Below are 118933 nucleotides of genomic sequence, written 5' to 3' on the forward strand. Positions count from 1 at the left end.
AATGTGATTGGAGAGAAAATTAATGATGAAGCTAAAACTGATTTTTGAAAGAAAAAAATTTGATCATATTCAGTATCTCAAAAGTTAAGAGAGAGAGGATAATGATAGGATAGTGATATTATTGGCTATCATAACTCAAAAACTAATATTGAAAGAAACCTGAGTTTGAAATGGCTAAGAAAGTAGATGTACTTAATTTTTCTTGCATACTTTAATGGGAAGTACGGGAAGAGTACATAAACTTTATGAGTTATGGATTTCTTACTCCCACTTTTACATGGTAGTATCATTAACCCACCTAAAAATATTTATATTTTGAACCCCATTTTTTTATTTTTGAAAATATCCATAATTAGACATTTGCCCATTTATCTTTTTGGTTTTCTATATTATTTTCCTTCCCTTCTAAACCTTCTTTCCAATATCGAAGAGCAAAGAACCTCTGCTAAAGTTTTCTCCTGCACTCAGTCAGCATTATCACGATTGCTTTTACACTCGCTGCTACCGTCTAAACTCTGGGTCGTTGCCGCAGCTATGTTCATTTCATCTCTGTCTTATCTTTCTCAAAATTTTGCCACTCCGAGATTGATAATATTTGATGTTTATTTAGCAAGTATTTCATATGATTTAGCAGAAGTTTCTCTTGTGTTTATTCTTGGCGTTATAGGAAAAATTTTCGGAAGCATATATAATTTTATGCTGAACAAAGTTCTTTATGTATACAATTTTATCAATGAGTAAGCATGAGTATACTTAATTGTTTGCTACAAAATTATACATTTTATAATATTGTATAGTGTATTATTCTAAACTACATTAGAAGATAATTCTGACATTAGAGACGAAGAAGACAATGGGGACTGATTATTTGGGTTTGAAGAAGAAGCATGGTAATTTTTCATCAAAAAACTAATGGCATATCCTCTTCAAGGAAGATATCATGGCTCTGATACCGTGTTAAATTTCTGGGAGAAGAGCAGAATAAGAAGATAACATTATATGTGAAGTTGTTGTATTGAAGTTGTTGTTACATGATACAGAGTCACCTTATTTATAGGTATATTACCAACTAACCTCATAAATATCCATCTACTAACTACTAGTCATTACTAACTTAACTCCCAACTACTAACAACTCTAATAATCTAAATATACAGTTGTGGGATTTCTTTCTCTGCTGCTCGGTTCTCCTTTCTTGCTAGCTTCAGACCGGAATGAGATTCAAAAATTTGAAATGTTTTGGTAGGTTGGTGTGCCTAGATTTTTTGGATGCTATTTGTTTGGTTAGAAATTATATATTTTAATGAGCATGATGTTATTTGAGTGATTTTTGGATTATGGTTGGAGTGAAAATTAATCATGAAGCTGAAACTGATTTTTGGAAACAAATTGATCATGTTCTGTATCTCAAAAGTTATGAGAGAGAAGGTAGTTAGGATAGTGATATTATTGGCTAGCATAACTCAAAAACTAATATTGAAAGAAACCTAAACTTGAAATGGCTAAGAAAGAAGATGTACTTAATTTCTATGGCGTACTTAAATGGGGTATGTCATTAATGGAGTTTGGGAAGAGTTCATAAATTTTATGGGTTATGGATGGATTCCTTACTCCCACTTTTGTGTGGGAGTATCATTAACCCACCTAAAAATATTTATATTTTAAACCCTATTTTTTTATTTTAAAAAATATCCATAATTAAACATTTGTCCTTTTATCTTTTTGATTTTCTAAAGTGTTTCTCTTCCTTTCTAAACCTTCTTTCTAATATCGAAGAGCAGAAAACTTCTGCTAGAGTTTTCTCCTGCACTCAGCCAGCATCATCACGATTGCTTTTACACTCGCTGCCACCGTCTAAACTCCGGGTCGTTATCGCAACTGTGTTCATTTCATCACTGTCTTGTCTTTTTCAAAATTTTACTTCTCCGAAACTGATAATGTTTGATGTTTATTAAGCAAATATTTCATATCATTTAGCGAAAGTTCCTTTTGTGTTTATTCTTGACATTATAGGAAAAAAAATTGGAAGAATATATAATTTTATGCTAAACAAAATTCTTCGTATATACAATTTTATCAATAAATAAGCATGACTATACTTAATTGTTTACAATAAAATTAGACATTTTATAATATTACATAATATATTATTCTAAGTTAATTTTTGTCCTCATTTAATATTACAGGAAATGCACAATATACAAAATTATTCTTGCTTGTGTAATCTCCATTTTTATTCTTTTAAAATAAAAAATTATTTTTATGATTTCTTAACTAATATACTTCGAATAATCTTCAGCAAATTCTATTATTTAGTGTTTGCATAATCTTTGGCAAGATGAAATGAGATCTTTAAGATTCATTTACTGAAACGGAGGTTCAAGTTTGTTCTCACTTTACTCAACTAAATGTCTAAAATTGTGTAGCTAATTTTTTTTATGCTCGTAGCTTTCAGTTTTATTTACTGAGGAAGACTTTATAGGAATAAAGCTAGCTAATACTGTAGTAGAATCGGAAAAAGAATTATTAAGACTCTTAATTAATTCTTTCAATTAAATAACAATTTTTTATGTTTTTTAATTTTTCTCTGACCGAGACAAAAATTTCCCTGAACATTCACTTCTCTATTTTTCCGATACACCGTCTTTTTTTTTTTTTTAATTTTGCTCTTCTTTTAAATGTTATTTTTTATTCAATTTTTAAATTTAATATTTTATTATTTTAATTTTTTATTAATCATATTTTATATTTTTAAAAAACTACTATTATTTTTATTAATTTATTATTATATTTGTCACTGCTAAAATTTATAATCATTTGTAATACACTAATTTTTTATAAACCACACCGTAAAACTCATGACTACTTTTCCTGCATTGATTTTTCAAAAATTATATAAGTTTTTAAAATAAATTATAAGAAGGTACGCTAAATATTTTAGTAATACATCTAAAATTTATATAAAAAAATTTATATATAAATTTAAGAATATAATGAACAATATAAATACATCAAAAATTAAATAAATAAAATAAACACATCTAAAATTATAAGAATGCATGCTAAGTGTTTTATGGACACATCTAAAATTTATGTCAAAAAATTTATATATAGGCCTGAAACATAATGAACAAATACATCCAAAATTAAATGAATAACATAATTAAAGACTTTTAAAATTAGATATTAATATATTCAAATAACATTAATTAATATTACAAATCTCAAATCAAATAGATGAATAAAAAAAAATTATCATCACAAACACATTAAAAAAGAAAAAAACCACAGACATATTAACAAATTTCATTAACCAAAAGTTATTGAGTTGGTTGATCCTTTTGTTAGTCCTCATTTTTTGAATATTTAAAATTAAATTTTTAAAATATAATTTAATTTAAATTATTTTTTAAATTTGTATTTTAAATAAAAAAGACACTAAATTTATTTAAATATATTTGTTTTAATTTTTTCTAAATTAATAAAATAAAAAGTTGACTAAAAAAAATAATTTAAAGAATCCTTAGTTAATTTTTTTTTTGGGTCTATCCTATTTATATTTTATACCGTATAAGAATGCTAGATATATGTGGTGAATATTATAGTGGTCCGAACAAATTTGGTGAATCAATGGTCTGTATATACTTTTAGTTAATGATAGGCTTTAAAAAGCAATTCAGATTTAATTGATATGAGAATTATATATAAATTATAAAACAAAATATGTTTTAACGATAAAATTATCATTTTTAAATGATCATATATTGCCCATTTAATCATTCTCTTGGATTTTTTTATTCTAAATTAAAAAAATTATTATTTTCTCAAAAAAATAAATCAGACTTTAACTTTTGGAATACATTTTTTTTCTTTTACATTTAGATTGAGTTCGTGGAACTTTACTAATTTTGTAAGTTCATCGTACTCCAACGAACTTTTATAGAATTTGCCGCATAATATTAAAAGAGTTATATTTATTGTTTGTTCAGTATTTAACTCTAACTTTTTTTCTTGAGGAGTATATATATTTTTTTTTAAACTAAAAATACAGAAACGGTTGAAAAGTATAAAAATTTAAAGTTTGTCTGAACACAATAAACTTTATAATTTTTATAAAGTTCGTTTGGAGGTACGAAATTTACCCCACTAAAAACAAAAAAAAACAAATTAGTTTCAAAAAATTAAAGTTTAAATAATTTTTTTCTAAAAATGAGGTTTTTTTTTCATATCACAATAGAAAAAATTCCTTCTCTTCCTACTTAAAAGTTGAAATTCTATTTTCTATTAGTCCTTCACGTCTTCATGCCATAATAAGATATTCAGTCTAAAAATGGTATAAATTATAGTTATTAATTTGGGCTGAACTTAGGGGTGACAGGCTATCTGCAATTTGTTTTGTATTTGGCTTAATCTATTATTTTAAAAGTCTAATTTTATTAATAGATTAAGCCTAAATTCACAAAATAATCTAATAGGTATGTTAAGCTGAATTTGTTAAAATATAAAAATAATTTTTTATAGTTAAAATAGTTATTAAAAATTTTAAATTCATTATACTTTATTATAAAGATTTTTTATATTTTAAATATTTTAAAAATTTAAATATTATTATAAAAATTGAACTTAATATATTATATATAAATTTTTTTGTTTTTATTTTAATAAAAAATTATATAAATCATTTTTTTAATCAGGTTTTAGACTAGATCAAGTTCAATAACAGGTCAAATTACTTAACATTTAAAATAAACCATATAACAAATTATAAACTAATTTCAGACTAACTAGCTCATCGATTGTATTGGACTAGTTCGAGACTCCGAATTATTATTTAACTGCCAACTGGTTAAGTGATTAACCCACTTAAATACATTATTATCCGGTCAAATTTTTACAAATCTATTAAAATATAATCAAGTTAAAAATTAGACTAGACCACATTGATGATGTCAGTATATGTGGTGTTTCCCTCTATTATCGAAATGGCTCAGTTAAGGTTCAAAGGGATTTTTTAGATTAACCTAGTCAAATTGTAAAAATTATAATTATCAAATTTGGATTGGACTGATTAGTCAATCAACTTTTTCTAAACCAGTTTGCGTTATTATTGAACTAGATAAGTAATTTATTTGGTCAAATCTATTTAAAATTGGTTAATCCGCTCAACTAGTTAAAATTGAATCATGTTGAAAATTAATGATGTCAACATATGTAGTATTTGCCTTTTATTGTAAAAATGGTTCACTTGGGGTTAAAAGGAAGTCTTTGAGATTAGTTGAGTAAATAACTACCACTAAACTAATTTGCTCTTTGCTATTGTTTCTTTTATTAAATATATTACATAAGAATAAGTAAATTCTACTAATTTTATTTGAATGGTTTGACCAATAATCCACTAATTCAATTAACACAATGCCTTTACCATATCAATTGCCAGATCGAATTTCATAACCATATAGCTAAGGGTTCACAGTTCACTCATGGTGTTGAGTCTACCGCGGAATTTGGGTTTCTAATAGATACAAAGTAATATAAAATTAAATACTATCCACAATAATGCACTAATTATAGCAAAGCTAATACGAAAAAATAGGATGTGAATTAATTTTCTTTCTTATTTTTGATGATATTTCAACTACATTATTACAGAAATATATATAGTATCATCTATGCTATAATTTTAATGAATAAGAATAAAATCTTCTTATTTTAATGAATGAGACTAAATTCCCATAGTGGTCCCCCAGATTCAGCCCATGCACCAATTTAGTCCCTGAGATTTCAATTGCACTGTTTATGTCCCCTAGATTGTAATCCGAGCAACATAATTGTCCTTCGGTGAACTTCCGGCGTGACTCAGCGACGGCGTTGCTTATGTGGCACAGCCACTGCCACGTTGGACGCCATAGTGTACAGATGACGTGAATTGTGTGGTAAAATTCCCCAATGTAGTCACTGTCTTCATGTTTAAACCCTAAAATTTCGTTGGCCTCCCCTCAATATGGTTCTCTCCATCAACGTCTTCTTCTGCATCTCTTGTGTACACCAATAGCTGTCCCCATGAGAGGAAGTGGGAGCCATGTTGCAGGAAGTTCCAACCGGTCATCGTCGACGGAGAACTAGAGAAGAAGCACGACGCGAAGCAGGCAGGGACGGGTTTTGGACTGGTGCGGCTGTGGTTGTCGCCCGGTGCTAAGGTGGTTTGGGACGGAGTCACATCCTAACAAGCCCTTCTTTGGTTGCCCCAACTATAATGTGAGTAAAGGTAAATAATTTGTAGCTGATTGAAATTTTTTTTTTTGGTTGATTATTTTGGTTGGTTGCAAACAAGTGAGAAAACATGGTGTGGGTTATTCGTCTGGGCTGATTCTGTGCAAGAGGAGTTGTCTGAAAGAGCTGTTGCAGGAGATGATGATGGTGACAGGAAGATGAACTTTGCATGGCGGATGGGCAAGATGGAGGCAGACATTAAGAATCTGAAATTCATAACTCATGTTCTTGGATTTGGGTTCTTAGTAGTTGTTGTTTTTGCAGGATTGGTGCTATTAATGAATGAAAGTGTTATGTGGTAACATAACAAGGTTTGTGTAAATGATCTTAGTTTGATATAATATAATATCCTGTTGGATGAAGTAAAAGTACTTGTAAATAAGTAACAGAAAGATTGATCCAAACCATGGACAATATTAATTGATCGATACCAAAATATGGCAAACCATTCATAGTTTTAACACATTACAACCATAAGTAATTGAACAAGTAGCATGACATACTTGATTAGTAATCAACAAAATGAACCATTGTTTAGAGTGAGTACAGTCACTGTATCTTTTAACAAAAAACAAACACTTGACAAGCAAAATGTCCTAATGTCCTAATATTAAAGTTCACTTCTTCCGGGGGTGCTTAAATCCAGGAGTCGGCACAAACTTCAGAAAATTTGTGAATCGTGAAGCAGTGGCAGAACTCGCACCCTTCATTGGGTCCAGTGCTGTAGAAGGGGTTGTTGGTGGTGACCTTCTTCTAGCAGGCAGTTTGGCAGGTCTTGTGGCTGGTTCCCCGGTTACTTCAGTGAACTATACAAATTTCAAACCAGAAATAAATACCAAACTTTGTCACCCACTAAACCTTTTTCAGAGTTATTACTCCATGAATTACAAAGGCTTATTATAGAATTAATATTGTACCTTTTGAGAGTCTTCTAGTTCAGAACAAATTGGCTGTGACAGATCAATTTTTGAAGCTTGACCAATAGGAGCAGAATTGATTGTAATATTAGCAGTAGCCGTAGCTGTACTAGTAGTAGTTGCAGTTGCAGTGGCACTGGCAGATGCAGTGGCAGTTGCAGTGTCAGTTGTGGTGGCCTGGGCAGTTGCAGTTGCTTGTGCACTAGTATTTTTAGGGTCTTTAGCAGCCTTTGCTGCCTTTGCAGCAGCCGCAGCATCAGCTGCTCTTTTCTTTTCACATCCTCTCTTGGTGTGACCTTTTTGCAAGCAGTACTTGCAGGTGAAACAGAGCATGCATTACTGGTTTGAAGAAGGAAAACACTAAAACTCTAACAAGCAGTGGATTCTAACACAAACTACATGCATCATGTTCAAGTAACTTTAATAATCAGCCATATCAGGAATGAAACATGATCCAAAAATTAAAAAAAATAAAATAAAATTTGTACCTTGAAGCTAGTTTAAACGGTTCTTCAGTCGTTGCTTCAATGGTGAACCACGAACCTTCTCCCAAGTTCAGTACAACAATGTTAAGAAACCAGGCAGCAGTGCCCTTGCCTGTCGCTACTGATTATGGAGGAGGAGACCAAGCGTTGAGAGAGGTGAGAAAATATGGAGGAGAAGACGTAACGAATGCCAAACCCTTTACCCAAGTTACTACTACACTCACTGTGATCAAAACGGCGACGTGTGGGCTTTCAATCATTTTGCCTCATGAAACGACGTCGTTCCGAATGTCCAACGTGGCAGTGGCTGTGCCACATAAGCAACGCCGTCGCTGAGTCATGCCGGAAATTCTCCGAAGGATCATTATGGTGCCCGAATCGCAATCTGAGGGACATAAACAATGCAATTGGAATCTCATGGGCTAAATTGGTGCACGGGCTGAATCTGGGGGACCACTATGGGATTTAGTCTAATGAATGAGAATAAAATCCTCCTATGAAAACTCTCTACAAGTTTTTTTTCCATTAAAACTCCTTGCAAACCTTATTTTACTCTCTAAGTTTACTCTTAGCCTTTCTTTTATTCTCATAATTCTCCACCTCATTCACAATTTGAAATCTACTCAAATTTTGGACGATCAAAGTGTGGTATTCATATCTGGTTACATCATTTTTACAATGACTGCCTACGTACCCTTGTTCAGGATCAAACCAATCATAGTTCCTCTGTTTCTCCATGTAATGCCTAACATGAAGCAATATTGAGCAATTTCAAACAGTGTTGAAATTTGTTTCCTGACACTACTTTAGTCAACATATCAGTAGGGTTTTCATCTGTGTGTACTTTTATAAGAGAAATGTTACCTTTCTCTATAACATTGCGCACGAAGTGATATCTTACATCAATATACTTGGTACGAGCATGATGAACCTGATTTTTAGCCAAATGAATTGCAATTTGACTATCACAACTCAGATTCACGTAATCTTGCTTCAACCCCAAATCATCTAGAAGACCCCTTAGCCACAATGCTTCTTTCACCCCTTCCGCTACTGCCATGTACTCAGCTTCTGTAGTAGATAGTGCCACTGTAGCTTGTAACATCGATCACCAACTAACTGGAGCACCTTGTATTTTATATACATAACCAGTCGTAGAACGTCTTCTATCTAGATCACCAGCATAATCAGAATCAATAAAGCCACTGATTTGACATGATTTTCCACTAAAGCATAAACCTGTGTCAATGGTACCCTTCAAGTATCTTAATATCCACTTGACTGCATTCCAGTGTGTCTTACCCGGGTTTGCCATGAACCTGCTAACAACACTGACTGCCTGTGAAATATCTGGGCGTGTACACACCATAACATACATTAGGCTACCGATTGTACTAGCATAAGGTACATTTTCTATGTAAGCCTTATCCTCTGCTGTTGTGGGAGATTGTTTACCAGAGAGCCTAAAATATGGAGCCAACGGCGTTACCACCGATTTAGCATTTTTCATTTTAAACCTTTCAATGACGCGCTCAATGTATCCTCATTGGCTCAAGAACAATTTTTGGCTTGATCTCTCTCTTTTAATTTCCATGCCTAATATTCTTCGTGCAGCACCCAAGTCTTTTGTTTCAAATTCTTTACCAAGTTGAACCTTTAACATATCTATCTCTACCTTGCTCTTAGAGGCAATAAGCATGTCATCCACATACAATAGAAGATAGATATAATCACCTCTAGGAAGCTTACGAATGTATACACAACAATCATAATTACTTCTGGAAAAACCTTGTTTTAACATAAAGGAGTCAAATCGCTTATACCATTGCCGAGGAGATTGTTTCAATCCATATAGCGATTTCCTCAAGCGACATACCTAACTTTCTTTACCCTCAACCTTAAAACCCTCAGGTTGATACATGTAGATTTCTTCCTCTAAGTCACCGTGCAAGAATGCAGTCTTCACGTCTAGTTATTCCAACTCAAGATCACCATGAGCGACAAGACTTAAAAGCACCCGTATGGAAGTGTGTTTCACCACAGAAGAAAATATCTCATTATAATCAACACCTTCTTTCTGTGCAAATCCCTTTGCTACTAACCTAGCTTTGAATCTTGTACCATCTGCCTTAGTAGGATCTTTTTTTCTTTTATACACCCACTTACAACCAATTGCAGTCATTCACACGGGCAATGGGACCACATCCCATGTCTTGTTCTTATGAAGAGATTGCATCTCTTCCTCCATAGCGACAAACCAACTCTCTCTATCTTTGTCTTTGATAGCATGTTTGAAAGTGACCGGCTCATCATCCTCCACTGAGAGTGCATAATCTACCAAGTTTACCTGCCCATAATGTCTCAAAGGCTTGTCTGACCCAAACTTCTGAACAAATTTATAATTCCTCTTTAGCCTAGTAGATGCCAAAGAATCCTGCTGCTACTGTTGTAATGCATGTGCATTTTCTCGCTGAATTTTCTCATGATCAAGTTCATCCTCTGCGTCATCTCGAGTAGTATTAGGATGCTCCACCTGAATATTACTAGAGTCTATTTATTGGTATTTAGACTCTATCTCCACCACTTGAGTATTTAAAGTTTTTCCAACATCACCATCATCTGGCACCATATCTTTAGACAAAGCTACCATAGATTGTTCATCAAAGATAACATCTCTGCTAATTACAAATTTAGAATCATTTACACTCCAAATGCGATAGCCTTGAACCCCTCTTAGATACCCCAAAAAATTGCCTTCTTAACTCTATCATCAAGCTTATTATCTTTGACATGATAATAGGTTGTGCATCCAAAGACTCTGAGTTTCTCGTAATCTGCATGTTCCCCTGACCACACCTTATAAGGTGTGTCTCCATCTAGAGAAGAATGTGGAGATCGATTCACTATGTAGCAAGTTGTAGCAACCGATTCTGCCCACCATTCTCTGCCTAACTCGGAATTAGAGCGCATACACCTTGCCTTCTCAAGTAGTGTACGATTCAGTCGTTCGGCGACTCCATTCTGTTGTGGTGTTTCTCTAATTGTCCAGTGTCTTGTAATGCCTTCTCGGTCACAAAACTCCTTGAAAACCCCATCCGTGTACTCTGTGCCATTATCATATTGTAGAGTTTTCAGATTCCTACCTGTTTGGTTTTCAACCATTGCTCTCCACCGCTTAAAAGTATCGAATACCTCATTCTTATGTTTGAGGAAGTAAATCCAAACATACCTGTAATAATCATTAACAAAAGTAACAAAATACCTGGAACCACCCTTGAAAGTAACTTTAGTCGGGCCCCAAACATTAGTATGCATGTAATCTAACAACCCTCTGTTTTTATGCTTGCTTGTAGAAAACTTCACCCTATGTGCCTTTCCATACACACAATGCTCACAAAATTCCATTTGTGGTTTCTTCATATTCTTCAGCAAACCTTGTCCACAAAGTAATGATAGACCTTTTTCTGGCATATGTCCAAGCCGCATGTGCCATATTCTTGTGCAATTTGTTTGATCTCTACTTCCACCGATTCCAACTACTAACTCACCTGTGACTGTTGTCCCCAAAAGAGAATAAAGATTACCGTGACGAACTCCCTTCATCACTACCAAAGAACCACGAACAACTTTTAGTACCCCATTTTTCGCAACTATTTTGCAGCCATTTTTCTCCAACAAACCTATGGAGATAAGATTTTTTCGCAAGTCTGGAATATGCCTCACATCCTTTAAGGTTCTTACTCCTCCATCATGCATCTTGATTTTTATAGTACCCAACCCCACAGTTTTACAAGCATGATCATTACCCATTAAAACTGTACCACTATTTATGCTTTCATAAGTAGTAAACCACTTTCTATTTGGACACATATGGTGAGAGGCTCCTGAATCAAGAATCCACTTACCGGAGATTTCATAAGATTGTTCTGTTACAGAGTAACAATCCTTCTCATCATTTGAGACGTAGCTTGCTTCTTGCTTTTCTTTTGGGTTGTCGTTGTTCTGTTTCTTAAAATTTATCTTTTATTTAGACAATTTGCTTTGAAATGTCCAACCTCACCACATTTAAAGCATGTTTTCTCCGCGTGAAGTCTAGATTTTGGTCTAGACTTTCCACGCTTATTACCTTTTCCTCTCAAAGACAGAACACTAAAAGTGCAGAAAAATAGAGAGAGCAAAAGACAATGACCAATGAGTGAAAAGAATGTTATATTCTTCTTGCATTACAAATGAAAATGGTAGCTATATATATACAATAGGGCTGAAACTACAGCTCATTATTGAGTGGTGAAACTTGGATAATTCTATGATTGGCAACATCTTTTATAGTAAGGCAAAAAAGATGTTTCTAGAATTATGGTGGTACAATTTTTGATAAGGTTGGAATTGTGCTGCTGAGTTGTAGGTTGGTTTTGGGTGATTCTTTCTTTTTGTCTTGTACTGGCTTTATGGTGTGGTTTGTTAGCCCCCCGCAAGCTGGAGATTGAAAGATGTCTTTCAATCCCAGCTTGGATATGTTGACAATGAAAAGGCGGGGTGGCAGTGCTTTGGTGAAGACATCCGCAAGTTGGTTGGAGGAGGAAACGGGAAGGAGGTGCAAAAGTCCAGCTTGAACTTTTTCGCGAACTAAGTGGCAATCCACTTCGAGATGTTTAGTTCTCTCATGGAAGACAGGATTGGCAGCGATGTGGAGGGCGCTTTGATTATCACAGTATAGCGCGGGTGGGCGGATGCAGTTGATGTTGAGAGCCTGAAACAAGTTGAGTAGCCATAGTAATTCCTTGGTAGTTGTAGAGAGAGCTCGATACTCCGCTTCGACTGAGGAACAAGATACTGTGTCTTGTTTCTTGGTTTTCCAGGATATGAGAGATTTTCCAAGGAAGAAACAATATCCAGTGGTAGATTGGCGAGTGTCAAGGCAGCGTCCCCAATCGGCATCACTAAAACCAGAGATTTGGAGGGGGAGTCCCTTGGAAAAAAGATGCCTTTGCCTGGCGATCCTTTTAAGTATTTGAGAATGCGGACGGCTGCATTAAAGTAAATTTTGCTTGGGTTATGGACAAATTGGCTCAATCGTTGAGTAGCAAAAGTAATGTCAGGCCTGGTTGTGGTGAGGTAAATGAGGCGGCCAATGAGCCGTCGGTAGGCAGTGATATCATCAAGGGGTTCTCCGGTGTTTTGGCTGAGGCGAATGGAGTCATCCATTGGGGTAGACAAGGGTTTGGCAGCGGTAAGGCCAACAGCAATGATAATGTCCAAACAGTATTTTCGTTGGCAAAGGTAGAGGCCAGCAGCTGAATGCGCTACCTCAATGCCAAGAAAATATTTAAGTGTGCCAAGATCCTTAATTTTGAACTTAGAATCTAAGGCAGCCTTAATGGATTCAATCTCAGAAACAGAGTTACCAGTGACAACTATATCATCGACATAGACAAGGAGGGCAGTAAATGCTTTACCAGATTCTTTGAAGAACAGGCTATAATCCGTCAGGGTCTGCTGGTATCCACACGAGAGTAAAAAGGAGCTGAGCTTCTCATACCATTGTCTTCCTGATTGTTTAAGGCCATACAAAGACTTCCTTAAACGACAACACTGACCAGGCTTGGAAGGTGTTAAACCAGGTGGCAAGCTCATGTACACAGTTTCAAGGAGGTCACCATGGAGGTAGGCGTTGTGGACGTCTAACTGGTGCAGTGTCCAATTATTGATAGAGGCGAGAGCAAGGAGGACTCGAATGGTGGTGATCTTTACCACCGGAGAAAAGGTTTCGAGGTAATCCACCCCTTCAATTTGTGCATATCCTTTTGCCACCAGTCGCGCTTTGTGGCGTTCAATGTTGCCGTCGGGCTGGCATTTGATGCGATAGACCCAGCGACAACCTATATGCTTCACATCAGCGGGAGTGTCGACAATGTCCCAAGTCTGATTTTGTTCTAGGGCCAAAATTTCAGCTCGCATGGCGTCACGCCAACATGGCTGAGTTTTGGCATCTGCAAATGTTCGTGGCTCGGCTTCTGTGGAGACGGAGAAGAGGGAGCGTCGATGATGGGGTGAGACTCGTGTATACGAGAGTGAGTGTGAGATTGGATGCTGGCATCTTGAAGATGGTTGGTGCGGCGTTGTGAAAGAGAGATTGCAATAGTAGTCTGCCAAGTTGCGCAGTGGGGCATGGGTTCTGTTGGAGCGGCGGGGTGCAGCGGGAATGGGTAGTGTGGACGAGGTGGTTTGGGCTGGGGAAGTGATTGAAGAAGGAACTGGACTTGTGTTTGTGTGGGGGAGGGGAGTTCCATCGTTGTTGGTTTGAGCCGTTGTGGGTGTTTGAATTGTGCTTGATGAAGGTTGGGATGTTGCTAAGTGTGGTGGTTGTGGATTGGGTTCTTCAAAGATGGTGGGTGATTGGGGAATGATGTTGGAAGGGTTGGAGGGGTTTTGGTCAGGTTGAGTTTGTTTGTGAAAAGGGAGGCATGACTCAATGAATTGGACATTTCTAGAGATGAAAATCTCACGGGTGTCTAAGTCTAGTATGATGAAGCCTTTTGTGCCGGTTTTGAAACCTATGAAAACACCTCTTCTAGCACGGGGATCAAACTTTGAACGGTGGTTGGTGAGGGTGGAGGCATAGCATAAGCATCCAAAAACTTTGAGTGAGTGAAAATCAGGTGGTTTGTGGAAGAGAAGTTGAAATGGAGTTTTGTTTTGAATGATTGGTGAGGGAACTCTATTTATTAAGAAGACAGCATGATTTACAGCATAAGACCAAAAGGATGGGGGGAGGTTTGATTGGAATATTAAAGCTCTAGCGACATTGAGTATGTGTTGGTGTTTGCGTTCTACCCTTCTATTTTGTTGTGGTGTTTCGACACAAGACTTTTGGTGGTGAATGCCTTTTTTGGCATAAAAATCATTAAGTAATTCAGGGCCATTGTCGGATCTAATGGTTTTGACATTGGTGTCAAATTGATTTTTGACTAAGGCGATGAAGTTCTGAATTTTTGTGCCAACTTCTCCTTTTGATTTTAGTAAGATTGTCCAAGTAAATCTACTAAAATCATCAATAATATTTAAAAAATATTTGTGCCCATGTATTGATATTTTGGAAAAAGGCCCCCAAATGTCTAAATGTATTAATTCAAAAGGTTTGGATGCATTATTTGTACTCAAAGGAAAAGACAATCGCTTTTGTTTTGCCATATGACAGACATCACAAGATTCATTGACATGTGGATTAATAAAAGAAAATTGATGGTGGAGTTCTCTTAATCTTTGATCCGAGAGGTGGCCTAGCCTACAATGCCATACATTGCTATCTGTGATTGGGGTTGTGATGAAGTTGTTAACATTGGCTAAGTTGGTGGAACTGTTGGTCCTAATGGGTTTTTGTGGTTGCAACTTGTCGGGTAGGTAGTACAATCCATCTCTCAATTCAGCCGAACCAATCATCTTCAAGGATTTTGCATCCTGTATTTGGCAGAAAAATTCAGAAAAGAGCAATTGACATGAGAGAGTTGTGATTAGTTTAGAGATAGATAAAATATTGAAGGTGAAACCAGGAATATATAAAACGTTGTGCAAAGTTAGGCGTGGTGAGAAATTTATTGACCCACAATGGTGTGCAGTAATAATGGAATTATTTGGAAGGTAAACATGTATCGGTTTGATCTTGTGGTGCATTTGAAAATATGATAATGAAGAACAGATGTGGTCAGTGGCTTCTGAATCTAGTATCCATTTGCCACTGTTGTGTGAGCTTATAGAAGGTGTGTTAGGTGATAAATGGGATGAGAAATGAAAAGAACAATATGCAGTGTTTGTATGTGTAACAGTGATACCAGACTTTGCCTCAGATGGCCCATGTTGACTTTGTGGTGTGGGTTTGTCTGCAAACTGCTGCCCATGAACATTGTGCAGAAGAGCTACGAGAGATTGATATTGGGCTTGTGACAAACTAGGCCCAGAAGTTGGGTAGGTCTCTTCTTTGCTTGATCCGGTTCTGCTGAGTTGTTGTTGATATGAGGAATTAGGGTTGGCGGCAGCGGCATTGGTGTAGGAGGCGGTGGAGTTGCTGCGATCATTGAACCGAGGACGACCGGGGTAGCGTAGGTGGCCAGGTGGATAGCCGTGCTTGCCGTAGCACTCGTCGACGGTGTGGCCGGTTCGCCCACAGTAGACGCATACTTTTTCGGCTCCACTGCGTCCACCATTGGTGATGCGTCCGCGGCCACGCCCGGGATTTAGGCGCCGTTGTGGCGTGATGACGGCATTGGTGAGGGAGATGGGCTCGTCGAGAACACTACTGCCTCCTTGGAGTTGGCGCTCGTGTTGAATCACCATGTTGAAGACTTTGCTTTCCGGTGGAAGGGGATCAATGAGCAAGATTTGGGATCGGACGACAGTGAAGCGGTTGTCTAGGCCTTTGAGGAACCGAATGATGAAGTTTTGGTCGTGGTAAGACCGTGCCGGGCATATGCAGGGTTTGACGGGGCGGTACGTGTCGTGCTTTTCCCATAGTGCTCGGAGGGCGGTGTGGTATTGAGTGACGGAGAGAGATCCTTGCTTGAGGCCATAAATCTGTTCTTGTAGCTCAGCAACACGGAGCAAGTCTCCTTGTGAGAATCTGTTGCGAAGATCTTCCCAAATTGCTTCTGCATAGTCGAAATAAATGACGCTTTGAGCAATGGGCGCTGAGAGGGAATTGAAAATCCAAGAGGAGACCAATGTGTTGCATCTACGCCAGGAAGGGAAGAGTGGGTCATCGGTGGCTGGAGTTGGGATGGTTCCATCCAGGAAACCTATCTTGTTCTTTGAGATAAGTGCAATGGAGAAAGCACGAGACCAATGATGGTAGTTGTCGCTGGTGAGTGGCAGAGAGACGAGGACAGTAGAGGGTGTTTCACTTGGGTGAATATAGTATGGACTGGATGATGATTGGGTAACATTAATTTTTTCTTGGTTGTTCTGAGACATGGTGTGGATGTGCAGCAGGCCCCTATTGGAGCTTTGATACCATCAAAGACAGAACACTAAAAGTGCAGAAAAATAGAGAGAGCAAAAGACAATGACCAATGAGTGAAAAGAATGTTATATTCTTTTTGCATTACAAATGAAAATGGTAGCTATATATATACAATAGGGCTGAAACTACAGCTCATTATTGAGTGGTGAAACTTGGATAATTCTATGATTGGCAACATCTTTTACAGCAAGGCAAAAAAGATGTTTCTAGAATTATGGTGGTACAGTTTCTGATAAGGTTGGAATTGTGCTGCTGAGTTGTAGGTTGGTTTTGGGTGATTCTTTCTTTTTGTCTTGTACTGGCTTTGTGGTGTGGTTTGTTATCCTCTTTCATTAGTCCTTCCTTTAGCCGCAAACAATCATTGTACTTTATCATTATACTCTCTTCCATTTGAAGATGACATTACACTTGTAGTAACCTTACGTAGATCATCCGCTAAAAGTGATGTCCTCATCTCATCCATGGTCAGAGTGTCACCCACCAGCATCAATGTCTGCACCAGATTTTCATAGGACTTCGGTAATGAAAGTAACAATATGAGTGCCTGGTCTTCATCATCAACCTTCACATCTATATCCTTTAAGTTTGATATGATCCTATCAAACTTATTGATATATTCTCGGATTGAGGTGCCTTCCTCCATCTTGCATGTATACAATTTAGATTTTAAGTAGATCCTGTTAGTTAGAGTCTTTGTCATGAAGTTACTCTCTAACTTTAACCAAACGCCTGCTGCAGTTGCTTCTTCGTTCACCAAGAAAGTAACATCCCTCTCAAGGCATAAGATTATTGCAACCCGTGCCTCAAGATCTAATTCTTCCCAATCCTCATCTTTCATTCCTTCCGGCTTTTTCTCTTTTCCCGCTAGTACCTTGTGTAATTTTTGTGATATAAGCAGATTTTTCATCTGCATCCTCCAATAGGAAAAAACATTTTTTTCATTGAACTTCTCGATTTCATATTTGCCTACTTTGACATTACTACTAGTAGAAGTCATTATATTCAAAATTGAATTTTACCACTCAAATAATAAATAATATAACGTTGGCTCTTGATACCAATTGTTGAGTCTACAGCGGAATTTGGACTTCTAATAGATACAAAGTAATATAAAATTAAACACTACCCACAATAATGCACTAACTATAACAAAGCCAATACAAAAAAATAGGATGTGAATTAATTTTCTTTCTTATTTTTGATGATATTTCAACTACATTATTATAGAAATATATATAGTATCATCTATGTTATAATTTTAATGAATGAGAATAAAATCTTCCTATAAAAACTTCCTACAAATTCTTTTCTATTAAAACTCCTTACAAACCTTATTTTACTCTCTAAATTTACCCTTAGCCTTTCTTTTGTATGGGAATGACAATAAAACTTCCCTAAACTTCTCAATCATTTGTTGTTTCTATATAAATGATTCCAAGGTTATGGGTGTCTCAAATATACATAAATCGTATTATGGTGTTATGCGTCCAAAAAAGCACATAAATCGTGTGCAGAATGGGATATTTTTTTTTTCACATATAAATTGCTATATCCTATTTCCATTTATGTGTTTTTTTTAGACTATACACCCTAGCACGATTTATCTACATACGAGTTTGAAAATTTGCAACATAAATCATAATAAATACCACGATTTTACATATTAATGTTACTCTATGACCTTGTCGCGATTTATAAATAAAAAAGACACGTAGTGTATTTAATTTCTTTTGTGAGAAACTAATAATTTTAAAATTTTTAACAATTTATTTAAGTAAAAATGCCGAAAATTTGATAACATGTAATACCATTTGATGTAAAATTTAATAGCACTGGAAAGCAAGAGAGTAATTTTGGAATTGGTGGCAATAATTATGCTCCCATATAACTGAACTGTCCCTAAGATATATGTGCCCCGTTTATATGTTAGATGACTATATATTTCATATTAAGTATTAATAATATGTATTATTTAAGTAATTTAATTAATTATATTAAATTATTTAAAGATATTTAATTATTATATTCACATGAAGATACATACATTATGTGAGTAGTTGTCTATATCTGAATTCTTATCTATACTATCGCCTCCAACCATGGTCATAAATTGGATCTTAGGTGCATGCATATGTTGATGGGAATAAAAACCAAATAGCCATATACAAAAAAAAAAAAAAAAAAAAAAAAAAAAAAAAAAAAAAAAAAAAAACCCAGATAGCCGCGTCTCTTGGACTAACCGAAAAGACGTTTATCTGATTGATTCCTTCCAAGATGATGCATGCTGCACCACCACATACAATAATTATTAATTACTACTACAATTCAAAAATGAAGAAACAATAATGTGTTCTCAACTACTTAACCTATGCATGTTTCTTTTTCTCCTTATTTTGGGGCTATATGTACAATCTTTTCATTATTGTCCCTTTTTTTTTTTAGGTAAATTGATTATTATCCAATGACAAAAGAAATAAAACACTCAATAAGGATGAAATAATCCAACCCTTTTTTATTATTTTTTAAAAAAGGTTACGCCCATGACATTACTATAACCCAAAATCTAAGATAGAATTAAGATGATGTTAACCATATATATAACAAGTTTTTTATATATTAATATTCTCTTTAGTCACTGATTTCATACAATATAATCTACATTAATTAATATACTTCTGATTAGGGTACAAGTTAATTAGTAAAGTAATTAAGAGAATGGTAGATTAAGCTCCTAACTACAAGAGTGTGTTTGGCTAAATCTAATATCTTATCAACGGATTATTGGCAATTTGTCTTTACGTTAAATCAATCATCGCCCTTTGCTGCTAAATAATTTAGTCAAAGAGGTTAGGAAGCCTGAAAGGAGTTTTTGATTCCAAGAAAGATGGTATGAAATAACAAGGTGGTGCAAATAGTGAAGCAATCTTAGAACTGTACGGTTAAGGTCTCTCCAATGTTTAAATTGGCAAGCAAGTTGAAGACTTGTAGGCATAATATTGTTGAATAGCAAAAAAAACTCATGCTCAAACTCAAAAATTAAAATCCAAATGTAAAGAATTGAAGCAGAAAAAGAAAAAGGTGCTCAAGCTAATAGTGTTGGACTATGGATCTTAGAGATTGAAATCGAAGAAGCACTTGAGCAAGAGGAATGATTTTGGAAAGAAAAATCTAGAATTCAGTAGCTAAACTGAGGAAATAGGATTATAAAGTTCTTTCATTCTAAATTTTAAGTTAGAAATGGAATAAAATTTAGTTTTTAGAAGATAAAAGCGACAAGAGATAAAAGGTAGAGGAAGATCTAAGAAAATTATTTATGAGGTGATCAAATGAGATCTACGTGTAAACGGTCTTTCAATAGACATAATACATGATAAAATTTAATGACGTTGCTTAATTCATGCAGCCAACCTCACCTAATGAGATAAGACTTTATTGTTATTGTAGAGGATGACAGCGACGATTCGACTACAAACTGGTTGATATTTTATTCACATCAAGCAATCTTAGAGATCCCTTGGAAGAATTTAAAGGCATACCCAGAAAAGTGAATGAAGCAACAAATAAAGTGAATGTCAGGGAGATAAAGACTACAATTTTTTCAATAAATCTCTTCTCTGTCTCAAGTGATGACGATTTTACAATAAAGTCTTTTCAATTTTTTTAGGGTGGTCAAAAATTTGTTTGGTGGAGGTAAAATACTAAACTTTTAATCACACTAATATATGTTTTATTCCAAAAATTCAGCATGCTATTATTATGAAACACATAAGGCCGATTAATGAGCAGTATGATATACAAAATTATTTCTAAAATCCTAGTGTACATACTACAAGAGGTAATGAACATAGCTATAAGTGATATTCAGAGTGCATTTATCAGGAATTATTTAATTAGTGATAAAAATCCAACCGTTAATATCTTTAAAAAATAAAGGATAAAGTATTAAATTGGTTCCTTACGTTTGGATATAATTCTGTTTTAGTCCTTAAGGTTTAAAACGTCATATTTGAATCTAAAAAAATTTCATTTAGTTTTAATATAGTTCCACCGTGAGGTCAAAGTTAAATAATTAACCGAATGTCGTACATGACAGCCATACAAGAACAAAGTCGATAATCCGGAGAACAAATACAAGCTCCAGGCACAAAATCAACCGTTGATGCATCAATACATTTATTTATCATTTTCCTTAGTTCTATAGAAAATATTTCATTTAAATTATAAGAAAAATGTTAAATAAATATATTGATACATCTACGGTTGATTTTGTATCTCTGGAGGAGCTTGTACTTGTTCTCTAGATTATCGACCTTGTTCTTAAACTGCTGTCATGTAGGACATTCCATTAATTATTTAACTTTAACCTCACGGTGGGACTATATTGAAACTAAATAAAACTTTTTTAAATTCAAATAAGACACTCTAAACCTTAAGGACCAAAACAGGATTACGCCCACTAATTTAATACTTTACCCAAAAATAAAATATAGATTAAGCTCTGAATTAATAATTTTTATTTATTAGAGAGACCTAAAAAATAGTTTAAAGATAATTGATTTTGTGTGTGTTTGGATTGTGGTCGGTGAAACTGGAGTTTGAATAAAAGTGATTTTATAGAATTGATTTTGGATAGAAGTAAGTTTGTGTCAACATGATTTATGTTTGACAACTCTTTACCAAAATTGATTTTGATAAAATAAATATTGTTTGGATAATATTAGTTAAAATCACTTTTAGATAGATAATTACTTAAAAGGACATGACATTAAATTATAATATTATTTTTTTATATATGTTTAACTTTTTTTTATACTTTTCTCTTATATGTTTTTTATATAGTATATTTTTAATACTCTTAGTACTCTTTTTTAGTACATTATAATTTTTAACTATTATTATTATTTATGATTAATTTTTTTATTTAATTTATTTTACCTAATGGGATCAATAAATTCTATTATAAAAAGATAATAATAAATACAATACACAAAAATTATAACTATAAAAATATATAATGTCAAATAAATAATAAATAATAAAAAAAGAGTTCATATAGAAAAGAATAATAAGAATTCTATAAATAATGCAATAATATGTATAAAGGATAAAGTTGGTAAAAGAAAAATAAATATTGAAGGTATTGGCTAAAAGCCCGTTAGTGCAACGGAGAAGCTAGAAATTATTGCTTCTTGTAAACGTGATTTTATGAACAAAATCACTTCTGCGTTTGTAAAGAAGAAATTTAGCCAAACAAAAAAGTAAAGCTTTCAAGAAGCTCTAACGTGTTTTTTTCCTTCAAACGTGGTTACCAAACACAGCCTTTGTAATTGGTTTCTTATTTTATTAACAAGTAATTATATATTTTAAAATTAAAGAATCAAATCTATTATGACCTCAACACTCTAAATTAAAGTTAAAAGGCTTCGTTCGACCCAAAATAATTGAGCCATGAGAAATTCATCTAAGGTCATATCCCATCATATTTGAAAAAAAAAAAAAAATCTAGTACAAATCCTTCCATATCCAATATAATACACCGTGTCTAGATAAGGCACCATACTCCTTAGAAAGTATTTCACCTACCCTAATTCTAATATCTTACTTGTCATCTATCCTAACCCTAATACCCTATTCCTTGTCATTTCTTCTCTATCTTGTTTTGAGTGATAGATGTCTAAGTGGTAGCAATGGTAAGATCAGTAATAATTAGACTGTGATGTAAAATCATTCATAATAATGATTAGTGTAATACGAATTTGGCAGTAAGCTAAGCATAATCACAATATAGAATGTTAAACACAAAGGAGCAATTCACAAGTGCTTTGAGCTGCGGATGAGAATTTTAACAAAAATGAAGTCAATAAAGGATATCATTCGAATATTCCTGTAAAAAAAATGTGCCTACAAACACTATTATAGGCTAATTTTTTTGGTTATCGAGGAGGGACAGGTGTTGTGCCGGGTAATGAAATGAGGGAGTGCTACACCGAAATGTGGGACAGCTTTTAGCTCAGCTTTGGTATGAAGAAATCGGATCCTCCGAATTCTTTGTTTTGAAAATTTTGTAAGCAAATCGGACCATGCGATATGTCCTCACCAAAATGGATGGTCCGATTTCTTTGTTGTTGTTTTTTTTTTTATTTGATTATACTAGTCCCTGGATCCGATTTGTGCTTATGAGAATTTTTTTTTAATTTACAAGAAATCGAAGGGTCCGAGTTCCCATCAACAACTCGCAGGGTCCGATTACTGTGTCCCTGACACCACAGCCTGGTAAAGCTCTCCTCCTCTCCATATCTGCGTCCTACACTAACGTTGCCTCCATAATAAAATTAATTTGTACACTATTATACTACAGACACAAGCAATCAAGAAAAATAATTAAACAAGAAAAAGAAAAAGGAGAAAGTAACAAAGTAACAAGGAGAAGAAAGAGATAGGAAGAAGTGTATCAGATGATTTTTTTTTTTTTGGTATGTTCGTAAAGATTTTCTCCAAGTAAATAGGTGATAAGTCAGTAAAAAAATAACAAAATAAAAAGACTTATTAATTTTAATAAAATAATATATCCATATTTAATTATTCATCTTACTTTAGGATTATGAACTAATGAAACAAAATTGAGAACAAAATTTAATTTAAAGATGGAAGATTTTTATATGTCACAATTGGTGCTATTTATAAAATTTAGTTAGAGTAAAGTATTGTTTTTGTCCTTAACGTTTGGGGTAAGTCCTATAATTGTCCCTAACGTTTCATTCGTCCTATTTATATCTCCAACGTTCGAAAACTGATTCAGTGTTACCCTCCCGTTAAATCCACTGACAGAACACTAACGGAGTATCCTACGTGGCTAACTTTGTCCACTGTGGCAAATATTTTTCCTAGTGACCGTTACTGAGAAACAAAAAAAAAAAGAAATATTAATTTAAATGGGTGAACCCTAATTTGAGAATGCACCTCTTGTCCCTTCTTCTTCTCACCATCGCCGTCTCTGTTGCAGTCGTGGGTGAGTCCATAGCTTCACAGGCCTCCCAGGCGGCGCGTAGTTGCAGTGCTTCGTATCGAAATAGCAGCCAAGGGAGGCGACGGAGAACAACTTGTTACTGTGGGGAGAGGCAAGTGCTTGTGACTTCATCAACGGCAGAGAATCTCAGAAGGAGGTTTTGGGGCTGTGTTAACTATGGGGTAAGTAGAAAATATAATTGTTAGGTTTAGCTATTAGTTGGTTATCTGATTTGAATTTTATTTTGGTTTTGGCCTAGATTGGAGAAGAGTGTGGGTACTTTGTATGGGCAGAGTCAGAAAAAGAGCAAGAAGTTGCTCGATTGAAAAGGAAAATCACAGGCTTGAAGAGTAAAGTGACAACACTTGAGAGGATGTTGACAATGGCAGTAGCAGTAGCTCTGGTTGGATGGACATGTACTATGATTTTATTGTGTGAAAAATTGTCACTGACACGAAATGGGAGGTTCTTTCTGCATTAAGGTTGCAGAACATAGGTGCTAGTGTAGACTTGTTGGCAATATGTTGTCTGTATTTTGGAGTGTGGGTGTAGGGATTGGCTTGGATCAAATGTAAGATGTTGATTGAATGATTTTGAATGAAACTTCATTGTTACCCAATTTTATCTGTTCAGTTTACATTGTCATGGAACATCATTGAAGTAACTATTTGCAACCTTGATTAAATGAATCAGTGACACAGGAATAACATAAAGGATTAACCTCAACATTAGGCCTATATAGGCGATAGTTCAGAAGTTAACCAACATAGATGTCATGTAGATATCCAAAAATTGGAAATATAAGTCAACCTAGATGATAAACATTGTTTTTGAAGTAGCAGCACCTCCAGATACAAAAAGTGAAACCAACAACCATAATTTCTAACAGAATACAAAATGCAAAATACAAAAAGTATCACAAGTGATATAAGTTCAAAAGTGACAGTAAATCACTCCACATTCTTCCATGCTCTTGGTGGAGTCCTGGCCATGAACCTAAGGTTGGACTGGCTGACCCTCTTCATTGGAGTGGGCAGAACCCTTGCAGTTGTTGGAGCTGGTGCAGAAGCAGTTTGTGAATGATCCACTTTAACCCTTTTCACTGCAGCTTGTGATTGCTACGAGCTAACACCTGACTTTCTCTTTGGGTGTGAGGGTGATTTGTTATTGTTTTCCTTCTGCTTCCTATTTCCACTTTCAGTAACCTTACTAGAAGGTGTCTTGGCAGAGAGTCTTACACTTTTTCTGACCCCTCTCTGTGACCTCCCCTTTGAAGCAGAATTACCAGCATTGTCAACCTATACACAAGACAGAGCAACAAATAATTGAGTTACCAAAATGATGAAGACACCAGTAAGCACACCAACAAATAATAAATGACATATACTTACAACAGGACTTGGAGTGACTTTGCGCTTCTTTGGACAACTCCTTTTGTTATGACCAGAGCATAAACAATAAGAACACTTTTGTTGCTGTCCTTCACGAGACAGGCCAGTCCTATTTGATTGCTCATCAGCAGCTCGTGTCCTCTTCTTCTTTGGCCTCTCAATGGGTTTTCTATAAGTGGGAGGCAACACATCCTCTAATTGAGTTCTGTCCCAAAGGTTTGGTCCATTAACAGGGAGCACAACATGTTGGTAGCAGGAGATGTATGCAGCCTTCTTATAGTAGTCAGATACATAGGTATCAACGTTGAAGCACATTTTCCTTATACAAGTCATTGCATGTGCACAGGGAATCCCAGACAGTTGGAACTTCCTACACGAGCACTCTTGATTCCTAAGATCCACCACAAATTTTTTCTTCCCCCCTGGATGCTAACCACCTCATATCTATCACGTCCAGCATACACACTCACCTAATTCCCACTTAGTTCTGCATGTTTTTCTACTTTAATTCTAATTCGTGGTAACACATCTCTATTGTAAGGCATTATCCTATCCCTATTGTCAGCACAACGTTTCATTATATAAACCCGAATATCCTCTATCTTCCGTGATGTTCACATCAACTAATCCTTCAGCTCCCTCCCTATCATCATCACTGTCACCAAAGTCAAGACTTTGATCTGATGCATTCCTAGCAATTGACTCAGAGCTCCGTGAACTTTCACTCCCCCTAGGTTCATAGTCATTATCATCAGAGGTCTCACTCCCCTTATCCTCTTCTTCAACAGCATCAGTGGGCTCAACCTCATCCTTTTCAGTGGGCCCATCAGTAGCTGGCATTGACCCAAGCCCAACACCAGGGCCTTCATATACAACAATTGGGCCAGGCCCAGCCTCATCACTTCTTTCAGCAGGAGCAGTAATTTGTCCAGGTTGCACATCTTCTCTTACTTCACTTGTCTTGTGAACAACATAAACCTCAACCATATCATCTTTCACCCCAATTCTTGCCATATCCATGGCATCTTTATCATTTTTAAGCATGGTCAATCCTTCCTCTAACCCAGCATTCACAGCTTTATACCACATCGCAGCGATATCCTTCTTCAAATATTCCTGTCTACTCACTATCTCATACACCTCAATCAAACTCCATTCATCGTCATTACAGTAGTCTACAATGGATGTCTCCCCATCCAAATACCTAACAGCACATCCTTCAAGCCGAAACCTCCCTTGGTGATAAATTTTTACACTAAAGTCACTCATCTCTTCCGCTACGTTTCCTATTACAAGTTTCAAACATCATAAAACCACGGTGATCAATGTGAAGGCCAGAAAGTCTAAATCAAAATATTGCTCTTACATCAACAACCCCAAACCCTAACAGCAATAACATAACAATCACAGAAACCCTATGCATACTCATCTTTACTTGCATGAACTATTCCCATCAAACGAAAATCAAACATAGATTCAATATACCTTTTCACTCTGTGCCAAGTTCCTGGTACCACCAACACAGGGTAATGCTGTTCTCTGTAGGGAATATAGACCACACCAAGCCGCTTCAATCCGTCTTCTTCCTTAGTAATCGAGGGCGAAGAACATGCGATCAAAACTCGATAGGGTTTACGGAGTGTGGGTGGAATGTGAAGTGTTACGTTTTTTGTTGCTCTCCTCTATTTGCAAGCGTTTCGTATGGTTAAAGCAAATATTACGCGCGAAGGAAAACTCGTGTCAATACACACGAGTGGGGTTACCAACGTGTCTGGTCCACGTAGGATACTCCGTTAGTGTTCCGTTAGTGAATTTAACGGGAGAGTAACATTGAATCAGTTTTCGAACATTGGGGACGTAAATAGGACGAATGAAATATTAGGGATAATTATAAGACTTACTCCAAACGTTGAAGACAAAAACAATACTTTACTCAATTTAGTTATTAGTTTTTTTTATTATTTTAACACTTCATTGATTAAATATTAACTATAAATACGAAAATCAATCATATTTTCTAGAAATGAAAAGAAAATCCCATCCTTACCAATAACGTGATGCAAGATTAGACAACTCACCTTAAAACCAGATCTTGTTGGTTTTGATTTGCAAATATTACACACAAATGTCTAGAAATGGTTGCTCCCATAACTAGAGCCAACGTGGTAGTATTTCTCCTTGATAACAATAACCAAAACATTATCTTAACTTCAAGGGATATGCTTCTTTTATGCCCATAAATTTTACACCATCATTTAACTGTATATTCATTATATTCTTATAGTAAATTTTTTTTTTTTGGGGGGGGGGTGGTCTATATTGTTATAGTAATTATTAAAATTAAATTTATTTATCATTTTCCGATAAATAAATAAAAGACTTAAATTCAATGAGGCAAACAAAATATACATGCAGCCAAAGCCACCAAGATTACAACAAATACTCACTCAAATAGAAACTGTCCCACTAAAATGTCTTAAAAAAATATTGTAAAAAAACAAAATTAAAGTATATGGCCTAAAAGGATTAATTCTATTTCTTATTTTAATGATCATTGAAATAATTATATTTTATTAACTCAATATAAAATATTATAAACTAATTTTATCTAAGTAAACTCAAATATAATAACTAAAAATATGTTCAATTATCTCTCTAAAGATATTGAATAAAAAAAAAAAACTCATAGTTTAATGCTTATTAATCTTTTTTTTTGGTGACTGATGCTTATTAATCTGAAAAAAGTAAAAACTGTCTCTCCATTTTGTAGAAGCTTAGAGAATGTTTATAATGAACTAAGACGATAATGAGGGGCATAATGAAGATCATTTTTCTTTTTTTTTTATTTATAATATTTTTTAATTTAATAACTTAAAAATTAATTTATTACAAATTTATATTTTATTTAAAAATTTACTGTTAGTCAATAGATTATTGAAATGTTACACTTGTTTAAATGAGATTTTTTTTAGAATATTATCTAAATAGATTTCTGAAAAAAATTTGTATTGAATATTTTTGTCAAACAAAAATTTATTACATTGAGATCTCAAAATTTTATAAAATAAAATATATAAATTTTTATCTTAGTTAAATCTATTTATTTTTATTTGAATAAATAAATTCTCAAAATTATAACACAAAAACCGATAAATCTTACTTTTATAAAATTAAAAAACCTCAACTTAATAAAAAAAATTTAAAAACAAAAAAATCCCATACAAAATTGTTCAGAAACTTATTTAAAAATATACTCTTTTCTTTATTATCACATTATTAAACCTATCTCCATTCCCAATTTCCATCAACCACCATGCTATACACATAAAATAAAGTAGCGAATTCCTCTCTTGTCCCTCATTGTTCCATGTACTTGTGTGAAAAGTAAGGACAAATTTGTCAATTCAAATCACTATAATCTATCGCAGCGAATTAGGCAACACCACATGGGAACACGAAAATAACGAAAAAGAAAAAAATTGTGAAAGAGAGAGATTGAGAGAGAGAGAAAAAAAAAAGAGAGATGGAGGAGAAGCAAGATTAAGAAATTGCCCATTGAAGAAGGTGGTGGCTGGTGTTTTTGGGTCTCTCCTATTCCCAAAAAAGACTCAAACTTTAACCCTAATTTTTCTTCTCCTTCTTCTCTTCTTCTTCTTTTCGTTCATCACCACCACCAACTTCATCATCGTCATCATTATCTTCATCTTCCCCATCATCATCGATGCGTCGAGGTAGAGATGCCGTCGCCGTCGCCGCCGCAGCCGTAGCAGCAGATCCGACGCATCCAAACGCCGATTCAAGAAACAACGTCGGAGAAACGCGGTTTCGCGGAGTGAGGAAGCGACCATGGGGAAGATTCGCGGCGGAGATAAGGGATCCATGGAAGAAGGCGCGCGTGTGGCTTGGAACATTCGATTCCGCCGAGGACGCCGCCAGAGCATACGACGCTGCCGCCCGATCCTTCCGTGGACCAAAAGCAAAGACAAATTTTCCGTTCCCCAACGCCGAAATCGGAATCTCACACTCTCAGATTCCGATTCACGGTTACGATGATCCGGTTCACGGGTTCGGAAAGTACGAACCGGTTCAGGTGAATCGGCCAACGAGCAGCGGCATGAGCAGCACGGTCGAATCGTTCAGCGGACCTAGGGTTTCATCAACGGCGGCGCTTCCAGCGGTTGATCGTCGCCGAAGGAAACCGGAGAAGCCGGTTGTAGTTCCGGTCGACGATTGCCACAGCGATTGCGATTCGTCATCAACCATCGACGACGAGGATTCGTTCCGGAAAGCCCTAACTTTCGATCTAAACCTTCCGCCGCCGGAGGAAGACGACGTCGGTTTCACCGACGAGGAGATTCGCGCCACCGCCTTGTGCCTCTGATATGGGATGAGAGATTTGACAACGAGGTTCGGTTTCCGGTGCATAATCTCGTGTTGATTTTCTCTTAATTTTCTCGGGAAAATGATTTCTGGGGAAATTGGGGCAAAATCATGTATTTTTAGTTTTTCCCTTTTTAAAAAAAAAAATTACAATTTTACTTTGTTGAGGCACTAAAAAATTGGGTAAAAACAAAAGGAAAAAAAAAGATTTCCACTTTGTTTAGATTAATTAATATTATTGATATATATTATGGTGTTGTTAGAAATTGGCATAACCATGTGTGTTATGTATGAGGATAGATACAATGAAGAGATTGTTGTTAATGTTGCTGTATCTGTGTTAATGTTGTAACTTTGGATCCTTATGTGATAGAAGCATTGGACATGATCACTCTCTGGATCTACTTCTTAGAGATTAGAACTTACATTTTTTGTTAAGTTTTTTTCTTTTTTGTACAAAAGATTATGGCAATCAGATTAGAGAATAAAATTACATTCTGCTTATTTACAATTTTGCTTCGTTGAGATGAATTTTTTGTTTTATTTTTTTACATCTTTGAAATTTGAGTATTGTTGAGTTTCTATTGAATAGAAATAGAACGAAATGTAATCTTCATTTAACTTGCTTGGGTTAATCTTAAGTTACAAGTTTTAGTACGCTGATTGGTACTATTAGTTTGATTTTGGGGATTACCTCTTGTGTGTTTTAACTTTTAATCATAATGTGTCAATGAACAAATTTGTTTACTTAACAAAATTGGTTTGATAATATTAGTTCTTTTTTTTCCCTTTTTATCATATCAACAAAAAATAAATGTGCTATCAAATGATTATTAATGTGGATGTTATATTATGGAATATGAAGTATTAACATCCATAATGGAATATGGAGTATTATTATATGATATACAATGAAGAATGTGATATTATCAATTAATGGGACATAAATTTTTATAACGCATTTTCACTCGTTAGGAATTGAATTTGGTAAATAATATTGTTCATACTCTGACCCAACACTAAGACCCAGGTCCAAACGAAAGGCCCAACCCAAAGGATTGAGCCTCACTCTACGCCGACTTTCCCCTGTAGAAGTCGGTTCTTGACACGACCTGCTCCAAAAAAGTCGGAGACAAAGATTGGCTGGCAGATAAATACTCATCCTAAAATCTCTCAACCCACTTCCAGTGACCATGTCTCAATTTTTCTAAGATAAATGGACGTTTATCCACCTTAAAAGATGGAACTACTTCAACGGTGGTTATTGGCTCACCATTATAAATACACTGACACCCCTCAGGTATCTCAGGTACCTTACACCCTTGCTGACTTAGGCATTGGAGTGTCTTTGCAGGTACCACCCCTCATTTACTCATACTCACAAGTCGGACGGATACCACCCCTCATTCACTCATACTCACAAGTCGGACGGAGGCTCAGAAGCGCAAGTCCCTTCAAAGGCTTCCCTCCTCGAACGATTGGGCCAGCCTAACAAGTCCAGCACACTAATCTCCGGTTACCCATCGTAACAAATATGTTATTTTATTTAACAATAAAACTTTACGTTCAAACAAAATACTTAAGTCTAATTAAGTTGTTATAATAAATTTTTAAATTATGCGCCTTTTTTTTCTTTTTCCGTTTTCTTCTCCTTCTCTGCTTCTTTTTCCTTCTCCTTCTTCTCTTTTTTTTTCTTTTTCTTCTTTTTTCTCATCTAAATTCGCGCACGCAGGTTCTTCTTCTTTCAAAGTCTTCCTCCCCAATGTTGCATCTTCTTCTTTTCTTTTCCTTTTTTGTTATTGTCATCACCAATAATATTAACATTTTGCTAACATCTTTATTAGTTATGATTTTTTCTGATACCATTATTAAATAATTTCGATTTATTTCTTAGTTTATTTTGGTTTATTTGTGTGTTAATTGAGATTCACTTGATACTGTTGATAATTATTGACCAATTTTTTTTATTATTTAAGTAATTTTGGTTCATTTCTTAGTTTAATTAAAGTTCATTTGGATCTAAAAATGAATTTGATGTGTTTTTGTTAATGATTGATTCTTTTTAACTGTTTGTTCAAATTTGAACTAATTTCGATTCATTTGGGTGTTAATTGAGGTTCACTTGCTGCTTTTGATAAGTATTGACCAAATTTTTTAACAAAGAAGAATGAAATTATTCATTATCCCTTTATTCAATAGCATTATATTCCACTACATTCCATTCAATTAGTTCAGTTTTGAACGGACAGTAAAAAAGATTCAATCATTAACAAAAATATATAGAATTCATTTTTGGATCCAAATGAACCTCAAATAAACTAATAAATGAATCGAAATTACTTAAGGAATAAAAAATTTGGTCAAAACTTAACAGCAGTATCAACTGAACCTCAATTAACACACAAATGAACCGAAATTAGTTCAGTTTTGAACAAGCAGTCAAAAAGACTCCAACATCAACAAGAACACAGACAATTTATTTCTAGATCTAAATGAACCTCAATGAAACTAAAAAATGAACCGAAATTACTTAAGAGATAAAAAATTTGGCCAATACTTATCATCAGCATCAAGTGAACCTCAATTAATTCACAAATAAATTGAAATTAGTTCAATTTTGAACAAGTAGTCAAAAAGACTCAATTATCAACAAAAACACATCGAATTCATTTTTGGATCCAAATGAACCTCAATTAAAAGGAGGAAAAGAAAAAACGCAGCAACAACAATAACAATAAAAGAATTATGATCGAGAGAAAACACGCGAAGAAGAAAAAGAAGGAATGTAAAGACGAAGGAGGAAAGGGAAGAAGAAGAAGGAAGAACGCGAAGAAAAAAGCACGCGAAAATGAAGTCGAAGAAACGTTATTGAAACACGTGTGCGATACACTGGTATAATGAAAGTGGTTTTTGTTGAATTTAGATCTGTTTAATTGAACTTTGATACAAAAATATTTGAACGTGTAGTTAAATTGTTTCATAAATTATCAAATATTATATTATAAGAATATTATCAATATACAACTTTTCTATATTTTTATATATAAATTTTTATTCTTATTTATTTACTTTAATTATATTTTCACAATAATTTAAAACATAATCACTTATTTTGAGAGATCCTTATGGCTAAAGTTATTAAACTCTCCGCTTAACTTATAGTAGTTTTGTAGTTCGTCTCTAAATAGAATTTAAGTAAATTCTTGACTTTAATAATCTGAAAATTTTTTCATAAAATAATATTTCATGAGAAACATGAATTCAATATTCTTCACCTTGAATAAGGGAATATTTCACAATTCACACCTATATGGCAGAAAATTTGGATGATTACATGTGTGAGCAAAATATCTCACCCTTAATCCTCACTCTAGCCATTTCGGACTAAGAAATTTAATTAAAAATATAAGTGATGGATTATGAAAAATTTTAGGGTTATGTTATGTGTATACTAAAATTAGTTACTAAAGTCAGTCACCAGTATAAAATATATGTTAGAATACAAATACACATTGAAAATAAATTAAAGGTTTAATTACTCTATTAGTCCCTATAGTTTGGCCGAATTTTTAATTAGGTCCCTATAGCTTTTTTCCTTTCAATTGAGTCCCTATACCAATTTTTTTTTAATTGAGTCCCTATTCGCAGTGGATGTTAAATAAAACGTTTACTTGCGTTTAATTTACCAAAATACCCATATCTATAATCTTACATATTCGTTGTCCTCATCCGAAACCTGCAGAACCCTACTCTGTTCATTGTTCTCCTCTTCTCCCTTTCTGCTTATTTGTTGTTGAAATTATCTCATCTTGCATGGATTCCACCCAACTCTTTTCGAGAATTTCGAGTTCAAGAAGTCTCAACAAGAGAAGACATTTATGTTATTGTGGGGAGACAGTTGTTATTCTGTCTTATTCTAAAGTGCCAAGCCATGGAAGAAGGTATGTAGCTTGTGGACGAGTGCTAAGGTGCAGTTTTTTTGAGTGGATTGATAATAAAGATCATATGAAAGGTGAGCGGTTGAAGCAGAAGGAGAGGAGGATTCGTTGCTTCTGTGGAGACTCTCTTAATTCTGAAAAGTTCTAATACACCCAGGAATCCAAATAGAAGGTTCATGTTTTGCCCAAGTAGGAGATGCAAATTTTTTGAGTGGGTTGATGAAGAAAAGAAGGTTGGTGATATTTGCTTATTGGCTTCACAGTATTACTCTGGTCGGGTAAAGGGTGAAATTAGGGATGAAAATGCACAAGAAAGGAGGATTGATAGACTGAGTGTTGACACAGAGAGGTTGAAGGTGGAGATTGGAGAAGTTGATGACTGTGTAGGAAGAATCTGTGTAGAGTTAAATTCGGTCTAGGAGCAACTTCGAAAATTAGAAGAAAACATGAAGAAGCAGACCAAGATGCAAATGATGTTTTTTCTTTGTTGTGTAATCCTAATAGTTGCAGTGCTATGTGGTAAAGTTTAGGGATGAAGTGGTCACTGTTGGCTTTAAACAGAGCAATTATAAAAAGTGTATGTTATGTTATTTAGATTGAATGGATGAAGTTTGTTTTTTGTTTTCTACTATAAATACAATGTTGTGATATTAAATAAAAATGTATACAATTAAAAATAACTACTACCACAGATTCATCATTAGAATAATATAATGCATAAAAGTGGTCTTGAACATGTTCCACACATTAGATAAGATAAGTGGATCCAACTTGCACTAGTCATAAAATAAATGCTCCACCCAAAATGTACCATCAAAAGTGGTCTACCACAAAGCAAAATAAACCAAAAAAGTCATCTTTCCAATACCAAAATACTTCCACATAGACTATAATACACCAAAAAACCCTACATAAATCCACAATAGGAGGAGCTACATAACCCTAAAAGCTTCAATCATCTGTGAGGTTTATGTGTTCAGTAGGTTTGGTTGCTCCCTTTCTTATTCCCGTCTTCAATCTTTCACTTCTTTTCATCCCAAAAGTCTTAGTCTTAGGCAAAGGCTGTGTAACTGGTGCTATTTGTAGAGTTGGTTGACTGAGTGGTTCAATGAAAGGAATTGGTTGAGTTGCTAGTGTATGAGGAGGATTTGCAGCAGCTCCAGCAGCAGGTGCACCAAATCCAGCAAGGGGTGAATCATTTGCAGCACCAGATCAAGTAAGGGGTGACACATTTGTAGAACCAAATTTAGCAGCAAGAATAGTTGGTGCATGGGCTGATACAACAACATCCAAATGTTTAAATCATCCATTAACGAACAGTGTCAATTATGTAGTGTGAAATAACAAAGTATAGTTGTACTTGTGATAATAGTTGCTCCTCCTCTACTAAGACCCACACTCCTTTCTCTGCCTCTCCCCCTTGCAGCAGATCCAGTAGCATTTGCACCAGATTCAGCAGCAGCAGTAGGTAAGCCATTTGCATCACCGGATTCAGCAGTAGGTAAGCCATTCGTAGCACCAGATTCAGCAGCAGTAGCTGGTGCAGAGGCTGATGGAGCAAAAGTTAAGTGGTTAAATCATTTCGTAAAAGAACAGTTTCAATCATCTAGTATACAACAACAAAATATAGAAGTACCTGTGACAATAGTTCTTCTTCCTCTGCCCCCTTCCTCTACCTAGTCCCGTATCCCTTCCTCTGCCTCTCCCCCTTGCAGCAGCTCCAGCAGCATGTGCACCAGATCCAGGTTCAATTGAGTCAGTTGCAACATTAGATTCAGCAGTAGCGGGTTCAGGAGCTGATGCAAGTTCAATCGAAACCCAACAACATATCAGAAAAAAACAGGTGCAATCAACAATTATGAAACAACAAAAAATTAGATGTACCTGAGACAATAGGATTTGGGCAGTGCCTCATGTTGTGTCCATACTGGCCACAGTTGCTGCAAGTCACAAAGGTACCTGTCCTTCTATACTTTGATTGAGATTTATTTTCATCAGGTTCTCTAATCCTCACCATTCTTGGTTGACCAGGTTAACCCTGAATACTGGGGGTATGATGGTATCACAGTTCACTTTCGGCCACATGTTCTCTCCATTAATTGGAGCAATTGATTTTTCATATGTTGCAAGGTATGCTGCTGGACTATAGTAGTTGCTACAATACTCTTTAGGATTATCTCCCTTTTTAAAGATGGCACTGCACGCATGTGGGCATGGCATACACTCAAACCCCAAAATCGACAGCCGCAAGTACCAGCTAACAGATCCACCACAAACCTTTCTATGATCGTCCTATTTTTGTGATGCACCTCAAACTTCATCTCACCGGCCCATCTAGCTTGCCATTCCATACTTCTTGTTGCAATAACATCCAACCTTTTCTTTGGTTTGGGCAGAATGGATCTTTCATACTTCTCAGCCTTCTTCTTCTTTTTTGCAAATCTTGACATCCAGTAGTATTTGATCCACTCAAACATCGTCAGAATGGGCTCGTCTCTTGCCTCAAGAATCCTACCATTGAAAGCTTCTGATATGTTATTCATTAACATATCACTCTTTGCCATGAACGTGAAATGACTCTTTGTCCACAACTTTGGGTCCACTCCCATCAGTTTATCATAACAGTCTCTATTTTTCTCCTTGAGTAGATTCATTCTTCTCTCCCACTCTTCCACATAGGTAGCTTTAGCAATGGATAGGATTAGATCCCTCAAAACTGTCCCTCCACCATATGCCTTCTTACAATTGGCATATAGATGCCTTAAACATAACCTATGCTTAACAGAAGGTACCATCTCAGCAAAAACTTGCATCAAACTCTATAACAACAAAAACAACAGTATCCAGTATCATTATTCAATCAACAAAAACAATGCAAGTAGAATGAAATAGTTACAATCATAAGTCATATTATCCTTACTTTTTGTTGATCCGACATGAAAACCCATCTTCTTGATTCACTGATATCATCCAGCAACAAATCAAGGAACCATCCCCAGCTGTCCTTTGTTTCTGCCTCCACTGCTGCAACCGCAATTGGTAAATAATTGTCATTAGGATTTCTCTCTACTGCAACTAGCAGCTGTTGACCATGGTCCCCTTTCAAGTGACACCCGTCCACTCCTATAATCGGCCTACAACCAGCCAAGAAGCCGTGCTTCACCGAATTGAGGCACATGTACATCCTCATAAATCTCAGTTGGTGTGTCAAAGATGGCCTATCCACAATAATACTAAGCTTGGACCCCGGATTTGCCCTTAAAATCTCAGTACAATAATCTCTCAATTTGGCATATTGTAGTATGGCCCTTCCATGCACTTCTTCCCTTGCTTTTCTCCTTACCCAGTAAGCCTTTCCTACACTAACATTTGCCATGTATTTATCCTGAATTGTTTGAATAACAGTGGCCAGCCGCATCTCTTCTCCACGACTAATGTTGTTGACAATCTTTTTTTATATCCACTCACTAGAAGCAAGCCTACCACTATAATTCCTCCCACATGTATGCTTGCCTTTCAAGGTTTTTATCCTAAAACAATCAGATCTTCCTACCTTACTTGCAAAGCATATCCACTTGCACTTTCCTTTTTGTCCCTTACATACTACTTTTCACCTCAACTTGTCGTTCTTCTTGTACCTAATGTCTCTCCCATTCAATAAGGCATGCTCTTTAATTGCATCTTTAAACTGGGAAAGTGATTTGAACTCCAAGCCCACCTTAAACTCATACTCTCTACACATTTCTGTCTCATCATACTTAGTAAACCTCTTTTCCTTAATCATGTCATCAGAATCTCCCTCATAACTATCTATGTCTTCAGTTTTATAACTATCCGAAATGTCTCCAACTTGTTCATCCATCTCTCTATAAGCTTGATTATCCTCAGCACCCTTATCTGCTGTCCCTTCTTGATTAAACGGGCCATTGAACCCACCAAACGCATTTGATTGTCCACCATCAACACCATCCTCTACATCAAACCCAAAGTAATCCTCATGTTCACCATCATCAGCACTGTCATCAAACCTATCCTCCTCAGTAGAGGGTTCTGACTCAGCATCGACTTCTACTTCTATCAGTCCACTGTCTTCGCCTTCATCTGGGATATAATCTGAATCCATTGATGTGATTTCAACTCCATTACCTTCTCTGTAACCATCAACAGCATACACTATACCATGCTTCACAGAATCAGTAACTAAAGCCCTAGCCATTCTAACGGCATCCCCGTCTGACTTCAACTCTTTCAGACCTAACTTCAAGTCCACTCCAGGTTCGTTCCACCATAGCTTCGCATATCCCTTGTAGCCTAGACTCTTCAGCAAACTCACTATCTCTTGCAGAGACCATTCATCTAGTTCATAATGCAAGTCTTCCACAACCAACCCACCTAAATATTCTAGTCCATGTCCCGTGTCAATAAATTTTCCTCCGTGATGGAGCTCTATTGTGAACTCTGATTCTCCTATTGCTACACAACAAAAAATAAAAAATGCAAATTAGTCATTCCCTAATCAAACATCACCAACAACGCCAATCATGTTAACACCATAACGTTCGACAACAGACATGAAAGAGTGAAGAGTGGAAAAAAGTGTAACTCATACCTTGCAACGACGACAACAGTAGCTCCTTCAATAAAGGAGGCCACGATAGACAATAACAAATGTCGATCACACAATGTCGGATGTAAACATGTTATCAAACAATCAGAAACGGAGATGGGGTGAAGAGCAAGGGTTTCTTTTGCCTCAGTGAAAAGGGAGGAAGAGCAAGGGTTATTTTTTCCTGAGTGAAAAGGGAAGAAGAGGGGTAAGGGCAATTTTGCCAATATGAAATAAGTAAATACACTGAATATTACAAAAAACATTTGTAACTGGGTATATCCAATTTGGAAACGGAATATTCCGTTAGTCCAAACGTTTTTTGTCACTATAAGGACCTAATTAAAAAAAATTTGGTATAGGGACTCAATTGAAAGGAAAAAAAACTATAGGGACCTAATTAAAAATTCGGCCAAACTATATGGACTAACAGAATAATTAAACCTAAGTTAAACTACATATATATTTATACACAAATATATTGGTGGCTGATTATGGTGTACAAATAGTATTTTCTAAAATTTTAATAACACTATTATTTAATAATGCTATTTATATATAAAATATTTTTAAAGGTAAAATGCATAAATAAACCAAATCCAACCCAAAATCGCACAATCCACCCAAACCTGAAAACGTTACATGAATTTTCTATTAGCACGTCTCTATATAAATCGAATGAGCTTAATTCGATTTAGCAACTCGCATAGTAAATCGAAGAAGCCTAAGTCGAAATACTAAGAAACATGCAATCGAAGCTGGTTAAGTCGATTTATGCATGCATGTGTTGTATTCTAGTAAATCGAAGCACCATATATCGATTTATCCATGCATGTGAAGCTCACAATAATTCGAAACAACCTATTTCGATTTACCCATAATTTGCTACACATTGTAATTCGAATTGGACTGTTTCGAATTACATCCAATGTGTGCCCATGGTAATTCGAATGAGACTCATTCAATTTGCTAACAGTTTTTCTATAAATAGAATTCGAATTGAGCTCATTCAAACTACAATTCAAAAATCCTACTTACCAAGGCCCAGTTTGGGTAAATAACTTAATTAAGTTCCTTTTGAAAAAATAGTTTAAATAATAAATGACTATATTAAAAGTAGCTTATAAATAAGTTATTTTGGATTTGGATTTTTAGTTCTAAAAATGCATATTTTATAAAAATATGGTAAAAAGTAGTAGTATTAGGAGAGAATTCATTTTTTTTAACTTCTCTATAAGCTCCTAAATAACTTCTTAGAAAGCCGCAATTTGGTTTTGAAAATTGCACCAGACATTAATACTACTATTTTTCATAAGTCAAAAGCTAAAAAAAGTTACTTTTGAAGCTTCCCAAACGGGCCCCAAATCTCAAAGAAACCTCAGCCCAAAGACTCCAACATTCGAATACTCTACTGATGGAGATAACCCAGACCGTCTTTATCGTTTGGACGGAGTTGTCCATATTGCTGGTGTCATCAATGAAGAGGTTAGTGCATACTTTTTTTTTTCAAAAATAGGATTAAATATTATATTTTTTTTCTCTTTTGACAATAGTCATTATTTACAATTGTTAAACTAGATAGAGTTGTTAGATTAGTGACTTATTAGTTACTAGAAATTTGACGGAGTAAGTTCTAATTCGAATAGTGCTTACAATTATGTAAAAGAGTATGGATAGTGAAGATAATTAGTAGTAAAACTTAGTTAGAGTAAGAGCAGTGATTGGAATCTATGTTGTGATTTGGGTTGTTATTAAAGAAAGTATGGGTAGTGACTTGCTATTTTACTTAGAATTCATGTGACATCTACATTAAGTCAAATTTTTTATTAATATTAAACTTATTTTTATTAGGCCTAGTTTGATGAATATATGATTTTATTTTGTGTTTGAATCGGTAACATTATTTGGTTGCGTTTATGGTATTCTTTGAATTAACAGATGCATTAGTTGATATTGTTATAGAAATATATTTTGATGTGGTCCTAAGAGACAATTTATTATATTGTTTATGCAGCTCTACCGATGTATCACGAGCATGAGACGGTGGCAGGGTATGCGCTTGGACGAGAGGATCATTTCGTACTTGCAGATGGCCGGTTTAAACCATCTTGCGAGGCTGAGTAAGATTTGGTTTAGGTTGAATGATCCGTTCGTGAGTGCATTCGTGGAGCGATGGTGTCCAAAGACGCACACATTTCATATGTCGTTCGAGAGTGCACGATTACACTACAAGACATGGCGTACTAGTTAGGGCTGCCAGTTGATGGACATTACGTCAGTGGATGCCTGACAGAGTTGGAGCGATACATCGAGGGTGGTCGCCCAGCTTGGATGTGGTTTGAGGAGCTATTGGGTGTTTTGCCTCCTGCGAACTGCATCGACAAGTTCACGGTGAGATGCAGTTGGATAAAGGACACATTCGGAGAGCTTCCTGATGGCGCGGACGACGCCACTGTTAGGAGGTATTCCCGGGCCTATATCATGATGCTTTTGGCAACAAGTCTGGTACTTGGCTTCAAATTCAGTGGCTGCCATACGTAGACAGCGGGTGGTAGCCAACCTCCGTCGGGAGACTCTAGTGCGGCCTTGATCCCGTTGTGCTGATCCGATATCACTAGAATACCCGACTGCGGAGTAACGTGCTGACGGAGGTAGGATAGAAAGAATGACCAAGACTCTACATTCTCACCCTTCACAAGTGCAAATGCAACAGGAAGGATGTTGGAGTTTCCATCCTGAACAATCGCAACGAGCAATGTACCCCCGTATTTTCCATATAAGTGGATCCCGTCAATACTCACCAATGGCTTGCAATGTCGGAAGGCCTCAATACACGATGGGAATGTCCAAAAAAAGCGGTGGAAATAAGCATGGGACTGATCGACTTGCCCACCAACTCACACGAGACTCATCCTCAACACTGCAATACTACCCGGCATCGTCATCTGCACACCTAGTATCTATCGCAGCAACTCATTGTATGTCTCATCCCAACCTCCATAAATCTGTGCCATGACCTTCTGCTTAGCCAGCAAAACCTTCCTGTAAGTCGGTCTAAAACCGAAATGTGCCTCTGTCACATTCAACAGTACCTTGATACACACGACAACATCAACTCTAACCATAAGCAGTATGAATGCCGAGATCACATGATAATCAAGACTCCTGTGATCACTCGATATCAACGTGGCCAGACAAGTATGAGGTCCGTTGTACCGTTTTACCTCTGAAATACATCTGCGCTGGCGGAGACTGATCCGAATCAATTATGTGCACCGTTGCCAAATTTCTTACACTTCCCAAAGTACTTGCGATAATCAGACTCCACCACTTTATACTGAGCCCCGCGTCGGATGCTATATGTCTTCACGCTTAACACGACATCCTCTTTATCCTGAAACTGCTGACCAACCTGAAGCTCTGCTAGTCCTCCAATATCCTGTGTATCTCTGGCCCCAAATCCAATAGGTACGCCACGTACCCCTGTTGTCTCATGGCATCCAAGTCCAAAGTTGAAAAGTGCGGGGGATATTGCTGAGTTCCTGAAATAGATGCTCCACCACCCCCAGCTAGATTACTCCCTGCTTTGTCATGACCACTATCATTGGCAATTGTGTCGGACTCTACATCATCATCGTCATCATCATCTCGCAGTACATCGTCCACACCATCCGGTTCTCCACCCTGTAATGAAATAGGTGCCGTATCAGTAATATCGGCATTCGTTGTGTCACATACTTCTCCGTCATGACTGCGGTTTAGATCAGTTGCGAAGGACGAGGAGGCAACCAACATTGCCTTAGGTGCAATGACAGGCACGGATGAAGAGGCACCAATAGGCCTCGAACTAGAACAGGCTGCCGTAGCCGAAGGTTGGGAATTCCGGTTCGAACCTCCTGAGTTGGAGACCACATCTACAAGCTTGGCCAACAGCTCAGCTGCTCAGGGGTCCTGATCCCGAGAAATTGTCGGCAACAATGGAACAAAACTCGCAAATCTTCGTCACTCCCTATGACGAACGAATCGTATTTCACATCATCCCGCAAAACTGAAATCGAAATTCTATAGAATAACTTCTCAACCCGTTTCATGCCTTGCAACCCCAATTTTTGGATTATAGAATTCAAGAACTCGGTGAAACTCGTTGAAGGTTTCAGAAAAACACTAAGTGGATCCTTATCAGTAAACTTAATTCCCGAACGTGTTTTTTTCTTAATCGACCATCTATAGTGCACCAATACTAAAAAAGTTTTCTCATTAGCCATTGTGTTTCACTCTCATAAAAAATTCACATTCATATCATATTTATATAGGTTGGCTTCCACTAAATCGAACTCCCCAAATTCGATTTATAACTATAGCTCACGAGAATAGTAATTCGAATCAGTCCCATTCGAATTAGTATGAGAACAAAACTATGGTAAATCGAAACAGATTGTTTCGAATTACTTTGTGAATCACGTGCATGCATAAATCGAGTCATGGTGATTCGATTTACTAGGGATCACGTTACATGCATAAATCGACTCATACTGTTTCGATTTACATGTTTGCATAGTAATTTGACTTACCCTGATTCGATTTAGTAGGAAAATTGATAAATTGAATAAAATTCATTCGATTTACATAAAAATGTGCATTTAGGAGATTCATGTAACATTTTATCTTTTAGTTGATTTGTGTAATTTAGTATAGCATTTGGTTTATTTTCACGTTTTACCCTACTTTTAATATTTATATAAAAATATAATAATTATTATTAATTAATTACATATTTAAATTAATTTTTAATTAATAAAATAAAAAACACATTAACTCTTAAAATAATATTAATGTCAAAAATGAAAATATTTTCTATTATAAGATTAAGAGAACAACTAAAGAACCAAAAGCATATCAGCCAAAAATCAGCCAAAATGTGTTTGGATTCCATGAAAAATTGAGTTTTGGTTTGTGCTTCGTGATCTCAGGAGCGGTTTTCAAACATATTATTCAAAAAGTAATTTTAATTAAACAGCTTTATTTATTTTTTGGCTGGTCACATTTTGGTTCCACATATTTTTCCTAAGATTAAAGGTAGGGGTGCACAGACCCGGCCCGGCCCGAAGGCTCGGCCCGGTCCCGAACACTTTTGGGGCTAATTTGGTGTGATTTCATCGGGTTTAGGGTCGGGTAAGGGTCTCAAAAATAGACCCGGTCATTATTTCGGGTCGGGTCCGGGTCATAGCTCGGGTCACCCGAAGTCGGCCCGGTGACCCGGTCATCATACACAATTAATATTTTGTGTTATTAGTGATGGATCATGACTATTCTTATGTGGAATTTAAGTATTGTAAATCTTAATATTTTGTGTTATTAGTCATTATAAAACTATAAGTTAATGTTTTATGTTTATAATGTATAAGACTTTAGACTAATGCATAATATTGTGTTATTTGTATTGATTTAAATATTTGGTATTATTAGACAATATTAGTATTGATTGTGGTTATACTTTAGTATTGATTGTGGTTATGCTTTAATTTTGAAGAAGGGTTGGTTCTTGTTATATTTTTCTAAGTGAATTTTACCATGTTAAATAATGGTTGGAGTCTTGAAAATTTGGATATTTTTACATGCTAGCTTACAAGAAGGTATCAACGTAATGTAATGTTAACGGCCCGGTTTTCACCCGGTTTTTACCCGGTATAATTGTGACCCGAAAGTGTATTGGTTTCATCGGGTCTAGGGCCGGGTTCGAGTCTAATAAATAGACCCGGTGTATATTTCGGGTCGGATCTGGATCACATCAAACCCGGCTTCACCCGGCCCATGTGCACCCTAATTAAAGGTATGAGTAGCGAAGTTTTGATATATTTGTCTGTGATAGTATCCGGGGCAGCTATCATCATGCTTATCATTTATTTATTTATCTTTTTGGATTTTTAAGTGCATAGCATCTGCCTTGTTCAAGCCATATAATTATTTGAGACCATAAAATTCCCTGGCATGATTTGATCGAGTATCGAATTTATAAGATACCTTATAAACTACCTATTGATAAGAAAAATAATAAACTTTGGTTAATTGTGTACATAAATTGTGTACTTAAAATTCTCAATTTTGTCAATTTTTTATCTAAGAAGCACATATAAGTTTAAAATCTTGATGTATTTATGTCGGATACAGATATTCTTACAATAAACTAAATACATAAATTATCTTAATTTATGTTAAATTGCTAATGAATTATAACTTAAATGGTATAATCTTTTTATATTCACTTAAAAAGTAAAAAAAAAAAAAAAGTTTAGATCATTTATGTTTATGTCGATCATTATTTTGTTTTTAAATATATATATATATATATATATATATATATATATATGTGCACATATTTTAACAACAAATATTTTTAATCATTTTAATGTTATTTTATTATTATTTATAATAATAAAATATTAATTATTATTCATATGTTTTATTATATTACATAACGTATTTTAGACGTATCGTATCTTATATTTTATAAAAATATTATATTGCCGCATTCGTATCGTGTCGTGTTTATATTGCATGTCACATCTATAATATTGAGCTTTTTATTTTTTTATATTTTTTAATAGTTAAATATATTTTAATAATTATATTTATTTTAATTTTTATATTTATTTTAAATTAAATAGAAAATTTTGTAGAGTGTAGAGTGTAATTGATGTAAAATGTATAGAAATTCGAAGCCAATAGCCAAATGATTCTTCGAAATATTGTCTTTCTTTTAGATTTGTTCACACACCAAAATCATATATGAACTAATATAATTATCATGTGACAATTTTTTTTGCTTTAATAAATGATTTTAATTTTCATATATGTAAAAAAATTTATATAATTATTTAATTATTTATGTATTTAGATGATATTTTAAATAATAATTAAAAAATTAATTATTTTTAATAATATAATAATATATGGTTAAATTTTTTATGATGACAATTCATGAAAATTAAATTTTTAATAAACACCATAACAAATATATTAAAATTTAAAATTTGTATGTTTATTATAATAAATTTTTAAATTAATAACGTTAACATGTATATTCATGCTAGCTATGTTCATCTAAGTTTTATTTAAATTTTGAAATTCTTATATCTTTATTCTTTATTAGCTAAATTATGGATGGAATGTAATTATTATAAAGTTGTGTACCCCTCAAATTTTTATTGGCTTTCTCCCATCTTAAGATAATATATATATATATATATATATATATATATATATATATATATATATATAGATTTTACATATTTTAAGAATTTAAAATGTTTAATTTTTCAATACAAACTTTTTTACATTCAATACTTTAATTATAAAATAAAAACCCACGTGTAAGTAGAAAATTTTTAATTAAAAATTATTAGATGATTTAATTTATTTGATTAAATATTTTATATAAAAATAACTGTATATGAGTTTTTATTTAATTATAATTATAAGAGAAATTATTAGTTAAATTATTTTTTATTTATCTTAAAATAGTTAAATTGCTACTAATTAACGTTTCTTGTACCTTCCAAAAAATATTCGAGTTTTTTTTTATTTCCTAAACAAAACTCAGTATTTTTTTTCCTTTTTTAAAATTTAACATTGATGTGAAATTTGAAGTTATAGTACAAGCGTCCACCACCTCAAACTAAAAAAAAAAAAAAAGAAAAAAAGAAAGAGCTGAACAGTGTGGAACCGCTTTCTTCTGAGTGAGTGTATTTTGGTGCTGTGTTTTCTCATTTCTGTTCTGTGTCTCCGTTTTGATGTCTTCTTTATTCCTCAAAAGAACGAACTTGATAGGAAGCCATGATTCTGTGTTGTTTTTCTTCCTCCTAATGATGTGTGTTGGGTTTTTGTTGAGAATCTCAGAAATCGTTAAAACCAAATGGAAAACTCAGACCACAACGAACCCGAAAAGAAGAGGCCTCACCTCACTTCCGTTTCTTCTCGCGTGGCGCGAAACTCTCCATCGAACAACAAAACCGTAACCCCTTTTCCTCTCTCTCTACATATTCTCTCTGTGTTTTGTATGCACACTCTGTGTTTGTTTTTATGTCTGTGTGTTTGATAGTCTGATTCTGAATTTCAGTGTTTTACATTGTATTTAGTGTGATATTGAGTTCTTAGAGCTGTTTGATGCTGAGGGATTTTGTTTTATGGTCAAGTTGTGATCTTTGGGACAAAGGGATGGTGAATTTGATTGTGTTTGATACTAACTTGCTGCAGGGTAGGGCTGAAAGACTAGTAACAAGGTGAAGTGTCTTATGTGTTGTGTTTTTTTGTGTAATTTTTAATTGGATGATGGAGTTTTGGGATTCAAAATTGAACAATCTTGTTATGCTTGATCTTTGTGAGAGGGATATTTCAAGTCATTGATATTTGAAAGGTATCATTGATATTTGAACATATGTATCTGCTATGCAGTTTATGGAATTTGAGGTTACTGGTAAGATTTTTAGAGGTTAAAACGCTGCCTTGTTTCTTGTTCCGTGTAATGACAACTCTATCTGTGGCAATAGGATATTGGGACTCTAATTTTTGGGTTTGTTGTGAATAGTTTTCGAGTTTTTCTTGCTTAATGGGAAATCATTGTGCTTTTTATACAGGCTGATGCTGGAGTCTTACAAGCACAGAACCAGCAGCTCGTTCAAAAGATTGACATCCAAAAGCGTGCTTTGCATGACCTTGAAGAAAAAATTAGAGAGTTAAAAGAGCGGCAAAATACCCATGACGATTTGTTAATTGCAGTGAACCAATGTTGGATTCAGGTTATTCCTTATTGTTATGCTTCCACTCTATTGTTCATCCTATTTAGTCAGTTTTATTTTTCTTTCGCCTTTTGAAATTAATGCTTCCATAGAAGATAGGGCATGTTCTGCTGGCCATGTAAGGGAGGGGGGAATGGCAAGGCACTTTTTGCGATATTCCTCTAGCATATGCACATTGGGCTAACTTCATAATTTTTTTCCTCTAGTTGTCTGATGATCTGACTCTTCTTGGTGTACGAGCTGGTAGAAGCAAAGATGCATTACAAACACTAGATTACCATAATAACCGTCGAGGTACCCCACACATTTTTCTTGTTGTATGAAGAAATTTCAAGGGACTGACATGAGTTAATCTCTCTAGGTTCACTTCCTTCATGCCCTGCAGAGGATATATTTCTGTGTAGATTGATCCAGAAAGATTCTGTTGATGGAAACAGTATTGGTGAGAGAATTAATTATGTTGAAGAAAGCCTTGCTTTACGCCGGTCATCTACGTTAGAGTTGTTGAAACTCCTTCAAGATACCATGGAGGCTCAGATGGAAAGAATTGACAGTATAGCCCAGGTTTTGCATGGCGAGTTATCTTCAGAAGGTAAAAAACATTTGATATGCATCCAAATGTTTATTTATTTATTTTTCTTTTTAACGATTGAATCTTTATTTCTCTTCCAGATATAATTGATTTAGGAATTTAAGAGAAAATTTGTATAAATGATCTGTTAATGTTTACTCATTGCTGGTTTTCAGATGCTATAATTCAGATGTCTCAGATTGATGACATGATGAAAGAAGAGGAAAGTAATTTACGTGAAATCATTAATGCTCTCAACGATTCACATAAAGAGTATACTATTGGAATTCAAAGTTATATCAGTTGGTGCTTACAAGATCAGTCTGAAGTTAAACGCCTTGCAGGTTTTGATGTTTTTCATTTTGTGTTTGGTTTTAACTTCTTCAGTTACTGTGAAGTCTATTATTATACATCTGTCTTTTTAGGGTGCATTTGGACGTATTTTTCAGCAAAAGATCGCCTTTTTCTGTTTGGCTAAAAAAAGAAAAAATAATAGTTTTCACCATTGTGGAACATAGGGAGGTTCCTTTTGTTAATGGCACCTTTTTAGTTAGTTATATTAATATATGAAAGTTAGATTTGCAAATAAATGGTTTAAACTCTGATACGGCTTATGATAGGGCACTTTTGCGTCATTTGATCTATGCAACTAATTTCACCTAGTTGGACAAAGTTTAGTTGTTGCCAATGATGAGTGGTATTGATATATGGCATATGTGTAAACCTGAATTTGGTCCTTTGAGTTTTATTTTTTTAATCGTGAACCATCTTTCTGAAAGGCAACACAATAGATTTATACCCCTCATGCTATTGTCCCCCAAGCTTGATGCGTGTGGGCAGTGTTCAAACCCACTTTATCTTGTGCTGAATATCAACCTTTTATCTAAGAATGGTGGTGCCAAAGGTCTAACTCTAGACCACTTGCTCATAGAGGCTTTTTATCACCTTCTGAATTATTCTCTAAAAAGCCTAAATTGTTAAGCGATAGAACATGAATGATTTTTATATTTAACACTCTTTAGAATAATGTTTATTTCGCACACGATAAATAAAATGTTAAGTCTAACAAGGTAGTTTGCTTGCTTTTCCATTAATGGAATGAAAATAAAATTGTGGGGTTGGCTTGGAAAGGGAAGGGATTTCGAAAGTGAAAACTAGGTTGATGCAACTCTTGTGTGTGGTGAGGTGGCATGGCCAGAACATTGAAGTGATGTAAATATTTATTAGGAAAAATGCCTATAAATCAGCATATAAAATCAAATCATTAACAAAACAAAAATTAGGTAATAAAAGTACATCAAAATCAGTTAGCATCCGACATATACATCTAGGGTTGCAAACTTCTAGTGGCGGCGCGGCTTCTGGTTGGCTGCGTGTACACGACGACAGGTTGGTCAGTCAATCTTCTGGTGTGTAACGTACCAGCAGCCTTTGGTAGTTGTAGTTGTTGTTGTTGTTGTTATTATTATTATGTGATATGTGACAAGTAAGAAATGTAGGGTTCTCTCTACTTAAAAGGTTGATAAGGGGTAGATAAATTGAACACCCATTCAGATTCGATCTCTGTTGGCTAATACATATTTTAACATTTTAAGTAAGGATAAAACTAAGATTTGAAACCACGAGGTCTAACACGCTGGTAGTTTAGGCGTTCAATAGTTCTATGCACTGATGTCTTAGATTTATGCAGAGATGTATTTATAGAACTTTGCAGTTAAATTGAGGAAGTATGTGATTGGTTCTCCTGTTTAATGGTTTTGTATGTTATGTCTTGAGTGTGTCTTATTTTCAAACTGAAAGGTGACCTTGAAGAGAGCATAACTGGACTTGAAGAGAGTAGAAGAAAACTAGTCAATCTGAAAATGCAAAAGGATGCAGCGGCAGGAATGCAATCCCCTAGTGCTGATTCGGTTAACGGAAACTTGTCTCCTGAAAAACCCACAGACAGGACTATGAGTTTGCGTGAGCTGAAGGATTCAATTGAGGAAGCAAAGGTTTTGTCATATGATTTCCTTTTCTTATGTTGTTCCTTTCTTCATCTAATGAGAAGTTTGCTTATTTAATGTCATAGATACTGAATGCTGATCGTCTTACTGAGCTTCAAGAGGCACACGAAGAAAATGAAACCTTGACAAAGCAATTCCAAGATTTTCAGGTTCGTAAGTTCGGATTATCCAAGATAATTTGTCATATATTCTTGAATAGTTTGAGATGCTTTAACTTTAGAGTTCTATGTAAAAGTTGTTTCTCCTGCATATTTATTTCAGAATGAACTGAACGATGACAAGTATATACGCACTTCCAGAATATATTCATTGACGAATGATCAACTTCAACATTGGATTGCTGAGTTAGCTCGGTATAAGATGTTGGTAGAGTCTCTGCAGGTTAAGAATGATTTCCCCCTTTTTAATTAGATGTATTATAAGAACCATATGGTTGTAAATGTTTATATGTTGTTCCCCCTTTTATGATTTTCCACCTCAAATGAAACATCAGGCGGGAAGTGTCCATGTCACAAAATGGGAGAAGGAGCTGAACTCCAAATTGGAGTCTGTTGATACTGCAAGGCATGCCATTGACTGTTCAGATTCCAGGATTGAAGAGCTGGAGGTTCAGTTGCAGAAGTGTACTATTGAAAAGAATGATCTTGAAATTAAGATGGAAGAGGCTATACAAGATACTGGTCTGCATATCACATGTTCTATGTTTAGACTTGCAGTGCATATAATTGGATTATTAGATTCTCACAATACTACATGTTTCAGGGAGAAAAGATATCAAATCCGAGTTTCGTGTGATGGCTTCAGCTTTGTCCAAAGAAATGGGAATGATGGAAGCTCAGGTCAAGCGATGGAAGGATGCAGCTCATGAGGCGGTATCGTTACGCGAGAAAGCTCATTCACTAAGAGCTGTGTTGAGTGGGAAGGTTCTTCTCACAAACTGATATGATATTTATTGGTGTTTCCTTTTCTTTTCTGGAGGACTTATACGTAAATTTATCTAGTTACTTTTAGTAGAGATTGGGGTTTCATGCAAAGTTGTCAATTGTTCTTGTTAGAGTCCTCATATCACCCATAGATAAGGCCTAAATAGCTAGGAGCTTGGCAACCCTCTCCTATTTAGATTTCGGGGTTGAGTTTGTTCCACATAAATCTAATTGTTTTAACACCAACAATATTAGAACAATTAGAATTGTTTATGAGAACATTCCAATTTTCAATTTTTTTATGAAACTGACCTAGTCCTGTATGCATGTTAAACTGTAGAAAGTGAATGGGAATATTCCAATTTGGTGCCAGTGATTTTGTTGATTTAAATCTAAGTATGCAATTTAATTTAAGGACTTAAGAAATCATGTTGGATTGAGCAGACCAAGTTTAAAGGCAGAATTTATTCCCCCTAGATACACACAGAACAAACCTTTTCTGCATCAAGGTTTATTAATGCCCTTCTTTTGAAGCAGACAAGCGAAGTTAGCAGCCTTGCAAACAAATGTACTGAACAGGATTTGGAAATTAAGTCTTTAAGAGCATTGGTGAGTTTACATTTGTCTTAATCTGTATACATTTTTGTTCTTATGTTAATCCATGTTTGTCCTACTCTGTATACGTTTTTTTTTGTATTACTTTTTTAACACTATTTGCCTGTTAATCGTGAATATTTTTTATGTTGTCTACGAGTATGACTCATCTTCAAAATCATGTAATGATATCAGATTGAAAAGTTACAGAAGGAGAAACTAGAGTTGGAATTCATTCTGGAAATGCATGGACAAGAGAATTATGATAAAAGGTATGCTGATTTGAGGTTGCTAAGATTTTGGAAATAGTCTTGTGTAGTTAAACTTTAGGTGGAAACCTTCCTACTTTAAAGTAAATGCTGATAAATATGTAATGGAACATTTAATATTTAGATTTGTTTCAATTGTCTTAACAATCCGGGCTATGAAAGTGTTGAGGAAAATTGTCTCTCTCTCACATTATTCCATCGATGGTGCCCAACTTTTTTAATATTTTCCTATTACATTGAATTTTTTCTTAAGCCTTTAGCTGTAGTTGGCAACTGAATAGGGACTTCTGTTTTTGTTTTTTTTGTTTGTTTTGTTTTTTTTTTCTTTCTTTTTTTTTTTTTAAATCTAACATTTGTTCTCTTCTGTCTACATTGTATTTGATCTTTATATGCTGTAAAACATGGATTTCAGTACTCTGGCAGAAATTAGAGAATCTGAAAATAAAGCCCACTCTCAAGCTGAAATGCTGAAAAATGCTTTAGATGAACATAGTCTTGAGTTAAGAGTAAAAGCTGCTAATGAAGCTGAAGAAGCTTGTGAACAAAGGCTTGCTGCTGCAGAAGCTGAAATAGAGGACTTAAGAGCCAAGCTGGATGCAGCTGAAAGGTTTGTGTTTACGTATGCTCCTACAGTAATTTTGATTTGCTGTTTTAAAAAGGTTTAATTACTCTGTTGGTCCCTATAGTTTCGCAAAATTTTCAATTAGGTCCCTATACTTTTTTTTCTTTTAATTGAGTCCTTGCACCAAATTTTTTTTTTAATTGGGTCCCTACACTTTTTTTTTTCCTTTTATTTAGGTCCCTGTACCAATTCTTTTTTTTTTTAGTTGGGTCCCTATAAAATTAAGCCAATTACTACTAAGAGGGACTTAATTGAAGAAAAAAAAATTGGTGCAGGGACCCAATTAAAAAGAAAAAAAGTATAGGGATCTAATTGAAAATTTCACGAAATTATAGGGACCAACAGAGTAATTAAACCTTTTAAAAAATTGATGGTGTGTGTTTGTTTTTTGATCTTCTTCCTTATTAACCCAAATGAAGGTAAACATTAGATTGGTAGAACCACTATATTTGTAGTCATATGGTTCTGACAGAAAAGGGTGGAGGATTAATGGTTCCATTGAGCTAATTGTAACCTTGTGTGTGATGAATATTTTAAATTAATATTTGATGATAAATCTCTCAACATATAACAACAACAACAAAGTCTTATCCTGGAAGGTGGGATTGGCTACATAGATAAAATGATGCCATTGTGTCCTATCTGTAGTGATATATAATTGCCAAAGGTTGTCACACTTATTGGGGAAAAGTAATTAATTTTTATGTTGATTTTTTTTTTCCAGTTTGTTTGATGCCCTAACTGCATTTGCAAATCCCATTTCCCTCTCTTATTTTTTAATTTAAATGATCTTGATATTCAATATGTTCAGAAACTACCATTGTTTATTAATCTGCTGATACTTGTCTCCGTGCTTAATCTGTTTTGATTCAGAGATATTTTGGAGCTGACCGAGGCTATTAAAGTGAAAGAGGCTGAGGCAGAGGCATATATATCTGAAATCGAGGTCACTTTCCTTCCCCCGTACTGAATGAACTGCAAAAGTATGGTCTTACACTTTTCTTTTCAAATGATTGTTTGCTTTAATCCAGACTATTGGTCAAGCATATGAAGATATGCAGACACAGAACCAACATCTGATGAAGCAGGTGACTGAGAGGGATGACTATAATATCAAGGTATCTCTTATTGTTACCCTTTACTAAATGCTGGCTTACTATGGCCCCTGCCATCTTTTCTGTTGCACTACTCCAGGCTCCAATAACGCTTAGCTTATTATCTAGGCTTTTGCTAATGACACTAATGAAATTGATGCTTTGTCTTGTTAGTTAATAGATTAAAATTATCTCTTGATTTCTTGGATAAGGAATATATTAGAAATATTTGTTTGTTTGGTTGATACAAAGGAAAGTCTTCTTACTTGTATCAAACTAAAGTTGAATTATATAAACTGATATGCCGGCCTACATCTGTAACAGCCTAATAATTTGTAATAACTAATAATTGACTTGGACAAAATAAAATACTTGGACAAAAATAATTCATTAGCCACCATGTTTCTTTTTGGGGATACAATTTGGTTTTAGCAAAGACAGTCTTGTTGCGAAGCGGGACTTAAATTTCTGGAAAATTGTGATATTTTCTGAAAATTGGTGTATTTGCTCTTTACTTAAATAATTCCATTTTTGGTTAGATTGGCCATGTTTTGATCATATTACAAACTTCAATGCAGCTTGTATCAGAAAGTGTGAAGACAAAACAAGTACACAGTTCTTTAGTGGCTGAGAAGCAGGCCTTGGCAAAGCAACTTCAACAAATTAACTCTTTAATTGATGCCTCAAAAATGAGGATTGCACACGTTGAGGAACAGGTCAACCTCCTTTGCTCGCCAATACTTTTTAATTTTCTATTCTATTTGTACAACTTTACCAGTGCTTTCTGTCATATACAATAATTTGAATCATGCAGATGAAGGCTGTTCTATCAGAAGGCATCAAATGTAATCAGGAGGAAAAAAACCTTCATGTCACTCTGGAATTTGCCAAGTGGGAATTGGCTGATGCTGAGAAGGAGTTAAAGTGGCTGAAGTCTGCCCTTTCCTCTTCAGAGAAAGAATACGACCAAATACAGAAAGATGTGGCAGCAGTTGAAATGGAATTAGAAAGTGAAAGGTGCATTTCTCTCAATTCTCTGTGTTTGTGAAATTGATGAATTTGACATGGTGAGGAATTCAGTAAAACTAATCGATTGCAAAAGTAGTGTTGGAGCTTATGAATCTTGGTATTTGGTTTAGCTTCCCAGGTTGCTTAGTTTGCATCAAATCAACCTAGTAGCTCATGAAAATCTGCAAGCTTATTAGTATAAATAAAACTAAATAGAAAAAGCAAAAAGTTTGGCTAATCTATCAAAGTACTCCATTGCTGTGAAATGTACTCTGAATTTGGGCTCAACTGAAATTGATCCTATCAAGTCATGCAGGAGTTCACGGATGAAGCTCGAGGAAGAACTCAGGGAAGTGAACAGGCAAATCGCCGAGCTGAGTTCTGAAACGGGTGAAACCGCAATACAAAAGCTCGAAGCAGAAATAAAGATCTGTAAGAACATGATTAAGTGCACAGTCTGTTCTGATCGGCCAAAGGAGGTAACACCTCTTCTTGAACTTGCATTGATTTAAACCTTTTGAGGACATATTAAAGAAAATTTGTTGCACCAGCAAAATATAAGAGCTTGATTTGGATTTTTTCACAGGTGGTGATTGTCAAATGCTATCATCTGTTCTGCAATCCATGCATACAAAGAAATCTAGAGCTCAGGCACCGCAAGTGCCCTGCATGTGGAACAGCATTTGGACAAAGTGATGTTCGCTTTGTTAAAATATGAGACTCATGTTAGTGTACCTTGTATAACTTATTGATCACTGTTGTTGGTATTGGTACTTAGTTACTAGTTACTACTTGCTCGTTCTTTTTTCTCTGTCATTGTTGATTCAAAGGATTACCAAATTATCACGGTGACACAAAAAAGAATCGAGGAAATAATTACAAACCATGGATCGTGCTTCAACAAATATCTCATTCGTGGTTCAAGACTTATAATATTGGCACAATGGCAAGGTTACTATCTTGTGTAAAATCCGTTAATATACACAATTAATGACAATGAAAATAAATTGAAATTAGCTTCTTTTTACTTCAAACAATAGTTATCAATCATCCTGATGAATAAGCATAACCATAAAAATCAAGATAAAACAAAATATTTTTAAATGATAGCTTCTGTTATAATTGATATTGCAACACTACAAATAAATAAGAACAATTCATTTCATTTTAGTTAACGAATGAAATGCTAAGCTAGTTTTGACCTATCTTGCTAGACAGAGCTAAATAACATTGTTTTATTTTAATGTTTAAACAAAACAAAAATGATATCGATAAATTAGAACCAACTTAATATTTTGTTCACTGACTCAATACTAAAAAGGGTCTAAAAACAATATAGTATTTAAAACTAAATTCTAAAAACTGTCAATTTTGAATTTAAGAAACTAAATATTAAAAATTGTGAATCTTAGAAATCACAATGAGAATTTAGTTATAACCACCCTTGTATATTTTGGCGATTCACTCATTGAGCTTCATTTTGGACGGCTAAAAAATTTGGATATAGAAGTAGAACGAATGTTATACTTTAATATGATAATTTTGGGTATTTTTTAAAACTATGAGAGGTACACAAATTAGACCTTTCGATTTGTATTTAAAAAATTTTAAAAGTTTGGAGTACACAAATCAGACACAACGATTTGTGTTGAAAAAATTAAAAAAATTTGGAGTACACAAATCGGATTAAAAAAATTTGGAGTACACAAATCGGACTGTTACTCCAATTTTTTTAATTTTTTCAACACAAATTGAACGATCCGATTTCTGTACCTCTTAAAAATCGGATATTCCGTACATTAAATCATCCTACATTTTAAAAAAATACCATAGTAGATCACAATTTAAAAAAATACCATTGTTAATCAAATATTAAAAATAAAAAAGTTATTCTGAACTTGGTGTCCTAGCATTTATTGTCATGTAAAAATTTCTTAACTATTCTACCAAGTACCAGCGCAATAGCAAATTCGACACATAACTTTTTTTTTTTTTTTGTGATAGCATATCTGGTATGTTACCAGAAAATGGTGCACTTTGATGTTTTACGAGCGATGTGATGAACATGTGTAATGCACAAATTTCACTTAGCGATTTTTAATTTATTTATTTTTTAAAAAAATAGAAATCTCATCCAGGCTTAAATTAATCGAGTAATTAGTTCACGTGTCACTTCAAAGAAGTGTTGGAGATTCCATTCCAGTTTTATGCATTAACCAGAAAAAAAAAAAAAAATCACTTGAACGTCGTTTGGGGTTTTTTTCTCTAGAAAGTGGAAGCAGCGTTTCAACAACGCTTTCAATTTTGAAAACGCAATTTCTGGTTTTTGCAGAGTGTGGAGCAGTGTGCCGCATTATGCAGCGGCTGAGACAGAGAGGTTCTCGCATGGCTTCACTCTCCGCTGCCAACCTCAAACGCAAAGCCCTTAATTCCTGGGCCGCCGTTAACGACACCTTCTTCCTCACCAAGGTCAATTTTTCACTCTCTCTCTATATTCATTTTGATTGTCGTTTTTGCTTCTTCAATTGTCGTTTTGTTTTTCTTGTTTCTTTCAGGATGCGTTCGAGAGGCACCGCGTGGTCTTCACTGTTGGGACTTCCATTGCCTCCGTTGCCACTGCTTGGATCGGTCTCTTCATTTCTCAGTGCTTTCCATTCATATCATCTGATTTCAATATTTGATTGGATTCATTGATTGTAAGATTGGTTGATTTCTTGTTTCAGGGTATTCATTGCGCCATTTCCATGATGAAAAGGTTGAACAAAGGCTTGAATCAATTGAAAAAGCTGTGAGTCTTTCTGTACCTCGTTTTTTTTCTTCTTAATTCTAATTCTAATTCTGATTCTAATGGATATGTCTGTTTCATATGTTTCTGTGTGGCAGATGAAAAATAAGCATAATCTGGAACATTCCGAAATCAAAGACATTGTTGGTCCTGGAGGTCTCAGTGTTCCTACTTGTGCCGCCACTGCCGCAACCACCTTGATCATTGGGTTTGTTCCTTCTTTCTAGTACTTAATACCTGATCATGCTTTCTGTGGTGATTCTCCGATGTAGCTATTTAAGTCTTGTCAATTTGAATTCACAATAGTCCTTTTTGGTTTTTAATGATATGGTTATTCATTGAAGAACAAATGCACAATGGTGCTGTAGGGTAGTGCAAGGTTAATTTGTAAGCTGAACTATCATTGCTGTTAAGATTTCGAATGTATTAAAATTTAAAGGATTTGTAGTTACAAACTTCCTATTTGAATTGCTTTTGCTATTGCTTAGTCAAAACTGTGCTTGACATGAAGATGCTACAGCTAGGAGTATTGCTTTGATGTGTTGATATTTCATAAATCATGCATGCAAACTGCATCAACCAGTAAAAGGAAATGTATCCTAGTTATATGTCATTTGTTTTAACATGTAGGGAAGATATTCCAGTTAAGTGGTAGGAGGATTGCATTGACATGTTGACTTATGGAGTTTCGGTGTACAAGTTTGATATGAACAAGGCTTCTCAGTTGTTGTATTATTCTTGGTTCTTCATAAATTTGAGATCATTCCATCACACATGCAATTTAAGTGTATTAGAGCATCATCCAAAAGAAATTTTCGATACTAAATTTAGTCACCTCTCTGTACTCTATGCACAGTTTATGATAGGTTGATAGTCCTTGATGGCATCTTTTGATCCACATAGTTGGAAAAGACTTGATCGTTGTTATTCTATTTTATAGTCTAGTGGTTCAAATGTATAATTCATTTTTTTGAGTCAACACTGTGCTGATATACAGGTATGGCTTGGGATGGCGAGGTGGGAGCTGGTATGCGACAAAGAAGTTCAGAAAAGAGCAGATGAAACTGCTAGGACAGATTAAACCTAGAAGATGGGAATTGCTTGGGAAGATAAAACCAAGAGGATTGAAATTTCAGTTCCTCAAAAGGCCCCTAATAAGATCAAAAGTGCCAGATACTTCAGCTAATACATCTGAAACAATTGTAAAGAATGCATCCTCCAAAGTGCCGGATGCTGCTGCGAAAACATCTGAAACAACTGTAAAGAATGCATCCAGTACTCATGCAACTGGGAGTGCCCATTAGTATCTGTAGCCTTCATAAAATTGTTCTTTCAAGCTTCAGTGCTTATAATGATGGCTGTAGATGCTGAATAAGCCAGCCTTTCAGAAAAAAACAGAATAGCAATACAGATATGACAAACCACAGTCGAAATTTTGTACCATTATTTAATATTTATTCATATTCCTCATCCTTCATGAGATAGTCGCTTAAGATACTTATTTTGTTGTTTTCATTATTACATTTATAATGCATTCTTTTTTTCCTTTGTTGAGCAATGCTGCAAATTAAAGAAAAAGGTTTGTTTCGTCAAATTTTATGTTATGGACAACACAAATCATTTCTTCTTGGTTCAAATTTATAATGGAAGAAATAAACATACTCCTTATAATATAGGTATTTGGCAAGTGCGTCTCAATTTTCCCTTCAGGATAATTAGCATTCATGGTTCCAAAACACTTTAAAAAATATTTAGTGGTTATGCCAAATGATCAAAATGTAAAAAGTTTCAGTACAAATTTCTCTATCAGGCTAAGAAATCAATGTACCCATTAGATGTGGTCATGTGGGAAAGTTAGAGGCTATCAATTGCATAGCACTATGTTCATTTTTTGATAGATACTTCTACGAAGACATTTTCACATGAACTCATTGTGAATTGTTAGATGATTTTATATGTTTGACAGAATCATTTAATGGTTTGCAATACCATCTTCGTGTGAAAATGTTTTCATGGAAGTATTCACCTTTTTTTTTTAAACTTTCTTGTTTAATTTAGTCAAAATGTGAAAGAAGAAAGTATCCTTGCCTTGCTTTGGAAGCATGGATTAGTATTCTCTTTAGTGGGACAAAAAAGCAGCTATTGCAAAAATGGTTTAATCAAGGCACATGTTTTGGCTTTTTATATGTGCCACAATGTTAGGTCCATAACATCCACGCGTTTATTATTAAGGAATCATAGCAATACATATAATTTTATGGTAGGTCCATTTAGTAGACCCCACATATACTTAGTTTTAACCACTAGTGCAATCTCTTGACAAAAATGGTGGTTTAAAAGCCATCATGTGAATACATTTTTTCTTAAAACAATTTCCTTTGTTCTGTTTATATTCTTTCTGTTTAATGCGTGCATATGTTAATGTCTGTATTTGGAAGATTAATGTTACTAGAAAACAGCATGGCCAACAAGATTTCATTCCCAATAGTAATAATAATCCTTGTGATTCTCTTTTGGGGTTCAGCAATTGCAGGTGGAAGAAGATTGTATCCACTCAGAACTCAAAGTAGTGATATTACTGCATTGCCATCATTCTCCACTGAAGGTATTTGCTCATCACTGGTGAAGACTCAAGGATATGCTTGTGAAGAACACTTGGTACTTTTCTTGAATCTGTTGCTATTTTGATCACTTATCAGTAGTAAGATTCTGAGCAGCTAGTTACCAAGTTATATGTGTGTGTGTGTGTGAACTGTGAAATGGATTTTAGGTGACAACTGTGGATGGTTATGTTCTCAGTGTGCCGAGAATTCCGGTGGGGCGGTCACGGGGCCCACGGGGCAATAGGCCACCGGTTCTGCTACAGCATGGTTTATTCATGGTAAGTATTTGTTTTGAAAGCAACTATATTGGCTCAAAGCTGTGTTTGATAGGTATTTCAGGACGAAACTACATAGACAACGAGACAAAGCCAAGACTACAAAGTTGTCGAGTTAAGCTCCAAATTGGTTCCTGAGATTCGTCATGTGCATTAAAATAGTCTCCAATATTCCGATTGCACCAATTACGTTCATGAGATTAGCAAAAGTACATCATGCTAGTCCCTCAACCCCTTTTTCGTCAAGTGACTTATCACGCCTTAGGAACTAATTCGGTGCACTTTTAGCAATTGGGATCTTGGAGACTATTTTAGTGTACGTGGCCAATCTTAAGGACCACTTTGGAGTGTCCTTGTAGCCACTGTCCTCAATTTTTTAGTATACAAAGAATTGGATTTTCTGATGCCTCTGTTTTCTTGCTAAGAGAATTACCAAAAAGGGGTGCTTTGGAAAATAATGTAGTGCTGTTGTGGATGCAGGATGGCATAACGTGGTTATTGCTACCTCCAAGCCAATCTCTGGCATTCCTTTTGGCAGATAATGGTTTCGATGTTTGGATTGCTAACACGCGTGGCACGAAGTATAGCCGGCAACATATATCGTTACCTACTAACAGCTCAGTCAGTATTGTAGTGTAAATTTGCTGCACTTCTATGGTTTTGTTATTTGATTATTGCTTACATTAGTTGTTGAGACATTATGGTTATCATGGAATAAAAAGAGTTAACACTTTAACTAGCTAAGTAACACTAGCTATGTCTCTAATATTAGTTTCAATGTTTAGGATTATTGGAATTGGTCATGGGATGAATTAGTTGCATATGATCTTCCAGCAACATTCCAGTATGTGCATGATCAAACTGGACAGAAGCTGCACTATATCGGTCACTCGCAGGTGAATTTCGCAAGCTACACTTTCCATTTTGTTTGGACTCTCCTCACAACACAATTTGATGATGCAGAGTGTTGGATTCTTTTAATAGGGAACTTTGATTGCACTGGCTGCTTTATCCAAAGATCAGTTGCTGAATATGCTAAGATCAGCCGCCTTACTTAGTCCGATCGCATACGTTAGCCAGATGACCTCGCCACTCGCTAAAAATGCAGCTGACAACTTCTTTGCTGAGGTAGGTGCTAGTAAATAGATTGAAAAAGGAAAGAAATCTTTAGCTTTAAATTCCAAAGTTTGATTATGAAAATCTGTGTTGCTTTTTCACCAAACAGTACTTGTACAAACTTGGGATCTTTGAATTCAGCCTGAGAGGGTAAGTTCCTCCTATTATCTCTTTTTTTATTGTTCTTGCTTTATCTTAGTTGTTAGATTTAGATCAGAATCACCCAAACTGATGCAAATAGTTGCCATTAATTCTAATACCTTTTTGCTTCAGTTTTCTCAGAATAATAGAGCATATGAATCAGCTGTGATGGCAATATATATATACATGAGAACATGATTGGTTCCACTTCATAATTTTTTCATGTTTGAAACAGGGATGCTGTAATACAGTTTCTTAAGGACATGTGCAAAAAACCAGGCATTGATTGCACTAACTTGTTGACCACTTTCACAGGTTCCCTTTTCCCTCTTTTTCCCTTCAAATCTCTATATTTGACAGTTCTCAAATCCAAAATATGTTGACCTTCAAATGTTTTTAGGCCCTAACTGCTGCCTAAGCCCATCAATTGTCAATATATTTTTGGATCATGAGCCTCAGTCAACAGCAACAAAGAACATGATTCATCTATCTCAGAGTAAGTAGTCCTGTTTATACAATATTTTAGTAGTTGTTGAATCATGATAAAGGGACTTTTAGATTCTGAAAATTCAACTAGAAAGTTTGTTTCATATGAATTGAAACTGAGTTTTAATCCTGTTGATATCACAGTGATCAGACAAGGAACAATAGCAATGTTTGATTACATGAACATAGATGAGAATACAAGACATTATGGACGGCCGACTCCTCCGGTGTATGACATGACCAGAATTCCAAACAGCCTTCCTCTCTACCTGAGTTACGGCGGCGCTGACGCTCTTTCCGATGTCAAAGATGTGCAGCGGCTATTAGAAACTCTTGATGATCATGATGGAGATAAGCTTGTAGTACAATATAGAAATGATTATGCACATGCAGATTATGTTATGGGAGAAAATGCTAAGCGAGATATATATGAACCTCTCATATCTTTCTTTAAGCTTCAATGATATCTAAAGAATAACATTCATCACTATAGAAATTTTTATATTCTTGGTTAGAGTTGAATAGCATAGAAATATCAATGTGTAGTTTTACAGAAAAGTAATATTATCAAAGAAAGTTAATATATATATATTTTCTGTATTTACCACCCAAATTGCATGTGAATTACCAGTATCCTTTCCATTAGATCTTAAATTTGTAACTTTTCATGGCTTTATGTGTGAATGATGGAAATAACATACGGAAATAATTGATCATCTAACCAGCCAAAAATGCAGAAAGATGAGGATTAAAAGGGTAAATACCTATCCTAATTGGTTCTTAATAGATAAATCAACAGTTTAATATATTATATAAGCTTATTCCATTAATATAAAGAGAAAATATTTACTGAGGGGCTAATCAGTCTCATAGAAATAAAGATAATTGTCTTTTAAGATAATTGTTGAGGACCTCACTGTCTTTCGAGATAATTGTCAAAAAGACAAGAACCGTTTAGAATTTTTTCTCGGATTAAAACTATAAGAAACAAGACTCAAATTAAAATAAGGATCAGTGACAATTAGAGTTGTGATGAGCGAGAAATTCAGTAGCTAACATATCATGCCAAGTAAATTAAGAATGTGTTTCCACTTTCAACTTGCATAAATTTTCTGAGTTCACTTTGTGTAGTGAGTACTCCAATAGTGTGTTTGGATGAGTAACTAAAAGAGAAAAAGTAATTTTCTTAGTGACAATTTTTAGAATTTAATTGATAAAAATCATAAAAAAAATTAAAAAATTATTTATCTAATATACATATTAAAAATTTTATTAAAAATTACAAAAAAAATCAATATGTTTAACATAAGTAATTATCAGGACTTTAAAATAATAAAAATTAATTGAAGACAAAAATATTCTATCTGAAATTAATTAAGACCAATTTGAGTGTTTAATATTCATATAGCTTATGAGATGCTGAATAATTGAATTAAATACTTAAAACTAATGTTAATAACTTTTCATAATTTATATATATTTTTTAAGTTGAAAGAATATGCAAATTAAAATTTTCTTATGTGATGTTAGTAAATATAAGTACTTATTTTTAAAATAATTTAAGGGGCCTGTTACACATACAAGTAAAAAGGCCGTACAAGTTTTACAAGTTATCAGCCCAAACTTCATTAACACGCGCATTAACTCGTTTTGAATGGAGCGTAACTACACGCGCCCCACTCAAACGGTTCCTCTTCGTCTTCTTCTTCTTCTTCTTCTCTTCTTCTTCTTCTTCCTCTTCCTCTTCCTCTTCCTCTTCCTCGTTTTTTTTTCCGATTTTCATGGTTTCTAAAATTCTTTTTCTTCTTCTTGCTGCACGTTCTTCTTCCTCTTACTCTTCTTCTTCTCCTTTTCTTTCGTTTCTGCACGTTCTTCTTCCTCGTTTTCCTCTTTTTCTTCTTCGTCATTTACGTCTTTTCTCTCTGTTTTCTCTTTTTTTTCGATTTTTCATGGTAAAATCGTTTTTGAAGAAGAAGAAGCAGCAGAAGATGAGGAGGAGAAAGAGAAAGAGTTCTGAATTATGCATAAGATGTACTTCAACGAATTTTGGTTTGGGTGAATTCTTGTAACCGTTTGGGTGTATTTTCTGTAATCTTTTGGGTGTTTTTCTGTAATCATTTGGGTGTATTTGAGTGATATCTGACTGATATCTATGGGTGTATCTGACTCATATCTATGGGTGTATCTTACTGATATCTATGGGGCTATTTTTCATTTTAGAAAAAATGGCAGGCAGAAACCAAGCTGAAAAAAATGTAAGAACAAATATATGTCTTCGATCAAATCAGTTTTTCATAATAGAAATATATCTAACTCTAATTTTGCTTTGTTTACAGCAAATCAAGGACCTAAAGTGTGCAACCCATCTGTTGAGTGAGAAATTCAGAAATATGAGCGAGGAGAAGTGATGCAATAAGACTGTCCAGGCTATCCTCATTGTTATTGAGTCCATTTTGTCAGATAGATTCTAATGATATTGTCACTGATTAATGTAACTGTTATATACTCTTGTAAGAAATTGAACACATGGTGTAAATATATTTGATCCAATTATAAGTAAATTTTTTTTCCATAATTAAACTCTCTCTGGTGTATTCAAAATGTCTGATTTACAGGTACTATAATATGAAGTGGTGATCCAGATAGATTGGAACCCATATATGACGGTCTGCATAGAGATCTGCATAATACACCCAAACACAGACTATAAATACACCCGATAAAAAATTAAATTTACACCTCTACTGCAGATTTTAACCCAACACTACCTGAAAGCCACTTGTTGTCCACAAGACCAAAATTAATTAAACTCTCTCTGGTGTATTCAAAATGTCTGATTTACAGGTACTATAATATGAAGTGGTGATCCAAATAGATTGGAACCCATATATGACAGTCTGCATAGAGATCTGCATAATACACTCAAACACAGACTATAAATACACCCGATAAAAAATTAAATTTACACCTCTGCTGCAGATTTTAACCCAACACTACCAGAAAGCCACTTGTTGTCCACAAGACCAAAATTAATTAAACTCTCTCTGGTGTATTCAAAATGTCTGATTTATAGGTACTATAATATGAAGTGGTGATCCAAATAGATTGGAACCCATATATGACGGTCTGCATAGAGATCTGCATAATACACCCAAACACAGACTATAAATACACCTAATAAAAAATTAAATTTACACCTCTGCTGCAGATTTTAACCCAACACTACCTGAAAGCCACTTGTTGTCCACAAGACCAAAATTAATTAAACTCTCTCTGGTGTATTCAAAATGTCTGATTTACAGGTACTATAATATGAAGTGGTGATCCAGAATTCCAAATAGATTGGAACCCATATATGACGGTCTGCATAGAGATCTGCATAATACACCCAAACACAGACTATAAATACACCCGATAAAAAATTAAATTTACACCTCTGCTGCAGATTTTAACCCAACACTACCTGAAAGCCACTTGTTGTCCACAAGACCAAAATTTAGCAGAAAATCATTCCAATTCCTATCAAATGAGTCTTTGCTATGAGGTTTCATTTTTCCTCTTTGCTACATGTAATCAATTGATTCTTAATCTCGTTTTCCTTCCTATTTGTGCTCCACTTCGTCCTGATTCAGCTGATAATCTGAGGTTGAATCATCTATTATCTTCAAAACGAGTTCAAACTTTGATTTCAGAAACCAGAAAATCGAAAAGAAAACGAAACTGGAGTTACAGAGAGAAGAACTAACGTCAATGACGAAGAACAAACCAATGAGAAAGGAGAAGAAAAGAACGATCGAAAAACCAGGGGAAGACGCGCGAGAAGAAGAACGATGAAATTTGGAAAGAAGGAAAACAAAGAAGGAAACAAATCTTTTAAATTTGGTAGTTATACAAACGCAGGATCTTTGTATAGCGCGTGTAAGTGACGTAAGAGTTGCAACGCGTTTTAGTGGATTAGACGTTAATGAACTTGTAATAGTTACAGGCCCTAATCGCTTGTATATTGAGCTTTCCCCATAATTTAATCAAGCATCATAAACAATAATTATTTAGCAATTTTTGATAAAACTTTCTTTTAATACTATAGCCAATCAAACTCTATATCCTAATCAAAATTACTCATTGACATGAGATGATGACGTGGCAATTTACGATTGGACGAGACACGTTGGCACACGCAGAGTCCCTCAGGAACGAAGGCGTTTTATTACTGTCGTTGGTTTTCTTCTTCGCTGCGCTGATTCAGTTCCGAAGAGAGTGATCGAAAACATAAACAGAGAATGACAAAGTTTCAATCTTTCGTTTTTGTTGTTGTTTCTGCGCTGGTTTTAATCTTCCAATCATGCCCTTTTGCTGATGCACTCTATGGGCCATCATCACCTGTGGTTCAGCTCAATCCATCAAACTTCAAGTCCAAGGTGAATTCAAAATTCTTCCAAAGTTCAATATTTGAACCCTTTAAGCCCTTGATCCCACTGTTTTTCCAAATGGGTATTGCTTTGAAACTTCAAATTTTGCATCTTTTTAGTTGAAAATCATCTGGGCTTTATGGTCCCCCCCCCCCCCCCCCTTTCTTTTCTCTTCCTATAGTATTTTATTTAATTTATTATTTTATTTTTCCCATTAGTGAATGTAGTAGTAAAATGAATTTAATTTTGGCATACAAAATCTTTATAATGTTAGTTGGATTGATGATTTTTTCTTGCAAGCAAATGTTGTTGGGATTTCAATTTGGTAGCTGAAAACTCATTGGGAGTTGTTCCGTTGTTGTATCACAATGTTGTTAAGTTCCTTCATCAGAATGTATGTCAGTTTCGCCTTAGGTGGATGAAATATTGTGTTTTTACTATTTCATTGATATTGTTATGAGTTACCTTTTATTTATCCAGTTAATCATTAGAATTTATGGTTACTATTTGAATATTTGCAGGTTCTTAATTCAAATGGAGTTGTTCTAGTTGAATTCTTTGCTCCTTGGTGTGGCCATTGTCAAGCTCTAACTCCTACATGGGAGAAGGCAGCTAATGTGTTAAAGGGTGTAGCTACTGTGGCAGCACTTGATGCTAATGCTCACCAATCTCTCGCTCAGGTTACTCATTGTTCATTTCTCCATAGCTTCCATTTTAGGTTTGATGAAATGATGTCATCTTTTTAATAAATAAGATATGATGCCTTTGTTTTTCATTTCTTGCAGTAAGTCTTTTTCTGGCATATGAACTTGCTATAATGCATGTTTTACAATTCCTATACTATGTATGTTAATGAGTGCCTTTTATACATCATCAATGTCTTTGTACTATTTAAAATGTGATTAACTAGACCTCTCAGCACTTGCCATTTTGCATATTTGATCGAAGAACCTAGTGCACAAGAATTAAAATGTTTTAAATTTTAAAGTTTTACTTCCTATGGTTTAACACTACTCTTTGTATGTAAAGTTTTAAAAAAAAAAAATCTTTGTTGCATTGTTCTTGTGAATTTTCTTGATGAGATAAGTGAGTATGCCCTTGGAGATTCTTTATTATCCTCTTCCTTTCTTTTGCATAACATCTGATTGTTCGCAATTGGAAATCTTATGGGGTTAGGATGTCATTTTTTGGATATTTTCTTCATTTCTAATGATAAGTTTATGTTGACAGTTCAAAGAAATTAAATTTGTGTCTTGTGCTATTTCAAATCACTTTTAGGAATATGGGATTAAAGGATTTCCAACCATAAAGGTGTTTGCACCTGGAAAGCCTCCAGTCGATTACCAAGGAGCAAGAGATGTCAAACCAATCGCAGAGTTTGCACTTAAACAGGTTTGTTGGAATCTCTTCTTGGTTGTTCTCGTATTTTTGGCAAAAGAAAAAAAAATTACCATTTATGTCATATTGGACTTTGGGCAGACTAGATAGATAGCTTGTGTGTTCGATAAACCCTATTTCTATGGAATATATCTAACAATATCTCATTATAGGAACAGGTTGAGACAAACTTCAAGCAGACTAAGAGACTATTTAAACTAGTTTTCCTTAAACACTTTCAAAATTCAAACTAGTTCTCAGAGTTGCCAAACTGCCCCTATAAATAATTTCTGTATGTTCAGGTAAAGCAACTTTTGAAAGATCGGTTGGATGGAAAGTCAACAGGAGGATCAAGTGAAAAGAAAGAAGAAACCAACGCTTCAGTAGAATTGAACTCCCGCAACTTCGACGAATTGGTTATCAAAAGTAAAGAACTTTGGATTGTGGAGTTTTTTGCACCTTGGTAAGTGTTACCTATGCTTTAAAAATATTCCATACATAGATATCATTATATATAACCTCGCCGAACCTGAGGTATTTATACCTTTTTATCCGTAGTTCTGATAAAATCTATTGTCATTTCTCTCTTAAAGGTGTGGCCACTGCAAAAGATTGGCTCCTGAGTGGAAGAAGGCGGCCAATAACCTCAAGGGGAAGGTTAACTTGGGTCATGTTGACTGTGATGCCGAGAAGGTAAGAATACACAATACGTAACTAATAATACACCCTGAATTCCATAATATCTTTCAATATGGAAATTCAGTACATTCATAACTCAATGTATAAATTATGAAGACACCAAATTACAATTGATTTATGGAACGGACGGGAGTAAGAACTAGTGACTCTTAAATTCATCATTGATCAGAGGAAAAGATTTGTATTTTCCTCTTAAATTTCTTTTGTTCTGATGGGGTGGTTGTTCTCAGTCCCTAATGAGCAGGTTCAAAGTTCAAGGGTTCCCAACTATCTTGGTATTTGGTGCTGATAAAGATAGTCCAGCCCCTTATGAGGGTGCAAGAACTGCTGCAGCCATCGAATCGTTTGCCCTAGAGCAGCTAGAAACAAATGTTGCTCCCCCAGAAGTGACGGAGCTACATGGTCCAGTAAGTGGTTTCCTTTCCATCTTTACTTGATTTTGGGATTTTTAGTTTGAATGAGATCAATGATGTACCATAAGCCTTGTTTATATAGGATGTTATGGAAGAGAAATGTGGTTCTGCCGCAATCTGTTTTGTCGCCTTCCTTCCCGACATCTTGGATTCCAAGGCAGAGGGAAGAAACAGATACATTCAACAGCTATTATCAGTTGCGGAAAAATTCAAAAGGAGCCCCTACAGGTAAGTAAAGAAGGGTTGGCTTTTGCTTTTCATCCATCCGTTAACTGCACCTTGTGAGAAATCTTTTCATGTCAAAAATTGTTTGTTAATTCCATCCATGTTTAAAAGCTATAATATGGATTTAATTTTTGGTGGCTACTCATGTGAAGATGTCTTCATGCGAAGATGATAACTAAAATATTGACATATTATGTTAAACAGTTTAGTCAAACATGTCAAATCATCTAACAGTTCTCATTTATCATCTTCACGGATATCTTCATGTCAGATGTCATTTTAACTTTTTATGTATTGGCAGTGTAATTTTACATACTTTCAGTCATGTAGTGTCACATCAATGGAAGTGTTTGACTTAACTATCCACCAACTTTAAATTCTTACAAATGCAAACATCTGAATAACAACCAAGTCCGGTATGAATCAGACAATGTCATGGTATTATATTATAGTTAATATTTATTGATTTTTTTCCTCTCTGAATTTGTGTTTTCAACAGCTATGTGTGGGCAGCTGCTGGTAAGCAGCCAGATCTTGAGAAGCATGTCGGCGTTGGCGGCTATGGTTATCCAGCCTTGGTGGCCCTCAACCTCAAGAAAGCTGTATATGCTCCTCTCAAGAGCGCTTATGAGCATGACCACATTGTGTAAGTTTCTTCTAATTTTAGCCTAAAATAACAAACACTAAGAACTCCTTCTAATGAAATGAAAAAGTATTTGAATATTCGTGGGTTTCTTTTTGTCTCCAGTGAATTCGTGAAAGAAGCCGGCCAAGGCGGCAAAGGCAATTTGCCACTTGGAGGCACCCCAACCATTGTAAAAACAGAACCATGGGATGGGAAAGATGGAGAGATAATGGAGGAGGATGAATTTTCACTTGAGGAGCTCATGGGGGAAGATTCCTCAAACAAGGATGAACTGTGATGAAATCAGGAAGGGAATTCATACAGAATTTGAGGTTCCAAGTCACAACCGATTTTGAAGTTAGAGCCTTGGAGGCAATGTTAGTCTACCAGGGTCATTGTTTCCATGATGATTAGAGAGTCACCTTGAAGGAATATAGATTGTTGTCATGATGTTGTGCTGACTGTTCTTTTTCATGTTCCAATCCAAAGACCAATTGGTGATATTTTGAGGAGCATAAAATCTGATATTCAATGGAACATATTGAGAAAATCTTGTGTTTTGGTAATATAAACAGTGCCAAGGTTAACCTCTGTTATTTTTAGATAAATTATACTGATTTTAGTAAAAATTAGTCATATCAAACCCACATCTTGCTTTGTCATACATATTAAGAGGAAAGAATTAGCATAGTATTCTATAGAATATAAGAATAAGAATAATAAATATGTTGCATAACTTAAATCACTACATATTTGTGATTTATTTACATACTCGAAAAAATACGTCAATGGCGGCTTCGTTGGGCTTTCTTATAATTTGGACATATTATTTAAGAATCAATCTATCAGGTATAGAATTACACAGTTATGATTTATTTACATCTAATTGAATTGAATTTAATTAAAGAAAAAACTTCTAGCAAATACAAATAAAGAAAGCACAAGTATATATACATCATAAGAGATAAGTATTTTTTGGTGACATAAGAGATAAGTATATATACATATCTAATATACTAAAATCTCAATAAAGGTTGGTATAATTTACTTATATTTTATTACCTTGTGTAAAAGATAAATAAGCTAACTGTTATCAAACCATCTGCATTCATTTAATAAAATAAAGTAATTGCAACATAAAATAAAACCAAATGCTAATGCCAAACCCTTTGATATAGATATTAAAACTGGTTACACTAGAATTCGCTATCTCCAAAATTTCAACCATGAAAGTTTATGTACCTACATCTATAAACATTACATGCAAAAACCTACACAACCAAGTACCTTGTGCTTCCTAATTCTAATGCACTCTCCAGTCTTGAAATTTGGAGGGAGCATCTCTGGAATTCTAATCTTTTAATCCTGTCTATTATTGTTTCTATTTGGTTCTGAATTTTGTGGGAATCAGGATGAATTCTAAAAGTTAGCATTGTGTATCTTCCATAAACAATCTCTTCTTAAAGGTGAGTCTGTAAATATGGCTTTGATGAAATCTTCCACCTACAAAGAGATTACCAACAAAAATGTAAGAAACATAACAAGTTGCGACAACAAATTAAGAAGCTTATATCAAACTTGGTTCCAATATTTTTAGTTCTATAACAATGACTAAGATTGTAAAAGAAACGACAATAGTTATTTCCCTTTCTTTTCTTTTTCTTTCTATTTTTATGGTGAAGCACTGGATAAAAAAAATAGTTGTTTGAGAATTTTATTTCAAGATTGAAAACTTCATCCAGTCTATATTTAGAAATTTCAAAAGTTATATTTAGTTATAAAATTACAAAAAACTCAGATGATTAACCGTTGGAAGGTTCTGTCTTAAATTATGATCATGGCAAAAGTTTCAAAGCATCTAACAAAGGGAATAAAATTTATAGTCGCAAGTGATGAAGTCATTGATCATTATACCTCAGTTATCGTAAAGCCACAAGAGATCAGTTCTTTATTCTCCCAAGATGCTGTAATCGATTTTAAAGGCATATCTAACAATTCTGAGGCACATGAAAGATGAAGAAATTAGTTTTGAAGAGATGAGCTAGTGATAGATAATCAAACATAACTTCTAATCAAATAATTAAGTATATGACGGAACATGCCTGATAGTTTGCGGATTTTACTTAAAGATGGTATAAGGTTATCAAGAGATTCTCCAGAGAACTCGTGCGATTTCTGATCCATGGCGGCCAGGGAGTTGAATAAAGGTGATAGGTTTTCCAGCATTAAATGGATTAGTCTTTGTAGCTGGAAATGTGAGCGGAATTTATTAGACCAACTTCCGAAACATCAATGGCACAATTACAAGCATTACTTCATAAACTCGAGGTATAGAGTATAGACTCTACCTGTAAAGTCTCATCTGCTGCCATGTCATCTAAGAGGAGTATATCTCTTGCAATTCTTGAGAAAACCGACTCTATGACTGTACTCATGCTTTTCCGGTAAGTTGAAGGAAGCAAGAGTGGCTCCCATATGATACGTACTTTCTCCAGGATGAACACAACCTAAACAAGACACCCAGCTTCATGTCATTTATGAAAATTAGATGAAATCAGCTTGTAGCTTGCAAGAATAAGGAATGGAAGAAAAGCAGGAAAAATGAAAAACCTATAGGTTAATAAATGATCATCCACACATTATACTGGCAAGAAAATTTACCTGCTCTATGCTGAATTTAGCTGACTCAAATTCTTTCATCTGATGGGTATTTTGAAATCCATCAGCACCATCTATGGCCTATAAAACAATGTGTAAAAGGCTGTGAGTAAAACATAACTTCATGGATATGAAATATCCCTACAGATGAACAGGGATTGTAACAGAGTCAGTACCTCCTTCAAGTTGTAAATAACACGATGAACTTGTCTCTGCAGTATTCCTTCTGCCAAAAGCTGAAACCTTGGAGCCAAATCAACAAAGACAGCATGCTCTTTCAAGGAGCTTGGAAAGTCTGTTCGATACTGAGACAACAGCATCCAAATGAATAAGCCATGGAAAACCAACCAACCAATATATAAAATACATAAGGTATACATTGCATATCCATATCAACTATTTCATGTGATTTGAAAAACAGAGCCAGTAATGTAAGCAAATATTTCAACCTACTATCAAAATAATCCATGTGAAGACGAAAATCAGGGGGAACAAAAAAATATCCCTTTTGATTAAAAATGTTATGAATTTACTTCATCTTTAGTTAATGTTATGAATTCACTTCACCTTTAGTTATTGAAGTATGTTTACCTCAAATGCAAGACCAAGTATCTCTTGTGAAAGATAAAGACAGTCATTATGCATCAGAACAGCTACTTGATTGATGCCATCTAGCTGCCTCTCTAGCTTCACAAGTCAAAATAGAACTTATTACTGTGAGGCCAAAGCATAAGATGAAATTGAACAGTCAAATACAGTGACAACTGAGAACTCCGAAGTGACACTAACATCATAACCACAATAAGCATATCCGCCAATATATATATATAGTAACATTTGACATTGGACATAAAATTGTTCGTCTTTCATAAAATTCACCCTATAAAGTAACTGATTGAAGAAAACTAGCATGGACTGACCTTGACAGGGACAACAACCTCATAGAGGAGTATAGCATCTCTAGCTGCACGATAAAATTCCAATGCAACTCTTGTAGATGACAGACAAACATCCTGAAAATTAATAATTCATTTATTAATGTGAAACTAATTGTAGGTCAACTAACTGAAAATATTTATATGAATGCAATTTAAGTAACCTTACACTAAAAGTATGATCATACTAATAATTGCATGAAAGATGAATATATTAACAAATCATGCACTTCACCATCTCCTGGTATGTTATCAAATCAAATCATTCAAAGTCTTTGCAATCTAAGTTCAGTACTACAAAATTACTCATTTAAATCTTCCAACATCATGGATTCCACCAGGGAAAAATTGTTATTGGAATTTAGATTTCCTTTCTCCATCATGTCACGCAATGTACTTCCAGCAATATTCTTTTTGAAAAAAAAAATAAAAAAGAAAATACAATTCTTTTTTAGAATACCTGCAGAGTCTGATGAACTAGCTCCATCAATTGTTTGGCTGCTTTGGATACTAAACACCTTTCTGACAAGAAAAGCAAATCAACCACATGGCTGGATGATTGCATAGAAGCTCCATCATTCTTCCCAATGGAACCCTTCCTTGTATACTCCTGTAGCAACACTCTCCATCAATAACTAGAAGATTGAAATAGCAACAGAACAATTCGCCCCAGTCTGGAAACTCACTTGAGGTATGGAAAAGTCACACTCTAGGAGCAGATTTCTAGCCTTTGACATGATCTCGGTCTTTTTCTTGTGTGCAAAGTGAACCTCAACATCATCAGCAAACTTGCTCAGTCTGCTATCATTGTCATCCGATGCGGAGATGAACTTAAGGTCTTTTAAAGCAGATTCAAATTCAATTGTACATTTGACGATTTTCTGAAAGTCGGGAAGTTTTGATGCATCTGTTGGTACAACCTGAAACCAGACACCTAGAGTGACTATCTGCAAGTGTTAAATACTCGCTTACGCCATGGTTCTTAGAAACTGAAAGTGAAACTATCAATGAAATAATTGCCCTAGTTCATAATATAGCCCAAGGATATGGTCAATTCATCAAGTATGATTTCATTGATTGGGATTAATTACTTCTGAGCTTGCATATCAAGAAGTAATAACTAGGTTCAATCCAATTGTCAACTGAAAACAATTAGTATTCAACTCTTAGAATAGTTTCAACTTTCAATGCATGGATACAGTCTCGGTTCAATCAGGATTCATATAAATAGAGCTTACAGGCTAACCTTTGAAAGAAAGCTGGATATTATCAACTCTGCTATCCTTGGCCATGTCGACCTTCCAAAACACCGGATCCAAGAATCATTCTGGAAGCAAATGCTCCTGTAAATGAATTTGATAAACAGCAAAATCCCTGAATAAAGCAATTCCCCAGCAACATCTTCATGCTGAAAATGGAAATCATATATTTAGAAACAAACTAGCAGTGTAATTTACAATGCTTCAATTGAGTCTAGAATAAAACCAAAAGCACACTTACGTAAAGAAACAAAGTAAAAAATACACACACACACACACGCAGGCGCACTTGCGCACAAAAAGACAATAATCATGAAATGGGTAAATCATCAAGTTGATACCAATACTGTGCAGAACATTACATTTACCTTATTATCTGGAGATGGAACTAGCTTCAGTACAGCTGATTCAGGATTCAGTTCCTCTATAAATGAAAGAGGTTGCCCATGTTTTACAAATGGATTCATAACATGCTTGATCATCAAATCAGCAACTTTAGCAAGCCCATACTCTAGAATACCAACTGCCTACAAATTGCCTTAAGTGAGAGGAAGCAATAGCACAAATAGATAAACCTGAGCTTATCAAATTTAAAATTTACATAACCGCAGTAATGAAATTTGCACAAAAATAAAAGGAGATCAATTAACTTACATCCATTGCCTCCAGAACTGTTTGTAGCTGAACCCCAGTCAGATTCTCAACTTGTAAGTGATATCTAACTTCAACTTGATTCAAGTCCTCATCAAATCGCACAGACTTTTCCATTAACTTCAAAAGGACCTCTTGAATCTACAAACCCAAACCGAATTCCTCTAAAACAATCACAAACTAAATAAAAATCACAAATTATCCAAACGTCATTACTATCACAGAAATAATAGGAATTGATTATATGGGTAAACCTAATTACACCTGTACTTAGTCTCTGCTCGGAGCAAAGACATAATGATGAAACAATGCAACACATAACATCCATGAATATTTGTCTCTGCTCATTTTAACATTTTCATGCACCAACACTGATCCATTCACTTCACTCTATCTTCATATGAATTAAAAGATTCTCAGCATCTCTAACCAGTCAAAATAAACATTCAACATGAACGAATCATTAAACGTAATTCTTTTATACCTCATCAAAGCACTGAAACCATTCCTTCCGCAAAAATCCATACACCAATGGCTCTCCATCCTCAACACCACCATTACCATTACCAACATTTCCACTAACCCTAAGCGCCACCTTCAGCTCCTTCAACCCTTCAGCAGCGAAGCCAAACCGTCCATTCCTTAACGCTTCCCTAACACTCTCCAACATCTCATTCGCCGCAAGAATTGTCCTCACCAACCCTAACAGCTCCCTCTTCACCCTCAGCTCCTCCCTCTTCTCCCTAATCTCCGCCACAACCTCGCGCACCTCGGCATCGATCATCTGGTCGGAGATGAGCTTGAGGACTCCGGCGAGGTCGTCGGAGAGAAGCTGGGACTGGGAAACGGCGTCATTGGCCACAGAAAAGAGTGACTCGAAGTTGTCGCGGTGGGAGAGGATGTAGGATTGGACCTTGGATCGGATCTGAAGGGAATGCGATTCTAGTCGCTGGATGAGGAGGCGGAGATCCGGTGCGGAGAGCGGCGTTGTTGGATCGGAGAGGTCGTGCGCCGAGAGGAGATCTCGGACGTTGATCGCGTCGAAGATCGAGTCCATCGGACGGTTGAAAGAGAGGGAGAGGTGGATTGAGGGTGCAGGTAGCTGCAGTTGGATAAAATGGAGGCGTACGGTGGTGATAGTTAACGTGCGCCTTCGTTTGGTGATGTTTGGGGTGAGAGCTAACGTGCGCTCTGGGAGTGACGAGTGATGAGTGATGGATGAGAGTTGAGACTGGTTAACTGAGTTTGGACTTCATGGACTGTAACGTGGGTCGTTGTTCTTGTGTGCCCGACCCGGTCCATAAATGGATCCGGATCTTCAATTGTGATTTCTATTTAAGAGTAAAATGACAATTAAGTCTATGACTATGAGGATATCGCGTTCGGACAATTTAGCCCCTGAAAAAAAAAATAACAAAAAGATCAAGAAAATGAAACGTGGACACGTTATATTTTTCCGTTAATAAAACTAACGGTATTTCTGACGTAAACTGTTAATGTGTTAAGGTGTTCATTAAATATTACAGTGGAATTACTCTGAATAGGGAGACCAAATTAGTCCTTATATGTTGTTTGGATTTAAAATGCTTTAAAATTCTAATTTTTCAAAATCCCCAATTATTCACTCTGAAACCAAACCCTAGTACGACACATAATGAATAGCACTGAAAGTTTCAGAAACACGAGGCGGCAAAAAATGGAAAGGAATGAAAGCAGCGGTAGGAATTGTAAGGGTGACTCAATATATGGAAGAGGTTTCAGCAATAAAATTGCGCCCCAAGTATAACTGTTAGCTATATGCAACAATATACAATTCTGAAACAGTAGATAATCCAGATAGGTTGTTCTTAGGATGCCCAAACTATAAGGTAAGTGTAAATTCGAGCTATTTTTATTATTTGAGTTCTGAGTGTTCCGTTAAATTGAAATTCATAACTGCTATTCATGGTATATTTTTTGGTTGCATTTACAGGACAATTTGCCATATTGCAAATTCTTAAGATGGTTGGATGATGTTGCTGGAGATACGGAGGTTCAAAGTTCTAAGCAGGGAGTGGAGGATAGATTAATTGATTTGAAGGAGAGAATTCTGATATTGGAAATGGATTGTAGAAATAAGGAAACTCCAAGCAAAATTACTGGTAGTAAATTTAGGAATGTTGTGTATTTTATGGCTGGTTTCTTAGTTGAAATAATTGTGAATGTATGGAGCAAAGGTTCTAGATGAATCAAGTTAGATAGTTGAAGCATGAATGTAGTAGTATTTGTAATTGCATTATTATGAATACGATAATGAATAACTATTTTTGAATCATTGTATGATATATGATGGATGTTGGTGTTAATGAATTTGATGTTCACATTGATGAACTGAAAGAAATCAAATAACTATAATGAGCATAAAAGCATTGGAATATTATCTAAACTTCCAAAAGATTGTTCCAGTTACATGGGTTGATCCAAAAAGAGACTAAACACTTGTCTATGTTAGTAATAAAAAAAAACCTACATAACAACTTTATCATAACTGCACAATATATTTTGCCTAATTCAAAACAGTATTTAAGTCCAAAGAAAGTATATCCAAAATAATAATCGATTATAGTCAAATTACTAATCCATTATATCCAAAATACTAAAGTTTCATTCATCGAAGACTTCAACTAAGGCTTAAATCTAGGAGTGGGAATGAAGTGAAACATTCTTGAAGCTATTCCCGAACTTGTTGCAGCCAAAATTTCTGCAGAAATACCATCAGCTGAGCTTGTTGGTTATTGTGGTGGAGGTTGTTCAAGCCTTATAATTGATTGCTTTTTTCTGAATAAGGGTGGATTCAGTGGCCTAGCAATAGAGAATTTTGACTAGACTTAAGTTAGATTTTTTTTTCTTGGGCAATTGTTGTTAAAAGGGGCTTAGTATGGCCTTGAGATTGGGCTAGAAACCTGATTTGGTTCTGGACTGGAGCAGGGGGCCTAAGTTGGGCTTGCGCTTGACCAAGAGGCCTGAACTGGGCTTGGACTTGACCTGGAGGCCTAAATCCTGTGGACCTTCTTGTGTATCATTCTTTGATGAGGACCTAGCTCTTTTTTTTTTTCCTTTCTTAGTTACTGGAGCTCCTTTGCATGTTTTGGAGTAATGGCCAGATTTATCACACTTGGTGCAAGTCACACTGAAACTTCTCCTAATTTATTTGCATTCAGCAGTGGCTCAACATGATCTTTTCTTTTTGCATGTAGCTTTGGACGCCTAATAAGTCTCTTAAGTTTGGGTGGAATAGGTCTTGATCCTTCTGCCCTCTCCGAATATTGCTCACTCGGAACTGATTGAACACAATGTTGATATATAGCATTGAATGAGCCCATTTGCAGCCATGGTGACAATAGTCTTTAGGTCGCTCATTTCTTCAGGCTATAGCAGATATAGCATGCACACATGACATTTCTGACACATACAAGTTAACAACAACAACAAACCAAATCAGAAAATTCAGCTAACAAACTATATTTACAACTACTGTCCAGAAAGCTCTATGGCTAGAAAGTGTTTGATACTACCTGTGAGTTGCCACACATTACATGTGCAGGTGCTCTAGCCCAGATTTATTGACACATTCTTCACATCACACTGAACCTCATATTTGACTCGATCATCATCACCAATCCATTGTGGTTGTCACTTATCGCTAGCCTTCTTTAGCATCTCCATCTTCTTTTGTTGAATGGTGCAATTTTTCTCTTGTACTCACCCAAAAGTCTATTGTGATTTGCCATCCTTCTCATAATATAACATCTGAGTTCTTCACATATAGTCAATACTGGTTTCGCCCTGTAATTCACAGTCCTTGAGTTCCAGACCTCACACATGTTATCGGTCAAATTATCTACCTTAGGTCAGTAGCTAAAGTATGCTTTGACCCACACATCAGGCTCAAACTTAGCCAAATAGGCCCATGCTTTCTCATTTATCTTCTTTAATTTGTCCATACTTGCTTTGAACTCAACTAAAGTTGTGCATATTTGCTTATTTTTGTATTGCTTCAAAAAAAATTTTCAGATGTGCATCACATAGTTTTCTGTAATGTGCATTGGGCATCACTTCTCGAAGTGCAGGAACCAGACCCTAACAAGAAACACATACAATTCAGTACCATAAGCCTAATACACATTCAAACCATGCTAACATGTGAAAAATACATTTAAATTTTTTACCTTTTGTTGGTCAAATATGAAATTCTATCCGTGTGTTTGGACATCTCCCAAATCTTCGAGCAATAGAGTCATAAACCATTTCCATGTTTTCTTGGTCTCTGATGCAACCACAGCATAAGCTACCACACAGAAATGGTTATTTGAATCTTGAGCCACAGCAGATAATAACTGTCCCCATAATAGCCCTTTAGAAAACACCTGTCTAGCCCAATCAATGGGCGACATCCTACCTTGAAACCTTGCTTACATGCATCTAGACAAATATGAAGCCTACAAAAAGTGGAGGAGATTGTGGAATAGGCTCAACTCCTAACAAGACTGTGCTGCCAGAATTACTTCTCAATATTTTAGCCAGGTAATCTCTTAATTTGTCATACTGTTCACTTTCCTTGCAAATTACTAACTCCATTGCCTTCTTAAGTGCCCTTTGCATGTTTTTGTAGTGAATTTGCATGTTATAATTCTGCTTTATGCGTTTCAATGCTTTCTTTTGTGTGAGCTTTGTCTGTATCTGTAATTCATTCTCAAGTTTTTCAGTAAGCCATCTCACATCTATCTGATTGCTTCCAAAGTCCCGATTGCATGTATGCTCGTGACAAAAAGTCTTCATTTGAAAATAATCTTCACTTGAATTTCATGAGCAAAAAATTAAGAAGGGACAATTTTTCTCAGCACACTTGGCTCTTGATCTCAGCTTGTTATTCTTTAGCCATTGTAATTCTCCACCCTGAGCTACTGTCCAGTCCTTTAGTGCCCTCTTGAACTAGTCCAAAGTGTCAAACTTCATACCGATTTCTAGCTTCACTTCTCCAAAGCACCCTCTGAGAAGTCATCAAAACTTGTCCTGTGAACATCATTCTTTGCATCGCTTTCAACAGGAGTGTGCAAGTCTTCTGATTCATAGTCAAAGACTTTCTCATCATCTGACTCCTTGTGAGCACATGTTTTTCCTAAAAAAATCCAACAAAAGGGTCATCCCCAGTCTCTTCAGCATCTTATGCATGTTCATGATGTTCATGATGATCTTCATCCCTATCATCTCCCATTTCAATTGGGGTCTAACTTGAGTAGGAGTTCCCCAAGTGTTTTCTGGTCTGTTGTTGCAGTCTTGAACTTCTCCTCACCTTCTTATACTCCTTCTTCTTTCGAGGTTTAGGGGAATTGCTAGTTACATGAGTCTCTTCGTTAGTAACTTTCTTTCCTTTTGGAGAAGTCACTTTTTTTCCATTTGAAGAACGGTTACTGTCCGCAGCCTTCTTATTTTTTATCACTCTTGCAGGCTCCTCTTCAATATCAGTGTCTGATTCGTCAACACCAGCTGGTGGAAGATTGAACAGCTCATCTTCAGCGCTCTCGTAACCATCATCATCACTGTCATCATCAGAAATAGGAGGATCACTAGCTTCATCACACCCTATAGCATCTTCGCCACCAAGAATATTATGCTCAATATATATATAGAACTCCTCACACTTCTTGTTTTGTATTTTGCGCTCTCTTAAAATATTGATCCCTGAATCTCCAAAAATAGGATGCAAACCGACTTTAAAATTAGCAGCATTCGGATCAAATCACATCATTGCTTTGTAGTCATCGTATCCCAGACTCTTAAACAATTCTTTTAAGTAAAAGAAGTTCATAAGGTCCAGATCCATCTCTGGAAACCTCTCAACTAACCCATCTCGGTAACTCAACTCTCCCCGTTTGTTTCTCACAAATTTTCTCCCATGGTGAAACACAAGAATAGCAAATTCCTCCATTTGTTCAGTACAAACAGAATTATCATTCGAATAAATTGGGACAACAGTTAACTAAAGAATCAGAAACATGTATGTCTTTTTTTATTATGACATAAAGTGATACTAGTCTTTCTGCTAATCATTAGTTTCAACAAATGCATAAATATTTCTAAATGTGGCAAAATATGTCATGCAAACAAGTTGAAAAATATGGGACCACCATTCTTTGCAGAAGACTAAACAATTTGTTTCAACCAACGGGACCACCATGAAAGTAACTGACAAAAGATTACACTAACTGACAAAAGCGTCACCATTTTTTACCTGACTCGAGGATGTCCCTGCTAACACCGATTTTCTTGATGGCGTCTTCTTCCTTACTGGTACGTTGAAGAAGGATCGTCACTTTTGTTACTGCAGAGCCAACATTCTTTGACTCCAGCTTCTCCTTAGGGTTAATAGGTAATAACAGTGGGTAACTGAAGGTTCAGGGTAAAGTGAAACAAATATAAATGAAGAAAAACTAAAAAACGACGTCGTCCCATTGCATATGTGGCAATAACGGACACGTTAGTTCACGTAACGGGGCAGCAAAGTAATTCCGTTCCGTTTTGTCACATGGACTGACGGAAGGATGTAACGTGTCTACGTTTCGTTTCTTGAGGGATCTATTTGTTACTTTTTTTTTTCAGAGGCTAAATTGTCCGAACGCAAAATTCTCAGGGACCTAATTGTCACTTTACTCTTTATTTAACTAAATTCTTTTGTTAATCTTTATAATTTTTTTAAATTTATAATAAAATTTTTATATTTTAAAAAATTTTAATTGAATTTTTATATTAATTTTAAATTTATAATTAAATATTTTAATATTAAATATTATAAAAATATTTTATCTATCTCACAATACTAATGAATATATCTTAAGTCTTTAACATATTCTGTTATGTTAAAATATTTTTTGAAATATTAAACACGTGATCATAAATTTAAAATTGGTATAAAACTTTAATTAAAAATTTTTAAAATATAAAAATTTAATTATAAATTTAATAAAATTATAAAAATTAATAAAATAATTTAATTTTTTTATTTGCCAACAAATTATAATTTGAATGATATAATTTCTTTATCTTTACTTAAATATTTCGGATTGGAGCCTCATTCTTAGGAAATTTTTTTTTTTTGTTTTATTAAACAAACACTTAAACCGGTTGTTTGGATCCGATCCTATTCCTATGTTCTTAGATATGGACCCAATCGTTGGATGTTAAATTACAGTTACACCCTCCCTCCAAAATTTAAATTACAGTTACACCCTCACTCCCCTCTCTCGGTACTCCATAGCCGCTACTTCAGCTTTCAAGTTTCAACTGCAAAATTCAATCTTCTTCAGCTAAATCCGTTTCCAATGCTTCAAATAAAATTTGGGCATTCCTCACATTCACCGAAATGATTCTTCACCTCAATCAAAATCGCTCCTTTCTCTTCGTAAAACCTAAGCTACCACCACCACCATTGCAACCACAAACCCGGTTACGTTTTTCCCTCAAAGCTCGAACCTTTCGAGTTTTTAAGTCCACCCATATCGCTACTTTGAATAACTTCTCTCCTGTTGAGTCTAAACGCGTGCCTCGTCATGTGAAAATTGAAGCTCAGCGTGTTCTTACGGATTACTTGCATTCAACACGTGGCTACAGCTTCTTGGATGCTGAGTATATCAGTAAGAATTGCCCCAACTTTGTTAAATCTTTGATTGCAAATACTTTTGTTGGTGGAAATGATGTCGATGTTGATGTTGATGGTGTTGCTCATTCATTGAGGAAGTTTCTAAGGTACAATCCCATTAACGAGTTTGAACCATTCTTTGAGAGCATAGGGATTAGCCCCTCTGAGTTGCAAGATTTTCTACCTAGTGGCATGTTTTTCTTAGCTGATGATTCTGCTTTGGTTGATAATTTCCATGTTCTGTGTAACTATGGTGTCCCTAGGAACAGGATTGGAGAGATTTATAAGGAAGCAAAAGAGGTATTTGGGTACCCTAAGGGGTTCTTGTTGGAGAAATTTAGAGAGTATGAAGAATTAGGGTTGAGTAAATCATTTATCATCAAGCTTGGTGTTTGTTGCCCTTCAATTTTGGTTTGTGATCATCATGGTGAATTTGTGGTTGTTCTTGATTGGTTAAAGAGAATTGGGATTGAAGATGATTGGATTGTGAGTTACATGTCTTATTCAAGGACATATAGTTGGAAGAAAATGCTTGATGCTATTCAACTTCTTGATGAAGTTGGTTATTCTGAGGAACAAATGCACAATTTGTTCAAGGCAAATCCTAAATTGTTATTGGAAGGTTTTGGGAAGAAGCTACGCTTGTTTTTGGTTAGATCACATAAGTTAGGTGTTAAGGTGAATGTTATGTATTCATATTTTATGGAATATCCTCATATACTATTAAACAAGTGTGCAAAAAATTTGTTGAGAGTGATTGATATTCTGTGTGCTATTGGAATGGAAACAGATGAAATTGCACGAATTTTGTCTAATTACATGCATCTATTCAGCACACATTCCTTCAAAGGTCCGAGAACTGTTATCTCGGAGTTGAAAGTTGAGAAAGCCGAATTACTCCAAGTCATAAAGGACGATCCACTGAAACTTATAAGTATGGCTTCAAGTTCGAAAAAGAAGAGCCCCAAACAGATATCAGTTTATGATCCGCGCAGACATTTAGACAAGATCACTTTCCTGCTGAAACTGGGGTATGCAGAGAACTCCGAGGAGATGGCGAATGCATTAAAAGTGTTCCGAGGGAGAGGTGATCTATTACAGGAGAGGTTTGATTGTTTGGTAGAAGCAGGTTTGGACTATAACAGTGTGATTGGAATGATAAAAAGAGCTCCTACGATTCTGAACCAAAAGAAAGATGTAATTAAAGAGAAGATTCATTTTGCCACAAACATCTTAGGCTATCCCTTAGAAAGCATTGTGGCATTCCCAACATACTTTTGCTATGATTTGGAGAAGATTGCTCAGAGGTTTTCAATGTATGCATGGTTGAAGGAGAGGAAGGTAGTGAATCCTTCCTTAACCTTGAGTACCATAGTTTCATCCAATGATAAACGGTTTGAAAAATATTTTGTAGATGTGCATCCTCAAGGTCCAACCATTTGGAAAAATATAAAGAGGTTATCAAAGAAAAACAAGAACAAGTAGTAACAGCTCCTTATTTTGTATTATTTTCCTTAACATGTTAATTTTTACTAATATATACAAGTCTTACTAACTCCTTTTACCTAAAGGGAAGCCGGGTGCACAAGCATCCCACGTTAATGCAAAGTCCATTAACCTAAAATGCCTTGATATTTTTTCTGTTTGAAAGATAGGAAATACCTCTCAAATGAATAGGGTTTCTGTTTGCTACCCACCATAAGTGATGAAATCAAAAAGGAATATAAGGAAAAAATAAGTTATATAAAATTCAAAAAGGGTACAATCTTTAATATGTTTTTTTGCCAATTAGATGTAAATGAAATGCTCACACCATATGCAAATTCAGTGCCTAAAAGTACATATTGAGATTCTCTGTTGCTGATCCTTGATCAGATTTACTTCTATTATATGCATTGAACTGCAAAATCTTTGATTAGATAATACCATTGAATTGCATGGTAATATGACCTTGCTTGATATAATAACTCTGCAATGCAATCAGAGTTATCAATCAAAACATTGAAACATTTTATATATTCACTCTGCTTTGTATTAATGTTGATTGGGATGATAAACCACATTCAATAATAAAAGACTGTCATAATAACAAATCTTATCAAAAATAGGTTAATAGATTGAGTTGGTTGAGAGTTGAGATATGCAAAGTTCTTTGTCTTGTTCTCCATAATGCACTGAACCAATGCTGTGAAAATTATGGTCCCTAACTGAATTTGTGACTTCTGACATTTCACTTACCTGATATTACTTTAAAGAGTAATGTCTTTAATTATGCAGAATTCTTTGGTGTGAAATTGGTAGCTATAAATTCCTTGAATTGAAAATGGACATTCCTGTTATTGGTTGGTTGGTAGGTGCTGTTTCCTATAACATAATATATGTCCATATAATTTTACAATCATGTAGGTCAGATTCCTAATGGCAGTTACTTTCTTTTCAATCTTTTTTAGGAAACACAGAAATTGGCCTAATTAGTCTAATTAGTTGGGTACATTGCTTGTACTTTTAACACAAATTAGGATGAAATTTTGCCATATATTGACATAGAACCACAGAAGTAGCATTCAATTATATTACTAGAATGAGGAAGTGATATGCTTATTCATCTAACTTTCATTCCCATTTTTAATTAAGAACTTTAATGGTACAATAACAGAGCTGATATGTCATATATGAAAAGAAATATAAATAACTAGAAACAACATGAAGCACTTTTTAATTTTAAGCACATTTCACAGTGAATGTGCTGTATTAACATTATATATTATATATTATACAAATATCTAAACCCAATTATAATCATTCACAAGCCTAACATGGCATGACCTCACATCCCATCAATTCCAACTACAGAGAAGGAAACTAGATGAAGAATAAGGGTTCATAATAAGATCAAATAAAATTTCCCTAGTAAGTAATAAGTGGATATTATTTAATTATAACTATGATAATTATTTTAAGAACTGAGCTAAAACATGCTTAACCACATAATCAGCAACAATGCTATTGGTTCTCTCAGTTGGATGAAAAGCATCCCAGAAGACATATTTGGTGGCATCTGAGCAACTAAACCTGTCTCCTCTGCTGCATGCATATCCCATTTCAAACATTCCAGTCCCACAACATGCCACTGATGTTGATTGAAACCCTACATATAGAGAAAATTATGTTAATTATGGATTTCCAAATCAATACTAGCCAATTTTCCTGTGGTATCAGTAATCTATAATTTTTTAATCGTAAGTAAAATTTGTAACTACCATTATATAATATCAATCAAGTTTCCATTTATGATTAAAATAAAGTCTAGGTATCAGCATATATAGACCAAAATCACAAAAAAGTTTATAACCACCAAAATCATAAATAGTTAATTTTATAAAAATAAAACATTATTTAACCCTAGATCTTTTGTAAAAAATATGCACATATTCTTCATGTGTGTTTGCAAATGCATCAATGAGAACCTAATTTTCTAATGCAATATTATTTTAGAAAATTAAACGCTCCAATTTCAAAAGCCAACACAATAGGATCATAATCTTATAATGTTATTCCATGCTAATGTATTTAAAGCATAGATTTATTTTTAGTATTATGAATTATTTTTTCAAAGTAACAGCGTTGGAGGCACGACCTGGCCAGTTAAAGCCAAGAGCGCATTGCAAAAGGAACGAATCGACCAATGCACACCGGATGGTGGACTGATTCGCTTATACATGTATATATATAGTTGAAAAATAAAGTAGCTTACCAAATGTAGAAGGCTTCTTGATCATATACAACAAGATGTAATAAGGGTTAGAGAAGACCAATCTGATCCCAGGAAGTTCCTTGTTGAGATTAATGGCCAAATTCCTGAGCTTATCATTGAACTCCAATGCAACATTATTGTAACTTGCAACACAATCATTTCCACCAACAATGTTTGTGGTTCTCTCCAATGGCAAGCACCCCATTGGAGGTAACCCACCTAGTGATATCTTCCTAGCACCAGTTGCATAGAGATTTCTGATGAAATTCCCAGCAATTGAAGCAAGAAAGTTTTGGTATTGCTGTGGTGTGTATTCAGATTCTCTGCCACCTGGCATGGTGTAATAGTTTTCTAAGAAATCATTTGTTCCTAGACTCATTATGTATAGTGATTCTGATATGATTTCATGTGCCTTTGTTTCACCAACATATGTGATTAGCTTTTGTTGATATTCCTTGTAGTACTCCAATTGCTTCCATAATGGTATCACAGACTGCATTCAAATTAAAATTTTGGATCATTTTTCTTAAAATTTAAGCAAAAATTGACTTTCTACATTTTATCTATATATACTTATAGTCTTATATTATACTATACAAAGGGGATTGGCCAACTGAAAGAAATTTGGTGTACAACTTTTCTTTTTAAAAGAAAAAATATCTTTTATCATATAAGTATTCATATATTTATATATTTTTACTACTACTTATAACACTTGAATATAACATCTTTTAGTTATTATTTTTTATTTTTTAAAATTTTTTTTAATATATACATAATAAATACATTCAAAACTTCAACTTTGTATATTTTCATAAAAACTTTTGAATAAGTAACTTTAATATGTGTTTTTAGAATGTATATTAGTTAAACCTTTTAAAATTTTTATATTTAATAAATAAAAAATAGATTAATAAGAACATAATAACTATTATAATAAGCTTAGCTTCTTTTTAAAATTATAAATTTAGTGGTTGCTCATTAAAAGTAAAATAATATAAATACAGAAAGGGAGGGAGGGGACCTGACTATATGCCATGGGTGAGGAATTTTTTTGTGTTTTTTTTTTATTATATAAAATAAGAGAAATAATGTATATCTGCAGTTCTGCACATCATTCTGTATTGGACACCATACTTAACACATCACTTTCACATAAATATTTATATCGTCTGATTTAGATATGCACATACATGTGAATCTCCGCTCCATACCTTAACATCACTACATACATTAATAATACTTTTACCATTTCTACATATTTCACGGGTTTCAAAAGCTTTTCCCTAACATTATGAGTGATACCAAAGTTAGTAACTATTAAAAACAAGGAGACAAATTAAAATGTAAAACGTAATTTTAATTTTTAAAAGCATATTAAAATAAGATCTTACGAGAGTTTATTAAAAAATATTGATTGTTATGTATAATGTGTTTAGTATGTAATTTAAGATTGAAATATAAACATATTTAAACAAATATGAAATAAAAAATTTGATTGTTATGTGAATATCTACTTAACATATAAGGTGATTATTCACCTAAACATATTTTATAGTTACAATATAAATATATATTATATTAAGTAATTTAATCAATTATGTCAAATTATTTAATAATTCTTAACTATCATCACTATATGAAAATATTTTTGTAAAAATAGGCTTAACAGAATATTTATATATATAAGCAAATAGTTAAAATTATTCTCGAAATTAGTCCTTAATTTTTTTTAAAATAAATTCGTCCTTCAAAAATATTAAGTTAGTCAGATTAGTTTTTTTTGTCACTTTCGTTGCGAACAGTATCAAAATTTGCTGATGTGGCATATCAAATGATATCATATCACATTGTTCAGACCATACATCTAACAGTCCTAATTAGCTGCTAACATGATAAATTTATGTAATTAGATCAAATCAATTTCAAATTGAGATGAACTTTGAGGCATTAAAATTTTTCAATTTAAAGTTGATTTGATCTAATTTTATAAACTTATCATCTTAGTAGCCAATGAGAATTGTCAGTGTGTGTTTTGATGTCACTTAACGTGTCATATCATATCAGCAAACTCTACATCATAAGTAATGAAAGTGACGAAAGAACTAATGATCAACTTAAAATTTTTTAAGGACAAATGATCATTATTTAAAAAATTTTCAAAGACCAATTCAAAGAACAAATGATCATTTGAAAATAAATTTGATCATTTACTTATATATATATATTATTATTTTTGTCTCAATATTTATGTTACATGATGTTTTTCTAATAAAAAATAAAAAACAGGACATGATCATAATGATGAGAAATTACCAAAACATCAGAGGTTGCATTGTCATAACCAGTGGCAGCAGAAGCAAAAGTGACACCAGTGGCAAAATCAGTAATATTGTACTTAGGATCCAAGTAAGCAGGCACAAATTGTTTGAGTCCAAAAGCCTCAGAAATGAAATCAGTGGGTATTCTTCCATTGCTGAACCTCCCAGTTGCAACCCCACCTTCAAAGTCACGTCCATATGGCTGGAAATTGCTCCTAGCAATTGTTGGAATGAAGTTGTTGTTCCCTGCATCCACTGATGAATCACCAAACACAATTATTGCTGGAACATTTGCAGCAGCACCACCATTACTTGTGATCATCATCATGAAGACTAGAAGGATGAACATTGGAATGTTGTTGTGGAGTTCCATTATTTTTTAGTGTGAATATGATGAATTTGGAGTGAAGTTAGTTATTATTATAAGGTAGGGTGAGGGGTGAATAAGTGAAATAATAAATATATATTAATTGGTTAGGGACTATTAATGGAACCTTTGATCTTTTGAGGTTTGGGTGAAGAAGTTGTTGGCAACCATAATTGCTTAGGCAAGCCCACAGTTCTTTTGGATGGCTCTGGACATTAAAATTAATCTAACCTTCAGTATCTCTTCTATAATTCCGTTAACCACTTTAAATTCTCTCTAAACTTCAATCATATTCTATTTTTCGAAAATTTTTTTAATCTAATTATATTCGTATTCTAAAGTTTAACATCGACCCAACCTAACAAAAATATCAATCAAATATAATATTTAACCATTTTATAGTTTATAAATATTTAATAAAATAAAAAATATAAAATTAAGTTCATATTAAAATTAAAAACAATAAAATTATAATAAATTTTATTTATATAATAAAATTCTGTTTTGTTAATATTCTCTTTATTTGACAAAAAAATTTAATTCATCAACTAAAAAAAATATAATTTGTTTAAAATTTTTAATTCAAAAAGAACTTTTTTAGCCAAAATATTTTTTTAAATAAAATAAAAAATAAACGAATCAGTTTGTTTAATCTGTTATACTAATAATAAACGATTCGGATTAAAAAATTATATATCATGAATAAAGCATATTTAAACGGACCTAACTCATTAGACAAGTCAAACCTAAATGCATAGGTCGAGTTAGTTCGTTTGATAACCCTACACCCGATTTTACTTGCAATTCAACTACTCTATTCTTAATCTGATCTGTTGCAAGTCGAATTGCAACCCTATCCAAACAGTTTGAATTTGACTGAATATCTGCGATAGGATTAATATTGCCAGTCCTATTCTTAATTCATACTTATTTATTTTAGAATGTATTATTAAAAATTCAACTTACTTAGTTTGATTCTATTATATGTCTCACAACTATTAAGAATAAATTTTTTTAGATAATTTATAAATATGAGATATTTTTCCCCTTATAAACTAGTTTTTGAAATTAAATTAGATTTACTCATTTTAATTTTAATATGGTATCATCAGAAGCGAAGGTAAAAGAGGTGTATTTTAGCTAAGGAAATAATTTACCTTAATTAATCTTATATATGTTAGTCTAAGAATATGTTTGTGGGCGATTGGTATCTAATTATTTATATCATTGAGAATATAATTTGATTAAATCCGTCCCGCTCCAAGAATTGTATGTAGTGTCTCTCTTATTTAATAAAGGTAATAGAGGAAATAGATAGGAATCATGCAGATAAAAAATTAATATATGTTTCTAGACATGAGAGACCTTAATAATGGCTTAATTTGTGTCCTCAGGAAGAGTTTTCGTACAAGTGAGTCCCTAGATAATTTAAGGAAGAGTGAATCGGAAGAGAGTTTGTGCTGTGAAATGAACCCTTATGTATTTCTTTTATTTCAATTAACTAAAGAATAAATTAAAAGAGAGAACTATTTTAAAAAGAGGAAATAATAATGGTTAAAATTCATTATTTTAATTTTGTTTTCTCTAAATATTTATCTGGATATATATTCAAAAAGGACTCTAAAAAAATTTGCGTCGTCATTATAAAAATTTTTTTACGTAAAACTTTTTGAACTTTATAAAAATAAAATATATAAGTCTTTCGATCACACTTTTAAATACTTAATTATTTGTCTAAATAAAAATAATAGATCTGACTAAGATAGAGATTTATATATTTTATTTTTGTAAAATTTAAAAATCTTAATAAAATATTGAAAAAAAAACAAAAATGTCCGATGTAATATTTTTTAGAAATTTATTTAGATATATATTCTTATCGATCCACTATTTTATTAGTTGATTATATTGTTACCTAAAAACAATTAATTTATTCTTTAGCAAAATCCAACTAAAGATTTGACTTTGAAGCAAGACCCGAAAAAAAAAAAAAAGAAAGTGGGAATTGAATTATTCGACAATTATATATATATATATATATATATATATATATATATATATATATATATATATATATATATATATATATAATCAAAAGATTAATATATCATGGAGGACCACCCCATGTCATATTGGAACTTGGTACTATATCATAAAATCCTAATATAATTTATAGCTCAAAGGATTAATTAGTATTGTTGTTGTGATAAGAATGAAATGGATTATTATAGGCGGTTCATCTTTTCTATATTAAAATACTATGTTATTAAGGTCTTTACATTTAATAAAAGTGAAAAAAAAGTTTCTATGCATATATAAATAGAGGTACGTATTTAAAACAATACATAAGTAATAAAATAAATATTTTTTTCTCTCTTTATATTATAATATGCACTCTTTCTCTCTTTCTGTGGCTTTAACTTAGAATAATTATAATATTAGTAAATATAAAGATTATCTCTATTATAGTGAGATAAGAGTATTAGTGAACGATAATACTAGAGTCTTATATTTATACTTTTCTATTTTATATTTATTACCTCTTCCTCATTTATTTATTTCACAACACGTTATCAGCACGAGACTCTGATCAAATTTTAGAAAGACTCAGGTAACAAATTTTTATTATGTCGAAACTCTCTTATCTTGAATTCAATGCTCTTGATATATCCGGAAACAATTATTTATCATAGATATTAGATGCTGAAATTCATATTGATTCAATGGATCTTGGAGATAACATTAAGGCTGAAAATAATGCATCTCAGAAGAATAAAACCAAAGCTATGATTTTCTTTTGTCATCATCTTGATGAAGGATTGAAAAATGAATATCTCACATTAAAAAATCCTGCAGATTTTTTAAAAGACCTTGAAGAAAGGTATAATCATCAAAAGACGGTGATACTTCCTCAAGCTCGATATGAATGGACGCACTTGCGTCTACAAGATTTTAAATCCATAAATGAATATAATTCAGCAATATTTCGAATCACCTCACGAATGAAATTATGTGGGAAAAAAGATAACTGATAATGACATGTTAGAGAAAACTTTTCCAACCTTCCATGCTTTGAATGTGCTCCTGCAGCAGCAGTATCGAGAAAAAGGATTTAAAAAATATTCTGAGTTAATTTCTTACCTTTTTGTTGCTGAACGCAATTGTTAGAATATAATTAGGATCAATTAGGATCAATTAGTATTATTTAGTATATCTGAATATTTATTATAGGAGATTACGTCTTTATTATTACGATTCTCTTAGTACCTATAAATACCCTTTTATATTGTATTATTATAGACAACTTGAATACTCACAAAAATTTTTCCTATTACTCCCTCTCCCCTTTCTAAGATGGTATCGGAGCCATGATATCCTCTTTGAGGAGGATAAATTGATTTTCTTCTGGTGAAATTACCGTACCTTTTTTCTGTGCCATTTTTTGCCTTCTCTTTTGTCAATGCTTTGATACTTTTCTTACTTCACTGATTAGCTCATCCACTACTTATTCTCATGGAGAAATCATATGTTTTTTGTCACCTTCCAATAGTTTGTCATCTCTTTGCACTTTGTCACTTTTCAGCAGTTTTCCAGTAGTTCGTCATCTTTTCAGCAGTTTTTCGGTAGTTGGCCACTCTTGCGACAGTTCCATCTGCGTTCTCTTCCGACAATTCCATCTGTGTTCCCTTCTGGCAGTTTCGTATGCGCTTTCTTCCAGCAGCTCCATCTGCATTTTCTTGTTACAGTTCCGTCTGTACTTCCTTGTGCCAGTTCCGTCTGTGCTTCCTTCTGGCAGTTCCATCTGCGCTTCCTTCCGACAGTTCTGTCTGCGCTTTCTTCAGGTAGTTTCGTATGTACCTGTTCTATTAGTTTATATATTTTTTTATTTAGTTGTTTCAAATAAGTTTCAAACTCAAGTTGTCACTTGAGTTTGAGGGAGGATGTTAGAGTATAATTAAAATCAATTAGCACTATTTAACATATCTGAATATTTATTATAGGATATTACGTCTTTATTATTTTGATTCTCTTAGCACCTATAAATATCCTTCTATATTGTATTATTCTAGACAACTTGAATACACTCAATAATACACAAATTCTTTCTCCAGTTTAGTCTCTTGTTTCTAACATGGTATCAGAGCCATGGTATCCTCCTTGAAGAGAATAGGTTGTTTTTCTTGTGGTGAAATCACCGTAGTTTTTGCAATTTTTTTCTATGCCATTTTTCTTTCTCTTTTGTCACTCCTTTGATGCTTTTTCACCTCACCGCCTAGCCTATTTTCTCTGTCTTGTATTTTTTCAAGTCGAATGATCAAACACCATTGTCATCTGCTGCTTACCTATTCTCATGAAGAAATCATATAGTTTTCACTCTCTTTCGACAGTTCCATCTGCGTTCTCTCGTGGCAGTTTCGTTTGTGTTCTCTCGTGGCAGTTTCGTTTGTGTTCTCTCGTGGCAGTTCCATCTGCGTTTTCTCATGGCAATTTCATCTGTATTTCGTCTGTGTTTCCTTGTAGCAGTTCCGTCTGCGTTTCTTTCCGGCAGTTTCGTCTGCACTTCCTTCAGATAGCGAACTGCGCTTCCTTCTGGTAGTTCCGTCTGCATCCGTTTTATCAGTTTATGCAATTATTTTCTCTTTATTTCGTTGTTTTAAATAAGTTTCAAACTCAAGTTGTCACTTGAGTTTGAGGGGGATGTTAGAATATAATTAGGATCAATTAGGATCGATTAGTATTATTTAGTATATCTGAATATTTATTATAGGAGATTACGTCTTTATTATTACAATTCTCTTAGTACCTATAAATACCCTTTTATATTGTATTATTATAGACAACTTGAATAGACAACTTGAATACTCACAAATATTTTTCCTATTACTCCCTCTCCCCTTTCTAATAACAATAATGAGTTACTTTTAAAAAATCATGAAGCGCGACCAGCTGGCGCCGCCCCATTTCCTGAAGCAAATGCGGTAAATCATTACCCCAGAAGAGGTAAATGGCAAGGTTTTGGTAGCAAGAAAATTATGGAAGGAAAAAGAATTATGTTCACAAGAAAGGATCTCATCAGAAGTGGGATAAAGAAAGAAACAATGGGCAAAATAAATCAACTGAGGATAAATATTTCCGTTGTGGTGGAAAGGGCCATTGGTCATGTACCTGTCGTACCCCAAGGTACCTAGTCGATCTTTATCAAGTATCTTTGAAAAAGTATGACAAAGGAAAAGAAACAAATTTTGTTTCAAATGATGCCGAAAATTTCACCACTCATTATGATGTATCTGATTTCTTTGAGGATTCTAAAGGAAATATTAGTCATTTAATCAATGATGGAATAGTTTAATATGTGAGATTGTAAAGTATTTATGTAAATAAATAATGTAATAAACTTATTGTTAAGTTTTATTTTCTATGTATTTAAGTTTCAAATATGATGTATATAAATAATGAAATATTAATGTTTATGCTTTGAAATCATTAAATGTGTCAAGTTTTAATAATAATAGTGATAATAATAAAATTTTAGTGTATGACATTATGTACAATGTTTCTTAGAAAAATAATTTCAATCAAGAATTCAATTTGACTGTGCATGTATTACTACTCATTTTATTATTATTTATCTTTGAAGAAAATGACAAGAATATATAATGAAGATGTATGCCTTGCGGATAGTGCAAGTTCGCACACCATTCTAAAAACTGATATATATTTTGCCCATCTTGTGCCAAAAGAAGAATATGTTAATACTATTATTGGCTCAGATAACGTGATAGAAGGCTCCGGAAGAGCTATAATTTTGTTTTCCAGAGAAATAAAATTCATAATAAATAATGCACTGTTATCTACCAAGTCTCTGAGGAACTTGTTGAGTTTCAAAGATATTCACTGAAATGGATATCATATTGAGATAATGAATAAGGAAAATCATGAGTATTTATGTATCACAACTCATGATTTAAATAAAAATGTTATATTAGAAAAGTTACCCTCACTTTAATCTGGGTTATATTATACCAAAATTAGTGCAATTGAATCACATGCCATTGTAAACCAGAAGTTTACTAGTCCAAATGAATTCATAACTTGACATGATCAATTGGGTCATCCGTGAACAACCATGATGCGGAGAATTATTGAAAACTCTCATGGACATTCACTAAAGAACCAGAAGATTCTTACATGCATCTAGTGAATTTTGTTGTGCTGCATGTTCTCAGGGAAAGTTAATTTTAAGGCCATCACCAGTAAAGATTGGTTTGAGTCCCCTGAATTCCTAGAAAAGATTCAAGGCGATATATATAGACTTATTCATCCACCAAGTGGATCTTTAGATATTTTATGGTCCTAATAGACGCATCTTCGAGATGGTCACATGTGTGCTTATTGTCTTCTCACAACCTGGCGTTTGTGAGATTACTTGCTCAAATTATTCGATTAAAAGTACAATTTCCAGAGAATCCAATCAAAGCAATTCGTCTTGATAATACTGGTGAATTTACTTCCCAAGTTTTTTATGCTTATTGTATGGCCAATGGAATAAGTGTTGAACATCCAGTAGCTCATGTTCACACACAAAATGGGTTAGCAGAATCACTTATGAAATGCCTCTAATTAATTGCTAGACCCTTACTAATGAGAACAAATCTCCCAACCTCAGTTTGGGGCATGCTATTTTACATGCCACAACACTTATTCGTTTGAGGCCAACGAGTTACCATCAGTTATCTCCTATGCAATTAGCTTTTGGCCAGCAGCCAAATGTTTCCCATTTAAGAATATTCGAGTGTGCGATATATGTTCCCATTGCACCACCTTCTCGTACCAAAATGGGATCCCAAAAAAATTGGGGATATATGTTGGATATGATTCTCCCTCTATAGTAAGGTATCTTAAGATACAAATTGGAGATGTATTTAAAGCCCGATTTGCAGATTGTCATTTTGATGAATCAAAATTTCTAACAATAGGGGAGAGAATAAGCTTCCTGAAAAGAAACTTAATTGGAATGCACCATCCTTGATGCATTTGGATCCTCAATCAGGGCAATGTGAACTAAAAGTTCAAAAGATTATACATTTGCAAATAATAGTAAATGAATTGCCTGATACATTTTCCGATACAAAGAGGATAACCAAATCTTATATACCAGCGGAAAATGCCCCAGTTCGAATTGATGTCCCAGTCGGACAAATTGCCACTGAAATAAATTCACGCCAGAAGCGTGGCAGGCCTGTCGGTTCCAAAGACAAAAATCCTCGAAAAATAAAAGAGGTAAATACTATTCCTGTTAAAAAAGACATAGTAAAGACACTTGCAGTTGTCCAAAATTCTGATATAATTTTAACGCCAGAAGACGTTCAGACACCTGAAAATTGTGAAAATGATGAGATCTCGATAAATTATGTCTTTACAGGGGAGAAATGGGACCGAAATAAGATAATTGTTAATGAAATATTTGCATATAATGTGGCATTAAATATCATGCATGAAAGTAAGGAGCTTGAGCCAAGATTAGTTGAAGAATGTTGACAAAGAAATGATTGGCCAAAATGGAAAGAAGTCACGAAGGCTGAGTTAGACTCACTTGCAAAACGTGAAGTCTTTGGATCTGTAGTCCGTACACCAGAAGATGTAAAACCTGTTGGATACCGATGGGTATTTGTGAGAAAACGAAATGAGAAAAATGAAGTTGTACGCTACAAAGCTCGACTTGTAGCACAAGGTTTTTTACAGAGGTCCGGTATAGATTATGAAGAAACGTATTCCCCTGTAATGGATGCGATAACATTGCATTATTTGGTCAGTTTATCTTCATATCATAAACTACATATGCATTGAATGGATGTGGTAATAGCCTACTTATACGGCTCATTAGATCGTGATATCTATATGAAAGTCCCTGAAGGATTAAAGATATCTAAACCATCCAATGAATATTCACAGGGATTATACTCAGTTAAATTGCAAAGATCTTTATATAGTCTAAAGCAATCTGGACGAATGTGGTATAATCGTCTTACTGAGTATCTGGCAAAAAACGGATTTAAGAATGATGATATCTGCCCATGTATTTTCATAAAGAAATCTGCATTTGAATTCATTATAATTACTGTGTACGTTGATGATTTAAATATCATTGGAACTCCTGAAGAGATTCCAACAATTATAAAAACTCTAAAAGAAGAGTTTGAGATGAAAGATTTTGGAAAGACTAAATTTTGTCTCGACTTGCAGATCGAGCATACAAAAAAATGAGATCTTTATTCATTAAACAACATACACAGAAAAGATCTTGAAGAGATTTTATATGGATAAGTCACATCCATTAAGTACCCCAATGATCGTAAGATCTTTGGATGTGAAAAATGATCAATTCCGTCCTAAGGAAGAAAATGAAGATATCCTTGGTCCTGAAGTATCATATCTTAGTGCCATTGGAGCGCTAATGTATCTTGCTAATAATACAAGACTCGATATATCATTTGCTGTGAATTTACTAGCAAGATATAGTTCCTTTCCAACCAGAAGACATTGGAATGGAATCAAACAATTATTTCGATATCTTTATGGAACGGTTGATATGGGATTGTTTTATCCCTATAGATCCAAGTCACAACTAGTTGACTATGCAGATACAGGATACTTGTCTGATCCACACAAAGGAAGATCTCAAACAGGATACCTGTTCACATATGGTGGTACAACTATATCATGGAAGTCCACAAAACAGACGATTGCGGCAACATCCTCTAATCATACTGAAATACTAGCGATACATGAAGCTAGTTGTGAATGTTTTTGGCTCAGGAGTTTGATCCAATATGTTCTGTCATCATGTGGACTGATTGATCAAAAGATAGCTTTAATTGTCCTGTTTGAAGATAATACAGCATGCATTGCTCAACTTAAGGGTGGATACATCAAAGGTGATAGAACAAAGCATATTTCTCCCAAATTCTTCTTCACTCATGATCTTCAAAATCAAGGGACAATTGATGTCCAACAGATCCGCTCAAGTGACAATCTGGCCGATTTATTTACAAAGTCACTCTCAAAATCCTCTTTTGAAAGATTGGTACATGAAATTGGGATGCGTCGATTTCGAGAGATTAAATGATGTCGACAAGAGGGGGATACTGTACACTTTTTTCCTTGGTCAGGTTTTTTTTCTCATTGGGTTTTTCTTGACAAGGTTTATAATGAGGTAGTCCCCATCACAAAGAATTTTGTACTCTTTTTTCTTCACTAAAATTTTTTTTTCATTGGATTTTTTTTAGTAAGGTTTTAATGAGGCCTAATCCTAAATGGTCATCCAAGGGAGAGTGTTGTGATAAGAATGAAATGGATGACCATAGGCGGCTCATCTTTTCCATACTGAAATGCTATGTTACCAAAGTCCTTACATTTAATGAAAGTGAAAAAAGAAGCCTCCATGCATGTATAAATAGAGGCACTTATCTGAAATAATACACAAACAATAAAACAAACATTTTTCTCTTACTTTATATTATAATATGAACTATTTTTCTTTCCGTGACTTTAACTTAATTAAAATAATTATAATATTAGTAAATATAAAAATTAGCTCTATTATAATGAAATAAGAGTATTAGTAAACGATAATACTAAAGTCTTATATTTATATTTTTCTATTTTATATTTATTATTTCTTCCTCATTTATTTATTTCACAACAAGTATATAGTAGTTAAGGGTTGTTTTCTTTTTCTTTTCCTTCGATAGTGTTTTGAAAAAATAAAAAGTTATATCTTGATATACAACTAATTAATTATTAGTAACATTGTATTTATAATTAATTATCAAACAAAGAATGGTTTTTTTCCTTGAGGGAATCAAATTAATATGAACTAATAAACATGTAACTTTTGGAGAAGCATGATGAGTCACCGTGTAAATAATAAATAAATCCGTGAGTCGAATTAATTAACCACTTTCAAATGCATGAACTCAACATTAATAATATTGAAACAGGTGTCATCTACCAAATCGTTAAAAGTATGCCTTGTTCTTTTCAATTTTCACATTCTAATGTTTAAAGTTTTAACTTGTACGTTGGGTTGGAATTTTCTTTCTTCTTTCTTTCTTTCTTTAAACATCTAGATTCTAGAAGATACATCATATTCCGTGATGATCTTCATTCTATTTTTTTTTTTTTCTAATTTTGGTGTAATTCATATATTTTATGTTGGTTAACGGCTATATATCTTGTAAAAGCATACGATTTAAAGGGCAATCCAAATAATAATTACACTCATATAATTTAGATGTATATTAAAATTAGTTATTAAAATAAATTATTAATATAAAATATATATTAAAAATAAAATAAATAATATATATTTATATATAAATATATAATAATTAATTTTAATATATAAATAATATTTTTGTAATAATTAATAGAATTTAATTTTAATATATTAATAATAATATAAAATATTTTATATAATTATATAATTATATTTATTTTTTTAAATAATTATTTACATAATTAATAAAAATAATATTTTTTAATAATATAATATTACATGATTGAATATACGTATAAAATTATTTTATATATAAAAAAATTAAATTCTATTTAATATATAGCGAATTATATCTGTTATGTATGTACGTACTTTTGCTCTTAAGCTTGAGTAGTTCAATTTGATAGTAAATCATTTATTATGTCCTCGACATCTAACATTAATTGTAACGTGGTTCCTCATATTGAAATCTGATCTCTACTGCTGCTAGTAATGATATATGTAAACAAATAATAGAGCAAATCAATTTTTAAAAATTTTAAAAACGGATATTTTAATTTTTTTTAAAAAAATTAATATATAAAAATATTTTTAAAGTTTTATTTAGATAAATAAATTAGTTTTTAATTTATTTTTTAGTAAAATAATTATTTAAATTAATCTCTAAAAATTTTAAAAATAGACATTTTAGTTTTTAAAATAAATTAATACATAAATTTATTTTTAACATTTTTTTTGTCAGACATAATAGTCTTTTATTCATTTTTAACGTAATTCATTAACGAAAAATGCAAATTTGACATATTTTTTATTAATATAATTTTTACACATATTATAAATCAAAGAAAAATAATATGTATGTGTCATATGAATGTATGTGTATGTTAAATTAGTCCAATTATAAAGTAAAAATTTAATTAATTTTTTGAGTTAATTGATAATTAGTTGATCAAGTTGAGATTCAAATAAAAATAAAAAATAATTTTAATTATACTTAATTCTTAACTATCACACCAAATTAAATTATATTAAATATAAAAATATCAAATAATTTTAACCTTAAGTTTCGTATAAAATAATCTCTAATAATTTTATTGAACATTATTATTATTATTATTAAGTAACAATATATATATATATATATATATATATATATACTTTTTAAATTTTATTTGTATATTAAATTTATTGTTGTTTTATATTTCAATAACTCAATAATTAATTAATTTATATATATATATATTATATTTTTTAAGTATTTATTTAAAAAATATTAATAAATGTGATATAATTATGGACAAAAAAATATTAGGATTAATAAAAATATTATTTATTTTTAAATTTATATTTATTCAATAAAATTTAATATTCATTTTAATAATTGTGTGCAATTAACAAAATTATTAATTTGAGAAAGTATATATAAAATTAAAAATAAAAACAAATATTTGTCTACGTCAGAAAATAGACGAGAAATTATTATGTCTGAAGGAAAAAAAATTAAAAATTGATCTGTAAATTAATTTTTTTGGATTAAAATATTCACTTTTAAAATTTTTAGGAATTGATTTAAATAATTGCTCCACTAAAAAATAGAATGAAAACTGATTTATCTAATAAAGTAAAACTTTAAAAATATTTTTGTGTATTAATATTTTTTAAAAATTAAAATATCTATTTTTAAAAATTTTGGAGATTAATTTAAATAATTACTCACAATACATTATACCAAATGTTTCATTTAATTTTATATTTGTATGCCAATCCGACCCCTCTCTCTCTCTCTCTCTCTCTCTCTCTCTAAAAAGTTTGGGGTAATCATTTTTGTTTATACTAATTAATAAGTCACATACACTGCAATAAAAATATTTTTAATGACAATAACATATTAGTTATTATATATTTTTTATAATTATTAAAAATATTTTTACTGATAATTATATAATTACTAATAATTTTTTAATAATATTATTAATTAACTACTCGTCAAAAATAATAAATTATGGTATATATCTTATAGCATTATTGTATAAATAATACCGATAACTAGGTATGAATCAAACTCGTAACATTTCTTTTGGTTCCTTTATTAACTTAAACACCAGAGCCTTTGTAAGTGTCCTTATCCAACTGAGACCATGTCATGGAGCACTCTCGAAATTTTTTAGATATTCATCAAAGTCTACATCCACATTATTCACACAAAATCTCATATATTTCTTTCATACCAAAATCCATTTCAATTAATCTTTCATTCTCTATAAACAAAAACAAACATCCAAATAAATCCATTAGTTATAAATATTCTTTTCTTTTTTATTTAATATTTTATGAATAACATGTCTTAATTAGCATACACATGCACCTTAAAAAAAAAAAAACATTACCAATCTGCAAAGACCATAATAAGAGCCATAGATATAAATAGTTTGACTCATTCTAAACACACATATTCACCAACACCAACTACCACCGAAAAGAAATGATAATTAAACAGATCGGAGCAATAGAAGAGAATTAAATTAGCTAAGTGATGTGGTTGCAACTAACCACCACTCCTCAATAACATAATATTATTTTATTATTTTATCCCTATTAGTTAGTATAAGGGACCTTAGCCTTCAATTCAATGCTCCCCAACGGGAAAGGAGGTGATGGGATTAATGTACATGTCGCCCCATAAATGAGAGACACATTATTTGCTTTCTGTAGTCACAATTAAGAGGCCCCAAATATTTGTAAGCCATAGTGTCCTTATACAGTACTAACTTGGATATTTCAAACCACTTGCATAATAATGATGTTTTATTATAAACTTCCCAATTAGGGTTTTAAACAGTTATTGCAATTATAAATGAAGTCGGGATTGCAATTGTTACTATTATGAGTATTGTGGTAGTTTTTTAAAATTTTTCTTAATGCTAGATAAACAAAAAAAATCAGCTAAAATTTATTTTATTTAGCATTCATTAATTATCGTAATAATTAATAAATATTAAATAATATAAATTATGACTATTTTTGATTAATTTTCTTTGATTATCAAATATTTTCGAAAATTTTTATGTTTATAATTAAAAAATATAATTATTCGCATTATTATAGGACTATCAAACGGACTAGTCCGTCAATAGGTTGATCTATTTAAACTTATTTCATTCGTGTGTCATAATTTTTTAGTCTAAACTGTTTATAGTCAGTCTAATTGATTAAACGGATGAGTCCTTTTACTTTTTTATTTTATTTTTAAAAAATATTTTAACAAAAAATATTATTTTTAGGTCAAAAATCTTAAATAATGAATAGTATTTTTTTTAGTTGATGGGTTGGATCGAGAGAAATATCGACTAAAAGTTACTACTATTTTTTTGAAAAATATGTTTAAAAAAAGGGCCGCCCGTTTATTCTGCGGGATAACCCGTTTAACCCACCATTTTTTCGTGTTAATCGGATTCAACCCGTTTATCCTGAAATTTAAATGGACTTAATTTTAGAAGTAAAATTCATCCATTCAAATAGGTAAACGGACTGACCTAATAAATTTAACCCATTTTAACGACCTATGCATACAGATGTATTTATATAAAAATAATAAAAAAATTATTAAATAATTTAATATATTTGATTTGATTAAACTTTTGACCTAATACGTATAATAGTACAATTCCGATATTATCAACGGTAATTGAAGATCATTTCATTTTAGTTTCTTCTAATAATTTATAATTTAAAAATGAAATGATATTTTATAAGAGTAATATAATGTTAAAAGATTAATTTTTTTCAATCAATATTTTTTAGAATTATTTTAGTTATCTTAAATTATAAATCATAATTTCTTAATCTTAAATTTTGAACTATAAATCTAAATTTTAAAGTTAATTAATATCAACTAATTAAAAACTAATTCTCTGTATTTTTTATTTTGTAAAAGAAAAAAATATATAGTCAATTTAGCTAATTCTATCATTAAACGTATGATCATAAATTCATAATCATAACTGATCATGAGTATACGCTGGATATTGTCCTCAATATCTCTAACTGTGCACATGGAGTATGTCCATTATTTGTAGAACGTTTGCATTCATGGCCCAGCCAAACCATGACAACAGCTTTGTAGAACCTTACCTCAACTTTTAATAAGGCTTATTATTGTATCCACCATAAACAAATTAAAAAATATATATATGCATTAATAGTATTGCCTCCTCATTTAAATAATAATACGGCTTACTCATAATTATCAAACTAAAAATCATGTTGTATGAATTGATGCGTATGATTGAATCAGTGTACCTCTTCTCCCAAAACTTAACTTGATTGAAAGAAATAATAGTTATATATCTAATATATTTTTTGAGAAAGTCTAGGAAGCCAATGGCCTAAGCGTACAATGTGTACAATGAAGGTTTAGAAAGTATTAGAGATATCATTATTAGTGTTACATTATTTTGTCAGGTTATGCTTTTGGGATGAGTGGTTTCAGGACATGGTATAAGAGTTCCAGATGCGGAAGGTCAAGAGTTCGAACCTTGGTGAACCCAAAATTAGTTTTTTATAACATGAGATATTTATTATCCCTGGTATCCGGATGGTTATTCTGCATAGTATAAGTGATGTTCATTTGATTCATAAACCAAAGATTTAGCCCATTGTACATATTGTACACTTAGGCCATTGGCTCTCTAGCACTACTCATATTTTTTTTTGTATAAATTTTTACATAAAATTTTTTTATTGATTTTTTTTTTTAATTAAAGAAAGATCAAACTCTAAATCTTTCAATTATAGAAGCTTTGATATCATACTATGATACTATTTTTTCTAAAAATTTAAACAAATAAAAAAATACATAATCTTCTATATTATTATATCTGAAACAATCAATCCTTAAAAATAAACCAAAGCTCTACAGTACTGTGTGTGGTTAAGTTCTTTCTCAAATTATATTGTACCTCTATTACATACTATACATTATCAAAAATTGTTTAGGTCAACAATTTTTAGTATTTTTGGCAATTATTTATCTAATACAAATATTAAATTGTCTTTAACAAATAAATTTTATTAATTTATATAAATAAACTTTAAAAAATATGAATATAAATTGTATTAATTTATATGTATAAAATTTTTATAAATACAAATATTTATTGTTAACTAAAAATAATAATATTTATTAACCACATAGCATTACTTATATATTATTGATTACGTTAACACCTTTGTTGATGACAATAAATTTCAAGGCATAATACAATTCAAATGAAAGTAGAGTTAGTATATATAAAGCTAAGGAACATAGCATTATCATTTGGTAGAGAGATTGAGACTGAAAGACTGAGATTAAGAGATAGAGATTTAGAGACAGAAATTAAAATAAGAATGAAGCTTTAATTTAATTTGTACAAAGAATAAAATTAGAATTAATTAATTGAAATGATGATATTTTAGGTATAAAATGTTATTAAAGTTTCAGTTTCTGTCTCTAAAAAATTCAGTCTCTTGTGTCTCTATTTTTTGGAGGTACTAAAATACTAAAATTTTAGTATCAATCTCTAAGCCAACAAATATAATATTGAGTCTCAATCTCTTAATTTCTGTCCCAATACTTCAAAACAAACGCTACTTAACGGCCATAAAAGTTGTAGATCGAACAAAACGATAACGTGAAAGGCAAATGACTCTATATGCATGGCTATTAGCTAGTGGAAAGGGGCAGAACTACATTGTAGTAAAGGGGGCATAATTTTAATTTTTTACATGTAAATTATATGTAAATTTCAATTTAGTCCTCTTTAAAATTTTATTTTAATCTTATTTTATTATATAAATATTTTTTGTCCTCTTCTAATCTTTCATCTAGCTCCGCCCGTACTAGTAGAGGCTCTATGTTGCGTAGTGTGATATATATGTTCCCTCATTTGTACATATATGTCACAATAACAAAACTAATCTAATATTAGATTAGGTTAATCTATGACTATGAAAATCTAACTTTTAAACCTTTATATATAACTCGTGAATAAATAGCTATATTTTGGCTACGAAAGCTACATATTTTGACAAAATTGATTAAAAAAAATGGTAATTACAATATGACTTCTGAATATGTTTTGGCAAAATATTTGATTAACCGTTAACTTATTCAATAACTCTTGAATTTTTTTATTTTCACCGCTCACATCTCCATTTATATTACTACTATCGCCACTGATTCTTCCTTCTCCATTTATTTTCTCCACCGTTACCAGTATTTAGTGAGATTTTTAGATTTAATTTGTCCTTATCAATCTAATAGATTATTGGTAAATTTTTTTCAGGATATAATAAAATATACTTAGTTTATTTTTGTACTCATACAATTAAATCTTACACTAATAATGTTCTATAGAATAATATTTTTTTATTTTCTCTTCTACGTATAAATTAAATAAAGTGTTGAAATAAAAAAATAAAAATGATAAAATTTGAAGATGAATTTGTATACTCTATTTTGCCAATTTGACATTTAATCTTATTTTTAAGTATGAATTCATATATCAGTATATTCGTGAAGATAAACATGCATCCCTTTAAAAATATTTAACTCTTCAACCAATCACAATCCTTTAATAAGTCACATAATCTTTCAATAAGTTATAATCCTACGAAGAAATACAACCTTAAACATAGTTAACTTTTCATACACTACAACAAAAATTATTAAAATTATTTAGTAGCAATAACATAATAACTATTATATCTTATTTAATTTATATTTTTACGACATTTATATATTTGTTATTATTATTATATGTTATAATGATTATTATATTATATATTTTTTTGATTATTAATTTATTAAAATCTTTTAGTAACAAATCATAAGACGAATAATGTCTAGTTACCAATAAACATATCAATGATTATTTTTATTACTACTAAAAATAAAATAAATAATCGCTAAAAATTATTTTTCTAATGATATATTTTAAAAATATATCTCACAGGTTCTCTCTATCTATCATCATTCTTCCTTAGTTTAATTTCATTTCTCATACCAACACAATCAATGGAACACAGCCTGCAAACGAGGATCCAATGACCTTATTCGACCAATGGGTCAATCTTTTCATTAGTTTGCCCCTTCTTGGCTCATCACCATTCACCATGACACTGCATGTCTTGAAAACTTGATAAAAACATTTATTTTTTGGTGTTAGCCTTTGAGGGCCCAAGCAGAGAAGAAAGAGAAGAAAGGAGAGTTGAGAGAATCTTGTGATTAAATTGAGCTGAAGCTTAACCTTAAAATTAGTTACAATGCTTGCTATATATACAGATACAGAACTGAAAGACTAGCTAATGACTAGCTAACTAACTGAAAGTCAGCGTGACATTCTTAATAGAAAGTTTTAACTGACTCTAACTGAAACTTAGGCATTACTGACTTGTGATTGTTTTTAACTGAATTTAACTGAATTCTAACTCCTTTGAGTAGCTAGAGTTAATCACTACTCTATCATGCTCCCTGCTTTCAAGTTTCTTTTATTCTTCTACCAGTTTTGAATTTTTGCTGCAGTTTAAGTTCTTTTCTGCATACCTCCCATTCTCTGACTCTCCTGACTTCTGGCTTCCTTCTTCACTACTCGGCCCATTTCCTTTTACATTCAACAATGACCTAAATTGTAGAAATGCAGTACTAGGAAGAGCTTTTGTAAGCACATCTGCTATCTGTACTAAACCAGGAATGTGACTGACAGATACTATTTTCTTTGTCACATAGTCTCTAACAAAGTGGAGGTCAGTCTCAAAATGCTTTGATTTTGAGTGTAAGATGAGATTTGCAGCTAGTAGGACTGCACTGAGATTGTCACAGTACATCAGGGGAGGAACTGGGATGTTAATTCTTAATTTAACCATCAAGTTTTTGAGCCATATTAGTTCAGCTACCAAGTCTGCTAAGACTCTATATTCAGCTTCAGTACTGGATCTTGCCACAACTGTCTGCTTCTTTACACTCCAAAAGATGAGATTTTTGCCTAAGAAGACACAGAAGTTTTCTGTAGATTTTCTATCATCTGGATCGCCATTCCAGTCTGAATCACTGTATGTAGTGAATTGCATGGAGCTGCTCTTGTGCAGGTGTAGCCCATAATGGCAAGTTCCACTAATATACCTCAAAATTCTTTTTACCAGCTTTCAATGTTCAAGTAGAGGATTATGAAGAATTGTGAAACTTTGCTTACAGCATAAGCTAATTCGGGTCTTGTAATAGTCAGATATTGCAAACTTCCAACTATTGACCGATATAATTTGGGATCCTCAAAGCTTGCCCCTCCAAAAATTTTTAGAGATCCTGAATGATGAGGGAAGGGGAGTTTGACATGGCTTGCATCTAACCATTCCAGCCTTGATGAGTAAATCCTTTACATACTTTTTTTGAGTAAGTAGCAGCCCATCATAGCAAGTTTTTTAGACTTGTATTCTTAAAAAGTAGTGCAGGTCACCTAAATTTTTGAGTGCAAATTTGCTATTTAATTGTTGAATCACCTGATTAATTTTAGTCTTTGAGCTTCCAGTGATGATGATGTCATCGACATACACCAAAACAAAGAAGCTAGCTCCCTTGGTGAAACTTAAGAAAACTGAGACATTTGACTTAGTAGCATTGAATCCCAAGTGATTAAGTGCTGTGCAAAGCTTGTGATACCAAGCTCTGGGTGCTTGTTTTAAACCGTATAGTACTTTTGTGAGTTTACAAATTAGACTGCTATTTCCAACTACATATCCTTGTGGTTGCCTCATGTAAACGTCTTCACTCAAGTCACTATGAAGGAATGCATTGTTGTTGTGTAGCTGCCTGATGCTCCACTCTTTTGCTAATGCCACTGTCAAAATCACTTATCGAAGTTGGCTTCACTACTGGGCTATAAGTTTCATTAAAATCAAATTCAGGTCTTTGGGAGAACCCTTGTGCATCTAATTTGGATTTATGCTTCTGCAATGAGTCATCAGCATTGTACTTGACTCTAAATACCCATTTGCTTTCAATAGCCTCTCTCCCTTGTGGCAGTGGTACCAACTTCCATGTTAGATTCTTCGTCAATGCTTCATATTCATTGTCCATGGCTTTCTTCCATTCTGGGAAAGTTAATGCTTCTTTGACACTTCTAAGTTCAATTGTGGCTTGTAATGCTCTTGGTTTAAAAATGCCGAGTTTACTTCTTGTGGTCATGGGGTGCATATTGATGGTTCTTGGCTAAGCAGTATCATCTGGTAGTGGTGGTAGGACAACCTCCAAATCAGAGATAGAAATTGGAACTGGAATGCTATATGGTGCTGTAGGTTGAAACACAGGTTGATATATTTAGTTTCAAGATTGTGGTGTGTGATTCATAGGTGATATAGGTTGATTGGGTGAATTTGAGGGGATTGAGTGTTGTATGAATGAGGTAGGCTGTAGGGTTGAGCTGTTAGGTGTTATAATTGGATTTGTAGTTGGGATAGTATCTGATGTGGTTAGGTGGGGTGGAATTTATTGCTGCAGCTGTGTTGAGAGGCAGGGTCCTTAGGACATGAATCTTGGCAAAAGAGGTATTCTTGGTAGAGCATGATTATTGGTTTTTGAGTTATCCTTCTCTGATTTGCTGCTCAATAATTTTCCTTCTTTGAAAGGAAACCTGCTTTCATCAAAGACTACATCTCTGGTCACCACTATCCTGCCACTTTGTGTGAGACATTTATAGCCCTTGTGAACCGAATTATATCCTATGAACACAGAAGGAGCGGAATGAATGTCCAGTTTATGTTTGTTGTAGGGCCTTAGATGAAGGAAATACAGACAACCAAAGACTCTTATAGTGTCATAATTTGGCTTCTTTCGAAAGAGCTTCTCCATAGGTGAGCAGTTGTCAAGAGTTGGTGTAGGGAGTTGGTTGATTAGATTTGTTGCTGATCAGAAGGCTTTTCCCCAATATTTTGTAGACATTCCAGCTCCAGCAAGCATTGCAAGCCCCTTCTCTACTATATGTCTGTTCTTTCTCTCAACATTACCATTTTGTTGATGTACATGAGGGCATGAAAACCGGTGCATAATTTTCTATGCCTGCAGTTCTTTAGATAAACTAGTGTATTCAGCAGCATTATCAGTTTGTAGCATTTTTAGCTTAGTATCTAACTGCAATTCAACCATACGTTGGAAAGAAGTGAATACTGATTTGAGTTGAGACCTTGCTTTAATGAGGTATAACCAAGAGAATTTGGAAAATGCATCAACGAATAGAACAAAATAGAAGTTTTCATTAGTTTCAGGAGTGGGGACAAGGCCCCAAATGTCAGAATACACTAATTCAAGTGGTGCTGTATATACAGATTCAGAAACATGAAAAGATAATTGGTGAGACTTTTCTACGCAACAAGCTTCACATACTGACTTATTTGAATTAAAATGGATATTACAGGACTTTAGGACAGTGGACACTACACTATTGGAGGCATGTCCCAATCTGTTGTGCCAGAGCAAGAAGTTGTCCTTGCTGCACAATGTTGATATACAAGCACTCAACAAGCAGACTTGATTGATGGTTTGAAATTGAGGAATTTATACATCCCATTTTCAACTTCTCTCTGGATAACTACTTCACTAGTTTCTTGGGATTTTACAATGCACTTGTCAAAGTGAAACTCAAAGTAGACAGCATTGTCACAACAGAATTGGTATACACTCAACAAGTTTTTGGTAATGTCAGGCACATGTAATAACTTTTATATAATGAATTCTCTATTACTCAAATCAGATTTAAAGAAAGACTTTCTAACAAGATTGATTTGCAAACCTGAACCATTTTCTACAATCACTTGGTCTAATCCTTCATAGGCTTGTCCTTCCATAAGGTTTTGTTGATCTGAGGTCATATGGTGGGTTGCTCCTGAGTCAAAGTACCAGTTTGAATCATGTATAGTTGTTACGTTACAAGTAGTGCATGAGGTGATTAAGAAGAGGATTGGCTTGCTTGTGAATTTTGTGAGTTATGCATATCAGACTTCGAATAATCAGCTCCATGGTTGTTGTCCCTTTCATATCTATACCAGTAGTTCTTGGTAGTGTTGCCAATTTTATCACAGACTTGGCATACAGGTCTCTCCCCATTCATCATCCTCCTATTATTTATTTTATCATTCTGCACAAACCTTAGATTTTCATTGTAGCCTCTTTGAGTGAATCTTGAATTGTCATTGTATTGTGAGGTAGGTCTTGAGCTGTTCTGAAAGTTGTTGCTCTGGAAATTGCTGTTCTGAAATTGTCCTCCTTAATCAAACCTGTTGTTGTCATTGTATGAAAATCTTCCTCCTATGAATTCGCCTCTTGTGTGAGCAAGATTAGCCTGGATAAGTGATTCTGGTCTCCTAAATCTTTCAAGCATGCTCTCGTATGTTAGAAAAAGTGCTTCAAGTTCACCAACTGTGATGCTTACTGGTCTTGCAACTATTGATGTGATTACAGATCGATAATCTTCTGTTAGGCCATTTAGAATAGCGTTCACATGATCGCTTTCTCTCATTGATTCTCCAACAGACGTCAATGCATCTATGGTGCTTTTCAATGCAAGCACATATTCGTTGACAGAACTTCCAATCTTGATGGTGCTTAGTTTGTGGTTCAATTGTATAATTTTTGCTCTGATCTGAGAAGTAAAATGATCATCTAGACGTTTTCATACCTCATACACATATACACATTCTACCATTCTGGTGGTGAAAGGCTTTGTCATTGAGGCCAGAAGCCATGACTTTAATAGAGCATCCTATCTCTTCCATACTGAAAACTCTGGATTCACTTCACCATTTGCTTTGAACTTTACTGGAATTCCTTCTCCAGTTATTGATGCAGCAAGTTATGTCCTTCAATTGTAGATTCAGCCGGGTCTTTCCATTGTAGGAAATTGTTCTCATCGAGCTTCATCGAGATCGGAGAAGAAGTGAAGCTTGGTTGCAGCGGAGCTTGTTCTTTAGCCATGATTACAGATTCAAGCTCTGATACCATGAAAGGTACCAGGCCTGAGCAGAGAAGAAAAAGAAGAAAGGAGAGTTGAGAGAATCTTGTGATTGAATTGATCTAAAGCTTAACCTTGAAGTTAGTTACAGTGCTTGCTATATATACAGACACAGAGCTGAAAGACTAGCTAATAACTAGCTAACTAACTGAAAGCCAGCCTGGCATTTTTAACAGAAAGTTTTAACTGACTCTAACTGAAACTTAGGCATCACTGAATTGTGATTGCTTCTAACTGAATTTAACTGAATTCTAACTCCTTTGAGTAGTTAGAGTTAATCACTACTCTATCAGCCTTCTCATTTTGGATGCAATTCAAACTCTTTCTTTTACCTTTACTTTTTGCACAAGTTACCATCGTTTCTTGGTATCAAGAGCCTTGATTTTTCGTTTATTACTGCTTTTGCTGATAATGCTCTCATTTTCCAACCCATTTTTACACCAAAATTATTATTCCAGAACCTTATTGGTAACAAATTTGGAAAAAATAAGTATCAAATATGGCAATAATAACAAACTCTATAGAAACCATTCCAAAAAAAGATCATATTATTACTCCTCAATTTGTATCTGAAGCCGACAAGATTGCTGGGTTCATCAACAAAACTACAACCTCATCTCTTACATACCTTGTTGCATGAGTCCTGGGTTCACCAACAAAATCTTTGGTTGCTCCTTTTGTTACAAAAATTGGTAGAAAATTTGAAGATTATGTTACTAAATTCACAAAGTACAAGATTAAGCAACTAAAAACACAACTCAAATTCGTCAAAAAGTATGGTTTAACTGATTATATTTTCAAGATCAAATAAGTATTTAGTTGAGATTACTCTATAAGAAGTCTAATTGTATTTGAAGAATATTTAAATATGTATCTTTTATTAAATAATTTTTTAAAATATTTTTCTATAAATTATATTTTTGGAATCAATAAAAATTAAAATTAAATTTTTAAGTCATAGAAATTTTGATATTATATTATGATACTATTTCTCCTAAAAGTTTAAGTCGATAGAGAAAGATACATAAAATGATTATATATTTCGAATAATATATATGAAAAAATTGAGAATTTTTTTAACTAACAATAATTATTTAATGATTTTTTTTTCATTAAACTTTTCCTCTCTCTTTAATAATCTTTGTTCATCTACTACTTTGTTGGCTATATTAGAAAAGAATAATTTGTTCTCTAGCAAAATGGATACATAAAATGAGCCTTGAGGATACACCAACTTTTGTTCCTTCACATGGCTAGCATCTTAAGGAGAAAAAAAAAAGAAGAAAAACAAAGACTTGGTGTTTTGATATTTGCTCACATACTATCTATTTATTTATAATGATCCAATCATGTTCATTATATTAGCAACTTAGTCTTACTTAGGTTGCAAATATATATATATAGAGAGAGAGAGAGAAAAATAACACATATATATAGGACTCTACACTCTCATATACTACATTTTCTATTAGGCTCAAACCAAATAACACATGATGATGGTATATAGAAAATCCGGAATGAATTACTTAAATCAATACTTCATGAGCTTATTAAAGAAAAATAAATATTAGGCTTAAACATCCACTTCATTTTCCTGTCATTACTAACACATTTGTATGTAACAAATTCTGAGGATACATACTTGTTTCTGTGTGAAAGTGAACTCCGAGGTATAGCTCGTTCTGTTGATACTTGAACTAACTTTCCTTGGTATTAAGGGGGTGAAACGTCGTCTTCTTTGTGGGGAGGCGGCGTTGGATACCTGCAAACGGACTCCAACGCTCAAGTAAGTATGAGTATAAGAGAGTTCTGAGTAGAATCAGAGTGAACAGCGTACCTTTAGATTAGTAGCTCACCAATATATATAATGAGTTGTTTGAGTGGTTTGTTATTTGGATTAGGTTTGTTATTCATATCTTTGTTGCAGGTTTGACGGGGTCCGTGGTTGTTACCATCCGGATTTGTTGGGATGGTACTAGTCTGAGTGGGGAGGTTGTTGGAGAGGGTATCTCTGCCAGCTGTACTAGGTTCCGAGGTTATTGTGGTTGTGGGCCAGGGTTTGAGTAACGGATCATAGCCCCCAAGCTTGACCTATTTTTCTAAGCCGAGGTATAACAGGTCGAGCTTATCATATAGCTCGGAGTCGGGTATAATAGCAGCCCCCAAGATCGACGTGTTTATTGCTGGTTTTTGAAAAAATGGGTCAAGGTTGGGGTTTTGGCGGTAAATTGATTGGACATTTGGATGAGAGAGAAATTTTCGGGGAACGTACTAGACGTTTTAATGTTTTATTGAGAATAGGGATAGTCGCAAATCAGGGACGTTGATTTTGGAACCGGTTTTCAAAATCAATGGTTAGGGTTTGTTTTGAGGGTTTTAGTTTTTTACCTGAAGATCAGGTTAGTGGGCTGGTGGATTTTGTGGACCTTTGATTTACTGCTGCTGTTTTACTTTTTCCTTGCGATTTCTGGAGATGAGCAAAAAAGGTTGGTGTTTTCTGTTCGTATTTCTATTTTGTTGCTTTGCTGATGGATAAGGGGAAAGGTGTTATAGTTGATAGGAGGGTTAGGGGTAAGAAAAAGAAAGGGGTGGTCGATGATACTGACAAAATTGTGGAAGAGGTTTTTGTTTGGGATCCCGTAAATCCCTATGGATGGGTTGCTGAGTCAGTTAAGGGTTGGGTGTCTGTGTTTGATGATGATCGGAGCATTTTCCAATTAGGTTTGCCATCCTCCTGGGTTAGAGCGGGTAGTGGTATTAACCTAGGTTTTTGCCATGCAATGCTAGTGATTGAGTCTTCCATTGTGGTGAGGGGTTCGAGTATTTTTTCATGTATAGTGCTGTTTTCGTAGAGTTAGGAGTTAGGTTCCCTTTTTCCGAATTTGAATGCGATGTGATGATGCAGTTAAAATGTGCGCCATCACAATTGCATCCTAATTCTTGGGCATTTGTTAGGGCTTTCGAAATTTTGATGGGTGTATTAGAGATTGAGGCGTCCTTAGAAGTGTTCTTTGCTCTGTTTCAGTGTAAGGGTGTGAAAAGGGGGTGCTGGCTGAACCTTGCTAGCACCCCGGGTCGTGCTATTTTCAGCTTGTATCGTTCTTCCTTTAAGGGCTTCAAGTCTATGTTTCTGAAAGTTGGTGTTGTTGATAGTGATTTTCCATGGTACGTTGATCATTGTTTGTTAGAAAAGTTTCCCTTATTCTGGGTTCCAAGACCTAGGCAGATTCTTGGTATGGATAAGATGGAGTATAGAAATGAGATGGTTGTTGAGTTCCTAGTAAATCATATATCCTCGTCCTCTCTTCTTTTTGTTGTGGATATTTTTGAACTTGAAACTGATAGAGATGCTTTATCTGAATATATAGGTAAATGTCCTGGTTTCCTCTTGTTTATGTAGTTGTGTTTTTGTTTGGTTGCTGACTATTTTAATTTGTGCAGTTGAAAGGGCTCCTAAGGTGACATCTAGTAGCTTGCGGGCGTTCTTTCACAGTAAGAATGTTGAGAAGCAGGGATCTAGCAGTCAAACTATGGCCGAGAAGGGAGGGGAGGTGAATCAGCCTTATCCAGTGAAGAAAGTCAGCTATAAGCGTAAGAGGGCTGATGCTAAGAAGGGTATGAATCTTGCTGAGGAAAAAGGTGATTTGAAGGAGATCAATCTGGATCAGGTTAAAAAATTTACCGAGAATCAGAAAGTGTTACATGGTTATAGAGGGGATGAGGATTTGACGTCATTGTGGAGTGAACATTTCCCATTCACTGTGATGGCCGATGAACATGGTCAGAGTCCTGCAGATGTTAAGCTCATCCATGATGTTGGGGATGTTGGAGTGGCCCAGTATTTGCAGGTATTTATTGCTGTCAGTTATTTAATTGTTTGTAGATATATAGGTCTGGTTTTTGTTATTTTGATTCTGTTTGGATATTTTGGTTTAGGTTATTTGTGCTCGTTTGATGTGTATTGGTCGGACCGAGGAGTTAAAATATTCGAGGACTGCTTTTGATAAGGCTGCGATGGACCAGCTTATGCAAGAGAATTTGGAAAAAAGTAGTAAACTTCGTGATGCTTTGGATCTAGTGAACGAGTTAGGAGAGAAACTGAATGCTGCTGAAGCTTCTGTGAAAAAGTCTGGTGAAGAGAAAACAGCTCTTGAGGCTAGGTTGATTGTGCTCGGGGTTGAGAAGAAACAAGCCGAGGCTGAGAAAGAGGACCATGGCCTGGAGATGTTTGCAGCTGGGTTTGAAAGGGATGTTGGGCAGGCGAAGCTTCTGATACCTGCTGCTGATTTGTCGATGATGGATCCTTGCAAGGTGGTCATTGGTGATGAGCTGGTGGATGATGATGATGGTATCGAGGGTGAAGGTGAAAGTCATGGTGCGCCATAGTTTTCTGAAGTGAATTGTTATGTTTTGTTTATCTTTTGGAATTTTTAGACAGTTGGCCTATGGCAAAAAGATAATTGTTAGTCGGATTGCTGTTTCATAGCTTTTTGCTAAAAAACACCTTTATTTTGTACAAGGTTTGGTAGTATGGGTATTGTTAGTTATGTGACTTCCTGTTTCGAAAGTCTTCTTGTTTGAATGTGCGTGTTGATAATTGTTATCTGTTATTTTCTAAGCAGGATAGGAAAAAATAATTGTAAATATAATTGGATATTATTGTATTTTGAAAATGCGGGGTGGTGTGCCTCATTAAAATCTCTCCAGCAAAACCCTCCTTAGGGATAAAATCTGGTAGTAGGAAAAAGAGTGCATCACCGTGTCCGACTTATAGACTAGCTAAAATACATCTTTAGAGATGATGTGTTCCAAGTGTTTGGTAGGATAGTTCCATCGAGCTTTTGTATTTTGTATGCTCCTTTGCCAATGACTCGTTGGATTCGAAATGGGCCTTCCCAATTGGCGCTTAGTTTGCCGTGTCCTTGTGGCCTTCGTATGTCTTCGACTTTCCTGAGAACTAGGTCTCCCTTCGAGAATTTCCTGAATTTGAGTTTCTTATTGTATTTTCGAGCTATAGCTCGTTTGGCCGCTAGTTGTTGTAATGCTGATTTGTCTCTGTCTTCTTCTACGAGGTCGAGCTCGACTCTTCTGTTTTCGATGTTGTCACTCTCATTGACGTTTGTGGTTCTAGTGTTTTGTAGGGATACCTCAATGGGTATCATGGCATCACATCCGTAGACCAGCCTAAAAGGTGTTTCCCTTGTTGACAATTGTTCAGTTGTGTTATAGCTCCACAATACTTCAGGGATAAGCTCGGCCCATTCTCCTTTTGAGTCTTCGAGCTTCTTTTTAAGACCCTGAAAAATGATCTTATTGGCTGCTTCGGCTAAACCGTTAGTTTGTGGATGTTCGACAGAAGAGAATTGTTGAACTATTTTGAAATTTTCTAAAAAACTTGCGAATCTTTAATCTATAAATTGTCTTCCATTATAAGTAATAATGAATTGAGGAATACCGAATCGACATAGTATGTTTTTCCATACAAAAGAAATCATTTTTTTAGAAGTGATTTTTGCCAACGATATTGCCTCTATCCATTTTGTAAAGTAATCAATGGCGACAATTAAAAATTTAACCTGGCCTGGGGCGGGTGGAAAGGGTCCAAAGATGTCTAACTACCATTTGTTGAACGGCCAGCATATCTCGGATGCGTGTAACTGCTCGGCCGGGTTGTGGATGATCGGTGCATGACGTTGGCAATGGTTGCAGTGTTTAACTTTGTTCCTGCAGTCTTGTTGTAACGTCGGCCAGTAGTAACCTGCTCGGAGGATTTTGGCCGCCAGACTTTGGCCGCCTATGTGCGTGCCACAGACGCTTTCATAGACTTCATCGATTGCCAGCCTGGGCTCTTCCGTATTTAGACATCTTAGGAGAAGTCTTGTAAATCCTCTTTTGTATAATTTGGTTCCGAATATTGTGTAGAAACTTGCTCTTCTTTTGAACTTTCGTTGATTTTAAATGTTATTGGGTATGTTACCTGTTTGTAAATAAGTTATGAAGGGTGATCTTCAGTCATCTTTCTGCGAGATACTCAAAATTATTGTTACCATAACACTAAACTCTTCGAGTGTTAGTTGAAATAATACAAGTATTGTAATTTGACTTCTTATTGTTGCTAATTTTAAAAGGATATTTACTCTATCATTTTATTCACGAAGTATATATATATAAAACTTTACACTCTCATATACTACATTTTATATTAGGCTCAAACCAAATAATCCGAAATGAATTACTTAAATCAATACTTCATGAGCTTATTAAAGAAAAATAAATATTAGGCTTAAACATCCACTTCATTTCCCGTCATTACTAACACATTTTTATGTAACAAATTCTGAGGATACATACTATATATAACTTTTGTTCTCTCTCGTGGTTATTATATGAAGGAAAAAAGACTAGACGTGTAAATAATCTTGCTATCATATTATTTATGGTACTTGCTCACATATACATACATAGTAAAATAATACATGTGGATCCTTCTTTTTTTTTTTTTTTTTTTTCTTTTTTCTTTTAAAAACAAAACATGTCTCAGTATGCTATGCATAATTATAAGGTGAGTTATATGATTGCACGGTGTTGAATGATTACAGGTTGCGAAGGTTTGACCGACTAATTTTATGATAACATGTGGCAAAAGAAATCACTTCATTAAGTGAATTAATGCGTAGTAACCGAGTCTAAAAATAGATTACTGTAAGAATATTTGAGAGATTTTTTCAGCTAATTTTTTTTTATTACTTCGACTTCAGTAGAGATGGCAATAATGGGGCAGGACAGAGCGGAGGATATCTTTTCACTTTTCCTTTTCGTCCTTAGATTTGTTCTTTATTCTTGTTTTGATTTTCGTTGTATAAAAATATTATCTCATCTCTATTTTTTGTAGATTTTTATTTTTTGTGGGATTCATTTTCCATCTTTTTATATTGATTAAAATATTATTACAACATAGAAAGATACTGTCAGCGATAAAAAGGGAAAAACACCGTAATCAGAGACAATGAAGCGGTTATAAGTGACGACACAATGAACACTAAGCAACAATAACAAGGAATATGGTTATAAAATTATGAGTGATTGAAATTTGCGAGTTCTAATCTTCTAGAGTGACTAGAAAATGAAATAGTATAATGTTATAAAAAAAAGGGAAGGCACTTTTAAAATTAGGGTTAAGTTTTTTAATATATATATAACATATGAAATGACTAAAAAATTTATATTAAAAATAAATTATTAAGAATATTTAAATAAATTTAATAATTCGAAAATTAGCGCGGACGGGACGGAAATTCCCGTTTGAGTTCCCATGTATGCCTCAGGAGAGTTTTAGCCCCATCCCCATTTTAAGAAAAATTTTTTTTTGTCTTTGGGTCCCTATTTAGAGTAGTGATCTCCACAGAGATTTTCGTATTTAAAAAGTTTTGCCATTTCTAAGCCTCACTGCGGATCAACAATATGAAATGAAAAAAATGGTTGAGTCTCCAGAAAAATAATATGATTTTTGAAAATATAATTTTATTTAATAGATAATATTTCATAATAATATGAAATTAAAGAAATTTTATTTATTACTTTAAAAAAAGATAAATGTTTTCCGTTTCAAAAAATTATTTGTGGGAAGTCTTCAAAATTTGAAATAGAATGAAATGACTTTGTAGTGTTAATTGGATTCAATTTCAACGAGACTTGTTTGTTTGAGTGATTTTTTTAAAAATTTTTTTAAAATAATTTAATATTTGAAGATTTTATATAAAAATAATTTTTTATTATCAATTATATTTAAGTATAATAATATAAAAATATTTTTTGTTTATTTATTATGTTATAAATATTTTTTAAATAAAAAATATATTTTTTAAAAATTATAAATTATAGTTTTTTAAAAATTATAAATTATAGTTTTTTAAAAAGTTTTTTTATTTTTTAATATTTTATTTTTACTATTAAA

The 118933-nt window shown here is 33.7% G+C and overlaps 10 protein-coding genes and 1 pseudogene across 14 annotated transcripts; 7 read left to right on the top strand and 4 right to left on the bottom strand.

Moving 5' to 3' along the window:
* Positions 1-25705: 25705 nt before the first annotated feature.
* LOC148550260 (uncharacterized) lies at positions 25706-27231 on the bottom strand (annotated as a pseudogene).
* A 1281-nt stretch (positions 27232-28512) lies between these two features.
* On the top strand, positions 28513-29973 carry LOC107609541 (ethylene-responsive transcription factor 3). Its single transcript, XM_016311541.3, has one exon. The coding sequence runs from the start codon at positions 28804-28806 to the stop codon at positions 29461-29463; it is 660 nt and encodes a 219-aa protein (XP_016167027.1). The 5' UTR covers positions 28513-28803; the 3' UTR covers positions 29464-29973.
* Positions 29974-35469: 5496 nt separating this feature from the next.
* LOC107606702 (uncharacterized) lies at positions 35470-36818 on the bottom strand. The gene is made up of 2 exons (XM_016308734.1): positions 36321-36818; positions 35470-36219 (listed from the first exon to the last, which is right to left on the bottom strand). Exons 1-2 carry the CDS (start codon positions 36816-36818, stop codon positions 35470-35472), a joined length of 1248 nt encoding a protein of 415 aa, XP_016164220.1.
* An 8822-nt stretch (positions 36819-45640) lies between these two features.
* Positions 45641-54812, top strand: HUB2 (histone mono-ubiquitination 2). Of its 3 annotated transcripts, XM_016310887.3 has the most exons (20): positions 45641-45742; positions 45903-46017; positions 46640-46801; positions 47008-47095; positions 47163-47393; positions 47549-47716; positions 49173-49366; positions 49444-49527; positions 49640-49759; positions 49872-50058; positions 50141-50301; positions 50839-50910; positions 51091-51167; positions 51577-51771; positions 52660-52732; positions 52818-52904; positions 53459-53596; positions 53695-53897; positions 54205-54367; positions 54475-54812. In XM_016310887.3, the coding sequence occupies exons 2-20, from the start codon at positions 45919-45921 to the stop codon at positions 54604-54606; spliced, it is 2634 nt and encodes an 877-aa protein (XP_016166373.1). In that variant the 5' UTR covers positions 45641-45742; positions 45903-45918; the 3' UTR covers positions 54607-54812. The 3 variants fall into 3 exon arrangements, with proteins under 3 accessions (XP_016166373.1, XP_020962855.1, XP_088349386.1); XM_021107196.2 differs by lacking the exon at positions 45641-45742 and having other exon boundaries at positions 45752-46017; XM_088493260.1 differs by lacking the exon at positions 45641-45742 and having other exon boundaries at positions 45753-46017; positions 47187-47393.
* A 1016-nt stretch (positions 54813-55828) lies between these two features.
* LOC148550261 (triacylglycerol lipase-like protein) lies at positions 55829-58150 on the top strand. Its single transcript, XM_088493756.1, has 5 exons — positions 55829-56357; positions 56444-56516; positions 56612-56676; positions 56772-56881; positions 57671-58150. Exons 1-5 carry the CDS (start codon positions 56244-56246, stop codon positions 57975-57977), a joined length of 669 nt encoding a protein of 222 aa, XP_088349882.1. The 5' UTR covers positions 55829-56243; the 3' UTR covers positions 57978-58150.
* Positions 58151-58948: 798 nt separating this feature from the next.
* LOC107609814 (triacylglycerol lipase 2) lies at positions 58949-61894 on the top strand. 2 transcript variants are annotated; one of them, XM_016311846.3, is made up of 9 exons: positions 58949-59331; positions 59444-59554; positions 60032-60172; positions 60337-60447; positions 60536-60679; positions 60777-60817; positions 61044-61123; positions 61209-61304; positions 61439-61894. In XM_016311846.3, exons 1-9 carry the CDS (start codon positions 59089-59091, stop codon positions 61756-61758), a joined length of 1287 nt encoding a protein of 428 aa, XP_016167332.1. In that variant the 5' UTR covers positions 58949-59088; the 3' UTR covers positions 61759-61894. The 2 variants fall into 2 exon arrangements, with proteins under 2 accessions (XP_016167332.1, XP_088349881.1); XM_088493755.1 differs by having other exon boundaries at positions 59173-59331; positions 59473-59554.
* A 3427-nt stretch (positions 61895-65321) lies between these two features.
* Positions 65322-69592, top strand: LOC107609266 (protein disulfide isomerase-like 2-3). The gene is made up of 9 exons (XM_016311152.3): positions 65322-65712; positions 66225-66383; positions 66982-67095; positions 67383-67543; positions 67674-67773; positions 68010-68186; positions 68275-68420; positions 68917-69063; positions 69166-69592. Exons 1-9 carry the CDS (start codon positions 65575-65577, stop codon positions 69338-69340), a joined length of 1317 nt encoding a protein of 438 aa, XP_016166638.1. The 5' UTR covers positions 65322-65574; the 3' UTR covers positions 69341-69592.
* A 605-nt stretch (positions 69593-70197) lies between these two features.
* On the bottom strand, positions 70198-75775 carry ATZW10 (centromere/kinetochore protein, putative (ZW10)). Of its 2 annotated transcripts, none has more exons than XM_016311173.3 (14): positions 75030-75775; positions 74549-74686; positions 74263-74421; positions 73882-74043; positions 73322-73555; positions 73096-73245; positions 72621-72713; positions 72292-72387; positions 71877-72005; positions 71704-71781; positions 71391-71549; positions 71145-71289; positions 70957-71039; positions 70198-70545 (listed from the first exon to the last, which is right to left on the bottom strand). In XM_016311173.3, the coding sequence occupies exons 1-14, from the start codon at positions 75600-75602 to the stop codon at positions 70462-70464; spliced, it is 2283 nt and encodes a 760-aa protein (XP_016166659.1). In that variant the 5' UTR covers positions 75603-75775; the 3' UTR covers positions 70198-70461. The 2 variants fall into 2 exon arrangements, with proteins under 2 accessions (XP_016166659.1, XP_088349387.1); XM_088493261.1 differs by having other exon boundaries at positions 73322-73582; positions 75030-75771.
* A 6018-nt stretch (positions 75776-81793) lies between these two features.
* LOC107606700 (Mitochondrial transcription termination factor family protein) lies at positions 81794-83775 on the top strand. The gene has a single exon (XM_088493262.1). It carries the CDS (start codon positions 81945-81947, stop codon positions 83703-83705), a length of 1761 nt encoding a protein of 586 aa, XP_088349388.1. The 5' UTR covers positions 81794-81944; the 3' UTR covers positions 83706-83775.
* Positions 83776-84932: 1157 nt separating this feature from the next.
* Positions 84933-88733, bottom strand: LOC107609772 (GDSL esterase/lipase At2g04570). The gene is made up of 3 exons (XM_016311794.3): positions 88291-88733; positions 85975-86467; positions 84933-85368 (listed from the first exon to the last, which is right to left on the bottom strand). Exons 1-3 carry the CDS (start codon positions 88666-88668, stop codon positions 85172-85174), a joined length of 1068 nt encoding a protein of 355 aa, XP_016167280.1. The 5' UTR covers positions 88669-88733; the 3' UTR covers positions 84933-85171.
* A 26191-nt stretch (positions 88734-114924) lies between these two features.
* On the top strand, positions 114925-115365 carry LOC148550262 (uncharacterized). Its single transcript, XM_088494401.1, has one exon. It carries the CDS (start codon positions 114934-114936, stop codon positions 115363-115365), a length of 432 nt encoding a protein of 143 aa, XP_088350527.1. The 5' UTR covers positions 114925-114933.
* Positions 115366-118933: the final 3568 nt, after the last annotated feature.

Source organism: Arachis ipaensis, chromosome B7 (assembly GCF_059453495.1).
Source record: "Arachis ipaensis isolate K30076 ecotype BB chromosome B7, ASM5945349v1, whole genome shotgun sequence".
Taxonomy (NCBI): domain Eukaryota; kingdom Viridiplantae; phylum Streptophyta; class Magnoliopsida; order Fabales; family Fabaceae; genus Arachis; species Arachis ipaensis.

Bases quoted from the DNA above. Each gene is read 5' to 3' on its own strand.
- LOC107609814 (XM_016311846.3), top strand. From the start codon at position 59,089: ATGTTAATGTCTGTATTTGGAAGATTAATGTTACTAGAAAACAGCATG. The intron at 61,124-61,208 runs GTTCCCTTTTCC...AAATGTTTTTAG, and splicing joins CTTGTTGACCACTTTCACAG to GCCCTAACTGCTGCCTAAGC. The intron at 61,305-61,438 runs GTAAGTAGTCCT...TTGATATCACAG, and splicing joins CATGATTCATCTATCTCAGA to TGATCAGACAAGGAACAATA.
- LOC148550262 (XM_088494401.1), top strand. From the start codon at position 114,934: ATGTGTATTGGTCGGACCGAGGAGTTAAAATATTCGAGGACTGCTTTT.
- LOC148550261 (XM_088493756.1), top strand. From the start codon at position 56,244: ATGCAGCGGCTGAGACAGAGAGGTTCTCGCATGGCTTCACTCTCCGCT. The intron at 56,517-56,611 runs GTCTCTTCATTT...TTCTTGTTTCAG, and splicing joins CGTTGCCACTGCTTGGATCG to GGTATTCATTGCGCCATTTC. The intron at 56,677-56,771 runs GTGAGTCTTTCT...TCTGTGTGGCAG, and splicing joins TTGAATCAATTGAAAAAGCT to ATGAAAAATAAGCATAATCT.
- LOC107609541 (XM_016311541.3), top strand. From the start codon at position 28,804: ATGCGTCGAGGTAGAGATGCCGTCGCCGTCGCCGCCGCAGCCGTAGCA.
- LOC107609266 (XM_016311152.3), top strand. From the start codon at position 65,575: ATGACAAAGTTTCAATCTTTCGTTTTTGTTGTTGTTTCTGCGCTGGTT. The intron at 67,774-68,009 runs GTAAGAATACAC...GGTTGTTCTCAG, and splicing joins TTGACTGTGATGCCGAGAAG to TCCCTAATGAGCAGGTTCAA. The intron at 69,064-69,165 runs GTAAGTTTCTTC...TTTTGTCTCCAG, and splicing joins TATGAGCATGACCACATTGT to TGAATTCGTGAAAGAAGCCG.
- HUB2 (XM_016310887.3), top strand. From the start codon at position 45,919: ATGGAAAACTCAGACCACAACGAACCCGAAAAGAAGAGGCCTCACCTC. The intron at 49,528-49,639 runs GTTCGTAAGTTC...TATTTATTTCAG, and splicing joins AGCAATTCCAAGATTTTCAG to AATGAACTGAACGATGACAA. The intron at 54,368-54,474 runs GTAACACCTCTT...ATTTTTTCACAG, and splicing joins GTTCTGATCGGCCAAAGGAG to GTGGTGATTGTCAAATGCTA.
- LOC107609772 (XM_016311794.3), bottom strand. From the start codon at position 88,668: ATGGAACTCCACAACAACATTCCAATGTTCATCCTTCTAGTCTTCATG. The intron at 86,468-88,290 runs GTAATTTCTCAT...ATTTGAATGCAG, and splicing joins ATGCAACCTCTGATGTTTTG to TCTGTGATACCATTATGGAA. The intron at 85,369-85,974 runs GTAAGCTACTTT...CTCTATATGTAG, and splicing joins CAAGAAGCCTTCTACATTTG to GGTTTCAATCAACATCAGTG.
- LOC107606702 (XM_016308734.1), bottom strand. From the start codon at position 36,818: ATGCGGCTGGCCACTGTTATTCAAACAATTCAGGATAAATACATGGCA. The intron at 36,220-36,320 runs GTAAGGATAATA...TTGTTGTTATAG, and splicing joins TCATGTCGGATCAACAAAAA to AGTTTGATGCAAGTTTTTGC.
- ATZW10 (XM_088493261.1), bottom strand. From the start codon at position 75,602: ATGGACTCGATCTTCGACGCGATCAACGTCCGAGATCTCCTCTCGGCG. The intron at 72,388-72,620 runs GTCAGTCCATGC...TGACTTGTGAAG, and splicing joins AGGTTGTTGTCCCTGTCAAG to CTAGAGAGGCAGCTAGATGG. The intron at 71,550-71,703 runs GTAAATTTTCTT...TGTCTTGTTTAG, and splicing joins CTAAATTCAGCATAGAGCAG to GTTGTGTTCATCCTGGAGAA.
- LOC107606700 (XM_088493262.1), top strand. From the start codon at position 81,945: ATGATTCTTCACCTCAATCAAAATCGCTCCTTTCTCTTCGTAAAACCT.